The 104,989-nt window shown below is 43.7% G+C and overlaps 1 protein-coding gene and 34 non-coding genes across 56 annotated transcripts; all 35 read right to left on the bottom strand.

Moving 5' to 3' along the window:
• Nucleotides 1-19,131: 19,131 nt before the first annotated feature.
• Nucleotides 19,132-94,655, bottom strand: LOC143928348 (uncharacterized). Of its 22 annotated transcripts, none has more exons than XM_077453216.1 (46): nt 94,573-94,655; nt 94,182-94,228; nt 92,370-92,406; nt 92,141-92,191; nt 90,832-90,870; nt 90,561-90,605; nt 89,532-89,561; nt 89,133-89,235; nt 88,061-88,094; nt 87,387-87,415; nt 87,021-87,051; nt 86,026-86,064; nt 85,808-85,850; nt 64,072-64,120; nt 63,375-63,417; nt 63,145-63,200; nt 55,329-55,375; nt 53,138-53,174; nt 52,907-52,957; nt 51,550-51,588; nt 51,270-51,314; nt 50,175-50,204; nt 49,769-49,872; nt 48,695-48,728; nt 48,029-48,057; nt 47,669-47,699; nt 46,669-46,707; nt 46,445-46,493; nt 44,737-44,785; nt 44,044-44,086; nt 43,814-43,869; nt 35,251-35,297; nt 33,094-33,130; nt 32,865-32,915; nt 31,470-31,508; nt 31,195-31,239; nt 30,172-30,201; nt 29,766-29,869; nt 29,090-29,123; nt 28,425-28,453; nt 28,060-28,090; nt 27,060-27,098; nt 26,836-26,884; nt 20,154-20,202; nt 19,457-19,499; nt 19,132-19,282 (listed from the first exon to the last, which is right to left on the bottom strand). In XM_077453216.1, exons 28-34 carry the CDS (start codon nt 46,473-46,475, stop codon nt 32,882-32,884), a joined length of 297 nt encoding a protein of 98 aa, XP_077309342.1. In that variant the 5' UTR covers nt 46,476-46,493; nt 46,669-46,707; nt 47,669-47,699; nt 48,029-48,057; nt 48,695-48,728; nt 49,769-49,872; nt 50,175-50,204; nt 51,270-51,314; nt 51,550-51,588; nt 52,907-52,957; nt 53,138-53,174; nt 55,329-55,375; nt 63,145-63,200; nt 63,375-63,417; nt 64,072-64,120; nt 85,808-85,850; nt 86,026-86,064; nt 87,021-87,051; nt 87,387-87,415; nt 88,061-88,094; nt 89,133-89,235; nt 89,532-89,561; nt 90,561-90,605; nt 90,832-90,870; nt 92,141-92,191; nt 92,370-92,406; nt 94,182-94,228; nt 94,573-94,655; the 3' UTR covers nt 19,132-19,282; nt 19,457-19,499; nt 20,154-20,202; nt 26,836-26,884; nt 27,060-27,098; nt 28,060-28,090; nt 28,425-28,453; nt 29,090-29,123; nt 29,766-29,869; nt 30,172-30,201; nt 31,195-31,239; nt 31,470-31,508; nt 32,865-32,881. The 22 variants fall into 22 exon arrangements, with proteins under 22 accessions (XP_077309342.1, XP_077309343.1, XP_077309348.1 ...); XM_077453217.1 differs by lacking the exons at nt 85,808-85,850; nt 86,026-86,064; nt 87,021-87,051; ... (1 more) ...; nt 88,061-88,094; nt 89,133-89,235 and adding exons at nt 65,727-65,769; nt 65,945-65,983; nt 66,941-66,971; ... (1 more) ...; nt 67,980-68,013; nt 69,066-69,172; XM_077453222.1 differs by lacking the exons at nt 27,060-27,098; nt 28,060-28,090; nt 28,425-28,453; ... (10 more) ...; nt 44,737-44,785; nt 46,445-46,493 and adding exons at nt 65,727-65,769; nt 65,945-65,983; nt 66,941-66,971; ... (10 more) ...; nt 83,411-83,453; nt 84,108-84,156 and having other exon boundaries at nt 63,375-64,120.
• LOC143928659 (small nucleolar RNA SNORD47) lies at nt 20,030-20,101 on the bottom strand. Its single transcript, XR_013262491.1, has one exon. It is a non-coding gene; the product is annotated as a small nucleolar RNA SNORD47 (small nucleolar RNA).
• Nucleotides 26,950-27,024, bottom strand: LOC143928670 (small nucleolar RNA snR60/Z15/Z230/Z193/J17). The gene has a single exon (XR_013262501.1). It is a non-coding gene; the product is annotated as a small nucleolar RNA snR60/Z15/Z230/Z193/J17 (small nucleolar RNA).
• On the bottom strand, nt 28,316-28,387 carry LOC143928632 (small nucleolar RNA SNORD79). The gene has a single exon (XR_013262467.1). It is a non-coding gene; the product is annotated as a small nucleolar RNA SNORD79 (small nucleolar RNA).
• Nucleotides 28,974-29,038, bottom strand: LOC143928706 (small nucleolar RNA SNORD75). Its single transcript, XR_013262529.1, has one exon. It is a non-coding gene; the product is annotated as a small nucleolar RNA SNORD75 (small nucleolar RNA).
• LOC143928655 (small nucleolar RNA SNORD47) lies at nt 30,043-30,118 on the bottom strand. The gene has a single exon (XR_013262488.1). It is a non-coding gene; the product is annotated as a small nucleolar RNA SNORD47 (small nucleolar RNA).
• On the bottom strand, nt 30,285-30,348 carry LOC143928698 (small nucleolar RNA SNORD78). Its single transcript, XR_013262523.1, has one exon. It is a non-coding gene; the product is annotated as a small nucleolar RNA SNORD78 (small nucleolar RNA).
• On the bottom strand, nt 31,567-31,649 carry LOC143928666 (small nucleolar RNA snR60/Z15/Z230/Z193/J17). Its single transcript, XR_013262497.1, has one exon. It is a non-coding gene; the product is annotated as a small nucleolar RNA snR60/Z15/Z230/Z193/J17 (small nucleolar RNA).
• On the bottom strand, nt 32,979-33,058 carry LOC143928626 (small nucleolar RNA SNORD79). Its single transcript, XR_013262463.1, has one exon. It is a non-coding gene; the product is annotated as a small nucleolar RNA SNORD79 (small nucleolar RNA).
• LOC143928615 (small nucleolar RNA SNORD24) lies at nt 33,211-33,291 on the bottom strand. The gene has a single exon (XR_013262453.1). It is a non-coding gene; the product is annotated as a small nucleolar RNA SNORD24 (small nucleolar RNA).
• On the bottom strand, nt 44,614-44,685 carry LOC143928661 (small nucleolar RNA SNORD47). The gene has a single exon (XR_013262492.1). It is a non-coding gene; the product is annotated as a small nucleolar RNA SNORD47 (small nucleolar RNA).
• On the bottom strand, nt 46,559-46,633 carry LOC143928675 (small nucleolar RNA snR60/Z15/Z230/Z193/J17). The gene has a single exon (XR_013262504.1). It is a non-coding gene; the product is annotated as a small nucleolar RNA snR60/Z15/Z230/Z193/J17 (small nucleolar RNA).
• LOC143928634 (small nucleolar RNA SNORD79) lies at nt 47,924-47,991 on the bottom strand. The gene has a single exon (XR_013262469.1). It is a non-coding gene; the product is annotated as a small nucleolar RNA SNORD79 (small nucleolar RNA).
• Nucleotides 48,581-48,642, bottom strand: LOC143928701 (small nucleolar RNA SNORD75). The gene has a single exon (XR_013262526.1). It is a non-coding gene; the product is annotated as a small nucleolar RNA SNORD75 (small nucleolar RNA).
• LOC143928654 (small nucleolar RNA SNORD47) lies at nt 50,046-50,121 on the bottom strand. Its single transcript, XR_013262487.1, has one exon. It is a non-coding gene; the product is annotated as a small nucleolar RNA SNORD47 (small nucleolar RNA).
• LOC143928697 (small nucleolar RNA SNORD78) lies at nt 50,296-50,359 on the bottom strand. Its single transcript, XR_013262522.1, has one exon. It is a non-coding gene; the product is annotated as a small nucleolar RNA SNORD78 (small nucleolar RNA).
• On the bottom strand, nt 51,647-51,729 carry LOC143928665 (small nucleolar RNA snR60/Z15/Z230/Z193/J17). The gene has a single exon (XR_013262496.1). It is a non-coding gene; the product is annotated as a small nucleolar RNA snR60/Z15/Z230/Z193/J17 (small nucleolar RNA).
• Nucleotides 53,023-53,102, bottom strand: LOC143928624 (small nucleolar RNA SNORD79). The gene has a single exon (XR_013262461.1). It is a non-coding gene; the product is annotated as a small nucleolar RNA SNORD79 (small nucleolar RNA).
• On the bottom strand, nt 63,949-64,020 carry LOC143928658 (small nucleolar RNA SNORD47). Its single transcript, XR_013262490.1, has one exon. It is a non-coding gene; the product is annotated as a small nucleolar RNA SNORD47 (small nucleolar RNA).
• LOC143928674 (small nucleolar RNA snR60/Z15/Z230/Z193/J17) lies at nt 65,835-65,909 on the bottom strand. The gene has a single exon (XR_013262503.1). It is a non-coding gene; the product is annotated as a small nucleolar RNA snR60/Z15/Z230/Z193/J17 (small nucleolar RNA).
• On the bottom strand, nt 67,197-67,268 carry LOC143928633 (small nucleolar RNA SNORD79). The gene has a single exon (XR_013262468.1). It is a non-coding gene; the product is annotated as a small nucleolar RNA SNORD79 (small nucleolar RNA).
• On the bottom strand, nt 67,861-67,925 carry LOC143928704 (small nucleolar RNA SNORD75). Its single transcript, XR_013262528.1, has one exon. It is a non-coding gene; the product is annotated as a small nucleolar RNA SNORD75 (small nucleolar RNA).
• LOC143928653 (small nucleolar RNA SNORD47) lies at nt 69,339-69,414 on the bottom strand. Its single transcript, XR_013262486.1, has one exon. It is a non-coding gene; the product is annotated as a small nucleolar RNA SNORD47 (small nucleolar RNA).
• LOC143928696 (small nucleolar RNA SNORD78) lies at nt 69,587-69,650 on the bottom strand. The gene has a single exon (XR_013262521.1). It is a non-coding gene; the product is annotated as a small nucleolar RNA SNORD78 (small nucleolar RNA).
• On the bottom strand, nt 71,335-71,415 carry LOC143928668 (small nucleolar RNA snR60/Z15/Z230/Z193/J17). Its single transcript, XR_013262499.1, has one exon. It is a non-coding gene; the product is annotated as a small nucleolar RNA snR60/Z15/Z230/Z193/J17 (small nucleolar RNA).
• LOC143928627 (small nucleolar RNA SNORD79) lies at nt 72,724-72,803 on the bottom strand. The gene has a single exon (XR_013262464.1). It is a non-coding gene; the product is annotated as a small nucleolar RNA SNORD79 (small nucleolar RNA).
• Nucleotides 83,985-84,056, bottom strand: LOC143928656 (small nucleolar RNA SNORD47). The gene has a single exon (XR_013262489.1). It is a non-coding gene; the product is annotated as a small nucleolar RNA SNORD47 (small nucleolar RNA).
• On the bottom strand, nt 85,916-85,990 carry LOC143928672 (small nucleolar RNA snR60/Z15/Z230/Z193/J17). Its single transcript, XR_013262502.1, has one exon. It is a non-coding gene; the product is annotated as a small nucleolar RNA snR60/Z15/Z230/Z193/J17 (small nucleolar RNA).
• On the bottom strand, nt 87,278-87,349 carry LOC143928631 (small nucleolar RNA SNORD79). The gene has a single exon (XR_013262466.1). It is a non-coding gene; the product is annotated as a small nucleolar RNA SNORD79 (small nucleolar RNA).
• LOC143928703 (small nucleolar RNA SNORD75) lies at nt 87,941-88,005 on the bottom strand. Its single transcript, XR_013262527.1, has one exon. It is a non-coding gene; the product is annotated as a small nucleolar RNA SNORD75 (small nucleolar RNA).
• Nucleotides 89,403-89,478, bottom strand: LOC143928652 (small nucleolar RNA SNORD47). Its single transcript, XR_013262485.1, has one exon. It is a non-coding gene; the product is annotated as a small nucleolar RNA SNORD47 (small nucleolar RNA).
• LOC143928695 (small nucleolar RNA SNORD78) lies at nt 89,646-89,709 on the bottom strand. Its single transcript, XR_013262520.1, has one exon. It is a non-coding gene; the product is annotated as a small nucleolar RNA SNORD78 (small nucleolar RNA).
• Nucleotides 90,931-91,011, bottom strand: LOC143928667 (small nucleolar RNA snR60/Z15/Z230/Z193/J17). The gene has a single exon (XR_013262498.1). It is a non-coding gene; the product is annotated as a small nucleolar RNA snR60/Z15/Z230/Z193/J17 (small nucleolar RNA).
• Nucleotides 92,255-92,334, bottom strand: LOC143928625 (small nucleolar RNA SNORD79). Its single transcript, XR_013262462.1, has one exon. It is a non-coding gene; the product is annotated as a small nucleolar RNA SNORD79 (small nucleolar RNA).
• LOC143928663 (small nucleolar RNA SNORD74) lies at nt 94,313-94,390 on the bottom strand. The gene has a single exon (XR_013262494.1). It is a non-coding gene; the product is annotated as a small nucleolar RNA SNORD74 (small nucleolar RNA).
• Nucleotides 94,656-104,989: the final 10,334 nt, after the last annotated feature.

Genomic DNA, 104,989 nt, shown 5'->3' with positions numbered 1-104,989 from the left:
AATTTCCAGGTTTAAAGTAGAACTACATAAAAAAACAATTTTTTCTCAAGTCATCTTCCAGGACGGCACACCTGAGAGATGAGAGGCTCCTCCCCACAGGAAACACAATCAATCGACAGCTGTTTTAAGTCCCCACCCTTCCCCTTGATCCTCAGTTTTTGATTGTGTTTCTCCCTACACAGCGAAACTGTTTGTTTTTTTCCAAATGACCCGAAGCCTGGGGCTGGTGGTCTCCCCCTGGGAGCCGGACCACAAGCCTGGGAAGCCTCTGGGTCTGGTAGGATATTCTTGTCCTTCCTGGGGGGTTCCCCTATCTTTTCCTCAGGTCGGGCAGCAGAAATTGGAAGAGCCCCCCTGAGAGCTGAAGGACCCTGGGTACAGTGGTGTACCCAGAACTTCAGGGGCCATTATCCTGTCTCCCCCTCCTTACCTGTACAGGTGGCTGTTCAGACGGGGGTGCTGGCCATCGGTTCTTTCCAGGGGGATCTTGTCCCCGACTCCTGGGTCCCCGGTAGCTCGCGTGGGCTGCCGGAGAGGGCGTGGCAACAAGCACCGCGTCATTTTCAAACTTCGGGAAAATGGCAGCGGCGTTCTTACCCAGGAGGGAAGGCTGTGAGTCAGTAGGAGCAGGCGCCCACATCCTCCTTTCTCTAGAGCGAGGAGGCACCAGTTTACTACGGTGGATGTCTGCCTTAACCACCTCAGATATGAAGATGGGAATGAGGAATGGAAGGCATTGCCCCCCCCCCCCCATGTATATAGACTGACTGGTACAGTGCAGGACACAGCCTAACCTGGCACCTCCCTATGGGGACAGCAGATGGGGGGGGGGGAAGCACTTTGGCGGCTATCCTCCTTGCGTGTGGACCATAAGGATGGAAAAGCAAGCCCGCTGGCTGTGGCAAAAAGAGGAAGACGACAACGGTGAGTGCTTTACTTTCCTTTTGCCGTGGGAATTTAGCTGCAAAATCCCCAATTCCAGCCAGAGGGTTCCTGGGCATTTGAGATCTCACCTGGGGTCTGGATTCAAATAGCCCTTAAGCTTCTGCTAAAAACACCAGCTGCAGCCCCTCTTACATCAGAGAAGCTGTATGGTGGACAGGTGGTGCAGAGGAACGAGTGTGCCTAAACCACTTCAGATGAGAAAGAGGTAGGTAGGCCATTGCTCCCCCTTCCCCGTGTATATACTGACTGGTGCAGTGCAGAACTTGGGGTCGGGATACAAATAGCGCAGACGCCACTGCTAAAACCACCAGCCACAGCTCCCTCTTACAGCAGAGACACTGTGGTTATCGCAGCAGTAGGTTGCCAGCCTCTCCCTACATGCCCAGTTGTGGTACATTTAGTAGGGATGAATATAGCGTACAGAGGGGACCTGGTAGATACAAAGTTACTTACAGGCCAGGTATACCACTGAACAGGTTATTAATTGGGCAGTGGTTGGTGGATTCAGAAGCTCCCCTGGTCAGCAGGTGCACTAGGTTACCGGCCCTATTAGCCCAGCTGCTAGGAATCTGAAGTTGCTTCACAATGTTTAAAAGCTGACCTAACATTCAAGGAGGGGCAGAGACCAAGCTACTGTGTGGCACAGTAGGGGTTCCCTTGTCACAGATCCTCCTTTTGGGGGTTGCCTGCTATAGTTAACTTTCATAAGCTCCAACCTCCCACTCCACCTTTACACTGTGTTTATATTATAGTGTAGGAGGTAAGAAGAAACTTTTTTTTTTTTATTGGTTTGGGCTACAATCCACTCAGTGGCAGATCTAAAGGCGATTCACCATAGATCGCTCCCTACATCCTTTTAATTGAGGATTTTCTGTGCAAACCTATGCAAGAGCTACATAATTGATTGTTTGAAGCCTGCAAATAGCTATTTACCTCCCAGGCTAAACTGGTAACCACTTCTTCTAGAGAGGTCTTAAATTGGTCTCTAGGGCTGGGCTCATTGAGACTTTAGTTGCTAATCGGCACCACCTGGATAGGTTCTGGCTAGCGTTTGCTCAGTCTATGGAGGTAAGGTAGGACAACAACTACTACTAATAGTAGGGTGTCCAACCATTTTAGGATCTGTTCCTTCTCTGGTGGTGAAGGTTTAGTATCTACAGCCCAGGCTATGCCTATGAAATAAATTGCCTGTTGGTTATTTCATAAAGGGATAGACCATGACTCCTCATTGGCTGCACACCAGTAGACCTCAGTAGTGAAGGTTTGTGCTTGCTGGGATGTTTTTGTGGCACAGCAGAAATACACATTGAGATTTGTGACATCTCTGCTTAATAAGGACTATATTGCTGTACATCAGAAATGCACTGCACTGAAGCTTGTTTGCTGTCCTTTATATACTAAAGGTACTGCTTTGTTTGGCTACAGATCAGAAAAATACAACAGTGAAGGTGGTCTGTACTTTCTGGTTTTGTGTTGCACAGCAGAAATGCACATCATTGTGTCTGGTGACATCTCTGCTCATAATGGTTATATTGTTGCACATCAGACATACACAAGATTGAGGTCTGTCTGTGGGGCTTTGTGTCCAGTTTTACTGCCTTGTTGGTTACTTATCAGAAAGGCAGCAGTGAAGTCTGATGGTCCTGATTTGCGTGGCGCTGTGCTGATTCAGACAGTGCTATTAACAGCAATGGCTGCCGAGTTTAAACATGCGATTTGACATGTTGAGTCGCATGACAAATCATTTCAAGATGGATGTGCTATCTCTATTCATAGTGTTTTATTGTTGCACATCAGATTTATACAGCATTAAGGTCTGTGAGGTTTTTGTGTCCTGTATTGCTGCCTTATCAGAAAGGCAGCAGTGAAAATTGATGGTTCAAATTTGTTGGGCTACATAGCAGAAATACAAATTGAACCCCTGCCAGGTGTAGTACATATACTGCCTTTGGTAATCCGTGTAGCACCACAAAGTGGTGTTGTGCTGATTTTAGCCATGCGATTTGACATGTTGAGTCGCAAGGCCAAATCGCTTCAATATGGATGTGCTATCTCTATTCAGAATTGTTATATTGTTGCACATCAGACATATACAAGATTGAAGGTTGTCTGTCCTTTTATGTCTTGCATATACTGCCTTATTGGCTGCATATCAGAAAGGACACAGCAGTGAAGGTTGCTTGTCTTTTTCTGATTTTGTTTTTGCTGCTCAGCTGAGAGACACATTGAGGATGGTGGCCTCTCTGCTCAGTATTGGTATATTACTACACATCAGACATACACAAAGATTGAATGTTTGTGTCCTGTATGTCCTATATTTACTGCCTTATCGTTTGTATATCAGGCTAAGCAGTGTTTCTCATGGATCTACCTTTCTGCATCTTAGGGATACACAGCAGGGGTTTGTTGGCTGCAATCTTCCAGGGAGTCACAGCATTGGGGACCCCTTACTTGTTCGACCTGAAAATTGCTATTTGTTTTTTTTTTTTTTTTTTTCCCCTGCGACCTGTGTAATCTTGAGGTCTGTGGATCCAGGAATCAGGGACTGCTGGTGTCGCACAGACACAAATGGTACCCATTGGAAGCCATAGTATATGACTTCTCATGCGTCTTGCAGTCCCAAGTCGCAGGTTGGGTCGCACGGGTGTGGGAACCCTAAACTTATCTGTCCCTTCTGATTGAGGTTTTGCTACACAGCAGGAATACTCATCATGGCGTTATTGTTTTATTTTGCAGCGGACCAGAAAGATTGCAGCTGTAAAGGCTGTCTGTCTTTTTCCTCAGTGTCTGCTTTTATGTTGTTGCACAGCAGAAATACTCAAGATTGAAGCTTGTTGGTGCTTTCTGTTTCAGAAAAACACAATGCTGCAGGTTGCTCGTGTCCTTTCTCAGTGTTGGTTCTATCTGAACTACACTACAGAAGTGCATGACAGAAAGGATTGTCTTGTGTTCCATATTTTTCCCTGTGGCATAGCAGAAATGCACAACACGGGAGTTGGTGTTCATATTAATCTTATAACTGTATTTGGTGGTTTGTCAGAAATACACAACATAGAAGTTTGGGTCTTTCTGTCTTTATAGCCTTGTTTTGCTGTACATAGGTAAAGCACAACAGTAAAGGGGGTTCCTGTCCTTTCCGTATTTATATATCAGTTATGACCTAGCTAGCTGCACTAAAGAAATACGCAGCATTTAGGGTTTGCTTGAGTCTTAATGTTTTTACGTCTTGGCAGCACATCAGAAAACCAGACTATGAGGACTGTTTGTCTACGTTGAGGTTCAGATTTGGGTCTCTTCCCATATTTGATATATTGGTTTAGCTAGTCACACTCAGGCACACAACATTGTTGTCTATGCTTGTGTCCTTTCTGTCTAAATCTATTGTGCCGTGCCCACAATCTATGATCATTTTATTTGTGATATTAATAATGCATGTATCACCTTTTGTATTTCAGCCTTCTTTTCCATGGAGGGGCCAGGAGTTCGGGCTGCAGCTGCCACATGTCAGAAAACCTTGACCACTTGCATTCAGGGATGCCAGAACCATTTCCTAGGGTTGAAGCCCTGTAGGGTTATGGGACACTGGAGGAAGGGGATAATGAATCGCCCTGTTTAGTAAGAACTTGGAGAGTTCTGTTCAGAGGAGTATTAGGGCCTGAGGATGAAGTATAAAGATGTATACCCGATCGAATAGGTTTCGGCTCGGTGCATGGCCTTCATTTTGCCCTTTTAGCAAAACTAGACATAGCAATATGGGTAGTCTACTCCTGCTAGGGACTTTAATCTCCTGAAGAAGGCTCTCAGGCGTAAGTAAGGACATAGATTGGGCATGCCTTAAACCCAGGGTTCAAGCTTCTGTTAATCTATTTCCCTTAAGTAGGCTTCCCTTTGGTCTTTTGCTGACATAAAGATAAAAGGGAAGCAGTTTTATTTCCCTCAACAGGATAGTGTTAAGACAGGCCCTCTTATTGATTAATGTAGTGTCCTTGTCTTACACAGGTCTCTTATTTTATCTTTTTAGTGGTTCTAAGTAGCACCTACAGGCATAATAGGCCATGGTTGTTAGATGTGTGAGATAGGCAACATTGCTAACCTACAAGTTTAACATGTTTTCTGATTCCATTTTTAAGAGCCCATTTCACCTAGATACTGCATCTGAAGCGGAAAAGGCAGGAACATCTGTGGAGCAGACCTGCAGATCAGCCGCATGATCCAGCTAACATGCCTTCTTCAAGCATATGAGCGTATGGAGTGGAGGTAAAGCTCACTGCAGAGCCAAGGTTCGCCAAGAGGGTTTTGCAGTGGCCCCACCCTAAGGTAGGCCTGAGGTACTTGTTTATCCTCTCAGGTGTGCCGTCCTGGAAGATGACTTGAGAAAAGTACCAGTTACTTACCGGTAACTGTCTTTCTGGGAAATCTTCCAGGACGGCAGGCCTACTTCCCGCCCGTTGGAGGAGGGAAAATTCTAGAACACTAGAAGGTGAGTACCTATGAGGAATGATTTCCCTTGTGAACCTGGTTCAGGAGTTACTTCTCTACAAACTGAGGATCAAGGGGAAGGGTGGGGACTTAAAACAGCTGTCGATTGATTGTGTTTCCTGTGGGGAGGAGCCTCTCATCTCTCAGGTGTGCCGTCCTGGAAGATTTCCCAGAAAGACAGTTACCGGTAAGTAACTGGTACTTTTTTTTTTTTTTCTTCATTTTGTAGAGTTGGGGATGGTTATAACTCCTATTGGGTGTTTTTGCCATCTGTCCCATTGGAGAGATCTACCTTTTTAGATCCCTTTCACACTGCGGTCGCCTTCCACTCATTTTAGTGGTGGCTTACCACTGTTTAACCACTTCAGCCTTGGAAGGATTTACACCCTTAAGGACCAGGCCATTTTTTGCAATACAGCGATGCGTTGCTTTAACAGACAATTGCACGGTCATGCGACATTTTACACAAACAAAATTGTCCATCCCCCCCACCACAACGCTTTCTTTTGGTGGTATTTGACCACCTCTGGATTTTATATATATATTTTTTTGTGCTATAAACAATTTTTTTTCATCAGTTTAGGCCAATATGTATTCTTCTAAATATTTTTGGTAAAAAAAAAATCACAATAAGCGTATATTGATTGGTTTGCGCAAAAGTTAGTGTCTACAAAATAGGGGATATTTTTATTATAAATTAAAATCCCGTTTTGTGGCGCTTTCAAAGCGCTGCCCATTCATTCCAATGGGCAGGGCGTTTTGGGAGTGCTAAATACAGCACTACCAATCTGCCCCAAAGATGCTGCTTGCAGGATTTTTCAGAACGTCCAGCAAGCGCACCGCTCAATTGCAAAAAGTCACACTTGACTGAATGGGAGGCGATTTTCAGGCGCTCAGAAGAAGCTAAAGCGCCTGAAAGCCATCCCAGTGTGAAAAGGGTCTAGCTAAAACAGGAAGTGAGGAAATCCTGCAAACTAAGGTAATCCCTTGGGGCACACACCCCCCAGGCCACCAGAACTAGAGCCCTTAAAAGGAAGATTCCCCTCTTACTGTTCTGGGGACAACTCCAAATTTTAGATTTTTTTTTACTTTCAATGATGACCGTAAATAGGACAAACGGGGTGAATCTTCTTTAACAGGTGATCTAATCCATCTCCACAAAAAAAAAGCTTTGCCTTTTAGTTAGTTAAACTGCACTGCTTTTAAACAAACCAACACTGTCCTAATATGGTAAAGCCTGGTGTGTCCTAAAAGGATTTTTTTTTAAATTTGGAAACCAATTTTTTTAATGGAAATCTCTTTTGAGAGCAATAGGGACCAATATTGCTGGTCTGCTTCTGTTTGTCAGCTGATGGTCTGCATGTGACAAGTGAAGTCAGACTAAATTCATAACATTTCTTTTGCATTCTTGTTCTGGGTTAGTGATCCAAAGTACTGATTCATTTGTATCCCGCTTTGACTGCCAGGCAATGGGCATATACTTAAGAGGAAGCCATTATTAGCATATATTTCTTACACCACGGATCTCCTTACCTCAAGTTCCTCATTTAAATGCATTCAAATAAGATTGTGTATGATTGTGATTAATGTGAATAAAAATGTAAATCCCTACCTAATGTCTTTCTTGACTGAATGGGTGTGAAGGCTGAAAAGGTGTAATGGGTATAGCCTTAAAGTGGAGTTCCACCCATTTAAAAGTCAGCAGCTACAAAAACTGTAGCTGCTTACTTTTAATAATCATACTCGCCTGTCCCGCTTTTCAGCGATGTGGGCGCATGAAGCCCCGCTCCTCTCCGCAGTGCCGGCATTCTAACTGTGGCCGCATGGCCGGCAATCTTCTGGGACCTGTGACATGTCCCAGATGTTTGCAGAGAGGGGGGAGAGATCTTCCTTCCAGCACCAGGAGAGGAAGTGGGAGCTGGGTGCCTATAAAAGACATGCCAAATGTGGCATGTCAGGGGGGTCACCACTATTTAAAGCGGAAGTTCCATTTTTGGGTGGAACTCCACTTTGAGGGCTGGCCTTTTATAAAGCAGTTTAAGGTGAGTACAAAAATTGACTTGCTTGTTCCATGCATTGGCGTGCAGTATGGGACACAGGCTGTGGATATTCATTCATAGGTTATAGCAGGGATATGCATTTGGCGGACCTCCAGCTGTTGCAGAACTACAAGTCCCATGAGGCATAGCAAGACTGACAGCCACAAGCATGACACCCAGAGGCATGATGGGACTTTTAGTTTTGCAACAGCTGAAGTTCTGCTAATTGCATATCCCTGGGTTATAGGCTGCTACCTTTTTAGTCTATTTCATTGTGGGCTGTGTCTGCATTATGGTTGCCCTCAGTGGTTGTATCTCTAAGACTGAGGTTGATTTACTAAAGGCAAATATACTGTTCACTTTAAGTGCATTTGCTCTAGAACTTTTATTTTTTTTCCACCATGCATGTAATTGAGTATTCATTGCAGATTGAAACTTTTCCTCATAAAAGCTGGCCATTCACCTATAGATTATCTGCAGATTTTCTATGGTTAGATGGAAAAAGTTGGAGATTCCTCCATCCACACAGTTTAGCAAACATGGAGAAATCTGTTGCACTTTTTCCATCCAACCATAGAAAATCTGCAGATAATCTATAGGTGTATGGCCAGCTTTACTAAGCTCTGGAGCAAGTGCACAGTATAATTAGTAAATAGACCCCTATTTATCTACTTCGCTACTTAAAGGGAATGCAGCGTACATTTCACAAGAGCGCTACATACAAAATGCAGAGTTCAGAGGTGCGCTGTGCAGAGTTCAGAGGTGCGCTGTGCAGAGTTCAGAGGTGCGCTGTGCAGAGTTCAGAGGTGCGCTGTGCAGAGTTCAGAGGTGCGCTGTGCAGAGTTCAGAGGTGCGCTGTGCAGAGTTCAGAGGTGCGCTGTGCAGAGTTCAGAGGTGCGCTGTGCAGAGTTCAGAGGTGCGCTGTGCAGAGTTCAGAGGTGCGCTGTGCAGAGTTCAGAGGTGCGCTGTGCAGAGTTCAGAGGTGCGCTGTGCAGAGTTCAGAGGTGCGCTGTGCAGAGTTCAGAGGTGCGCTGTGCAGAGTTCAGAGGTGCGCTGTGCAGAGTTCAGAGGTGCGCTGTGCAGAGTTCAGAGGTGCGCTGTGCAGAGTTCAGAGGTGCGCTGTGCAGAGTTCAGAGGTGCGCTGTGTAGAGTTCAGAGGTGCGCTGCATGCAGAGCTCAAGAGTGTGTGGTGCATAGAGTGCCCCCCCCCCAAAAAGAAGCTTCCTCACATCTCATCTGCCTGGTTTTAGTACCTCCTGGCAGTGTGATTGTGTCTCTCTCACATGCAGGGAGATCGTTGGTGTGTACAACTGTGCCCTGCCATGTGTGCATGGGATCTGCAAGAACCTGAGGTGACTAAACTGAGTTCTACCATGTTCCAGCTGAAAAAAATAAACCTTGGGTTTGAGGGCCACACCAAATGGTCTGGTGGGCTGTGTGTTTGACACTTGTGCTTTAGGTGATTGTAAGACTACAACTTAAAGTGTTTGTTACCCCCCAGCATTTCATATTCCTGACGTAGCATGTTACTTGTATGGAAAAATAGGATTGTTAAAAACAGCTTACGTGTAACACAGCCATAGTAATTACTATGTGGGTTATAGGCCACATTCAGGTGATGGACACTGGCACACCCTAAGACAAGAAGTCTACTCCCTATATAACCCCTCCCACTACTGGGAGTACGTCAGTTTTGTAGCAAAGCAATACATGTGTATACCAAAAAGAGACCTGTGTCCTGTGATGTATATCAAAGAAAAAGATTTTACAGGTAAGCTGTAAAAATCCTACTTTCTTATCGTACATTATGGGACACAGAGCCATAGTAGTTACTATGTGGGATGTCCCATATCAATACCAACTGAAAGGAGGGAGATACAACAAAAGTAGGGCACTAAGACTAGAGGACTTATACTGCTGTCTGCAGTACACTGCACCCAAAGGCGATACCCTCATGACCTTTTACATCTACTTGATAGAATCTGGTAACTGTATGGACTGAAGACCAAGTTGTGGCCTTGCAGATTTGAGCAATGGAGGCTTGGTGATGCACTGCCTAGGAAGTACTAACAGCCCTGGTGGAGTGAGCTTTAATATGAAAAGGTGGAATTTTCCTCTTTAAACTATAAGCTTGAACAATCACTTGATGAATCCATTTAGAATTGGTAGATTTTGATGCTGCCTGTCCTCTTAGGACCTTCTGGCAACACAAACAAAACATCTGTTTTACGAATCTGAGTAGTTGCCTTCAAGTAGACCTTGACTGCTCTTGCCAGATCAAGAGAATGTAGTGACCTTTCTTCCGCAGAACGAGGTTCTGGAAAAAATTAAGGCAGAACAATATGCTGCTTTAGATGAAATTAAGATGAGGATGTAATACAACCTTATCCTTATGAATAATCAAATATGGCTCTTTACAAGAAAGAGCAGCCAACTCTGATACCCTTCTTGCAGAAGATATGGCAACCAGAAAAATGTATTTACTTGTCATAAGGACCAAGGGAATATCTTGTATCGGCTCAAAAGGCTGTTTCTGTATTGCCGACAGAACTAAATTCAAGTCCCAAGGGTTCAGGGGTGGGTATGGTCCCTGGGTCCCGTGCCGCCATCTTTTCAAACTCTGCATACCAAGATCTCCTGGGCCACAAGAATCACCGCCTTCCCTTCCTGCTTGATACTAAGAAGTCGCAGAAGAAACAGAACAGGAGGGAATGCATAAATCTGTGAAAACTGATCCCACGGAAAAACCAAGGCATCTGTTCCGCATGCCAGCGGATCCTTTGTCCTTGACACAAAGTTGTTCTTTTTGTTGAACCTGGATGCAAACAGATACATGTCTGGAATTCCCCATCTTTGACATATTGATAGAAAGATGGGGTGAAGAGACCATTCTCCCGGGAACAACCGTTGGCAACTCAAATAGTCCACCTGCCAATTCTCTATTCCTGGAATGAAGACTGCCGATAGGCAAGGAATGTTGTCTTCAGCCCAAGATGGGATATGATTCACCTCTCTGGGCCGCATGACTTCTTGTGCCCCCTTGATGATTGATATAGGCCACTGCTGTGGCATTGTCGGATTGGATCCGGACAGGACAATTCCGTAATCTGGGCGTCCAGGCTTTCAGGGTCAGACGAGCTGCCCGAATCTCTAGAATATTGATGGACAAGGTCATTTCTGATTTGGACCATCTTCCCTGAACAGACGCTTCTTCTAGGACTGCTCCCCAGCCCAGAAGGCTGGCATCTGTTGTTACCGCTTTCCAGGTAACTGGTAGAAAGGATTTTCCTTTTGGGAGATTCTTGGTTATCAAGCACCAACTGAGGCTTCGATGCACTTTTGGGGATAAACTCATTGGGAAGTCTAGAGCTTGGACCTTCAGTTCCCTTATGGAACTAATCTTTGCCTGGGGCAAAACACCCTCTTCTGAGCTGTATCTATGAGCAGACCCAAGTACTCCAATCTCTTTCATGGTTTTAAGGAAGATTTCTCTAGGTTGAGAATCCAACCTAGGTATTCCAAGTAGCTGACCGTAGTGACAAAACTTTGGTTTAAGTGGGCTACCAACTGATCTATCAAGAGTAGATTGTTTTAAGCTTAGAATCGTTATACCCTGAGTCCTAAGGCTCGATTCACATCTATACATGTTGCTTTTGAGCATTTTTGCAGTGCTTGCTGCGTTTTTGGACACTTGTTTTTTCTGCTATTTGCCTTTTTTTTTTTTTAACACTGTATATAGCTGGTTGCTAAGGAGGGGCCGGGAAGCCGGGCGCGTGAATGTAAAAAAAAAAACAAAAAAAAAAAAAAAGCTGGCTAAAAAAATAAAATCAACAGAAAAAACAGCATGGGTTCCCCCCTAGGTCCATACCAGGCCCTTTGGTCTAGTATGGATTCAGAAGGTCCCTCCAAAATCCATACCAGACCCTTATCCGAGCATGCAGCCTGGGTAGTCAGGAAAGGGAGGCCTGTGCCCCCCACCCCAAAGCACCTGCCCCCATGTTGATGGGGACAAGGGCCTCTTCCCCGACAACCCAGTGGTTGTGGGGGCCGGCAGGCAGGGGGGCTTATCGGAATCTGGAGGCCCCCTTTAACAAGGGGGCCCCCAGATCCTGGCTCCCCCATGTGAATGAGTATGGGTTACATTGTACCCTTACCCATTCACCTGGGGGGAAAAAATAGCGTAGTGTTAAATACAGTACACAGTTTTTGACAAGTTTTTTATTATGCAGCTCCGGGGGTCTCTTCTGACTCTTCACTCTCTTCTCCGCGCTCTCTGGTTCTTCTCACGCTGTCCGGTGCCTTCGGCTGGGTTCTTCTGCTCTTTTGCCAGGTCTTCATTGTCTTCTCCCGATGTTGACTTGTCGCTGTCTCCTACTGTAAGGCCGTGCCCAATGACTTATATAGGCATGGGGCGGGGTCACCGGGTGATGTCATTCCAAATTCCGTTAAGCCCCCCCGCCTGCAGACCCCCGACAACCACCAGGCAAGGGTTGTCGGGAAGAGGCCCTTGTCCCCATCAACTCTTCAGAAGAGGAGCAATTCATCATCTCTCGCCCCCTGTTCCTCAGTTTGAGAGTTCTGGGTAATAGAAGAGGACCTGTCACGCTTAGTCCCACTTTCGGATGCGATTAACGCATCAATCTTTTGTTCCAAGCCTAAAATGATTGAGGGGAAAAAAACCTCTTCAGTAATATATACAGGGGCTGCAGTGTTGAAAGCAGCTGCAACACCCGATGTCCCTGATGGCTCACTCTTAGGGGAGGATGATGGTTCTAGGCTTCTTTGTGGCTGTAGAAGTCTTTCTATAGCCCTTTTTTTTTTTTTTTTTTTTTTTAAAGGTGTTTTTACCCCCCCCCCCCCTTCCGACCATAGCCTGATTAACAAAGCAGAGGTACTACCAGAAGCAACACATCCACTGCTTGAGCAATAGTCCAGCACTGCCGCTGCTATTAATGCTCAGCCTGATGCAATAGTAAATGTGTCAAAAGGAATGCCTGTGTCACCAAACCTCTTCTTTCATGCCCCTCTTTGCTCTTGCATCCCTCCGTCAGCTTGCAGCAGTAAGCAACAATGGAGCTTTTAAAAAGCACATTCCCATGCTGGATGTTGCAAGGATGCCAATGCCGTGCTAAGCCCCCCCCCTTTTTTTTTTTTTTGTTTTCCCGTGCGGGTCTCTGATCCTATCGTTCTGTGGGGGGGGGGCGACAGACACGGAATAGCGAGGAGGGAACCTGGAAGCCCCCCGAGTAGGGCGGTGTGCGGATAGTTTTTTTTTTTTTTTTCTCTCCTAACGCTCTTCCTCGTGAGGAGGGGGAGAGTACAGCCCAGGTGGGAGGGTGGCTACAGGAAACCCCCCCCCCCCCCCCCGACTTACCGGAAGTCTGCTGATAGCTAGAGAAAAAAAAAAGGCTGCTGTTTCAGACACAGCATGATCTCTTGAGGAAGCATGAGAAGGTATGTGCTCCATACAGCCCCCAGTGGTGACAGGCATGACAACATTTACTAATCAAAGAAACATTTCATAAGAAAATTCAAAAATTTCTTAGAAAACTCAACTTACCTTTCCCGCCACAGGATCTTCTGTGGTAAAAACCAACAGACCCAATTTTACACCCTTCACAGTGGGTTCCCTTAAACCTTCAGGAGTAGGGGCCCCTCAGGGAACCCACAATCCTGGACCTGTAATAGCATCCTGCCAGTAAAACTTTATGGCCTTAATACCAAAAGTACTGGATCCCGGGTTCCAGCTCTCTAAAAAGAGAAGCATACAGGCAAAATCTTGTTTCTTTGGACACAAGGCCCGGGTACCATTCAATTTGGCCTAAAAGACACTTTGAATGGATCCGGCTGCATAGCTATCCCCAGCAAGGATTACTCCAGTGGAGCTCAGCACAGCACATCTTCACTCGTGACCAACACCTTAGACACTAGCGAATTTTTTTTTAGGTAATCCCAGTAGTGGGAGGGGGTTATATAGGGAGTGGACTTCTTGTCTTAGGGTGTGCCAGTGTCCATCACCTGAAGGTGACCTATAACCCACATAGTAACTACTATGGCTCTGTGTCCCTGTACGATAAGAAAAGTATCCTGTTCTCTTGGTATTGCTTACTTTGTGTGAAATCCCTGGTGCCCTGCCTTTCCTATTAAAAAGTGGACCACCCTAAGCAAAACACACTGTGGTCAGTTCTCTAGCTATACTGGGAACACGGACTTGTCCTGACATACTGTTGCTTCGCCTCGCCCCCAGCTCTTATGCAGATAAGAAGAGGGGGAATGTGATCACTTGTTTAAAAAAAAAAAAAGGGGGGGTATTTTTATTTTAATATCTATACATGGTTTGCCTTCGGTTCATACCTTCAAAGCTGGGCAACAGAAGCTTGATGTGAAAAAGGAGTTGCTCAGGTAACTTATTCTTTGAGAGCACAAGTTCCTTTGGAGTTGTCTTATCTGCAATACAAAGTCTGTTTTTCATATAGGGGGTTTTGGCTGAGAGATCTGACAATGTGGAGCAATTTTTAGGATGCTTTGGCAAAGAAGGAAGAGCAATGTCCTCATTAAAGAGGAGCTGCAGGAGGGGGCGTGTCCAAGATGGTGGAGGTGTAGGACGCATAGTTGAGGAGCTCTGCACCCATAGGGGGAATTAATCCTGTTTTTACCATACTGGGACCCTCTAAAGCCACTGCAAACCCTCCAGACTCATCTCCGGCGGGGAATGTGAAACACCCAGAACAGATCCAAGGCGCAAAAGCACAGGAATAATGCTAAGCCAGCCAGGCTTCCCAGAGGTGCAGCCTAACACGTGGCTAATACACACATGGCACCTCAGACTGAGGGCTCGGGACCCACACTCCTGGAGCAGAGCAAGTTTGAAGCCCTCATGCAGGCGATCACTGGCTGTCAGTTCTCGCTGTCGACCCTTACCACCAAGATCGACATGGTCCAGCAGGAGGTCGGACTAATCCGCCAGGACTTCAACAAGATTCACCAGAGGTTGTCAGAGGCTGAGCGCTGGCTGGGTGGTGCAGAAGATCTGGTTCGCCACCACTCTGCTTCCCTGCACACATTACAGATCAGAGTACGATCCCTTGAATCCAGGGCCGAGGATGGGGAAAACCGCAATCGCCAGAACAATTTAAGGGTCGTTGGCCTTGAGGGATCGGAGGGCCCGGACCCAGCTGCTCTGCACGCTTTTGCCCCATGCGGCCTTTCCTTCTTCGCGGTGGAGCGTGCCCACAGGATGCCGTCACAGCGTGGCCCGCCTGGCTCCCCACCACGCACATTCATATTCCGACTGCTTAATTTTCGGTATTGTGATTTAATCCTGAGAGGCCCGGAAACTGCAAGAAATCTGCCACGAATCTACGCACTTAATGTTTTTCCAGGATTTTTCAGTGGATACGCAAAAGCTCCGAAAATCATTTGATAATGTGAAACGGGTCTTGCGAGCCAAAGCCATAAAATACAGCATGCCATTTCCTGCATGTCTACAGCTGCAAGACGAGGAATCCACAAGGTTTTTCAACTCTCTGGCTGAGGCCTCACTGGCTGAATACCCTGCCCTCTCGCTAAAGTAGAGACCCTCTGCAAGACCATATGGCCAATGTTCCAGTTTTGTGAGTACTGTATGGTTTTTCCCCCACTTGGAGTTTTTTTTTTTTTTTCTTTCCTATTTGGGCTGCAGTGAGCCCAAAACTTGATCTGCAAATACTACACCCTACCAGACCCTGTTTGGCACGATCACTGCGACTCGAAGCACACGAATGAGTGTGCCTTTTCTGCTGGGGCGTGGAGGATGACCCCCTTGGGGTAACCCTGTTATTTCTAACTATTGCCAACTGGGGACGCAGAAGTCAATCTTTTCACAGTTAAAGCCAACCCTGAGGTATGGGCTTTTAGTCCCCCCCTCTCACTAGTGGAACTGTTCTACCTAATGGGGCACAAGACTGACATGCTACAGGTCCCCCTGCAGACTCCTTTGACTTAAGTGACGGTGCTGTACATTTGTGCCACTAACATCCTGCAGGTGTCCAACTTGTTACTAACCGCCCGTTGGCGGCAACTCCGCCAAGACATGATGCATCTGTACCCCCTGTTGTGCTTAACTGCCCTCTGTTCATGACCCTAAAGTAGTCATTGACTCTGGTTCAGTTTGGGATTAAGGCATACCTTAGATCGGGGGGTTGGTTTGGTTGTTGTTTCAAAAGGAAGGAATGTAAATGGTGTATTTACTTACATGGTGTTATTGCTTTTGTTACCCATATACCCTAGTGTGGGGCCCATTGGGGTGGGAAAATGCTGCCCTCTCCCCAGGGTCCAGGTGCTTTAGAGTGTATATTTCCACCAATACAGATTTATTTGTACTCCCTACCATGGCGCCACTGACAATCATATCATGGAATGTTAGGGGCCTCAATTCCCGGATAAAACGCTCGCTAGTATTTAACTTCAAGGCTCATCATATCTTCCAAGAGACCCACCTAACGGGCATCAGAATCTTGGGACTCAAGAAACCTTGGGTGGGGCATTACTATCACACCACATACTCCTTACGCCAGGGGCGTTAGTGTACTTATCCACAAATCGCTTTCATTCAAACTACTGGACTTGCACCTGGACGCTTGGGGGGGGGGGGGGGGGGGGGGGGGGTGGTATGTTATATTGAAGTTGGTGATTGCGAATGTGCCCATGGCGGTGGTGGGACTCTATATCCCTCCGCCAGCATCATTGGCGATTCTGATTAAGATCACACATCTTGCAGGTGTGTTGGTGGAGAATATCGTCCCGCCTTAGACAGGCTGACACCGGGAGGAGCCGTTGACTCCCCGCTTTTTCGCTGGGCATCTACTTTTGGCCTCACCGACGTGTGGCGTTGGAAGAATCCCCACCAGACAATACACTTGTCAATCCGCCACTTATACGGCCATGTCCAGCATAGATCTTGTTTATGCTAGCGGCCCAGTTTTGACAAGAGTCCAGGAAATATGTTACCAAGGGGGATATCTGACCACACGTCTGTTCTGCTGCACTTGAGTGTTTGTCCTGCCCCCACCGACTGCCTGTGGCGTCTGTTAAGATTCAGGATTGCGGATGACAGGGTGGCCCCGCTGCCGAGGCAGATGTTTCTGCCTATGGGGAAGCTAACCCAACTCCCTCAGCTTCTAGTTGGGATGCTTTCAAGGTTTACGTGCGGGGTTACTATCAACAGGGGTATGGATGCCTGTCCCTCTGTCTTCTGCCGGTGACAGCAGGGAATGGTGCCACCCCCCCCCCCCCCCATATTTCTGGGGCAGAAATTGTCTTATTGTGCAAAATACAGTACTTAGCTCTTAAAGTGATTGTAAACCCTTACAACACACTTTGACCTACAGGTAAGCCTAGATTAAGGCTTACCTGTAGGTCCAAGAGATATCTCCTAAACGGTGTAGGTTTAGCAGATATTTGCCGAAAGACAGGCACCGCTGTCTACGGCGCATGTGCCGTAGACAGCGGCGCACTGAGTGCGGCACCGTCAACGGCAAATATGCCACGCGTGGTGGCGCGCAGGAGTGATGTCATCGCCGAATGACAGCGGCGGAGCAGCGAGACCCACCGGAAAGATGGATGCGCCGGACTACAGGGGGCAGCGGTGACTTCGCTGGCTCCTGTGTCAGGTAAGTGACACATAATGGACTACTATGCAATGCATAGTAGTCCATTATGCTTTACCTTTGCAGGGAATGAAAGAGGAAGTAAACTCATCAGAATTTACTTCCTCTAACTGTTTTGGGCTACTATACGGAGTGTCATTCTTCTCTACTTGGGGGTCTGGACAGCATTTGTTTAGAACCAGAAGCTCCAATAGGCATAAAAAAAAAGTGGGCTTGGGGCACAGAGCCCTGATCCCACCCAGTTGTGTGGCGATAGCAAATGGCTGTTTACACAAAATCTCCTAGTCAAATCAGGAACCAAGTCGTGAGACCCATTTCCCCAATTGGCCAAAACATTAGGCAATCCTATTGGGCGCCCATGAGAGAAATACTTGGGAAGCAAACCCAAAAGGCATTAAAGATGGTGCCATAAGAAGTGGAGATGCACTTTATCATGCATCAGTTTGACCTGTTGTATTATATTGTATGGGCTGGTCCATTGCTGTGGCTTCAGTGTGGGTCACCTCAATTACTTGGGAAATAGGATTCAGTCACTTAGCCTACCTCTGTCCTTTGATGTATTTTGAATACATCAAATTTTACAGGTTATTACTTACACCCCATCTATAGGTTAATGGACACTGGTAGACCAAAGTCTTAGGACAGGAAGTCCTTAAGTTTTGTAGCAAGTACTAAATACTAAGGGGGCGGAAGGGACCTCTGTCACAGGATGTATTCAAAAGACAAGAATTTTACAGGCAAGTTTGACAAAATTCTATTTTTAGCATACATCACAGGACAGTTAGGTCAATATTCATTACTTACTGGGATGCCCCAACGCAATCGCCTTGCCAAATAGCCAGACTAACCCATTCCCGCTGAGCGTAGTCTGCTTTCGGGGTTATACTGGGATGATGCCCACAGCTGCAGGCATCATCTCGGTACAGTTTAGATAGAGCAGGCGATCGGCTTGATACACTATTTTCAGTGATCTGTATACTTTGAAGTGCTAAAGGAGGGATTGGAGGTTTTCAGATTTGTCCAGCACAATCCTGCTTAAATTTATTAAAACTCCCAGACAAACTGACACTCACGCACCATGCATGAATACATACTTTTCCATTCACGAAGATCCCTGCTCCTTGGAAGTCAGAGGTGGCACAAACTAATTCCTCTGTAAGAGAATCCATGTTGAAAGCCATGGCAGCCATCTTAAAAATCCTGGTAACCAACAATCCAGACTAGTAGCCATTTGGAATGGGTAAATATGTCATGTTCATTATATCTTCTATGAACTCTTAAAAATTGATATTGAATTTTCTACTATTGGAAATCATTCTCCCCAATAACTGCCCTTTAGATTTCTCTAAAATCAATTTTCCATTATAAAATTTCTTCTTGCATAGTTGCAAATTTTGACAAATGTTGAATTTCACATTAACCACTTACCTGCAGTATAGTAAAGGTTGGATGTGTGAAATACAGACGCTGTTTAGACTTCATATCACCATTATCATGGCTCAGTAGAATCAACCTTTTGATTGACAATTAAAGTACTATACTCCCATTTTGTGGGCGTTTCCATTGTCAAGGTGTTCATGTGACGCAATCGATATTTTAATTTCATGTAAATATTTGTCTTGTCAACCAATAAATGTAACCATTTTGTATGATCACTTGTCTCCATGAATAAGTTTCACATGTATTGACTGCCATATAGATTGCTTTTGCATTTAAAAAAGGTTTGTTAAAAAATTTACTTAATACGGTGTGGGAAACTGTCCTTATAAAGCATAACAATTACAAAGAAAAGTTATGTTACCAAAAGTGTCACTTGTTTATTGTACAATATATAACTGCAGAGGTGATCAAAAACCACCAAAAGAAATCTAATTATGAAGAAAAAAAAAAAGTGTCAATTTTGTTTGGGTAGTGTTGGACGGTAGCAGTGCATACAGAAGCTGACAATTGCGCAGACAAAAGCCACCCCTTATTTCCAATCTAACCCAATGATTTACTAATTTGTACAAATCACAAAGAAATATGCAGTTTTACAATTTTATTGTATTTGGTCATTTAGCATGATCTTCAGTATACAGCATATTCTGCCAACACATAACAGTTGTGTGAAACCTACAGGCCAAGCAGCACTGTTGAGAATTGTGCTTTTAGGGGCTTCATCCACACTTGAACCTGTGGATTAGAAAATAGTTTAGTGCAATGTTAAAAGTGCATAGAACAAGTGCTTAAGAATGCTCAGTCACAGGGAAGTCAGTACTTTTACTTTCATCTTTACTCAGTGAGAGAGTTCAAAGTATTTGTCATCATGCATCCCATAAAAAGAACACGTTTACATGGCACACTTACAAAATAGATCTTGACACCCAGCTTTGTACGTATATCTTGATACCTGTGAAAAAGCAAAAGCGTTAATGCCTTTGTGAAGCAGACCTGCACGCCCTTTCAAGAACCTCTTGATGTGGGTGGGGAGTTTTGTAGAGCACAACCCCTGCCTAGGTGAAAAGAACATGCCACTAGCCTCCTGGGACACCCATATTACAATTCCAGGAGGTGCTGAGTAAAACAGCACATGTGAAGTGTTACCATGGTACCAGATACCACTGCACGCCTTCAGAGGTCTAGTGGAGTCCATGCCTCATCAGGTTGCCGTTTGTGGCAAATGGGGGACCTACCCATTGAGTGGGATTTCAGGTTAGGGCTGATTGGTGTACATGCCTTGAAAGTCGCATGCTCACCCACACCTGCAAGTGCTAGGTCTCACTTTGCTCCTGGGGTCTGAGCAGAGATGGCACATGGAAAAGGAGACCATAAGTTACAAGAGTGTCATTTTAAGGGATGTTTGCATGTCACAGAAAGGGTTACCAACCTATATGCAATATTATGTTGGCACAATGCAGTTTACTACCATGTAGACAATGTAACCTCAGAAAAAAGTGGAACGGTAATGGTGAAATCAGGTTTCATATGGCAGAATCGTTTTCATCACTGGTTACAGCAAATTTTTAGAGAAATTGTACATTCTACCTCAACATGCTTCACTTACCATAGTTGCATCTTGATTAATACCAGCTTGATCATTACCAAAAGGAAACCTGGAGAAGCAAAATATATTTTAGGGAAAGATTTGACAAGATTTGACAAGATTTGACAAGATTTGACAAGATTTGACAAGATTTGACAAGATTTGACAAGATTTGACAAGATTTGACAAGATTTGACCTAGTCTTAATCTGCATCAGTGAGTCATATTGTCCTCAAAGTGATCAGAGACCTGATTCTTAAAGTCATCATTTACAGACCATTGAAAAGTAGTTACATGCACCAGTTTATCATTGTAATATTTGAAAATGCCACACAGGTTCATTAAAAGCTTTTTACCAATTTGCAATCCTGACACTTAGTTCTAAGGCAAATCTAAGCCACCCCCTCAGAATAAGGCTTTGTTAAACCAGGCAATGGCTCTAGAAAAGATGCCACAACTGCAATATCAGAATGCAACTGTTGAGCCGTTTTAGTGGCATTACCCACATCAGACTTAGAGTTTAACATTATTTGCATACTAGCGCCAATGCAGTGGACTCCTGGATACTTGAAGTGGAACTCTTACACTCCCCTATTGAATTCTGCCAGAATATGCACAGTTTTAGACCAGTTACCAACCCTCAGACAGTGGAGCTACACAAGTATAGTATTAGTTGGAAAATAAGCCTCGTTAGCCGACAAGGGTCAAACTAAAAAAGTGGTAGTAAAGCCCAGTTGGCAATTTACCTACAGGTAAGCCTTACTTGTCAAATAAATCTAAACACATGGCCAAACTGCTGGTTGCAAGCTGAACAGTGGAGCCTTGAGTGGAGTGTCAATAAGTATTGCTTTTTGACTGCTGGGTTGCATTTTTAGGTTCTTTTGGTGCTCTTTCTTGTAGCTTTTTATACCCTTTTCTGTCACTTTTTAAAGTGTTATTTTTTTTTCTTCCTTTCCTTCCTTCAGCCTACTAAGGGGAGGGTTTAATTGGGCACAGGTGCTTGAGGTCTATATAAGTTTGGGTTGAACTCATTTGAGCCTGCTCATCTTGAGTTTGTGAGAACTGTCTAAGTGGAACTGGTCAAAGTGGTGAGTTAAAAACCAGAGTTGAAAACAGGAGGTTATAACAGGGGTCATAGCTGTGTAGTGTAAGTACCCGAGTGTTTGAGTAGTGTGTGTGTGCGTGCGTGCGTTAGTACTTGTGCATTGTGGGTGCGCGCTGGTCTGCGAGTACCTGTGTACTGTCTTGTTGAGTATCAGTGTCAGGAAGCTAGTTGTTATGTAATTTGGACTGGGTATAATCTCTAATCCTCATTAAATTAATAGGTACGATGACTGGCAGGTGTGGAGAGGCGACTCGGTGTACATCTTGCGGCATGTATGCGTTCCTTGATCATCTGATCGAGGGTGAATACTGCTGTGCAAAATGTAAGCACATTGTTTCCCTGGAAGCCCAGGTTCTGAATCTGGGGAAGCAACTGTCAGCACTGAGAGGCCCCTCCACCCTAAATGAGAACCAGGATAGTACACGGCAGGGGCCAGCACAGAGGTGGGTGGAGACAAGGAGGTGCAGGCAGTAGCAGAGAGTAGATGGGCGACAGTCAGGAAGGGTAGAGGGGCAAGTGCCAGGGAGGCCGATCCAGGGCTGGAGCATCCCAATAAGTACGCTCCATTGAGTGGCATTGGTGATCCCAGTCAGGGACCAGCACTGCTGGAGCTGAGGGATTCTCCTAGCTGCCAGGAGAAGAACTCCTCCAGTGAGAGTGGGGGGGGGGGGGGGGAGCGAAGGGAAAGGAAAGAAATTCTGGTGGTAGGGGACTCAATTCTTAGGAGGACAGAGAGGCCAATCTGTAACAACAACCTGAAGTGCCGAACTGTATGTTGTCTGCCGGGCGCTCGGGTTCGGCACATCACGGATCTGGTGGACAGATTACTGGGAAAGACCCAGCTGTCATGGTGCACGTTGGCACCAATGACAAAGTCAGAGGCAGATGGAGTGTCCTAAAGAATGATTTTAGGGACTTGGGGGGAGTTGAGGAAAAGGACCTCCAAGGTAGTATTCTCAGGAATACTACCAGTACATCGAGCCACACCAGAAAGGAAGAGGGAGATTAGGGAAGTAAACAAGTGGCTCAAAAGCTGGTGTAGTAAGGAGGGGTTTGGGTTCCTGGAGGACTGGGACGACTTCTCAGTCGACAACCGGTACTATAGAAGGGGCGGACTGCACCTAAATGAGGAGGGTGCAGATCAGCTGGGATTGAGGATGGCCAAAAAGTTAGAGGGTTTTTTAAACTAGGTGATGGGGGGGTGGGTTCAGAGATGGAGATAGTCAGCGCGGAGCATATTCCAGAGGGTAATATTAGGGGCATTAGTGGTGGGGTAACCGAAGCACATAAACCCAAGGTAAATATAGTAGCAAGTCCTAGTTGTAATCTTGGAACACCCAAGAGGATAGTATGTGACCGGTCAAAATATATTAATACATTAAAATGTATGTTTGCCAATGCCAGAAGTCTGCCAAGCAAAATAGGCGAGTTGGAAGCTCTGGTGCATCAGGAGAGCTATGATGTAATCGGTATTGCTGAAACTTGGCTTCATTCCTCACATGACTGGGCTATTAATATTCCTGGCTATGCACTCTTTCGGAAAGACAGAGTAAAAAGGAAAGGTGGAGGGGTCTGTCTGTATGTGAGAAATAATCTCAAAGCGAGTGAGAAAGAGGACCTGGTGGGCGGAGAGTGTGATGAGTCTGAGGCATTATGGGTAGAACTGCATACAGATGCGCATAGTTCAAAGTTAATCATTGGAGTTTGTTATAGACCACCCAATGTTAATGAGGAGGTGGAGACTCAGCTCCTTGCACAGATAGAAAGGGCTGCAAGGGTTGGGACAGTGATAATGGGGGATTTTAACTACCCAGAAATTGACTGGGGTAATGGCACTGCTGGGACAGTTAAAGGGCAAAAATTTGTAAACCTATTACAGGACAATTTTATGGTACAGTTTATTGAGGCCCCAACTAGGAATGATGCTTTGTTGGACCTGGTAATCTCAAACCATGCAGAACGTATTACTAATGTTCAGATAAAGGAACATCTGGGTAGCAGGGACCATAACATGATTTCATTTGATGCTAGCTGTAAGCAAAAATCACATACGGGAAAGATAAAAACACTTAATTTCAAGAGAGCAAATTTTCCAAGGATGAGGGCTGCTCTCCAGGACTTAGACTGGGAGAGAATATTGGCACCAATGGGCACAGAACAGAAATGGGAATTCTTCAAAAAGCTTGTTTATGATCTCACGGCAAAGTATATTCCCATGGGCAATAAGTTTAAAAGGTTAAAAATAAAGCCGATGTGGCTCACGGCCAAAGTTAAAAAAGCTATAAACTATAAAAAAAAAAAAAAGCTTTAAAAAAATATAAAAATGAAGGAACACTAGTGTCATTTAAATGTTACAAGGAATATAACAGAATATGTAAAAAGGAAATCAAGGATGCAAAAATTCAAAATGAAAGACAGATTGCAAAAAAACAGTAGGACTAACCCCCAAAAATTCTTCAAATATATTAATAGTAAAAAGGTTACCGTATATACTCGAGTATAAGCCGAGATTTTCAGCCTCTTTTTTGAGGCTGAAAGTGCCCCCCTCGGCTTATACTCGAGTCACCGCCGTCTGTCTACCCGATCAGCGTGTCGAGCAGACAGACGGCGGCCATTCAACTATTCAAAAGCCGCGCCTCCCTGTCTGCGATAGGCGGAACACTCAATTTCCCAGCAGTCAGTGGTCCGCCTATCACGGACATCCGCTCATCCTCATACTACGGACGAGGATGAGAGGATGTCCGTGATAGGCGGAACACAGACTGCTGGGAAATTGAGTGTTCCGCCTATCACAGAAGGAGGCGCGGCTTTTGAACAGTGGAATGGCCGCCGACGTCGTCTGTCAGACGAGAAGAGCGGCGATCCTGGCATGGCCGCCGTTTGTGCAGAAGCACACAGGCTCGGGACACAGGGATGGACGGACACACAGGGATGGACGGACACACAGGGATGGACGGACACACAGGGATGGACGGACACACAGGGATGGACGGACACACAGGGATGGACGGACACACAGGGATGGACAGGCATGTCTCACCCTCGGCTTATACACGAGTCAATAAGTTTTCCCTTTTTTTTTGTGGTAAATTAGGGGCCTCGGCTTATATTCGGATCGACCTATACTCGAGTATATACGGTAAGTCTGAGCATGTAGGCCCTTTGCAAAATAATCTGGAGTGGGTGACTGGGGACAAAGAGAAGGCTAACTTATTAAATACTTTCTTCAGCTCTGTGTATACAAAGGAGCATGAGGGAGCTCATGTCCACAATGGGGGTGGTACTGACGCAGCCCCTAATCCACAATGGCTCATAAGTGATATGGTCCAGAAATATTTGGACAGAATAAAGGTGGATAAAGCACCTGGACCTGATGGCATCGACCCACGGATCCTAAAAGAATTGAGCTCTGTAATTTCAAAGCCATTGTATATAATTTTTAGGGACTCATTAATGACAGGAATAGTACCCACTGGATTGGCGCAGGGCCAATGTGGTGCCTATATTTAAAAAGGGAACAAAGTCTTTACCAAGTAATTATAGACCCGTTAGTTTAACTTCTATAGTTGGGAAGATACTGGAGGGATTAATAAAGGACCACATAGACGAGTTCTTGCAGGAAAAAAATATTTTGAGCAACAGACAGCATGGATTCATGAAAGACAGGAGTTGTCAGACAAACTGGATTTCTTTTTATGAGGTGGCAAGTAAAACCTTGGACAGAGGGGTGGCGGTGGACGTGATATATTTGGATTTTGCAAAAGCGTTCGATACAGTTCCGCACACACGGCTCATGTGTAAGGTAAAGTCTACAGGTTTGGAAACATCAGTTTGTAGATGGATAGAAAACTAAAAGACAGAATTCAGAGAGTAGTGGTTAATGATTCTTAGGCCGCGTACACACGGGCGGACTATCCGACAGACAGTCCGTCCTACTTTCGAATGAACGGACTTGACCACACACGATGAACAGACAGTCCGCCGAAAGCTTGCGCGATGACGTGTACGGCACGTACGACGGGACTAGAAATACGACTTCCAATACACTGCAATGCAACCTTCGGCCGTGTAAATCCTTTCTGAGCATGCGCCATACTTAGTCCGTCGAACTAGCCTACTCACGAGCGGACTGTCCGCTGAAACCAAGTTTGGACGGACAATATTACGGAAATTCCGAAAGACTTAGTCCGCCAGACTGTCCGCTGAAAAAGTCCGCTGAAGCCCACACACGAGCGGATTGTCCGCTGAAACACGTTTCAGCGGACCAAGTCCGTCAGACAGTCTGCCCGTGTGTACGCGGCCTTACTCTGAATGGTCTAAGGTTTTGAGTGGTGTACCCCAAAGTTCAGTGCTGGGACCCTTGCTTTTAAATATCTTTATAAATGATATTGGTCTGGGATCAAGAGTAACATTTCCGTCTTTGCAGAGGACACCAAGCTATGCAGTGCAATAACGTCCTTACAGGATGTCACCAATTTACAAGCCGACCTCAATGCTCTGTCTAATTGGGCGACTATGTGGCAGATGAGGTTTAATGTTGAGAAATGTAAAGTTATGCACTTGGGGGCTAAGAATATGCATGCATCATACACGCTAGGGGGAGTACAACTGGGGGAATCCATAGTGGAGAAGGATCTGGGGGTTTTGGTAGATCATAAGCTCAATAATAGCATGCAATGCCAAGCTGCGGTTTCCAAAGCGAGCAAAGTCCTTTCCTGTATTAAGAGAGGTATGTACTCCAGAGAGATATCATTTTGCCCCTGTTCAAATCATTAGTAAGACCTCATCTGGAATATGCCGTTCAGTTTTGGGCACCAGTTCTCAAAAAGGATATCGGGGAACTGGAGAAAGTGCAGAGAAGGGCAACCAAACTGATAAGAGGCATGGAGCAACTCAGCTATGAGGAAAGATTAGAGGAACTGAAATTTATTCACTCTTGATAAAGAGGAGATTAAGGGGGGATTTGATCAACATGTACAAATATATAAGGGGTCCATATAGGGAACTTGGTGTCGAGTTATTCACTTTAAAGTCAAGAGGACACTCTTTACGTCTAGAGGAGAAAAGATTTCATCTCCAAATACGGAAAGGTTTCTTCACAGTAAGAGCTGTGAAAATGTAGAACAGACTCCCTGCAGAGGTCTCTCTCTCTCTCTCCCAGAAGACCAGGGGAAGAAGTCAGCCCTTTCAGTGGTAACCATGCTGGGGGCTTCATTCCAAGGTAAGCTTTTAATAATGTAAATATTCTTCATAGATCTTACAGGTGTTAAAAAGCTGTGGGTTTATAACTGCTTTAGAGTGGATAGCCTAACAATCAATTGGTAAAATGTCTCTCCCCCACCCTATACCTGTCGTACTTAAAGTGGATGTAAACCTGAACCTTTTTTTAAAGGTTTGCACAGTATAAGATTTCATGCCATCTGTGCCCAGTCTTGCAACAAAGTTAATTCGGCTCTGAGACTGACTCTTTTCAGCAAGATAACTGACAAATAGTCAGTTCTTCCACCCAGCTGTGAGCGACAGGTCATTTACATATCATGCACAAGTCTGAGAAAGATTCTGTGTACTTCAGATCCCCTCCAAGCAAAAAATACTCACCACCTTTAAAATCACCCTCCTGACATGGCATGTAAACTGTAGCCAAGCCCTAAAAAGAAACATACCAATGAGGTAAATATTGTGCTTGTGCCCAAGCAAGTGATAAAGATTCTAAAAATGTATCAGATAGGAGCGAAAGATTGTTCTTCATAGCAATCAGCTGAACTATGGTTTCATCATATACAATAATCCTATATACATCAATGGATGAAATATTTACCCACCTCTTCCAAGTCCTAAGGTGGCATAAAAACTAGCCAGGCCTACAAAAAAAAAAAAAAAAAGTGGAGATTAGTTCAGTTTTTTTTTTTTTTAACTAGCTATGCAGAATTTAAAGCTTTAAACCACTTATGCCCCAAGGGCAAGTTTTATTTTCTACAAACAAGGTTATATTGCTGCTTCCAAACACCCTAGACCTAGCATACAGGTCAGAGCTGCAGCATGATCACACAAGTTTGTGCCTTTGACAGGTGGGCACTTTTTCTACCCTTTTCGTTCCTTAGAATGTCCTACAACCCAATTCCTGTACATCGATAAGCCTTTACCATGTAATTCAGCTGCAGTGCTGGAACTGGAGCTGTGAGAAGTTATAGTAGACTTTTACCTACAGGTAAGCCTTATTGGAAGTTGATCTGTAGGTTAAACAATTCTAAATGTGCAGTTTAGGAGATATTCTAGCGAGCAGCTGTGAAGTCACTGGCGCACATTCTCTTAATGGTATACCAGTACTGTGGCCAAGATTCATGCACATGTCAATGCAGCTCTGCCAGTCAGTCCCCAAGCCTAAAAAGACCTGTTGCAGTGACCGTGCACTGCTGGAGAGCTTTGTTTTAAGGCAAGCCTTTCATAACATGCATATACTACATATTGCCTTGCAGGTAGAAACTCAAGCGTTTACCACTCTAAAGCAGTCTTAAACCCCATCTTAGCTTAAGAAATCTTTAAGCCCATTAGTCTGACCTGGATATGTACAAGTGCCAAACCTAGACACCCAGGGTGCAGGTGCCAAGCTTATATCACTGTCAATGGTTAGGCATGCCTTAGGATTTGTATTCAAAAGGGCCACTTTACCAGGAAAAACTCAAAAGCTTGAGACAGGATCAGATAGGAGCGAAAGGTTCACCACTGTCAGTCTGATGAACTATAACATCATCATGTTAACCTGTGTACAAGCGGTTATTTTATCCTGCCCTCAATCCACAGAAGTTGTGTAAAATATCTTACCTTGACATGGTTTGCTGTGACATTTTAACTCCTAAAAACAAAAATAGGATTACAATTAAAACTAATCTTTGTCAAGCAACTAGTTAGCTAAACCCTAGACCAGGGGTAGGCAACCTGGGGCCCTCCAGCTATTGTGGAGCTACATTTCCCATGAGGCATTGCAAGGCTGGCAGTCACAATTACTCCCAGAGGGAGGATTTAGTTGTGCAACTGCTGGAGGGCCCCCAGGTTGCCTACCCCTGATGTAGACACAGCATACATCAGAAGTAGGTTTCTTTCATTCTTATTCAGAGAGATTCCCATTGATAAAATTAAAATCATCATGGTATACCAATAAATGCCAACATGTTTTTAGAAGCACTTACATTGAAATGGGCCAGCTTTATAACAGCATCTGAAAGAAAAAATTGTAATGTAAAAAAAAATGGCAGCCATCTACATAGCATCTCATTTAAAGTCATTGGTATGTAAAAATTAAACCCTCGTCAAGCAGCCTCAAAATAATGTATTGCACCGAGCCAAAAACGGCCCCCCACCCACAATACAAAACTAAGTGCTTGACAAATTTTGCATGAGTTCAGGCCACAAGTGTTACCCTCCAACAGAATGGAATTAATGGCAGGTTTATCCCCACTTGAGAAAATCCTGCAACTAAAGCTTTACAGAAGACTACATTTGTGGCCATATAGATATGGAGTAGGACCTTCAAGTTATATGGTTAACCAATCAAGTGGACCGACTTGAGCAAACCACTGCCATGTAAGCAGAAGTATAAGGGCAAATGCAACAGGTCCCATTAGAAGCTGTGCAATCAAGCGTCTCCCCCTCCATCAGTTTTTACAAAGCTAGACAGATAACTGCAATTGCACCCCATACGTTTGGCACGCGATATGCAGTAGTGTATAATCTGGTTACGCCTCAGTGTTATTAAAGATGTCAGAAATCACTTCTGTCCACTACTCTTACAGCATCATAGGCTTTTTTTTTAAAGTTACTTATTTGAGAATCCAATATTGCAAGCCATTCTTACCAATTTATCCATTCTGTTCAATCAACGGCATGAACTGTAAAAAAAAATAAAGTTATTTTAATGCCATGCAGACATGAGTGACATTAGTAATCATGATATTGGATGGGGAGACTGGGCTTACACTGAGCCAATAGCTAGAAAGGCAACCCACTACAGGCAGAGTAAGGAAGGACAAGCAGAGCTGTATTATGAATAGACAAGCTCTCTGCTCATCTACCTTTAAGCTCTTTCACCGACAAAAATGCAGCTGTTATCTTGTGTATCAGAAGTGTCTCTCCGGAGAACAGGACTGGAGCTGCAGAAGAACAGCACTGCAAGACAAGTAAACACTACAGATATATGTGCCTAGGTAAACATGTCATGAATGGGGTTTACCACTTTAAAAAGGTAACCCTTTCATACAGAATGGGCTACAAAAACTCCATTGCACTGATACACCAAATCAGTCTTTGTGACAACGCTGTGCATTACAACGGAATTTGAACAGTACCTCAAACCAGCAGGGGAATAGGTTGTCCCTGGATACAATCACTAGACTTGGATTGCAATTGTTACAACATAGTTAAATTTTTAACTATGGTGTTCAAAAGGAATGACCTGCAGCACTTTAAAGCTGATCTACACTGCATTTAAGGGGAAAAAAAAAATTAAAAAATTATATTCAAAACAAGCTCACCCATGCATAGTCTTCCATGCTTCATTTTGCCGAGAAGTCACTTTGAAGAGGACCCCCTAGCATTTCTAGCAATGGCCATCTTAAGGGCACCTCTTCGCACAAACCTGCAGAGAGATTTGCAAAAAAAAAAAACAAGTTTAGCCAGAAAAATAAATAAAATTCTCACATTACCAAAATATTTAAAGGAATCATGTAATGGACTGAAAGCAAGACAAGTGCCACACTGGAGGGGTATTTTCTTGCTCTCACTTCAAGGATTCCCTTTAAATTTGGTAGTTACCTCAGAAAAAAGTGGAACGGTTAAGGGTATAATCAGCCTTTATCATATGGCAGAATCAGTTTCATCACTGGTAACCAGCAAAATACATTTTTTAATTTAATGTTACAAGTTATGCAGATTACTCACCAGAAGGTTAAAGTCCCACCAATGATGCACCTAGGAGGGGGAAAAAAAAAAGCCAATGGTGGTTAGTACCCCTTAAGTAGCTCATAAGTTGATGCACAACACAGTTGTGGGTTTAGGTCAGCAGTAACACAAGTCCACATACATAATTCAGGTCAGACATTTGGATCATCATTTGATACCCAAAAAAATAAGTACAATACTTCAGGCAACTACATTCAAGATGACTGCTGCAGATTGAAATTTATATTAGCTCTCACATTTATAGCAATGGTCAGAGCCTGATGAGCACCATGAGTCTGCAGCAACTTTATCAGAAAGGGACCAGTTGAAGGGCACAGGAATCACACCATACACTAGAAAAACTGGCAAACACTAAATCACCACATTCCAGTGGTCGGCTCTTGAAATAGCGGCCAACTAGCTATTCAATTGCAATTAGCAGGAGAGGGACATGTGGCATGTTCGGTAGCCATTTACTTGGAGTAACCTCTTCAATTTTAAGAAAAGATTTTCATGTTAATGAATTAAGATAAAGACTTTAGTGCTGCAGCCCCCCAGTTTTTACTTACTGGGATGCTGTCATCCTGGCCAGGAACAAGCACCATCTACAGCTGGTCTCATGCCCCAATTGGATAGATCACACTGCGTTCAGTGGATTTGATTGACTGCAGTGCTGAGTCCTGCAACGTACAGATGTGGGATTCATGAGCGTGCCCACCAAGGAGAGCACCTCTGGACAATTGATGTGGGAAGAAGCCACCAGCACTGCCATGGGAACCCAGAAGAGGTTTGGGGCCACTGTGCAAAACTGCAGTGGAGGCAAGTATGACTTAAAAATAAAGTCTGACAGGGATCATAACCCTCTTTTGCTCTATCCAAAAATGGAAAAAAGCTTTGCCTGTAGTTTTACTTTAAGAAATTATGTTTTAAGCATGCAGTACCATGCAAAATTACAAGACCTAGTATAGGTTTTGCTGTACATCTATACTAGATGACTGGGGTTCTGCAATGCCTAGATCTTACCTTGCTGCTCTTGGAGACATCGTGTGCTGAAAAGGCCAATACCATCTGTAACCAAAAGAAAGACCATTTAGTAGGTGGCAAGTTAAGATTCAGCTACAAAGACAAAAATCAGTCAAGTCAGATAGAGCTAATTAACAGACTTGACAACCCCATGGAGGTCTGTTAAAGAATCATCATTTAAAACCAACCATTGACTCAGGTGGTGACAAACTGTCTTGGGTGTATAACCCAGAAAAGCTTTTTTCCCCCCTGTATATCACATTTAGTATACTTACTGATTAAGCCATCCTGCAGTTCACATCTGTGTACACAACCTGCAGAGAAACACCAATTAGTGGAGGTCTTCAACATTTCATTTAGCCCCTCCTGGGAGACAGACATCAGATAGGAGCGAAAGACAAGCTGAGTTCATCACTGTTCATCTGCTGAACTATGCAGTCATCATGGTGTCTGATATTTGATGTAAAGCCTTACTAAAAATATCTAAACCAAGCACAGCTTTAATCTACAAAGGTTACATCAGTATGTTTGGAATATGCCTTTGTGCTGCCCTAACAAAATAAATTAAAGTGGTATCTCAGTTTCAAGAAATAAAGTGATGATCGATGGACAGGCAGATCTTGCAGGGCTCGTTGACCCACAGTGATCGTAAGCAAAAAGTTATTAAAGTGCTTCCAAGATCCACTATATGCCTGGAACACGCGTCACTTACGACTGAGGCTAAAGCACACCATTTAGTATGCCATTACTAATAAAGCGCAACTAAAGACTTAGTTTGGCTAAGAGTGCAGATGGATTAGAATATCTGTTAAGTTTTATTGCTGTCTGACCCAGTTAGGGAGATTCTCTTCCCCATACCTTTAAGCAGCCAAGACATTTGAGGTTTATTCATTAAAGTGGTTCTAAAAAGGCTTGTTTTAATCTTTATGCATGAAAGAAAAAAAAAAAAAAAAAAAAAACTTAGTATGCAGCTAACCCCCAAAAACTTACTGGATCTTGATCCAGCAATGTGCATGAGAGCAGCTGCTCTCCCACCTTTCTGCCTCATTGGCTCAGACAGCAGCAGGAATCATTGGCTACCACTGCTGTCAGCAACTGAGGAGGAAACAGGGCTGAGCCCATTGTATCTTATGGACAAAGCTGGGCTTCAGGAACAAGCATGCAATAATACACTCATAGCAAGCAGCTGCTATAGAGGCACTCAGGTGGGAGGAGCCAGGAGCACAGGCAGGGGAGAATGGGGGCTGCAGCTGCTCTGTGCAAACATTTACTTTTATGTTCACACAGGTGCGATTTGTCAGTTCCAAATCACATGACAAGTGGCACCCCCTTTTTTGGCAAACTGTTCAAACTGCCACAACTCATGTTGCAGCAACTTTGAAAAGGTTACTGAACAACTTTGCTGATTTCATTGCAACTTGCATAGCCTTCTGTTTAACGAAGTTGCAAGCCACAATGAAATGACTCCTGTGGCTTTCAAACTTTGCTTTAGTAGTGGGACTTCAAAGCTGCACCAGGGCTGAGCATCACTTTAAAAAGACCCAATACAACATCTAGCCGGGGTGCTATACTGGAATTCCATATTCTACTGTGAATAGCAGTGCATGAGGACTCTACAGAGCATTTTGCACAATCTGCTAATAAATCAAATTATAAGATAAGTTACAAACCTTGTGTTCCTCTATGGCTATGGATCATCTAGGCAGAGAACCATCTTTGATCTAAAAACAAAAAGACCAACTTTCAGGCAAAAATTTACAAATCAAAGAAAGCTTAATTTTCTACACTGCATCAGAATAGAAGATTTCCCTCAGTCTTATTCAGAGAGATTCCCATTGATTATTTCAAGTCATCATGTACAGCGCATGCTCATATCAGGCAGAAAAGACATCAACTTACCCGAGTGTACAGCACCATGATGGACAGGGCTCCACATCTAAAAAGCACAAAAAAAAAACAAGTGTATGTTAGCAGAAGTGTACACATTAGGGGGCTCTTTGCTGCTTCCCTTTGTAATGCCTCAGAACATATATTGGTGGTAAGTTCTCTCGTCATCCTGACAGTCAAGAGTAGCAAATAAGTGTCATCAGAGTAGCATTACACTGTATATAGTCAGACCCTGAACTTCTCTCTGGGTTGGAAAGACAAAGTCTTCACTTTGTAAGGGCATGTTCCCTCAGCATAGTGAGATGTGAAGTGCTGACAATTTCCATCAGCCAATCATGTGTAAGCAAATTATTTTTCCCCATCTTGCATGTGATTTTGTATTCTTTACAAGGAAAATTCACATTGCCACACTGGGAACATTCTCTTTGAAAAGAACAGTTTTTAGCAAGTCCACCCCAGCTTAGGTGTTCCTGTGCTCCTCTTAAAATTCTAGTGTACCTTTGCCAAGTTATGTTGGTAGTCCTAATTTCTACCAAAAGTCACAATAATGCACCACTTATATATTTCAGCTTACTGGGCACTGAGGTTCTGGCAATTGAAGAGGTGCAAACCAAGCACAACACTTGCATGTGGCCAATAATCAGGCACCTCCAACAGATCCTGCTGTTCAGTCCTCAGTAGGCAGACACCTCAAACCTTTAACTGCTTGCAGACTGCCTCACGCACATATACTGCGGCAGGGTGGCCGCTCTGTGCCAGATCATGTACATAGTATGTACTCCAACACTCCTGGGTTTGGGGCATGTGCCACCAGCACTGCTCCTGCTGTGACTGGACACAGTGAGAGCCAATCAGCTGACACAATGTCCTGATAGTTTGGGAGACAGGCAGACCAGCTTTCTGCCTATGTAAACCAGGCAGATGGCGGTTCAAGAGGGCAATGTACTGATCCTGCGTTTCTGCCAAGCAGGAACACAGATCTTTACCTTCCCCCAGGAACACATTTAACCTCTTTGATTGTCCCCAATGCTGATCCTTCCCAGCCAGTGACAGTTTGTTTTTGGCACTGATCACTGTTAGTGCCACAAGTGTCCGATTTGTCCACCACAATATTGCAGTCACGCTATAAGGTTGCTTATCGCCACCACTACTAAAGGAAAGGGAAAAAAAGTATACCAGATACTAACTTAAGCAAACCAATCAATATATGCTTATTGGGATTTTGTTTTACCGAATACATATTGTATTAAATTGAAGAAATTATATTTAGATTTTTAATTGGGCATGTCTTACAGCAGAAAGTCAACAAAAAAAAAAAAGATTCTCAAAATGGTTTTTTGCCTATTGTGCAAAAAAACAAAACAAAACAGCAGAGCTAGATGGGTAGTGTCGCAAGACCGTGTAATTGTCAAACATAGTAACATCACAAAAAACTGCGTAGTCGGGGGTTGAAGGGTAAAGGTTCCAGAGCTAAAGTGGTTAAAAGATGTGTGACTCACACAAATAAAAACATTTCTTAGGAGCCAATAAAGTATGGATGCTCAACCTGTGGCACTACAAGTCCCACCATGCCTGTGGGAGTCATGCTTGTATCTGTCAGCCTTGCAATGCCTTATGGGACGTTTCACAAGAGCTGGAGGGCCGCAGATTGAGCCCCCATGCAGTGTAAAGCATTAGACCTGCAATCAGCAGATAACGGGTGTAATGCCAGGCTCCTGCAGATTAAAACCAAAATTAATGTTTGGGCAATGGGTAGCCATTTGGTAAAAGGCCTGGCATATACAGGCCCATGTCACCGGGGTGTGGTGACCGCATGTGATCCAAGCAGGAATTACACTGAATTTGTTTAAATGACATGCGACTCTGCAGCAGTGCAATCAGACCCATTCATTTTGTATGGCTCAAATCACAGGACCTTCCCCCACCCCAGAATCGGATCACACAAGTGGTCAGACATGCAATCTCATGCCGCAAATCGCTCTGCATTTTGCCAGCCAATTTTTTTAGTGTCATTAACACAACCAGAGGGTTTCACATGAATGGGGTGAGATTTTGATGCAATGAGGAAATGCACAGCAAATGCCACACCAGTGTGATCCGGGACAAATCATCTACTTCTAGAGGAAGATTCACAGTGACGTCTTCACATTCATACAGCAAATCACTCACCTTCCATGGACACCGGACACGCGGGGAATCCCAACCGCCATCTGCAACTAATCAGAGGGGAAAAAAAGTCAAGTCTTACAGTGATTGGTTACAGGATAAAAATATAATAAAACCACCATCTTCAGAAATTCGAATTTAGTATAATGATTTTGATAGAATAGAAAAATAGAACAGAATAAAATATATTCTGTTGTATCGTTTTTCTAGTCTATTTTCTAATCTTTTCTATCCAAAATTCAAAAATTTATTAAAATTTGAATTCATACTATTCGAAATGCAAATTTATTCTATTTGAAATTTGAATTTCAGAAGATGGTTGTATATTTTCTAATTATATATTTTTTTTTTTCCTAATCTTTTCTATTTGAATTAGAGGTTTTGGAAGATGGTTAGTTACTTATATACATCTGCCACATCAACTTCTCATACTTTCAGTGTACCAGCACAAAACCACCCCCGAAACCCGAAAACAAAAATTTAACGAATATAAAGAAATTAACAAATTAAAACGAAACTAAAAATTTTTCCTTTTGCACATTTCTAGCGGCAGGGTCCAAAGGTCCCCTACTGCCATCTTTATGATCTTGGGGGGGGGGGGGGGGGGGGAATCGATCTTCTGGGCCACCAGAACCACCTCTGTTCCTGCTCGACTCTGCAGAGAAGGCACGGAAGCAGCAGAACCGGAGGAAAACGCATAGATCAGTGAAAACTGATCCCATGGAAAGACCAAGGTGTCTGTTCCACATGCTAGAGGATCACTCGTCCTTGACTTTGTTGTTGAATCTGGACGCAAACAGGATCCTTGTCTGGAACACCCCATTTGACATGAAAAATGTCGGGGTGAAGGGACCATTCTCCCAGAAATAATTGTTAGCGATTCAAGTAGTCCGCCTGCCAATTTTCTATCCCTGGAATTAAAAAAAAAAAAAAAGTTGCTTTCTGCCCAAGCTAGAATAGGATTTGCCTTCTTGGGCTGCACGACTTCTTGTGCCCCCTTAGCGATTGCCATGGCTGTGGCCTACATCATTGTCGGATTGAATCTTAACAGGACAATTCCGTAGTCTGAGCATCCAGGACTCTAGGGCTACACGTACTGCCCGAATTTCTAGAATGTTGATGGGCAAGGTCCTTTCTGACACGGACCACTTCCCCTGGACAGATGCTTCTTCCAGGACTACTCCCCAGCCTAGAAGGCTGGCATCCATTGTTACCACTTTCCAGGATACTGGTAGAAAGGATTTCCCCTTTTGGAGGTTGCTGGATATCACAGTTGAGGCTTTGACGTACCTCAGGGGATAAGTGCATTGGAAAGTCCAAAGCCTGGACCTTCTTGTACCAACAGAATGGCGTTTTGTAGCAGTCTTGAATTATGCACATTATGCACATTCTGCACATTATGGAGCCGACTCTTGCCTGGGGTAAGAATACCTTCTTTAACGGTATTCATGATCAGCTCCAAGTACTGTAATCTCCTTGATGGTTAAGGATTTTTCTAGGTTGAGCATTCAGCCTAGGAATTCCAGGTAGCTTACAGCAGAGATTAAAATTTGGTTTAGACTGGTGACTGATCTACTAAAAAGCAGATAGTCTGTCCTAGCATATCTAGTTTTGCCCTTAACCTGGCTAAAGGCGGTGCCAGGATCTTTGTGAACACACGTGGTGGGGTGGCTATACCGAAATGCCGAGCCACAAACTTAAAATGACGATTTTCTACCTCGAAACTTAGAAATTTGATGAGCGGGAAATATGCATCCTTGATATAGATCCATGCCAAAAATTCCCCTCCTTGCAAAATTGAGACAACAGATCAGATTGACTAAATGTGAAAGGACCAGTTCCGATGTAGAATGTGTCTTACCTCCCAATTTGGTTTTGGAACCGTGAAAAGGTTTGAATAAAACCCTGTTCCTCTGTGGGAACCTCAGATATCACCTGGGATAAGCGATGATCCAGAGCTAGAAACCCTTTTCCCTGGGAACGTTTGATCTTAGAAAACAAGGAGACAGGAATTCTCAGAACTCTAGTTTGTAACCTAGAGAGATTGAGGAAGCCACCCATCTGTCTTGACATTGTTCCTGCCAGATCTTTGAAAACTGCAGAAGCCTCCCCCCCCCCCCCCCCCCCACCCGAGCGAGGGCACCCCTTCATAGGAGGCTTTAGTATTTTGTTTTGCGGGCTCTTGCCCCAAGTCCTTTTGGCCATGGGACTGCCCTTGAGGTCTTCCTCTTGAGCTTGGCAGTGGAGGCCGTTGAGACTGCCTAGAGGCAGATGCGCCTGGCACTGGAGAAGATGCATGTTTAAAGAGGATAAATGCTTAAACTTTTTTTTTTACTGGTAAAGAACTTTTCCCCATTAGAAATCCTCTGGATATATTTAAATCTCCACATAACCAGTCACCATAAAATGGGAAACTGGCAAAGAGCTTCTTACACAGCGATTCACCTGACCAACTTTTCAAACATAGGACTATGCACCAGTCCTAGCATAAGCCGTGAGGCTTGAATAGAATCCTTCATAGCATCCACTGTAAAACAGTGCATCTGATACACCAGCCTATTGCCGGGCCTGCTGATCAGGAATAATCTTCGGTATCATGACAAACTGGTCCTTTGACTGAGACACTCAAATTGCTGCAAGAGCTGGCTGCACTACTGAACTTGCCAGAGAAATGTTGTTAAAAAGAAATTCCAACTTTTTATCTGTTGGATCCTTTAACATTTGTGCACTGTCTACCGTACAAGTAAGATTTTTATTTACTGAGGTGGTTTGCAGCATCAATTGCTGGAACCCCATTTTTTATAGAAATTCTCCTCCATAGGATAAAGTGTAGAAAACTTCTTTGGAGGGAAGAACTGCTTAACCATGGCTAAAAAAAAAAACTGATGTATTCTAAATGGGAACACCAGCTTTTTTTTAACCATGGTCAATAGCATCCCCAGATTGGGGGGGGGGGGGGGGGGCTTTAGTGATCCCAAACCAGAGCTGGGCTCATCAATAGACTGCTACAGGCAGAAAAGGTTTTGAGCCAACTTCATAAGGGAGCATACCAATAAACTGTCTTGCGAGATTACACCCCCTATATTAGGATCCTCAGGAGGAGATATCAGCATCTTCCTGATCTTTGGGAAGAACTTCCTGATCCCCGCCCCTTGTAACTCAGGGTGAGGGTCCTGAGCAATAGATGGGGGGGGGGGGGGGGGGGGGACACTCCTCTGATATATAGAGTGGCTGAAGTGTCCAGCGCTGCTGCAACACCAGTCTCCCGACAGCTCATTCTGACCGGCCACATCACTCTGAGGATGACTTTTCTTGGACATGGATTTAGGTTGTTGTACAACAATCGATCCCGTAGAACCCTTTGAGGAGTTCCTTGTCCCCCTTCCACTCAGCAAGATGCACAAAGCAGAGGCACTACCAGCAGGAATGCATACACTGCTTGGGTTATAGTCCAGCAAAATATTGCCGCCATTAATGCCCAGCCTGAAGCAGTAACAAATGTGCCAATAGGAAAAAATGCCTGTCACCAAACCTGAAAAATGCCACCTGTGTCCCTCCACAGCCAGCAGCACAAAGTGTGCTTTTAAAAGCCTGCCTCCACGTGCAACTGGCGTCGGACATAAAAGAAAAAAAATGTATTTGTGAACTCCTTACCTTTCCCACCGCAGGGCTTTCTGTGGTAAACAGACTTCAACCTTCATGGTGGGTTCTGTTAAACCTTCAGGAGCAGGGGAACCTTGAGGAAACCCACAATCCTGGACCTGCAACAGCACCTTGTCTGAAAACCTTATGGCCTCACTACCAAAAAGCATTGGATGCCAGCTCTCAAAAGGATTCACAGGCAAAACCTAATTTCTTCAGATATGAGGCCTGGATACCATTCAATTTGGCAAAACACAAAACAAAAAAAAACCCCACTCTGAATGGATCCGGTCTGCATGGCTAGCCCCAGCAAGGATTGCACCTGTGGAGCTCAGCACATCTTTACTCGTGACCAACACTTTAGACACTGGCAAAAAAAAAAAACCACGACCCTGGAGGAACTCCCAGTAGTGGGATATTATATAGGAAGTGCACTTGTCTTAAGGCATGCCAGTGTCCCGATGTATAAAAAAAGTTTTGGCAAACATTTACTGCCCTTCAGCAGATGAGACACCTGAAACTTTAAGGCTAGACTGCATAATAAAGTTCTCAGCTGTATGGACACTTTGTATGATTAACATTTCTCCCCATAAAGACACACCTGACCATAAGATGCACCTCAGTGTTAGATAACACCCCCCACCCACCACATTCGGAACCAAATGGTGTACTAAAATATTTTCCAGTGCCCATGAAATGCAGCCTGTCCTTTGCCATAGAAGCAGAGTAACCATTGCAGTAAATGCAGACTGACCTGATGTTCTCATCTGCCTGACAAGACAGAGCAGCTGAATGCTATGTCTTATGAAGTGTCAGGCCCAGCTGGGAGAACGCCTGAAACACTGGGGGTATGGATGTCTGTCCCTCTCCTGTCTTCTGCCAGTGATGGCAGGGAATGGTGCCATAGGGGGCAGTGCCTGTCATATTCGCACCATAGGATGCAGACACATTCCTAAACGGTTTAGGAGATATTTGCCACAAGACAGGCACTGCTGTCTACAGCGCACTGAGCGCAGCACAGTCAACTGCAAATATGCCACGCATGGCGGCTCCCTTGCGCGGGAGTGACGTCATCGCGGCTTCGCCGAATGACATCGGCGGAGCAGTGAGACCCACCAAGAAGATGGATGCGCCGGACTACAGGGGGGCAGCGGTGACTTAGCTGGCTCCTGTGTCAGGTAAGTGACACATAATGGACTACTATGCGATGCATAGTAGTCCATTATGCTTTACCTTTGCAGGGAATGAAAGGAAGTAAACTCAGGGTTTACTTCCTCTAACTGTTTTGGGCTACTACATGGGGGTCTGGACAGCATTTGATTAGAACCAGAAGCTCCAATAGGCATAAAAAAAAAAAAAAAAAAAAAAAAAAAAGTGGGCTTGGGGCACGGAGCCCCGATCCCACCCAGTTGTGTGGCGATAGCAAAATGGCCGTTTACACAAAATCTCCTCGTGAGACCCATTTCCCCAAGACATCAGCCAATCCTATTGGGCGCCCATGAGGAGAAATACTTGGGAAGCACACTGAAGTAACTGATCAATTCACTCTATTCTTATTATCATCAGTTATGTATTCCTTTGTCTAGTCCCTATAGTTCAGCTAATCTATCAGTCTATTACGCCAAGCACATGTTATTGTTAATATCACAATGCTACCACCCTTGGCTATGAAATCAATATACGGTCTAAGATCAATCAAAATCTCATTTATTTCCCAAGGAAACAATACAGCGTGCATAAGGTATCAATAGAAGTTACAATAATACATAGCATACAATCAAAGTATAATATATGCCATACTTATCCGACCTTCGCAGCTACGCCTCATGATGGAATGAAGAGACAGAGGAAGACCTCATGGTCGCAAACCTTTTTGTCAAACATACCTCAGCCATACCACACCCCATAGCCCATCCTACTCTTTCCCGTAGACCAATCAGCGTCTCTGGGGCGTCTCCTCCACCAGGCTAACAGTCCTGCCATACTTGGCCTCTGGGGGCAGTGTTTGCCCATGAATTGCAACTGCTCCGACTGGATTGCTATCTCGTGGCTTGATCTCGGACGCCCCACCAGCTGTCCCCCTGTTCTTGCAGACAAGCCGGCGCCATATCATCTTTGAAGTTCAGTACATTCCAGGTGGGCTGAATAGAAACTCATTCTGCTATTCAAATTGTGTCACATTCCTTGCTTTCACACATATGAAACTGCCTGGCATCACTATGGCTGAGTTCGGCTGTACAAACAGCTGTGTAGATGTATAATAATAATTCCTGTCTGATTCCAACACACACCCAAAAGACATTAAAGATGGTAAAGATGTCTTCCCATACTGTATGACATATTGCTTTTTTTATTCTCCACCTATATACGTTTGGCATTTAAAAGTTAAAAATCTATTTTTTGCTAGAAAAAAAATAAAATAAAATCTTAGAACCCGAAAATGTCAGAAATAGGCTTGGTCATGAAAGGGTTAAACTGCAGCCTGTAGTACACCATGACCGAAAGCTGAATCCTTGGCTGCTCTAACACCTGAAAAAAATAAAAATACTGGTGAACGTATGCACTGAAGACCAGGTAGCAGCCACAAAAATCTAAGCCAGATACCCAATGGCAAAAAGCCCAGGTGGTTGCTACATCCCTGGTAGAATGAGCTCTCAGCCTGAAGGGAGGAGCCTTCCATTTCAGACTAAAGGCCTGAATGATCAATTGGCAATGGAAGCTTTAGAAGCCGCTTGCCCCTTAGGCATTTCTGAAAAAAATAAAGCGCAGAACAATGTCCCAATTAATATGAAACAGCCGACATTGCTTTTTGCAAGGAATATGGAATAGGATGCAACCCCACCTTGTGGTGAAGGATTAGGTATGGTTCTCTACATGAAAGGGTCGCCAATTCAAACACCCTTCTTGCCAAGGCGATGGCCAACTTGCGCAACAGCAAGACTAATTGAATTTCCCTGATTGGCTCATAATGCTTGCTTCTGCAACACCGACAGCACCAGATGTTCCAATGACATAGGTAACCCAATATGGGGGGGCAGGCATACGAGTTGCCCCCTGCATAAAGAGTTGACCAGTGAATGGGAGGCTAAAGGCCTTTGGAACAATACCGACAGGGCTGAAATCTAACTCCCGATTGGCTTTGAGCACAATCAGTTGAGAAAAAAAAAAAAAAAAAAATTTGAAAAAACTCCCAAGGACGCCATTTTTGCCATCACACCAAGCAATACAGAGTCTTCTAGACCTTATAATAGATCTTCCTAGTGATTGCCTTTCTGGCATTCACTACAGTAGACACCACAACTTAACATTCTGGCATCAATAGCCATGCCCTCAAATTTATAGACTGTAAAATGGGGTGGAATATAGAACCTTGACACAGATGGGGCAGCATGAAGCATCCATGGCCTGTATTGCCAATCTCATCTCTGGGGGTCAGGCTGGTGTATCCAGGATTGTCCTTAGTGGTAAAAAAAAAAATTATATATAAAATTTCAGTTTCCCAGTGTCCATTCACCTAGAGATGGCATATAACCCAGTAATGAATAGCTTACCTCTGGGTCCCATGATGTAGAATTTTTTTGTTGGTCCGTGCATGTAAAATTGCAGGTGCCTGCAATTGTACACAGAATGAGGACCTGCCTTTGTAAGCAAGGCGAATGCCCATTCTGACAGGAGACATGTTAAATCTTCCGGTCCCAGTAAGTGAGAACAGTCTGTCATGTCCCTGGCAGCCCATGCCCCCCAGTTAACCCCTTCCCTGTCTAATTTATACATTGATCAGTGCATTTTATAGCACTGATCAGTGTAATAATGTCACTGTCCAAGTGTAATTTGGGGTCAGATTTGTCCAGCACAATCCTGCTTAAAATTATTAAAACTCCCAGACAAACTGACACTCATGCACCATGCATGAATACATTTTTCCATTCACGAAGATCCCTGCTCCTTGGAAGTCAGGTCACTAACCAATTCCTCTGTAAGAGAATCCCTGTTGAAAGCCACGGCAGCCATCTTAAAAATCCTGGTAACAATCCAGACTAGTAGCCATTTGGAATGGGTAAATATGCCATGTTCATTATTTCTATGAACTCTTAAAAATTCATATTGAATATCATTCTCCCCAATAACCGCCCTTTAGATTTCTCTAAAATCAATTTTCCATTATAAAATTTCTTCTCGCATAGTTGCCAATTTTGACAAATGTTGAATTTCACATTAACCACTTAGCTGCAGTATAGTAAAGGTTGGATGTGTGAAATACAGACGCTGTTTAGTTGTCAAAAGGTTGATTCTACTGAGCCATGATAATGGTGATATGAAGTCTAAAGTACTATACTCCCATTTTGTGGGTGTTTCCATTGTCAAGGTGTTCATGTGACGCAATTGATATTTTAATTTCATGTAAATATTTGTCTTGTCAACCAATAAATGTAACCATTTTGTATGATCACTTGTCTCCGTGAAGAAGTTTCACATGTATTGACTGTCATATAGATTGCTTTTGCATTTAAAAAAGGTTAAAAATGACTAAATACGGTGTGGGAAACAGTCCTTATATATTGCACAATAAACAAGTGACACTTTTGGTAACAACTTTTCTTTATAATTATGCTTTATAACTGCAGAGGTGATCAAAAACCACCAAAAGAAAGCTCTAATTAAGAAAAAAAAAAGTGTAAATTTTGTTTGGGTAGTGTTGCACGACGGCGTCAGTGCATACAAAAGCCACCCCTCATTTCCAATCTAGCACTTCATCTGTAGTGCTGACAATTGCAGTATAGCATTGTTAACCCAATGCTTTACTAATTTGTACAAATCACAAAGAGAAATATGCAGTTTTACAATTTTATTGTATTTGGTCATTTAGCATGATCTTTAGTATACAGCATATTCTGCCAATACATAACAGTTGTGTGAAACCTACAGGCCAAGCAGCACTGTTGAGAATTGTGCTTTTAGGGGCTTCATCCACACTTGAACCTGTGGATTAGAAAATAGTTTAGTGCAATGTTAAAAGTGCATAGAACAAGTGCTTAAGAATGCTCAGTCACAGGGAATTCAGTACTTTTACTTTCATCTTTACTCAGTGAGAGAGTTCAAAGTATTTGTCATCATGCATCCCATAAAAAGAACACGTTTACATGGCACACTTACAAGATAGATCTTGACACCCAGCTTTGTACGTATATCTTGATACCTGTGAAAAAGCAAAAGCGTTAATGCCTTTGTGAAGCAGACCTGCACTCCCTTTCAAGACCCTCTTGATGAGGGTGGGGAGTTTTGTAGAGCACAACCCCTGCCTAGGTGAAAAGAACATGCCACTAGCCTCCTGGGACACCCATATTACAATTCCAGGAGGTGCTGTGTTAAAGCACATACGAGTGTTACCATGGTACCAGATACCACTGCACGCCTTCAGAGGTCTAGTGGAGTCCATGCCTCATCAGGTTGCCATTTGTGGCAAATGGGGGGACCTACCCATTGAGTGGGATTTCAGGTTAGGGCTGATTGGTGTACATGCCTTGAAAGTCGCATGCTCACCCACACTGCAAGTGCTAGGTCTCACTTTGCTCCTGGGGTCTGAGCAGAGATGGCACATGGAAAAGTAGACCATAAGTTACAAGAGTGGCATTTTAAGGGATGTTTGCATGTCACAGAAAGGGTTACCAACCTATATGCAATATTATGTTGGCACAATGCAGTTTACTACCATGTAGACAATGTAACCTCAGAAAAAAGTGGAACGGTAATGTTGAAATCAGGTTTCATATGGCAGAATCGTTTTCATCACTGGTTACAGCAAATATTAGAGAAATTGTACATTCTACCTCAACATGCTTCACTTACCATAGTTGCATCTTGATTAATACCAGCTTGATCATTACCAAAAGGAAACCTGGAGAAGCAAAATATACTGTTTAGGGAAACATTTGAAGTGTTTGGACAAGATTTGACCTAGTCTTAGTCTGCATCAGTGAGTCATATTGTCCTCAAAGTGATCAGAGACCTGATTCTTAAAGTCATCATTTACAGACCATTGAAAAGTAGTTACATGCACCAGTTGATCATTGTAATATTTGAAAATGCCACATTGGTAAAAAGCTTTTAATGAACCTGCTATTTGCAATCCTGACACTTAGGTCTAAGCCACCCCCTCAGAATAAGGCTTTGTTAAACCAAGCAATGGCTCTAGAAAAGATGCCACAACTGCATTATCAGAATGCAACTGTTGGGCCGTTTTAGTGGCATTACCCACATCAGACTTAGAGTTTAACACCATTTGCATACTAGTGCCAATGCAGTGGACTCCTGGATACTTGAAGTGGAATTCTTACACTCCCCTATTGAATTCTGCCAGAATATGCAGTTTTAGACCAGTTACCAACCCTCAGACAGTGGAGCTACACAAGTATAGTATTAGTTGGAAAATAAACCTTGTTAGCTGACAAGGGTGAAACTAAAAAAGTGGTGGTAAAGCCCAGTTGGCAATTTACCTACAGGTAAGCCTTACTTGTCAAATCTAAACACATGCACTGTTTAGGAGATATTCACCCTGGATGCAGCCAGCTAGGTCACCGGTGCATGCGCTCCGAAAGTCCAGTATACCTTGCCAGACCCTTATGTCGTCACCGCAGCTTCAGGCAGTCATAGCTGAAGTGCACAAACCCAGAAGACCAGGGGAAGAAGTCAGCCCTTTCAGTGGTAACTGTGCTGGGGGCTTCATTCCAAGGTAAGCTTTTCATAATGTGCTAATATGCTTCAGAGGTCTTACAGGTGTTTAAAAGCTGTGGGTTTATAACTGCTTTAGAGTGGAATGCCTAACCAACATCAAATGGTAAAATGTCCCCCCACACACCCTATACCTGTTGTACTTAAAGTGGCTGTAAACCTGAACTTTTATTTTTAATTAAGGCTTGCACAGTATAAGATTTCATGCCATCTGTGCCCAGTCTTGCTACAAAGTTAATTCAGCTCTGAGACCGACTCTTTTCAGCAAGATAACTGACAGAAATAGTCAGTTCTTCCACCCAGCTGTGAGCGACAGGTCATTTATATATCATGCACAAGTCTGAGAAAGATATTCTGTGTACTTCAGATCCCCCTCCTGTCTCCAGCTCTCCCAGGATTGGCTGCTCACACCCTCAGCATGATTGGGCATGCCGCCATGTGGTTACCTTTCTAGGTTTTGACTGGATGTTAGTGATAATAGCAGAAGTTTAGTGTAAGAAATACACAGGAGTAAATACATGTCGACAAGGTGTAGGTGGGCAGGGCGGGAGTCTGACATCACAACGCCAGGCAGACCCACCAACAGAATCTGCAATTTTTCAGGTCTCATGACAGGGGAGATATTTGACAGGTAAGGCTACATGCAGAAGGCATCTATAGCCTTCTAGAGAACCACTATGGCAGTAGTTTAGAAATGAGTGGGTTTACATCCACTTTCCCCCCTTCATACAAAACTTGTACACGTGAGGCAGGATAGGCAGGTCACCTTAAGCAAAATACTCTGCTGAATTAGGTTTTTTTGCAAGCAAAAATATATAATACTCACCACCTTTAAAATCACCCTCCTGACATGGCATGTAAACTGTAGCCAAGGCCTAAAAAGAAACATACCAATGAGGTAAATATTGTGCTTGTGCCCAAGCAAGTGATAAAGATTCTAAAAATGTATCAGATAGGAGCGAAAGATTGTTCTTCATAGCAATCAGCTGAACTATGGTGTCATCATATACAATAATCCTATATACATCAATGGATGAAATATTTACCCACCTCTTCCAAGTCCTAAGGTGGCATGAAAACTAGCCAGGCCTACAAAAAAATAAAAAAAAATAAAAAGTGGAGATTAGTTCAGTTTTTTTTAATTAGCTATACAGAATTTAAAGCTTTAAACCACTTATGTCCCAAGGGCAAGTTGTTTCATTCTGTACCAAAAAGGTTATATTGCTGCTTCCAAACACCCTAAACCTAGCATACAGGTCAGAGCTGCAGCATGATCACACAAGTTTGTGCCTTTGACAGGTGGGCACTTATTCTACCCTTTTCGTTCCTTAGAATGTCCAACCAAATTCCTGTACATTGATAAGCCTTTACCATGTAAATCAGCTGCAGTGCTGGAACTGGAGCTGTGAGAAGTTATCGTAGACTTTAACCTACAGATAAACTTCCAATAAGGCTTACCTGAAGGTAAAACAATTCTAAATGTGCAGTTTAGGAGATATTCTAGCGAGCAACTGTGAAGTCACTGGCGCACATGCTCTTAATGTTATACCAGTACTGTGGCCAAGACTCATGCACATGTCAACGCAGCTCTGCCAGTCAGTCCCCAAGCCTAAAAAGACCTGTTGCAGTGACCGTGCACGGCTGGAAAGCTTTGTTTTAAGGCAAGCCTTTCATAACATGCATATACTAGCACATATTGTCTTGCAGGTGGAAACTCAAGCGTTTACCACTCTAAAGCAGTCTTAAACACCATCTTAGCTTATGAAATCTTTAAGCCCATTAGTCTGGCCTGGATATGTACAAGTGCCAAACCTAGACACCCAGGGTGCAAGTGCCAAGCTTATATCAATGTCAATGGTTAGGCATGCCTTAGATTTGTATTCAAAAGGGCCACTTTACCAGGAAAAACAAAAGCTTGAGACAGGATCAGATAGGAGCGAAAGGTTCACCACTGTCAGTCTGATGAACTATAAAATCATCATGTTAACCTGTGTACAAGCGGTTATTTTATCCTGCCCTCAATCCACAGAAGTTGTGTAAAATATCTTACCTTGACATGGTTTGCCGTGACATTTTAACTCCTAAAAACAAAAATAGGATTACAATTAAAACTAATCTTTGTCAAGCAACTAGTTAGCTAAACCCTAGACCAGGGGTAGGCAACCTGGGGCCCTCCAGCTATTGTGGAGCTACATTTCCCATGAGGCATTGCAAGGCTGGCAGTTACAATTACTCCCAGAGGCATGATTTAGTTGTGCAACTGCTGGAGGGCACCAGGTTGCCTACCCCTGCCATAGACACAGCATACATCAGAAGTAGGTTTCTTTCATTCTTATTCAGAGAGATTCCCATTGATAAAAAATCATCATGGTATACCAATAAATGCCAACTTGTTTTTAGAAGCACTTACATTGAAATGGGCCAGCTTTATAACAGCATCTGAAAGAAAAAAATTGTTGTAATGTAAATATAAATGGCAGCCATCTACATAGCATCTTATTTAAAGTCCTTGGTATGTAAAAATTAAACCCCCCCAAGCAGCCTCAAAATAATGTATTGCACCGAGCCAAAACAGCCCCCCACCCACAATACAAAACTAGGTGCTTGACAAATTTTGCATGAGTTCAAGCCACAAGTGTCACTCTCCAACAGAGGAGAATTAATGGCAGGTTTATCCCCACTTCAGAAAATCCTGCAACTAAAGCTTTACAGAAGACTACATTTGTGGCCATATAGATATGGAGTAGGCCCTTCAAGTTTTATGGTTAACCAATCAAATGGACCGACTTGAGCAAACCACTGCCATGTAAGAAGTATAAGGGCAAATGCAACAGTTCCCATTAGAAGCTGTGCAATCAAGCATCTCCCCCTCCATCATTCAGTTTTTACAAAGCTAGACAGACAACTGCAATTGCACCCCATACGTTTGGCACACTATATGCAGTAGTGTATAATCTGGTTAAGCCTCAGTGTTAAAGATGTCAGAAATCACTTCTGTCCACTACTCTTACAGCATCATAGGCTTTTTTTTTTAAAGTTACTTATTTGAGAATCCAATATTGCAAGCCATTCTTACCAATTTATCCATAGTGTTCAGTCAATGGCATGAACTGTAATAAAAAAAAGTTATTTTAATCTGCCATGCAGACATGAGTGACATTAGTAATTATGATATTCTCTATAAAATTATAGTAACCAGCAGGAAGGAAATTGTGCACTACTTCATTCCTGCCTTCAGGGGCGATTAGACATTATGTGGGTTTCTGTACAGATGCCTATTGAAAATCACACCATCACCAAACCTTTTTTGAAATCAGTGCTGTACCGATTCGGAGGATGCCATTGCCAGCAATAGCCACTTTGCAGGCAATGCATTATGGCATGCACATCAATATCATGAAAATGGATGTAAACCTTCTCTACCCAGTGAAGTGAACAACCTCAGATACAGAGAACACATTGCCCTATGCAAGGTTTACTTGTATATCAGCAGCCTTTGCCTTTCTACACTTTGTAAAGTGCAGATAGTGTTACAAATCTTTGTTTCAGCTGCACATGGGGGGGTGGGGGGGGGGGGGGTTGGATGGGGAGACTGGGCTTACACTTAGCCAGGGCTAGAAAGGCAACCCACTACAGGCAGAGTAAGGAAAGAACAAGCAGAGCTGTATTATGAATAGACAAGCTCTCTGCTCATCTACCTTTAAGCTCCCTCACTGACAAAAATGCAGCTGTTATCTTGTGTATCAGAAGTGTCTCTGCTGATAACAGGACTGGAGCAGCAGAAGAACAGCACTGAGAGACAAGTAAACACTACAGATATATGTGCCTAGGTAAACATGTCATGAATGGGGTTTACCACTTTAAAAGGTAACCCTTTCATAAAGAATGGGCTACAAAAACTCCATTGCACTGAGATACCAAATCAGTCTGTGACAACGCTGTGCATTACAATGGAATCTGAACAGTACCTCAAACCAGCAGGGGAATAGGTTGTCTCTGGATACAATCACTAGACTTGGATTGCAATTGTTACAACATAGTTAAATTGTTAACTATGGTGTTCAAAGGAATGACCTGCAGCACTTTAAAGCTGATCTACACTGCATTTAAGGGGAAAAAATAAAATAAATTATATTCAAATCAAGCTTACCCATGCATTGTCTTCCATGCTTTATTTTGCCGAGAATTCACTTTGAAGAGGACCCCCTAGCATTTCTAGCAATGGCCATCTTAAGGGCACCTCTTCGCACATACCTGCAGAGAGATTTGCAAAAAAAAAAAAAAAGTTTAGCCAGAAAAATAAATAAAATTCTCACATTACCAAAATATTTAAAGGAATCATGCAATGGACTGAAAGCAAGACAAGTGCCACACTGCAGGGGTAATGTCTTGCTCTCACTTCAAGGATTCCCTTTAAATTTGGTAGTTACCTCAGAAAAAAGTGGAACGGTTAAGGGTATAATCAGCCTTTATCATATGGCAGAATCAGTTTCATCACTGGTAACCAGCAAAATACATTTTTTAATTTAATGTTACAAGTTATGCAGATTACTCACCAGAAAGTTAAAGTCCCACCAATGATGCACCTAGGAGGGGGAAAAAAAAAAAAAAAAAAGCCAATGGTGGTTAGTACCCCTTAAGTAGCTCATCAGTTGATGCACAACACAGTTGTGGGTTTAGGTCAGCAGTAACACAAGTCCACATACATAATTCAGGTCAGACATTTGTAACATCATTTGAAACCCCAAAAAAATAAGCACAATACTTCAGGCAACTACATTCAAGATGACTGCTGCAGATTGAAATTTAGATTAGCCCTCACATTTTTAGCAATGGTCAGAGCCTGATGAGCACCATGAATCTGGAGCAACCTTATCAGAAAGGGACCAGTTGAAGGGCACAGGAATCACACCATACACTAGAAAAACTGCCAAACACTAAATCACCACATTCCAGTGGTCGGCTCTTTTAATAGCGGCCAACTAGCTATTCAATTGCAATTAGCAGGAGAGGGACATGTGGCATGTTTGGTAGCCATTTACTTGGAGTAACCTCTTCAATTTTAAGAAAAAAAAAAAAAAAAGAAAAAAGAAAAAAAAAAAAAAAAGATTGTTTTCATGTTAATAAAGGTAAAAGACCTTTTAGTGCTTCTGCAGCCCCCCCCCCCCCCCCCCCAGTTTTTTTTACTGGGATGCTGTCATCCTGGCCAGGAATAAGCACCATCTACAGCTGGTCTCATGCCCCGATTGGATAGATAGCACTGCAGTCAATCAAATCCACTGACGCAGTGTGGAGTCCTGCATTCTATGTCAACGTACAGATGTGGGATTCATGAGCGTACCCACCAAGGAGAGCACCTCTGGACAATTGATGTGGGAAGAAGCCACCAGCGCTGCCATGGGAAGCCAGAAGAGGTTTGGGGCCACTGTGCAAAACTGCAGTGGAGGCAAATATGACTAAAAAAATAAAGTCTGACAGGGATCATAACCCTTTTTTGCTCCATCCAAAAATGGAAAAAAGCTTTGCCTGTAGTTCTACTTTAAGGAATTATGTTTTAAGCATGCAGTACCATGCACAATTACAAGACCTAGTATAGGTTTTGCTGTACAGCTATACTAGATGACTGGGGTTCTGCAATGCCTAGATCTTACCTTGCTGCTCTTGGAGACATCGTGTGCTGAAAAGGCCAATACCATCTGTAACCAAAAGAAAGACCATTTAGTAGGTGGTAAGTTATGATTCAGCTAAAAAGACAAAAATCAGTCAAGTCAGATAGAGCTAATAACAGACCTCCATGGGGTTGTCAAGTCTGTTAAAGAATCATCATTTAAAAACAACCATTGACTCAGGTGGTGACAAACTGTCTTGGGTGTATAACCCAGTAAAGCTCTCCCCCCCCCCACCCCCGTATGTCACATTTAGTATACTTACTGATTAAGCCATCCTGCAGTTCACATCTGTGTACACAACCTGCAGAGAAACACTAATTAGTGGAGGTCTTCAACTTTTCATTTAGCCCCTCCTGGGAGACAGACATCAGATAGGAGCGAAAGACAAGCTGAGTTCATCACTGTTCATCTGCTGAACTATGCAGTCATCATGGTGTCTGATATTTGATGTAAAGCCTTACTAAAAATATCTAAACCAAGCACAGCTTTAATCTACAAAGGTTACATCAGTATTTTTGGAATATGCCGTTCTGCACTAACAAGAAATTAAAGTGGTATCTCAGTTTTAAGAAATAAAGCGATGATCGATGGACAGAGATCTTGCAGGGCTCATTGACCTACAGTGATTGTAACTTTGCTTATTAAAGTGCTTCCAAGATCCACTACTATATGCCTGAGGCTAAAGCACACCATTCAGTATGTCATTAATGATAAAGCGCAACTAAAGTCTTAGTTTGGCTAAGAGTGCAGATGGATTAGAATATGTTTTATTGCTGTCTGACCCAGTTAGGGAGATTCTCTTCCCCATCCCTTTAAGCAGCCAAGACATTTGCGGTTTATTCATTAAAGTGGTTCTAAAAAAGGCTTAAAGTTTTTATCTTCATGCATGAAAGTAAAAACCTTAGTATGCAGCTCCCACCAAAAAAAAAAACCCTTACTCGATCTTGATCCAGCAATGTGCATGAGAGCAGCTGCTCTCCCACCTTTCTGCCTCATTGGCTCAGACAGCAGCAGGAACCATTGGCTACCACTGCTGTCAGCCACTGAGGAGGAAACGGGGCTGAGCCCATTGTATCTTATGGACAAAGCTGGGCTTCAGGAACAAGCATGCAATAATGCACTCATAGCAAGCAGCTGCTATGGAGGCACTCAGGTGGGAGGAGCCAGGAGCACAGGCAGGGGAGAATGGGGGCTGCAGCTGCTCTGCAAACATTTACTTTTATGTTCACACAGGTGCGATTTGTCAGTTCCAAATGACATGACAAGTGGCACCCCCTTTGTTGGCAAACTGTTCAAACTGCCACAACTCATGTTGCAGCAACTTTGAAAAGGTTACTGAACAACTTTGCTGATTTCATTGCAACTTGCATAGCCTTCTGTTTAACAAAGTTGCAAGACACAATGAAATGACTCCTGTGGCTTTCAAACTTCGCTTTAGTAGTGGGACTTCAAAGCTGCACCAGGGCTGAGCATCACTTTAAAAAGACCCAATACAACATCTAGTAGCCGGGTGCTATACTGGAATTCCATATTCTACTATGAATAGCAGTGCATGAGGACTCTACAGAGCATTTTGCACAATCTGCTAATAAATCTAATTATTAAATCATGTTACAAACCTTCTGTCCGTCCATGGCTAGGGATCATCTAGGCAGAGAACCATCTTTGATCTAAAAACAAAAAGACCAACTTTCAGGCAAAAATTTACAAATCAAAGAAAGCTTGTTATTTTATACACTGCATCAGAATAGAAGATTTTCCTCAGTCTTATTCAGAGAGATTCCCATTGATTATTTCAAGTCATCATGTACAGCGCATGCTCATATCAGGCAGAAAAGACATCAACTTACCCGAGTGTACAGCACCATGATGGACAGGGCTCCACATCTAAAAAAACACACAAAAAAAAAAAAAAAAAAAAAAAAAGTGTATGTTAGCGGAAGTGTACACATTAGGGGGCTCTTTGCTGCTTCCCTTTGTAATGCCTCAGAACATATATTGGTGGTAAGCTCTCTCGTCATCCTGACAGTCAAGAGTAGCAAATAAGTGTCATCAGAGTAGCATTACACTGTATATAGTCAGACCCTGAACTTCTCTCTGGGTTGGAAAGACAAAGTCTTCACTTTGTAAGGGCATGTTCCCTCAGCATAGTGAGATGTGAAGTGCTGACAATTTCCATCAGCCAATCATGTGTAAGCTAATTTTTCTTCCATCTTGCATGCGATTTTGTATTCTTTACAAAGAAGATTCACATTGCCACACTGGGAACATTCTCTTTGAAAAGAAAACAGTCTTTAGCAAGTCCAACCCAGCTTAGGTGTTCCTGTGCTCCACTTAAAATTCTAGTGTACCTTTGCCAAGTTATGTTGGTAGTCCTAATTTCTACCAAAAGTCACAATAATGCACCACTTATATATTTCAGCTTACTGGGCACTGAGGTTCTGGCAATTGAAGAGGTGCAAACCAAGCACAACACTTGCATGTGGCCAATAATCAGGCACCTCCGACAGACCCTGCTGTTCAGTCCTCAGTAGGCAGACACCTCAAACCTTTAACTGCTTGCAGACTGCCTCACGCACATATACTGCGGCAGGGTGGCCGCTCTGTGCCAGATCATGTACATAGTATGTACTCCAACACTCCTGGGGGTTTGGGGCATGTGCCACCAGCGCTGCTCCTGCTGTGACTGGACACAGTGAGAGCCAATCAGCTGACACAATGTCCTGATAGTTTGGGAGACAGGCAGACCAGCTTTCTGCCTATGTAAACCAGGCAGATGGCGGTTCAAGAGGGCAATGTACTGATCCTGCGTTTCTGCCAAGCAGGAACACAGATCTTTACCTTCCCCCAGGAACACATTTAACCTCTTTGATTGTCCCCAATGCTGATCCTTCCCAGCCAGTGACAGTTCGTTTTTGGCACTGATCACTGTTAGTGCCACAAGTGTCCGATTTGTCCACCACAATATTGCAGTCACGCTATAAGGTTGCTTATCGCCACCACTACTAAAGGAAAGGGGGAAAAAAAGTATCCCAGATACTAACTTAAGCAAACCAATCAATATATGCTTATTGGGATTTTGTTTTACCGAATACATATTGTATTAAATTGAAGAAATTATATTTACCGTAGATTTTTTATTGGGCATGTCTTACAGCATAAAGTCAAAAAAAAAAAAAAAAATAAAGATTCTCAAAATGGTTGTTTTTTTGCCTATTGTGCAAAAAAACAAAACAAAACAGCAGAGCTAGATGGGTAGTGTCGCAAGACCGTGTAATTGTCAAACATAGTAACATCACAAAAAACTGCGTAGTCGGGGGTTGAAGGGTAAAGGTTCCAGAGCTAAAGTGGTTAAAAGATGTGTGACTCACACAAATAAAAACATTTCTTAGGAGCCAATAAAGTATGGATGCTCAACCTGTGGCACTACAAGTCCCACCATGCCTGTGGGAGTCATGCTTGTATCTGTCAGCCTTGCAATGCCTTATGGGACGTTTCACAAGAGCTGGAGGGCCGCAGATTGAGCCCCCATGCAGTGTAAAGCATTAGACCTGCAATCAGCAGATAACGGGTGTAATGCCAGGCTCCTGCAGATTAAAACCAAAATGAATGTTTGGGCAATGGGTAGCCATTTGGTAAAAGGCCTGGCATATACAGGCCCATGTCACCGGGGTGTGGTGACCGCATGTGATCCAAGCAGGAATTACACTGAATTTGTTTAAATGACATGCGACTCTGCAGCAGTGCAATCAGACCCATTCATTTTGTATGGCTCAAATCACAGGACCTTCCCCCACCCCAGAATCGGATCACACAAGTGGTCAGACATGCAATCTCATGCCGCAAATCGCTCTGCATTTTGCCAGCCAATTTTTTTAGTGTCATTAACACAACCAGAGCGTTTCACATGAATGGGGTGAGATTTTGATGCAATGAGGAAATGCACAGCAAATGCCACACCAGTGTGATCCGGGACAAATCATCTACTTCTAGAGGAAGATTCACAGTGACGTCTTCACATTCATACAGCAAATCACTCACCTTCCATGGACACCGGACACGCGGGGAATCCCAACCGCCATCTGCAACTAATCAGAGGGGAAAAAAAAGTCAAGTCTTACAGTGATTGGTTACAGGATAAAAATATATATAATAAAACCACCATCTTCAGAAATTCGAATTTAGTATAATGATTTTGATAGAATAGAAAAATAGAACAGAATAAAATATATTCTGTTCTATCGTTTTTCTAGTCTATTTTCTAATCTTTTCTATCCAAAATTTAAAAATTTATTAAAATTTGAATTCATACTATTCGAAATGCAAATTTATTCTATTTGAAATTTGAATTTCAGAAGATGGTTGTATATTTTCTAATTATATATATATTTTTTTCCTAATCTTTTCTATTTGAATTAGAGGTTTTGGAAGATGGTTAGTTACTTATATACATCTGCCACATCAACTTCTCATACTTTCAGTGTAACAGCACAAAACCACCCCCGAAACCCGAAAACAAAAATTTAACGAATATAACGAAATTAACAAATTAAAACGAAACTAAAAATTTTCCTTTTGCACATGTCTAGCGGCAGGGTCCAAGGGTCCCCTACTGCCATCTTTATGATCTTGGGGGGGGGGGGGGGGGGGGGGGGGAAAATCGATCTTCTGGGCCACCAGAACCACCTCTGTTCCTGCTCGACTCTGCAGAGAAGGCACGGAAGCAGCAGAACCGGAGGAAAACGCATAGATCAGTGAAAACTGATCCCATGGAAAGACCAAAGGTGTCTGTTCCACACGCTAGAGGATCACTCGTCCTTGACTTTGTTGTTGAATCTGGACGCAAACAGGATCCTTGTCTGGAACACCCCATTTGACATGAAAAATGTCGGGGTGAAGGGACCATTCTCCCAGAAATAATTGTTAGCGATTCAAGTAGTCCGCCTGCCAATTTTCTATCAATGGAATGAAAGAAAAAAAAAAAGTTGCTTTCTGCCCAAGCTAGAATATGATTCGCCTTCTTGGGCTGCACGACTTCTTGTGCCCCCTTAGCGATTGCCATGGCTGTGGCCTACATCATTGTCGGATTGAATCTTAACAGGACAATTCCGTAGTCTGAGCATCCAGGACTCTAGGGCTACACGTACTGCCCGAATTTCTAGAATGTTGATGGGCAAGGTCCTTTCTGACACGGACCACTTCCCCTGGACAGATGCTTCTTCCAGGACTGCTCCCCAGCCTAGAAGGCTGGCATCCATTGTTACCACTTTCCAGGATACTGGTAGAAAGGATTTCCCCTTTTGGAGGTTGCTGGATATCAACCACAGTTGAGGCTTTGACGTACCTCAGGGGATAAGTGCATTGGAAAGTCCAAAGCCTGGACCTTCTTGTACCAACAGAATGGCATTTTGTAGCAGTCTTGAATGAAGCTGCACATTATGGAGCCGACTCTTGCCTGGGGCAAGAATACCTTCTTTTTTAAACGGTATCCATGATCAGCTCCAAGTACTGTAATCTCCTTGATGGTTTTAAGGATTTTTCTAGGTTGAGCATCCAGCCTAGGAATTCCAGGTAGCTTACAGCCGAGATTAAAATTTGGTTTAGACTGGTGACTGATCTACTAAAAAGCAGATAGTCTGTCCTAGCATATCTAGTTATACCCTGAGCCCTTAACCTGGCTAAAGGCGGTGCCAGGATCTTTGTGAACACACGTGGTGGGGTGGCTATACCGAAATGCCGAGCCACAAACTTAAAATGACGATTTTCTACCTCGAAAATTAGAAATTTGATGAGCGGGAAATATGCATCCTTGATATAGATCCATGCCAAAAATTCCCCTCCTTGCAAAATTGAGACAACAGATCAGATTGACTAAATGTGAAAGGACCAGTTCCGATGTAGAATGTGTCTTACCTCCCAATTTGGTTTTGGAACCATGAAAAGGTTTGAATAAAACCCTGTTCCTCTGTGGGAACCTCCGATATCACCTGGGATAAGCGATGAGCCAGAGCTAGAAACCCTTTTCCCTGGGAACGTTTGATCTTAGAAAACAAGGAGACGGGAATTCTCAGAACTCTAGTTTGTAACCTAGAGAGATTGAGGAAGCCACCCATCTGTCTTGACATTGTTCCTGCCAGATCTTTGAAAACTGCAGAAGCCTTCCCCCACCCCCCCCCCCCACCCGAGCAAGGGCGCCCCTTCATAGGAGGCTTTAGTATTTTGTTTTGTGGGCTCTTGCCCCAAGTCCTTTTGGCCATGGGACTGCCCTTGAGGTCTTCCTCTTGAGCTTGGCAGTGGAGGCCGTTGAGACTGCCTAGAGGCAGATGCGCCTGGCACTGGAGAAGATGCATGTTTAAAGAGGATAAATGCTTAAACTTTTTTTTTTACTGGTAAAAAGAACTTTTCCCCATTAGAAATCCTCTGGATATATTATCTAAATCTCCACATAACCAGTCACCATAAAATGGGAAACTGGCAAAGAGCTTCTTACACAGCGATTCACCTGACCAACTTTTCAACCATAGGACTATGCACCAGTCCTAGCATAAGCCGTGAGGCTTGAATAGAATCCTTCATAGCATCCACTGTAAAACAGTGCATCTGATACACCAGCCTATTGCCGGGCCTGCTGATCAGGAATAATCTTCGGTATCATGACAAACTGGTCCTTTGAGACACTCAAATTGCTGCAAGAGCTGGCTGCACTACTGAACTTGCCAGAGAAATGTTGTTAAAAAGAAATTCCAGCTTTTTATCTGTTGGATCCTTTAACATTTGTGCACTGTCTACCGTACAAGAAAGATTTTTATTTACTGAGGTGGTTTGCAGCATCAATTGCTGGAACCCCATTTTTTATAGAAATTCTCCTCCATAGGATAAAGTGTAGAAAACTTCTTTGGAGGGAAAAACTGCTTAACCATGGCTAAAAAAAAAAAAAAAAAACTGATGTATTCTAAATGGGAACACACCAGCTTTTTTTTTTAACCATGGTCAATAGCATCCCCAGATTGGGGGGGGGGGGGGGGGGCTTTAGTGATCCCAAACTAGAGCTGGGCTCATCAATAGACTGCTACAGGCAGAAAAGGTTTTGAGCCAACTTCATAAGGGAGCATACCAATACCTGTCTTGCGAGATTACACCCCCTATATTAGGATCCTCAGGAGGAGATATCAGCATCTTCCTGACCTTTGGGAAGAACTTCCTGATCCCCGCCCCTTGTAACTCAGGGTGAGGGTCCTGAGCAATAGATGGGGGGGGGGGGGGAACACTCCTCTGATATATAGAGGGGCTGAAGTGTCCAGCGCTGCTGCAACACCAGTCTCCCGACAGCTCATTCTGACAGGCCACATCACTCTGAGGATGACTTTTCTTGGACATGGATTTAGGTTGTTGTACAACAATTGATCCCTTAGAACCCTTTGAGGAGTTCCTTGTCCCCCCCTTCCACTCAGCAAGATGCACAAAGCAGAGGCACTACCAGAAGGAATGCATACACTGCTTGGGTTATAGTCCAGCAAACTATTGCCGCCATTAATGCCCAGCCTGAAGCAGTAACAAATGTGCCAATAGGAAAAAATGCCATTCACCAAACCTGAAAAATGCCACCTGTGTCCCTCCACGGCCAGCAGCACAAAGTGTGCTTTTAAAAGCCTGCCTCCACGTGCACCTGGCGTCAGACATAAAACAAAAAATGTATTCGTGAACTCCTTACCTTTCCCACCGCAGGGCTTTCTGTGGTAAACAGACTTCAACCTTCATGGTGGGTTCTGTTAAACCTTCAGGAGCAGGGGAACCTTGAGGAAACCCACAATCCTGGACCTGCAACAGCACCTTGTCTGAAAACCTTATGGCCTCACTACCAAAAAGCATTGGATGCCAGCTCTCTAAAAAGGATTCACAGGCAAAACCTAATTTCTTCAGATATGAGGCCTGGATACCATTCAATTTGGCAAAAAAAAAACAAAAAAAAAAAAACCCCCACTCTGAATGGATCCAGTCTGCATGGCTAGCCCCAGCAAGGATTGCACCTGTGGAGCTCAGAACATCTTTACTCGTGACCAACACTTTAGACACTGGCAAAAAAAAACCCACGACCCTGGAGGAACTCCCAGTAGTGGGATATTATATAGGAAGTGCACTTGTCTTAAGGCATGCCAGTGTCCCGATGTATAAAAAAAGTTTTGGCAAACATTTACTGCCCTTCAGCAGATGAGACACATGAAACTTTTTACGGCTAGACTGCATAATAAAGTTCTCAGCTGTATGGACACTTTGTATGATTAACATTTCTCCCCATAAAGACACACCTGACCATAAGATGCACCTCAGTGTTAGATAACACCCCCCACCCACCACATTCGGAACCAAATGGTGTACTAAAATATTTTCCAGTGCCCATGAAATGCAGCCTGTCCTTTGCCATAGAAGCAGAGTAACCATTGCAGTAAATGCAGACTGACCTGATGTTCTCATCTGCCTGACAAGACAGAGCAGCTGAATGCTATGTCTTATGAAGTGTCAGGCCCAGCTGGGAGAACGCCTGAAACACTGGGGGTATGGATGTCTGTCCCTCTCCTGTCTTCTGCCAGTGATGGCAGGGAATGGTGCCATAGGGGGCAGTGCCTGTCATATTCGCACCATAGGATGCAGACACATTCCTAAACGGTTTAGGAGATATTTGCCACAAGACAGGCACTGCTGTCTACAGCGCACTGAGCGCAGCACAGTCAACTGCAAATATGCCACGCATGGCGGCTCCCTTGCGCGGGAGTGACGTCATCACGGCTTCGCCGAATGACATCGGCGGAGCAGTGAGACCCACCAAGAAGATGGATGCGGCGGACTACAGGGGGCAGCGGTGACTTCGCTGGCTCCTGTGTCAGGTAAGTGACACATAATGGACTACTATGCGATGCATAGTAGTCCATTATGCTTTACCTTTGCAGGGAATGAAAGGAAGTAAACTCAGGGTTTACTTCCTCTAACTGTTTTGGGCTACTACATGGGGGTCTGGACAGCATTTGATTAGAACCAGAAGCTCCAATAGGCATTTAAAAAAAATAAATAAATAAATAAAAAAGTGGGCTTGGGGCACGGAGCCCCGATCCCACCCAGTTGTGTGGCGATAGCAAATGGCCGTTTACACAAAATCTCCTTGTGAGACCCATTTCCCCAAGACATCAGCCAATCCTATTGGGCGCCCATGAGGAGAAATACTTGGGAAGCACACCAAAAAGACATTAAAGATGGTAAAGATGTCTTCCCATACTGTATGACATATTGCTTTTTTATTCTCCACCTATATACGTTTGGCATTTAAAAGTTAAAAATCTATTTTTTGCTAGAAAAAATAAAATAAAATAAAATCTTAGAACTCGAAAATGTCAGAAATAGGCTTGGTCATGAAAGGGTTAAACTGCAGCCTGTAGTACACCATGACCGAAAGCTGAATCCTTGGCTGCTCTAACACCTGAAAAAAATAAAAATACTGGTGAACGTATGCACTGAAGACCATGTAGCAGCCACAAAAATCTAAGCCAGATACCCAATGGCAAAAAGCCCAGGTGGTTGCTACATCCCTGGTAGAATGAGCTCTCAGCCTGAAGGGAGGAGCCTTCCATTTCAGACTAAAGGCCTGAATGATCAATTGGCAATGGAAGCTTTAGAAGCCGCTTGCCCCTTAGGCATTTCTGAAAAAAATAAAGCGCAGAACAATGTCCCAATTAATATGAAACAGCCGACATTGCTTTTTGCAAGGAATATGGAATAGGATGCAACCCCACCTTGTGGTGAAGGATTAGGTATGGTTCTCTACATGAAAGGGTCGCCAATTCAAACACCCTTCTTGCCAAGGCGATGGCCAACTTGCGCAACAGCAAGACTAATTGAATTTCCCTGATTGGCTCATAATGCTTGCTTCTGCAACACCGACAGCACCAGATGTTCCAATGACATAGGTAACCCAATATGGGGGGGCAGGCATACGAGTTGCCCCCTGCATAAAGAGTTGACCAGTGAATGGGAGGCTAAAGGCCTTTGGAACAATACCGACAGGGCTGAAATCTAACTCCCGATTGGCTTTGAGCACAATCAGTTGAGAAAAAAAAAAAAAAAAATTTGAAAAAACTCCCAAGGACGCCATTTTTGCCATCACACCAAGCAATACAAAGTCTTCTAGACCTTATAATAGATCTTCCTAGTGATTGCCTTTCTGGCATTCACTACAGTAGACACCACAACTTAACATTCTGGCATCAATAGCCATGCCCTCAAATTTATAGACTGTAAAATGGGGTGGAATATAGAACCTTGACACAGATGGGGCAGCATGAAGCATCCATGGCCTGTATTGCCAATCTCATCTCTGGCGGTCAGGCTGGTGTATCCAGGATTGTCCTTAGTGGTAAAAAAAAAATTATATATAAAATTTCAGTTTCCCAGTGTCCATTCACCTAGAGATGGCATATAACCCAGTAATGAATAGCTTACCTCTGGGTCCCATGATGTAGAATTTTTTTGTTGGTCCGTGCATGTAAAATTGCAGGTGCCTGCAATTGTACACAGAATGAGGACCTGCCTTTGTAAGCAAGGCGAATGCCCATTCTGACAGGAGACATGTTAAATCTTCCGGTCCCAGTAAGTGAGAACAGTCTGTCATGTCCCTGGCAGCCCATGCCCCCCAGTTAACACCTTCCCTGTCTAATTTATACATTGATCAGTGCATTTTATAGCACTGATCAGTGTAATAATGTCACTGTCCAAGTGTAATTTGGGGTCAGATTTGTCCAGCACAATCCTGCTTAAAATTATTAAAACTCCCAGACAAACTGACACTCATGCACCATGCATGAATACATTTTTCCATTCACGAAGATCCCTGCTCCTTGGAAGTCAGGTCACTAACCAATTCCTCTGTAAGAGAATCCCTGTTGAAAGCCACGGCAGCCATCTTAAAAATCCTGGTAACAATCCAGACTAGTAGCCATTTGGAATGGGTAAATATGCCATGTTCATTATTTCTATGAACTCTTAAAAATTCATATTGAATATCATTCTCCCCAATAACCGCCCTTTAGATTTCTCTAAAATCAATTTTCCATTATAAAATTTCTTCTCGCATAGTTGCCAATTTTGACAAATGTTGAATTTCACATTAACCACTTAGCTGCAGTATAGTAAAGGTTGGATGTGTGAAATACAGACGCTGTTTAGTTGTCAAAAGGTTGATTCTACTGAGCCATGATAATGGTGATATGAAGTCTAAAGTACTATACTCCCATTTTGTGGGTGTTTCCATTGTCAAGGTGTTCATGTGACGCAATTGATATTTTAATTTCATGTAAATATTTGTCTTGTCAACCAATAAATGTAACCATTTTGTATGATCACTTGTCTCCGTGAAGAAGTTTCACATGTATTGACTGTCATATAGATTGCTTTTGCATTTAAAAAAGGTTAAAAATGACTAAATACGGTGTGGGAAACAGTCCTTATATATTGCACAATAAACAAGTGACACTTTTGGTAACAACTTTTCTTTATAATTATGCTTTATAACTGCAGAGGTGATCAAAAACCACCAAAAGAAAGCTCTAAGAAAAAAAAAAGTGTAAATTTTGTTTGGGTAGTGTTGCACGACGGCGTCAGTGCATACAAAAGCCACCCCTCATTTCCAATCTAGCACTTCATCTGTAGTGCTGACAATTGCAGTATAGCATTGTTAACCCAATGATTTACTAATTTGTACAAATCACAAAGAGAAATATGCAGTTTTACAATTTTATTGTATTTGGTCATTTAGCATGATCTTCAGTATACAGCATATTCTGCCAATACATAACAGTTGTGTGAAACCTACAGGCCAAGCAGCACTGTTGAGAATTGTGCTTTTAGGGGCTTCATCCACACTTGAACCTGTGGATTAGAAAATAGTTTAGTGCAATGTTAAAAGTGCATAGAACAAGTGCTTAAGAATGCTCAGTCACAGGGAATTCAGTACTTTTACTTTCATCTTTACTCAGTGAGAGAGTTCAAAGTATTTGTCATCATGCATCCCATAAAAAGAACACGTTTACATGGCACACTTACAAGATAGATCTTGACACCCAGCTTTGTACGTATATCTTGATACCTGTGAAAAAGCAAAAGCGTTAATGCCTTTGTGAAGCAGACCTGCACTCCCTTTCAAGAACCTCTTGATGAGGGTGGGGAGTTTTGTAGAGCACAACCCCTGCCTAGGTGAAAAGAACATGCCACTAGCCTCCTGGGACACCCATATTACAATTCCAGGAGGTGCTGAGTAAAACAGCACACGTGAAGTGTTACCATGGTACCAGATACCACTGCACGCCTTCAGAGGTCTAGTGGAGTCCATGCCTCATCAGGTTGCCGTTTGTGGCAAATGGGGGGACCTACCCATTGAGTGGGATTTGAGGTTAGGGCTGATTGGTGTACATGCCTTGAAAGTCGCATGCTCACCCACACCTGCAAGTGCTAGGTCTCACTTTGCTCCTGGGGTCTGAGCAGAGATGGCACATGGAAAAGTAGACCATAAGTTACAAGAGTGGCATTTTAAGGGATGTTTGCATGTCACAGAAAGGGTTACCAACCTATATGCAATATTATGTTGGCACAATGCAGTTTACTACCATGTAGACAATGTAACCTCAGAAAAAAGTGGAACGGTAATGGTGAAATCAGGTTTCATATGGCAGAATCGTTTTCATCACTGGTTACAGCAAATTTTAGAGAAATTGTACATTCTACCTCAACATGCTTCACTTACCATAGTTGCATCTTGATTAATACCAGCTCGATCATTACCAAAAGGAAACCTGGAGAAGCAAGATATACTGTTTAGGGAAACATTTGACAAGTGTTTGGACAAGATTTGACCTAGTCTTAGTCTGCATCAGTGAGTCATAGTGTCCTCAAAGTGATCAGAGACCTGATTCTTAAAGTCATCATTTACAGACCATTGAAAAGTAGTTACATGCACCAGTTGATCATTGTAATATTTGAAAATGCCACATTGGTAAAAAGCTTTTAATGAACCTGCTATTTGCAATCCTGACACTTAGGTCTAAGGCAATGGCTCTAGAAAAGATGCCACAACTGCATCAGAATGCAACTGTTGGGCCGTTTCAGTGGCATTACCCACAGACTTGCAGTTTAACACCATTTGCATACTAGCGCCAATGCAGTGGACTCCTGGATACTTGAAGTGGAATTCTTACACTCCCCTATTGAATTCTGCCAGAATATGCAGTTTTAGACCAGTTACCAACCCTCAGACAGTGGAGCTACACAAGTATAGTATTAGTTGGAAAATAAGCCTTGTTAGCCGACAAGGGTGAAACTAAAAAAGTGTTAGTAAAGCCCAGTTGGCGATTTACCTACAGGTAAGCCTTGTCAAATAAATCTAAACACATGCACTGTTTAGGAGATATTCACCCTGGATGCAGCCAGCCATGTCAGCGGTGCATGCGCTCTGAAAGTCAGGTATACCTTGCCAGACCCTTATGTCACTGCAGCTTCAGCCAATCATAGCTGAAGTGCACAAACCCAGAAGACCAGGCGAAGAAGTCAGCCCTTTCAGTGGCAACTGTGCTGGGGGCTTCATTCCAAGGTAAGCTTTTCATAATGTGGCAATATGCTTCAGAGGTCTTACAGGCGTTTAAAAGCTGTGGTTTATAGCTGCTTTAGAGTGGAATACCCAACCAACATCAATTGGTAATATGTCTCCCCCCCACCCTATACCTGTCATACTTAAAGTGGATGTAAACCTGAACTTATTTTTAAATTAAGGCTTGCACAGTATAAGATTTCATGCCATCTGTGCCCAGTCTTGCTACAAAGTTAATTCAGCTCTGAGACAGACTCTTTTCAGCAAGATAACTGACAGAAATAGTCAGATCTTCCACCCAGCTGTGAGCGACAGGTCATTTACATATCATGCACAAGTCTGAGAAAGATATTCTGTGTACTTCAGATCCCCCTCCTTTCTCCAGCTCTCCCAGGATTGGCTGCTCACACCCTCAGCATGATTGGGCATGCCGCCATGTGGTTACCTTTCTGGGCTTTGACTGGATGTTAGTGATAAGTTTAGTGTAAGAAATACACAGGAGGAGTAAATACATGTCAACAAGGTGTAGGTGGGCAGGGCGGGAGTCTGACATCACAACACCAGACCCACCAACAGAATATGCAATTTTTCAGGTCTCATGACAGGGGAGATATTTGACAGGTAAGGCTACATGCAGAAGGCATCTATAGCCTTCTAGAGAACCACTATGGCAGTAGTTTAGAAGTGAGTGGGTTTACATCCACTTTCCCCCCTTCATACAAAACTTGTACACGTGAGGCAGGATAGGCAGGTCACCTTAAGCAAAATACTCTGCTGAATTAGGTTTTTTGCAAGCAAAAATATATAATACTCACCACTTTTAAAATCACCCTCCTGACAGGTAAACTGTAGCCAGGCCTAAAAAGAAACATACCAATGAGGTAAATATTGTGCTTGTGCCCAAGCAAGTGATAAAGATTCTAAAAATGTATCAGATAGGAGCGAAAGATTGTTCTTCATAGCAATCAGCTGAACTATGGTGTCATCATATACAATAATCCTATATACATCAATGGATGAAATATTTACCCACCTCTTCCAAGTCTTAAGGTGGCATGAAAACTAGCCAGGCCTACAAAAAAAAAAAAAAGTGGAGATTAGTTCAGTTTTTTTTAATTAGCTATACAGAAGTTAAAGCTTTAAACCACTTATGCCCCAAGGGAAAGTGGTTTCATTCTGTACCAAAAAGGTTATATTGCTGCTTTCTAACACCCTAGACCTAGCATACAGGTCAGAGCTGCAGCATGATCACACAAGTTTGTGCCTTTGACAGGTGGGCACTTTTTCTACCCTTTTCGTTCCTTAGAATGTCCAACAACCAAATTCCTGTACATTGATAAGCCTTTACCATGTAAATCAGCTGCAGTGCTGGAACTGGAGCTGTGAGAAGTTATCGTAGACTTTAACCTACAGATAAACTTTCAATAAGGCTTACCTGTAGGTAAAGCAATTCTAAATGCAGTTTAGGAGATATTCTAGCGAGCAACTGTGAAGTCACTGGCGCACATGCTCTTAATGGTATACCAGTACTGTGGCCAAGACTCATGCAAATGTCAACGCAGCTCTGCCAGTCAGTCCCCAAGCCTAAAAAGACCTGTTGCAGTGACCGTGCACGGCTGGAAAGCTTTGTTTTAAGGCAAGCCTTTCATAACATGCATATACTAGCACATATTGTCTTGCAGGTGGAAACTCAAGCGGTTACCACTCTAAAGCAGTCTTAAACACCATCTTAGTTTATGAAATCTTTAAGCCCATTAGTCTGGCCTGGATATGTACAAGTGCCAAACCTAGACACCCAGGGTGCAGGTGCCAAGCTTATATCACTGTCAAATGGTTAGGCATGCCTTAGATTTGTATTCAAAAGGGCCACTTTACTAGGAAAAAACTCAAAAGCTTGAGACAGGATCAGATAGGAGCGAAAGGTTCACCACTGTCAGTCTGATGAACTATAAAATCATCATGTTAACCTGTGTACAAGCTGTTCTTTTATCCTGCCCTCAATCCACAGAAGTTGTGTAAAATATCTTACCTTGACATGGTTTGCCGTGACATTTTAACTCCTAAAAACAAAAATAGGATTACAATTAAAACTAATCTTTGTCAAGCAACTAGTTAGCTAAACCCTAGACCAGGGGTAGGCAACCTGGGGCCCTCCAGCTATTGTGGAGCTACATTTCCCATGAGGCATTGCAAGGCTGGCAGTTACAATTACTCCCAGAGGCAGGATTTAGTTGTGCAACTGCTGGAGGGCCCCCAGGTTGCCTACCCCTGATGTAGACACAGCATACATCAGAAGTAGGTCTCTTTCATTCTTATTCAGAGAGATTCCCATTGATAAAATTAAAATCATCATGGTATACCAATAAATGCCAACATGTTTTTAGAAGCACTTACATTGAAATGGGCCAGCTTTACAACAGCATCTGAAAGAAAAAAATTGTTGTAATGTAAATAAAATGCCAGCCACCTACATACCATCTTATCTAGTCCTTGGCATGTAAAAATTAAACCCCCCCGTCAAGCAGCCTCAAAGTAATGTATTGCACCGAGCCAAAACAGCCCCCCACCCACAATACAAAACTAGGTGCTTGACAAATTTTGCATGAGTTCAGGCCACAAGTGTTACCCTCCAACAGAGTGGAATTAATGGCAGGTTTATCCCCACTTCTGTAAAGCTTTAGTTGCAGGATTTTCTGAAGACTACATTTGTGGCCATATAGATATGGAGTAGGACCTTCAAGTTATATGGTCAACCAATCAAGTGGACCGACTTGAGCAAACCACTGCCATGTAAGCAGAAGTATAAGGGAAAATGCAACAGGCCCCATTAGAAGCTGTGCAATTAAGCATCTCCCCCTCCATCATTCAGTTTTTACAAAGCTAGACAGATAACTGCAATTGCACCCCATACGTTTGGCACACGATATGCAGTAGTGTATAATCTGGTTAAGCCTCAGTGTTATTAAAGATGTCAGAAATCACTTCTGTCCACTACTCTTACAGCATCATAGGCTTTTTTTTTTTTAAAGTTACTTATTTGAGAATCCAATATTACAAGCCATTCTTACCAATTTATCCATTCTGTTCAATCAACGGCATGAACTGTAAAAAAAAAAAAAAAAGTGTTATTTTAATCTGCCATGCAGACATGAGTGACATTAGTAATCATGATATTTTCTATAAAATTATAGTAACCAGCAGGAAGGAAATTGTGCACTACTTCATTCCTGCCTTCAGGGGCGATTAGACACATCTATGTGGGTTTCTGCACAGATGCCTATTGAAAAATCACACCATCACCAAACCTTTTGGAAATCAGTGCTGTACCGATTTGGAGGATGCCATTGAAAGCAATAGCCACTTGGCAGGCAATGCATTATGGCATGCACATCAATATCATTAAAATGGATGTAAACCTTCTCTACCCAGTGAAGTGAACAACCTCAGATACAGAGACCACACATTGCCCTATGCAAGGTTAATTGTATATCAGCAGCCTTTCCCTTTCTACACTTTGTAAAGTGCAGATTGTGTTACAAATCTTTCTGGTTTCAGCTGCACATGGGGGGGGGGGGGGGGGGTTGGATGGGGAGACTGGGCTTACACTGAGCCGATGGCTAGAAAGGCCACCCACTACAGGCAGAGTAAGGAAGGACAAGCAGAGCTGTATTATGAATAGACAAGCTCTCTGCTCATCTACCTTTAAGCTCCCTCACCGACAAAAACTCAGCTGTTATCTTTTGCATCAGAAGTGTCTCTCCGGAGAACAGGACTGGATCAGCAGAAGAACAGCACTGCGAGACAAGTAAACACTACAGATATATGTGCCTAGGTAAACATGTCATGAATGGGGTTTACCACTTTAAAAAAGGTAACCCTTTCATACAGAATGGGCTACAAAAACTCCATTGCACTGAGATACCAAATCAGTCTTTGTGACAACGCTGTGCATTACAATGGAATCTGAACAGTACCTCAAACCAGCAGGGGAATAGGTTGTCCCTGGATACAATCACTAGACTTGGATTGCAATTGTTACAACATAGTTAAATTGTTAACTATGGTGTTCAAAGGAATGACCTGCAGCACTTTAAAGCTGATCTACACTGCATTTAAGGGGGAAAAAAATATATATATATTCAAAGCAAGCTTACCCATGCATAGTCTTCCATGCTTTATTTTGCCGAGAAGTCACTTTGAAGAGGACCCCCTAGCATTTCTAGCAATGGCCATCTTAAGGGCACCTCTTCGCACATGATACCTGCAGAGAGATTTGAAAAACACAAGTTTAGCCAGAAAAAAATAAATAAAAAACTCACATTACCAAAATCTTTAAAGGAATCATGTAATGGACTGAAAGCAAAACTGCCACACTGCAGGGGTAATTTCTTGCTCTCACTTCAAGGATTCCCTTTAAATTTGGTAGTTACCTCAGAAAAAAGTGGAACGGTTAAGGGTATAATCAGCCTTTATCATATGGCAGAATCAGTTTCATCACTGGTAACCAGCAAAATACATTTTTTTAATTTAATGTTACAAGTTATGCAGATTACTCACCAGAAGGTTAAAGTCCCACCAATGATGCACCTAGGAGGGGGGGGGGGGGGGGAAAAGCCAATGGTGGTTAGTACCCCTTAAGTAGCTCATAAGTTGATGCACAACACAGTTGTGAGTTTAGGTCAGCAGTAACACAAGTCCACATACATAATTCAGGTCAGACATTTGGAACATCATTTGAAACCCCAAAAAATAAGCACAATACTTCAGGCAACTACATTCAAGATGACTGCTGCAGATTGAAATTTATATTAGCTCTCACATTTATAGCAATGGTCAGAGCCTGATGAGCACCATGAGTCTGGAGCAACCTTATCAGAAAGGGACCAGTTGAAGGGCACAGGAATCACACCATACACTAGAAAAACTGCCAAACACTAAATCACCACATTCCAGCGGTTGGCTCTTGTAATAACGGCCAACTAGCTATTCAATTGCAATTAGCAGGAGAGGGACATGTGGCATGTTTGGTAGCCATTTACTTGGAGTAACCTCTTCAATTTTAAGAAAAGATTGTTTTCATGTTAATTAAAGTGGAGTTGCCCCCCAAAAAATAAAACTACTTAAAAAAAAAAATCAAGAAAAAATTGGCAAAAAAAAAATTTTTTACTCACCTCTAAATACCAGTTGCTAGGGGGTCCCTCGTAGTCTGCCTTCTTCATTGCCCGGGCTGGTGACATCACTTCCCCTCGCGCCGCACATTCACCTGGGACCTGTCACGTGTCCCAGGTGACTGTACGGCGTATCACGGCGCCCTGCGCCGCTCGCGCATGCGCAGTGGGTGCCCGGCTGTGAAGCCACAGCCGGGTGCCCACAGTATGCATGACGGCGCCGCGAGCGGAGCGAGGGGGGGGCTTCGTTCCCCCGCATCGCTGGAACCCGGGACAGGTAAGTGTCCGATTATTAAAAGCCAGCAGCTGCAGTATTTGTAGCTGCTGACTTAATTTTTTTTTTTTTTAGGGGGTACCCCACTTTAAGGTAAAAGACCTTTTAGTGCTGCAGCCCCCACCCCCCCCCAGTTTTTACTTACTGGGATGCTGTCATCCTGGCCAGGAACAAGCACCATCTACAGCTGGTCTCATGCCCCGATTGGATAGATAGCACTGCAGTCAATCAAATCCACTGACGCAGTGTGGAGTCCTGCATTCTATGTCAATGTACAGATGTGGGATTCATGAGCGTACCCACTGAGGAGAGCACCTCTGGACAATTGATGTGGGAAGAAGCCACCAGCGCTGCCATGGGAACCCAGAAGAGGTTTGGGGGTCACTGCAAAACTGCAGTGGAGGCAAGTATGACTTAAAAATAAAGTCTGACAGGGATCATAACCCTCTTTTGCTCTATCCAAAAATGGAAAAAAGCTTTGCCTGTAGTTCTACTTTAAGAAATTATGTTTTAAGCATGCAGTACCATGCACAATTATAAGACCTAGTATAGGTTTTGCTGTACATCTATACTAGATGACTGGGGTTCTGCAATGCCTAGATCTTACCTTGCTGCTCTTGGAGACATCGTGTTCTGAAAAGGCCAATACCATCTGTAACCAAAAGAAAGACCATTTAGTAGGTGGCAAGTTAAGATTCAGCTACAAAGACAAAAATCAGTCAAGTCAGATAGAGCTAATAACAGACCTCCATGGGGTTGTCAAGTCTGTTAAAGAATCATCATTTAAAAACAACCATTGACTCAGGTGGTGACAAACTGTCTTGGGTGTATAACCCAGCAAAGCTCTCCCCCCCCCCCGTATGTCACATTTAGTATACTTACTGATTAAGCCATCCTGCAGTTCACATCTGTGTACACAACCTGCAGAGAAACACCAATTAGTGGAGGTCTTCAACTTTTTTTTTAGCCCCTCCTGGGAGACAGACACATCAGATAGGAGCGAAAGACAAGCTGAGTTCATCACTGTTCATCTGCTGAACTATGCAGTCATCATGGTGTCTGATATTTGATGTAAAGCCTTGCTAAAAATATCTAAACCAAGCACAGCTTTAATCTACAAAAGGTTACATCAGTAGATTTGGAATATGCCGTTCTGCACCAACAAGAAATTAAAGTGGTATCTCAGTTTTAAGAAATAAAGCGATGATCGATGGACAGACAGATCTTGCAGGGCTCATTGACCCACAGTGATTGTAACTTTGCTTATTAAAGTGCTTCCAAGATCCACTACTATATGCCTGAGGCTAAAGCACACCATTCAGTATGTCATTAATGATAAAGCGCAACTAAAGTCTTAGTTTGGCTAAGAGTGCAGGTGGATTAGAATATCTGTTTTATTGCTGTCTGACCCAGTTAGGGAGATTCCCTTCCCCATCCCTTTAAGCAGCCAAGACATTTGCGGTTTATTCATTAAAGTGGTTCTAAAAAAGGCTTAATGTTTTTATCTTCATGCATGAAAGTAAAAACCTTAGTATGCAGCTCCCACCAAAAAAAAAAAAAAAAAAAAAAAACACTTACTCGATCTTGATCCAGCAATGTGCATGAGAGCAGCTGCTCCCACCTTTCTGCCTCATTGGCTGAGACAGCAGCAGGAACCATTGGCTACCACTGCTGTCAGCCACTGAGGAGGAAACAGGGCTGAGCCCATAGTACCTTACGGACAAAGCTGGGCTTCAGGAACAAGCATGCAATAATGCACTCATAGCAAGCAGCTGCTATAGAGGCACTCAGGTGGGAGGAGCCAGGAGCACAGGCAGGGGAGAATGGGGGCTGCAGCTGCTCTGCAAACATTTACTTTTATGTTCACACAGGTGCGATTTGTCAGTTCCAAATGACATGACAAGTGGCACCCCCTTTGTTGGCAAACTGTTCAAACTGCCACAACTCATGTTGCAGCAACTTTGAAAAAGGTTACTGAACAACTTTGCTGATTTCATTGCAACTTGCATAGCCTTCTGTTTAACAAAGTTGCAAGACACAATGAAATGACTCCTGTGGCTTTCAAACTTTGCTTTAGTAGTGCGACTTCAAAGCTGCACCAGGGCTGAGCATCACTTTAAAAAGACCCAATACAACATCTAGTAGCCGGGTGCTATACTGGAATTCCATATTCTATGAATAGCAGTGCATGAGGACTCTACAGAGCATTTTGCACAATCTGCTAATAAATCAAATTATAAGATAAGTTACAAACCTTGTGTTCCTCTATGGCTAGGGATCATCTAGGCAGAGAACCATCTTTGATCTAAAAACAAAAAGACCAACTTTCAGGCAAAAATTTACAAATCAAAGAAAGCTTCTTATTTTATACACTGCATCAGAATAGAAGATTTCCCTCAGTCTTATTCAGAGAGATTCCCATTGATTATTTCAAGTCATCATGTACAGCACATGCTCATATCAGGCAGAAAAGACATCAACTTACCCGAGTGTACAGCACCATGATGGACAGGGCTCCACATCTAAAAAAACACACAAAAAAAATAAATAAAAAAAAAAGAGTATGTTAGCGGAAGTGTACACATTAGGGGGCTCTTTGCTGCTTCCCTTTGTAATGCCTCAGAACATATATTGGTGGTAAGCTCTCTCGTCATCCTGACAGTCAAGAGTAGCAAATAAGTGTCATCAGAGTAGCATTACACTGTATATAGTCAGACCCTGAACTTCTCTCTGGGTTGGAAAGACTTGTTAAAAAGACAGTCTTCACTTTGTAAGGGTATGTTCCCTCAGCATAGTGAGATGTGAAGCGCTGACAATTTCCATCAGCCAATCATGTGTAAGCAAATTTTTCTTCCATCTTGCATGCGATATTGTATTCTTTACAAGAAAAAATTTCACATTGCCACACTGGGAACATTCTCTTTGAAAAGAACAGTTTTTAGCAAGTCCACCCCAGCTTAGGTGTTCCTGTGCTCCTCTTCAAATTCTAGTGTACCTTTGCCAAGTTATGTTGGTAGTCCTAATTTCTACCAAAAGTCACAATAATGCACCACTTATATATTTCAGCTTACTGGGCACTGAGGTTCTGGCAATTGAAGAGGTGCAAACCAAGCACAACACTTGCATGTGGCCAATAATCAGGCACCTCTGACAGACCCTGCTGTTCAGTCCTCAGTAGGCAGACACCTCAAACCTTTAACTGCTTGCAGACTGCCTCACGCACATATACTGCGGCAGGGTGGCCGCTCTGTGCCAGATCATGTACATAGTATGTACTCCAACACTCCTGGGTTTGGGGCATGTGCCACCAGCACTGCTCCTGCTGTGACTGGACACAGTGAGAGCCAATCAGCTGACACAATGTCCTGATGGGTGGTCTGCCTGTCTCCCAAACTATCTGCCTATGTAAACCAGGCAGATGGCAGTTCAAGAGGGCAATGTACTGATCCTGAGTTTCTGCTAAGCAGGAACACAGATCTTTACCTTCCCCCAGGAAAACATTTAACCCCTTTGATTGTCCCCAATGCTGATCCTTCCCAGCCAGTGACAGTTCGTTTTTGGCACTGATCACTGTTAGTGCCACAAGTGTCCGATTTGTCCACCACAATATTGCAGTCACACTATAAGGTTGCTTATCGCCACCACTACTAAAGGGAAAAAAAGTATCCCAGATACTAACTTAAGCAAACCAATCAATATATGCTTATTGGGATTTTGTTTTACCGAATACATATTGTATTAAAATTGAAGAAATTATATTTACATTTTTTATTGGGCATTCTCAAAAAAATTTTTTGCACAATAGGCAAAAAAAACAGCAGAGCTAGATGGGTAGTGTCGCAAGACCGTGTAATTGTCAAACATAGTAACATCACAAAAAACTGCGTAGTCGGGGGTTGAAGGGTAAAGGTTCCAGAGCTAAAGTGGTTAAAAGATGTGTGACTCACACAAATAAAAACATTTCTTAGGAGCCAATAAAGTATGGATGTTCAACCTGTGGCACTACAAGTCCCACCATGCCTGTGGGAGTCATGCTTGTATCTGTCAGCCTTGCAATGCCTTATGGGACGTTTCACAAGAGCTGGAGGGCCGCAGATTGAGCCCCCATGCAGTGTAAAGCATTAGACCTGCAATCAGCAGATAACGGGTGTAATGCCAGGCTCCTGCAGACTAAAACCAAAATTAATGTTTGGGCAATGGGTAGCCATTTGGTAAAAGGCCTGGCATATACAGGCCCAGGTCACCGGGGTGTGGTGACCGCATGTGATCCAAGCAGGAATTACACTGCATTTGTTTAAATGACATGCGACTCTGCAGCAGTGCAATCAGACCCATTCATTTTGTATGGCTCAAATCACAGGACCTTCCCCCACCCCAGAATCGGATCACATGAGTGGTCAGACATTGAAACTCATGCCGCAAAATCGCTCTACATTTTGCCAGCCAATTTTTTAGTGTCATTAACACAACCAGAGCGTTTCACATGAATGAGGTGAGATTTTGACGCAGTGAGGGAAATGCACAGCAAATGCCACACCAGTGTGATCCGGGACAAATCATCTACTTCTAGAGGAAGATTCACAGTGACGTCTTCACATTCATACAGCAAATCACTCACCTTCCATGGACACCGGACACCCGGAGAATCCCAAACGCCATCTGCAACTAAGAGGGGAAAAAAAAAGTCAATTCTTACAGTGATTGGTTACAGGATAAAAATATATAATAAAACCACCATCTTCAGAAATTCGAATTTAGTATATAATGATTTTGATTTTAATAGAATAGAAAAATAGAACAGAATAAAATATATTCTGTTCTATCGTTTTTCTAGTCTATTTAAAAATAGAATAAATTTGAATTTCGAATAGTATGAAATCAAATTTTAATTAATTTGAAATTTGAATTTCAGAAGATGGTTGTATATTTTCTAATTATATATATTTTTTTCCTAATCTTTTCTATTTGAATTAGAAGTTTTGGAAGATGGTTATATACATCTGCCACAACTTCTCATACTTTCAGTGTACCAGCACAAAACCACCCCCCCCCCCCCCCCCAAAAAAAAAAAACACATCTGATTTCATTTATATTGATGGCATCAATGAAGTTGTCAGCATGCCTGATTCAAGAAGTCACGGATGTCGATCTCAAGGCAAGTGCATATGCTGTATGTCATTGTCCACTTGCCACGTCACCTGCCACAAGTTGTGTATTGTCCACTTGCCACGTGACCTGCCACCAAGCGACCCCAGATATGGGCAATATGCCAAGTACTTTTCTGCAGCAGAGGATGACATTTTGCGACCTAACTTTGGGACCACTATAGCTAGAAACACCAAATTTGGTATGCGAACACAATAGAACTAGCACTACAACAAATTAGGGGTTTCTAGCACCAAGTGACCCCCAAAATACATGGCCCTAAATTCAGGTCACAAAATATTTTCGAATGCGGTTGAAATTTCAAATAATGTTGAAATCATTTTAGAATCCGGTAAAATATTTTCGAATTTGGTAGAAAACGAAACCCGAAAACAAATTTAACGAATATAACGAAATTAACTAATTAAAACGAAACTAAACAAAATTTTCCTTTTGCACATGTCTAGCGGCAGGGTCCCCTACTGCCATCTTTATGATCTTGGGGGGGGGGGGGGGGGGGGAATAAAAAAAAAAATATAGATCTTCTGAGCCACCAGAACCACCTCTGTTCCTGCTCAACTCTGCGGAGAAGGCACGGAAGCAGCAGAACTGGAGGAAAAACGCATAGATTGACTTTGTTGTTGAATCTGGACGCAAAAGGATCCTTGTCTGGAACACCCCATTTGACATGAAAAATGACGGGGTGAAGGGACCATTCTCCCAGAAAAAATTGTTAGCGATTAAAGTAGTCCGCCTGCCAATTTTCTATCCATGGAATGGAAAAAATAAATAAAGTTGCTTTCTGCCCAAGCTAGAATATGATTCGCCTTCTTGGGCTGCACGACTTCGTGCCCCCTTGGCGATTGCCATGGCTGTGGCCTACATCATTGTCGGATTGAATCTTAACAGGACAATTCCGTAGTCTGAGCATCCAGGACTCTAGGGCTAAACGTACTGCCCGAATTTCTAGAATGTTGATGGGCAAGGTCCTTTCTGACTCAGACCACTTCCCCTGGACAGATGGTTCTTCCAGGACTGCTCCCCAGCCTAGAAGGCTGGCATCCATTGTTACCACCTTTCCAGGATACTGGTAAAAAGGATTTCTCCTTTTGGAGGTTGCTGGATATCAACCACAGTTGAGGCTCTGACAGGGGATAAGTGCATTGGAAAGTCCAAAGCCTGGACCTTCTTGTACCAGCCCAACAGAATGGCGTTTTGTAGCAGTCTTGAATGAAGCTGCACATTATGGAGCCGACTTGCCTGGGGTAAGAATACCTTCTTTTTAAACAGTATCCATGATCAGCTTTAAGTACTGTAATCTCCTTGATGGTTTTAAGGATTTTTCTAGGTTGAGCATCTAGCCTAGGAATTCCAGGTAGCTTACAGCCGAGATTAAAATTTGGTTTAGACTGGTGACTGATCTACTAAAAAGCAGGTCTGTCCTAGCATATCTAGTTATACCCCGAGCCCTTAAGCTGGCTAAAGGCGGTTCCAGGATCTTTGTGAACACACGTGGTGGGGTGGCTATACCGAAATGCCGAGCCACAGAAGGTAAAATGCCGATTTTCTACCTCGAAAATTAGAAATTTGATGAGCGGGAAATATGCATCCTTGATATAGATCCATGCCAAAAATTCCCCTCCTTGCAAAAATTGAGACAACCGATCGGATTGACTAAATGTGAAAGGACCAGTTCAGATGTAGAATGTGTCTTACCTCCCAATTTGGTTTTGGAACCGTGAAAAGGTTTGAATAAAACCCTGTTCCTCTGTGGGAACCTCCGATATCACCTGGGATAAGCGATGATCCAGAGCTAGAAACCCTTTTCCCTGGGAACGTTTGATCTTAGAAAACAAGGAGACGGGAATTCTCAGAACTCTAGTTTGTAACCTAGAGCGATTGAGGAAGCCACCCATCTGTCTTGACATTGTTCCTGCCAGATCTTTGAAAACTGCAGAAGCCTTGCCCCCCCACCCGAGCATTAGTATTTTGTTTTGCGGGCTCTCTTGCCCCAAGTCCTCTTTTGGCCATGGGACTGCCCTTGAGGTCTTCCTCTTGAGCTTGGCAGTGGAGGCCGTCGAGACTGCCTAGAGGCAGATGCTCCTGGCACTGGAGAAGATGCATGTTTAAAGAGGATAAATGCTTAAACTTTTTACTGGTAAAACTAACTTTTCCTATTAGAAATCCTCTGGATATATTATCTAAATCTCCAAATAACCGGTCACCATGAAATGGGAAACTGGCAAAGAGCTTCTTACACGGCGATTCACCTGACCAACTTTTCAACCATAGGACTCTATGCACCAGTCCTAGCATAAGCCGCGAGGCTTGAATAGAATCCTTCATAACATCCACTGTAAAACCGTGCATCTGATACACCAGCCTATTGCCGGGCCTGCTGATCGGGAATAATCTTAGGTATCATGACAAACTGGTCCTTTGATTGAGACACTCAAATTGCTGCAAGAGCCGGTTGCACTACTGAACTTGCCAGAGAAATGTTGTTAAAAATTCCAACTTTTTATCTGTTGGATCCTTTAACATTTGTGCATTGTCTACCGGACAAGTACGATTTTTATTTACTGAGGTGGTTTGCAGCATCAATTGCTGGAACCCCATTTCTTATAGAAATCCTCCTCCATAGGATAAAGTGTAGAAAACTTCTTTGGAGGAAAAACTGCTTAACCATGGGAGGAAAAAAAAAAAAAAAAAAAGCTGATGTATACTAAATGGAAACACTTTTTTTAACCATGGTCAATAGCATCCCCAGACTGGGGGGGCTTTAGTGATCCCAAACCAGAGCTGGGCTCAATAGACTGCTACAAGCAGAAAAGGTTTTGAGCCAACTTCATAAGGGAGCATACCAATAAACTGTCTTGCGAGATTACACCCCCTATATTAGGATCCTCAGGAGGAGATATCAGAATCTTCCTGATCTTTGGGAAGAACTTCCTGATCCCCGCCCCTTGTAACTCAGGGTGAGGGACCTGAGCAATAAATGGGGGGGGGGGGGGGGGGGGGGGGACGACAAAAAAAACAAAACACAAACACACTCCTCTGATATATAGAGGGGCTGAAGTGTCCAGCGCTGCTGCAACACCAGTCTCCCGACAGATCATTCTGACAGGCCACATCACTGAGGATGACTTTTCTTGGACATGGATTTAGGTTGTTGTACAACAAGCGATCCCTTAGAACCCTTTGAGTTCCTTGTCCCCCTTCCACTCAGCAAGATGCACAAAGCAGAGGCACTACCAGAAGGAATGCATACACTGCTTGGGTTATAGTCCAGCAAACTATTGCCGCCATTAATGCCCAGCCTGAAGCAGTAACAAATGTGCCAATAGGAAAAAAATGCCACCTGTGTCCCGCCATGGCCAGCAGCACAAAGTGTGCTTTTAAAAGCCTGCCTCCACGTGCACCTGGCGTCGGACATAAAACAAAAAATTTATTTGTGAACTCCTTACCTTTCCCGCCGCAGGGCTTTCTGTGGTAAACAGACTTCAACCTTCATGGTGGGTTCTGTTAAACCTTCAGGAGCAGGGGGAACCTTGAGGAAACCCACAATCCTGGACCTGCAACAGCACCTTGTCTGAAAACCTTATGGCCTCACTACCAAAAAACATTGGATGCCATCTCTAAAAAGGATTCACAGGCAAAACCTAATTTCTTCAGATATGAGGCCTGGATACCATTCAATTTGGCAAAAAAACAAAAAACCCTCTGAATGGATCCAGTCTGCATGGCTAGCCCCAGCAAGGATTGCACCTGTGGAGCTCAGCACATCTTTACTCGTGACCAACACTTTAGACACTGGCAAAAAAAAAAAAAAACCCACAACCCTGGAGGAACTCCCAGTAGTGGGATATTATATAGGAAGTGCACTTGTCTTAAGGCATGCCAGTGTCCCGATGTATAAAAAAAGTTTTGGCAAACATTTACTGCCCTTCAGCAGATGAGACACATGAAACTTTACAGCTAGACTGCGTAATAAAGCTCTCAGCTGTATGGACACTTTGTATGATTAACATTTCTCCCCATAAAGACACACTTGACCATAAGATGCACCTCAGTTTTAGATAACACCCCCCCACCCACCACATTCTGAACCAAATGGTGTACTAAAATATTTTCCAGTGCCCATGAAATGCAGCCTGACCTTTGCCATAAAAGCAGAGTAACCATTTCAGTAAATGCAGACTGACCTGATGTTCTCATCTGCCTGACAAGACAGAGCAGCTGAATGCTATGTCTTATGAAGTGTCAGGCCCAGCTGGGAGATCGCCTGACACCAGGGGTATGGATATCTGTCCCTCTCCTGTCTTCTGCTGGTGATAGCAGGGAATGGTGCCATAGGGGCAGTGCCTGTCATTCACACCATAAGATGCAGACACATTCTCCTCCCCCCCATATTTCTGGGGCAGAATGTGTCTTACTGTGCGAAATACAGTACTTGGCTCTTAACGTGAATGTAAACCTTTACAACACACTTGGACCTGCAGGTAAGCCTTAATCTAGGCTGTATTGTAATGTAGGTCAAAGAAATATCTCCTAAACCTACACGGTTTAGGAGATTTGCCAAGAGACAGGCACCGCTGTCTACGGTGCACTGAGCGCGGCAGTCAACCGCAAATATGCCATGCATGGCGGCTCCCTTGCGCGGGAGTGACGTAATCGCAGCTTCGCCGAATGACAGCGTAAATGACACATAATGGACTACTATGCGATGCATAGTAGTCCATTATGCTTTACCTTTGCAGGGAATGAAAGGAAGTAAACTCAGGGTTTACTTCCTCTAACTGTTTTGGGCTACTACATGGAGTGTCATTGCTCTTTACTTGGGGGTCTGGACAGCATGAGTAGAACCAGAAGCTCCAATAGGCAAAAAAAAAAAAAAAAAAAATTGGGCTTGGGGCATGGAGCCCCGATCCCACCCAGTTGTGTGGAGATAGCAAATGGCTGTTTACACAAAATCTCCTTGCGAGACCCATTTCCCCAATTGGCCAAGACATCAGCCAATCCTATTGGGCGCCCATGAGGAGAAATACTTAGGAAGCACACCCAAAAGACATTAAAGATTGTAAAGATGTCTTCCCATACTGTATGACATATGCTTTTTTATTCTCCACTTATATACGTTTGGCATTTAAAAGTAAAAAATCTATATTTTGCTAGAAAAAAAATCTTAGAACCCCAAAATGTCAGAAATAGGCTTGGTCATGAAAGGGTTAAACTGCAGCCTGTAGTACACTATGACCGAAAGCTGAATCCTTGGCTGCTCTAACACCTGAAAAAAATCTGGTGAACGTATGCACTGAAGACCAAGTAGCAGCCACAAAAATCTAAGCCAGATAACCAATGGCAAAAAGCCCAGGTGGTTGCTACATCCCTGGTAGAATGAGCTCTCAGCCTGAAGGGAGGAGCCTTCCATTTCAGACTAAAGGCCTGAATGATCAATTGGCAATGGAAGCTTTAGAAGCAGCTTGCCCCTTAGGCATTTCTGAAAAAAAATAAAGCGCAGAACAATGTCCCAATTCATATGAAACAGTTGACATTGCTTTTTGCAAGGAATATGGAATAGGATGCAACCCCACCTTGTGGTAAAGGATTAGGTATGGTTCTCTACATGAAAGGGTCGCCATTTCAAACACCCTTCTAGCCAAGGTGATGGCCAACTTGCGCAACAGCAAGACTAATTGAATTTCCCTGATTGGCTCATAATGCTTGCTTCTGCAACACCGACAGCACCAGATGTTCCAATGACATAGGTAACCCAATATGGGGGGGGCGGGCATACAAGTTGCCCCCTGCATAAAAAGTTGACCAGTGAATGGGAGGCTAAAGGCCTTTGGAACAATACTGACAGGGCTGAAATCTAACTCCTGATTGGCTTTGAGCACAATCAGTTGAGAAAAAAAAAATAAAAAATGTCTTTAAAAACTCCCAAGGATGCCATTTTTGGCATCACACCAAGCAATACAAAGTCTTCTAGACCTTATAATAGATCTTCCTAGTGATTGCTTTTCTGGCACTCACTACCGTAGACACCACTGGTGCTGAGATGCCACTTTAAATTTGAGGGCATGGCTATTGATGCCAGAATGTTTAGACTGTAAAATGGGGTGGAATATAGAACCTTGACACAGATGGGGCAGCATGAAGCATCCATGGCCTGTATTGCCAATCTCATCTCTGGGGGTCAGGCTGGTGTCACCAGGATTGTCCTTAGTGGTAAAAAAATTTATATATATATATATATATATAAAATTTCAGTTTCCCAGTGTCCATTCACCTAGAGATGGCATATAACCCAGTAATGAATAGCTTACCTCTGGGTCCCATGATGTAGAATTTGTTGGTCCGTGCATGTAAATTTGCAGGTGCCTGCAATTGTACACAGAATGAGGACCTGCCTTTGTAAGCAAGGCAAATGCCCATTCTGACAGGAGACATGTTAAATCTTCTGGTCCCAGTAAGTGAGAACAGTCTGTCATGTCCCTGGCAGCCCATGCCCCCCAGTTAACCCCTTCCCTGTGTCTAATTTATAGATTGATCAGTGCATTTTATAGCACTGATCAGTGTAATGTCACTGTCCAAGTGTAATTTGGGGTCAGATTTGTCCAGCACAATCCTGCTTAAATTTATTAAAACTCCCAGACAAACTGACACTCATGCACCATGCATGAATACATTTTTCCATTCACGAAGATCCCCGCTCCTTGGAAGTCAGAGGTCACACAAACCAATTCCTCTGTAAGAGAATCCCTGTTGAAAGCCACGGCAGCCATCTTAAAAATCCTGGTAACAATCCAGACTAGTAGCCATTTGGAATGGATAAATATGCCATGTTCATTATATCTTCTATGAACTCTTAAAAATTCATATTGAATATCATTGTCCCCAATAAACGCCCTTTAGATTTCTCTAAAATCAGTTTTCCATTATAAAATTTCTTCTCGCATAGTTGCCAATTTTGACAAATGTTGAATTTCACATTGTTAACCACTTAGCTGCAGTATAGTAAAGGTTGGATGTGTGAAATACAGACGCGGTTTAGTTGTCAAAAGGTTGATTCTACCGAGCCATAATGGCGATATGAAGTCTAAAGTACTATACTCCCATTTTGTGGGTGTTTCCATTGTCAAGGTGTTCATGCGACGCAATTGATATTTTAATTTCATGTAAATATTTGTCTTGTCAACCAATAAATGTAACCATTTTGTATGATCACTTGTCTCCGTGAATACGTTTCACATGTATTGACTGTCATATAGATTGCTTTTGCATTTAAAAAAGGTTAAAAATTACTTAATACGGTGTGGGAAACGGTCCTTATAAAGCATAATTATAAAGAAAAAGTTATGTTACCAAAAGTGTCACTTGTTTATTGCGCAATATATAACTGCAGAGGTGATCAAAAAACCACCAAACGAAAGCTCTAATTAAGAAAAAAAAGTGTCAATTTTGTTTGGGTAGTGTTGGACGGTAGCAGTGCAAACAGAAGCTGACAATTGCGCAGACAAAAGCCACCCCTTATTTCCAATCTAACCCAATGATTTACTAATTTGTACAAATCACAAAGAGAAATATGCAGTTTTACAATTTTATTGTATTTGGTCATTTAGCATGATCTTCAGTATACAGCATATACTGCCAACACATAACAGTTGTTTGAAACCTACAGGCTAAGCAGCACTGTTGAGAATTGTGCTTTTAGGGGCTTCATCCACACTTGAACCTGTAAATTAGAAAATATTTTAGTGCAATGTTAAAAGTGCATAGAACAAGTGCTTAAGAATGCTCAGTCACAGGGAAGTCAGTACTTTTACTTTCATCTTTACTCAGTGAGAGAGTTCAAAGTATTTGTCATCATGCATCCCATAAAAAGAACACGTTTACATGGCACACTTACAAGATAGATCTTGACACCCAGCTTTGTACGTATATCTTGATACCTGTGAAAAAGCAAAAGCGTTAATGCCTTTGTGAAGCAGACCTGCACTCCCTTTCAAGAACCTCTTGATGAGGGTGGGGAGTTTTGTAGAGCACAACCCCTGCCTAGGTGAAAAGCACATGCCACTAGCCTCCTGGGACACCCATATTACAATTCCAGGAGGTGCTGAGTAAAACAGCACACGTGAAGTGTTACCATGGTACCAGATACCACTGCACGCCTTCAGAGGTCTAGTGGAGTCCATGCCTCATCAGGTTGCCGTTTGTGGCAAATGGGGGGACCTACCCATTGAGTGGGATTTGAGGTTAGGGCTGATTGGTGTACATGCCTTGAAAGTCGCATGCTCACCCACACCTGCAAGTGCTAGGTCTCACTTTGCTCCTGGGGTCTGAGCAGAGATGGCACATGGAAAAGTAGACCATAAGTTACAAGAGTGGCATTTTAAGGGATGTTTGCATGTCACAGAAAGGGTTACCAACCTATATGCAATATTATGTTGGCACAATGCAGTTTACTACCATGTAGACAATGTAACCTCAGAAAAAAGTGGAACGGTAATGGTGAAATCAGGTTTCATATGGCAGAATCGTTTTCATCACTGGTTACAGCAAATTTTAGAGAAATTGTACATTCTACCTCAACATGCTTCACTTACCATAGTTGCATCTTCATTAATACCAGCTCGATCATTACCAAAAGGAAACCTGGAGAAGCAAAATATACTGTTTAGGGAAACATTTGAAGTGTTTGGACAAGATTTGACCTAGTCTTAGTCTGCATCAGTGAGTCATATTGTCCTCAAAGTGATCAGAGACCTGATTCTTAAAGTCATCATTTACAGACCATTGAAAAGTAGTTACATGCACCAGTTGATCATTGTAATATTTGAAAATGCCACATTGGTAAAAAGCTTTTAATGAACCTGCTATTTGCAATCCTGACTTAGGTCTAAGGCAAGTCTAAGCCACCCCTCAGAATAAGGCTTTGTTAAACCAGGCAATGGCTCTAGAAAAGATGCCACAACTGCATTATCAGAATGCAACTGTTGGGCAGTTTTAGTGGCATTACCCACAGACTTGCAGTTTAACACCATTTGCATACTAGCGCCAATGCAGTGGACTCCTGGATACTTGAAGTGGAATTCTTACACTCCCCTATTGAATTCTGCCAGAATATGCAGTTTTAGACCAGTTACCAACCCTCAGACAGTGGAGCTACACAAGTATAGTATTAGTTGGAAAATAAGCCTTGTTAGCCGACAAGGGTGAAACTAAAAAAGTGTTAGTAAAGCCCAGTTGGCGATTTACCTACAGGTAAGCCTTGTCAAATAAATCTAAACACATGCACTGTTTAGGAGATATTCACCCTGGATGCAGCCAGCCATGTCAGCGGTGCATGCGCTCTGAAAGTCAGGTATACCTTGCCAGACCCTTATGTCACTGCAGCTTCAGCCAATCATAGCTGAAGTGCACAAACCCAGAAGACCAGGCGAAGAAGTCAGCCCTTTCAGTGGCAACTGTGCTGGGGGCTTCATTCCAAGGTAAGCTTTTCATAATGTGGCAATATGCTTCAGAGGTCTTACAGGCGTTTAAAAGCTGTGGTTTATAGCTGCTTTAGAGTGGAATACCCAACCAACATCAATTGGTAATATGTCTCCCCCCCACCCTATACCTGTCATACTTAAAGTGGATGTAAACCTGAACTTATTTTTTTTAAATTAAGGCTTGCACAGTATAAGATTTCATGCCATCTGTGCCCAGTCTTGCTACAAAGTTAATTCAGCTCTGAGACAGACTCTTTTCAGCAAGATAACTGACAGAAATAGTCAGATCTTCCACCCAGCTGTGAGCGACAGGTCATTTACATATCATGCACAAGTCTGAGAAAGATATTCTGTGTACTTCAGATCCCCCTCCTTTCTCCAGCTCTCCCAGGATTGGCTGCTCACACCCTCAGCATGATTTGGCATGCCGCCATGTGGTTACCTTTCTGGGCTTTGACTGGATGTTAGTGATAAGTTTAGTGTAAGAAATACACAGGAGGAGTAAATACATGTCAACAAGGTGTAGGTGGGCAGGGCGGGAGTCTGACATCACAACACCAGACCCACCAACAGAATATGCAATTTTTCAGGTCTCATGACAGGGGAGATATTTGACAGGTAAGGCTACATGCAGAAGGCATCTATAGCCTTCTAGAGAACCACTATGGCAGTAGTTTAGAAGTGAGTGGGTTTACATCCACTTTCCCCCCTTCATACAAAACTTGTACACGTGAGGCAGGATAGGCAGGTCACCTTAAGCAAAATACTCTGCTGAATTAGGTTTTTTGCAAGCAAAAATATATAATACTCACCACCTTTAAAATCACCCTCCTGACAGGTAAACTGTAGCCAGGCCTAAAAAGAAACATACCAATGAGGTAAATATTGTGCTTGTGCCCAAGCAAGTGATAAAGATTCTAAAAATGTATCAGATAGGAGCGAAAGATTGTTCTTCATAGCAATCAGCTGAACTATGGTGTCATCATATACAATAATCCTATATACATCAATGGATGAAATATTTACCCACCTCTTCCAAGTCTTAAGGTGGCATGAAAACTAGCCAGGCCTACAAAAAAAAAAAAAAAGTGGAGATTAGTTCAGTTTTTTTTAATTAGCTATACAGAAGTTAAAGCTTTAAACCACTTATGCCCCAAGGGAAAGTTGTTTCATTCTGTACCAAAAAGGTTATATTGCTGCTTTCTAACACCCTAGACCTAGCATACAGGTCAGAGCTGCAGCATGATCACACAAGTTTGTGCCTTTGACAGGTGGGCACTTATTCTACCCTTTTCGTTCCTTAGAATGTCCAACAACCAAATTCCTGTACATTGATAAGCCTTTACCATGTAAATCAGCTGCAGTGCTGGAACTGGAGCTGTGAGAAGTTATCGTAGACTTTAACCTACAGATAAACTTTCAATAAGGCTTACCTGTAGGTAAAGCAATTCTAAATGCAGTTTAGGAGATATTCTAGCGAGCAACTGTGATGTCACTGGCGCACATGCTCTTAATGGTATACCAGTACTGTGGCCAAGACTCATGCAAATGTCAACGCAGCTCTGCCAGTCAGTCCCTAAGCCTAAAAAGACCTGTTGCAGTGACCGTGCACGGCTGGAAAGCTTTGTTTTAAGGCAAGCCTTTCATAACATGCATATACTAGCACATATTGTCTTGCAGGTGGAAACTCAAGCGTTTACCACTCTAAAGCAGTCTTAAACACCATCTTAGCTTATGAAATCTTTAAGCCCATTAGTCTGGCCTGGATATGTACAAGTGCCAAACCTAGACACCCAGGGTGCAGGTGCCAAGCTTATATCACTGTCAAATGGTTAGGCATGCCTTAGATTTGTATTCAAAAGGGCCACTTTACCAGGAAAAACAAAAAGCTTGAGACAGGATCAGATAGGAGCGAAAGGTTCACCACTGTCAGTCTGATGAACTATAAAATCATCATGTTAACCTGTGTACAAGCTGTTCTTTTATCCTGCCCTCAATCCACAGAAGTTGTGTAAAATATCTTACCTTGACATGGTTTGCCGTGACATTTTAACTCCTAAAAACAAAAATAGGATTACAGTTAAAACTAATCTTTGTCAAGCAACTAGTTAGCTAAACCCTAGACCAGGGGTAGGCAACCTGGGGCCCTCCAGCTATTGTGGAGCTACATTTCCCATGAGGCATTGCAAGGCTGGCAGTTACAATTACTCCCAGAGGCAGGATTTAGTTGTGCAACTTCTGGAGGGCCCCCCAGGTTGCCTACCCCTGATGTAGACACAGCATACATCAGAAGTAGGTTTCTTTCATTCTTATTCAGAGAGATTCCCATTGATAAAATTAAAATCATCATGGTATACCAATAAATGCCAACATGTTTTTAGAAGCACTTACATTGAAATGGGCCAGCTTTACAACAGCATCTGAAAGAAAAAAAATTGTTGTAATGTAAATAAAATGCCAGCCACCTACATACCATCTTATCTAGTCCTTGGCATGTAAAAATTAAACCCCCGTCAAGCAGCCTCAAAGTAATGTATTGCACCGAGCCAAAACAGCCCCCCACCCACAATACAAAACTAGGTGCTTGACAAATTTTGCATGAGTTCAGGCCACAAGTGTTACCCTCCAACAGAGTGGAATTAATGGCAGGTTTATCCCCACTTCTGTAAAGCTTTAGTTGCAGGATTTTCTGAAGACTACATTTGTGGCCATATAGATATGGAGTAGGACCTTCAAGTTATATGGTCAACCAATCAAGTGGACCGACTTGAGCAAACCACTGCCATGTAAGCAGAAGTATAAGGGAAAATGCAACAGGCCCCATTAGAAGCTGTGCAATTAAGCGTCTCCCCCTCCATCATTCAGTTTTTACAAAGCTAGACAGATAACTGCAATTGCACCCCATACGTTTGGCACACGATATGCAGTAGTGTATAATCTGGTTAAGCCTCAGTGTTATTAAAGATGTCAGAAATCACTTCTGTCCACTACTCTTACAGCATCATAGGCTTTTTTTTTTTTTAAAGTTAGTTATTTGAGAATCCAATATTACAAGCCATTCTTACCAATTTATCCATTCTGTTCAATCAACGGCATGAACTGTAAAAAAAAAAAAAAAAAGTGTTATTTTAATCTGCCATGCAGACATGAGTGACATTAGTAATCATGATATTCTCTATAAAATTATAGTAACCAGCAGGAAGGAAATTGTGCACTACTTCATTCCTGCCTTCAGGGGCGATTAGACACATCTATGTGGGTTTCTGCACAGATGCCTATTGAAAAATCCACACCATCACCAAACCTTTTGGAAATCAGTGCTGTACTGATTTGGAGGATGCCATTGCCAGCAATAGCCACTTGGCAGGCAATGCATTATGGCATGCACATCAATATCATTAAAAATGGATGTAAACCTTCTCTACCCAGTGAAGTGAACAACCTCAGATACAGAGACCACACATTGCCCTATGCAAGGTTAATTGTATATCAGCAGCCTTTCCCTTTCTACACTTTGTAAAGTGCAGATTGTGTTACAAATCTTTCTGGTTTCAGCTGCACATGGGGGGGGGGGGGGGGTTGGATGGGGAGACTGGGCTTACACTGAGCCGATGGCTAGAAAGGCCACCCACTACAGGCAGAGTAAGGAAGGACAAGCAGAGCTGTATTATGAATAGACAAGCTCATCTACCTTTAAGCTCCCTCACCGACAAAAACTCAGCTGTTATCTTTTGCATCAGAAGTGTCTCTCCGGAGAACAGGACTGGATCAGCACTGCGAGACAAGTAAACACTACAGATATATGTGCCTAGGTAAACATGTCATGAATGGGGTTTACCACTTTAAAAAAAGGTAACCCTTTCATACAGAATGGGCTACAAAAACTCCATTGCACTGAGATACCAAATCAGTCTTTGTGACAACGCTGTGCATTACAATGGAATCTGAACAGTACCTCAAACCAGCAGGGGAATAGGTTGTCCCTGGATACAATCACTAGACTTGGATTGCAATTGTTACAACATAGTTAAATTGTTAACTATGGTGTTCAAAGGAATGACCTGCAGCACTTTAAAGCTGATCTACACTGCATTTAAGGGGGGGAAAAAAATATATATTCATTCAAAGCAAGCTTACCCATGCATAGTCTTCCATGCTTTATTTTGCCGAGAAGTCACTTTGAAGAGGACCCCTAGCATTTCTAGCAATGGCCATCTTAAGGGCACCTCTTCGCACATACCTGCAGAGAGATTTGAAAAACACAAGTTTAGCCAGAAAAAATAAAATAAAACTCACATTACCAAAATCTTTAAAGGAATCATGTAATGGACTGAAAGCAAGACAACTGCTACACTGCAGGGGTAATTTCTTGCTCTCACTTCAAGGATTCCCTTTAAATTTGGTAGTTACCTCAGAAAAAAGTGGAACGGTTAAGGGTATAATCAGCCTTTATCATATGGCAGAATCAGTTTCATCACTGGTAACCAGCAAAATACATTTTTTAATTTAATGTTACAAGTTATGCAGATTACTCACCAGAAGGTTAAAGTCCCACCAATGATGCACCTAAGAGGGGAAAAAAAAAAAAGCCAATGGTGGTTAGTACCCCTTAAGTAGCTCATAAGTTGATGCACAACACAGTTGTGGGTTTAGGTCAGCAGTAACACAAGTCCACATACATAATTCAGGTCAGACATTTGGAACATCATTTGAAACCCAAAAAAATAAGCACAATACTTCAGGCAACTACTGCAGATTGAAATTTATATTAGCCCTCACATTTTTAGCAATGGTCAGAGCCTGATGAGCACCATGAGTCTGGAGCAACCTTATCAGAAAGGGACCAGTTGAAGGGCACAGGAATCACACCATACACTAGAAAAACTGCCAAACACTAAATCACCACATTCCAGTGGTCGGCTCTTGTAATAACGGCCAACTAGCTATTCAATTGCAATTAGCAGGAGAGGGACATATGGCATGTTTGGTAGCCATTTACTTGGAGTAACCTCTTCAATTTTAAGAAAAGATTGTTTTCATGTTAATGAATTAAGGTAAAAGACCTTTTAGTGCTGCAGCCCCCCCCCCCAGTTTTTACTTACTGGGATGCTGTCATCCTGGCCAGGAACAAGCACCATCTACAGCTGGGTCTCATGCCCCGATTGGATAGATAGCACTGCAGTCAATCAAATCCACTGACGCAGTGTGGAGTCCTGCATTCTATGTCAATGTACAGATGTGGGATTCATGAGCGTACCCACTGAGGAGAGCACCTCTGGACAATTGATGTGGGAAGAAGCCACCAGCGCTGCCATGGGAACCCAGAAGAGGTTTGGGGGTCACTGCAAAACTGCAGTGGAGGCAAGTATGACTTAAAAATAAAGTCTGACAGGGATCATAACCCTCTTTTGCTCTATCCAAAAATGGAAAAAAGCTTTGCCTGTAGTTCTACTTTAAGAAATTATGTTTTAAGCATGCAGTACCATGCACAATTACAAGACCTAGTATAGGTTTTGCTGTACATCTATACTAGATGACTGGGGTTCTGCAATGCCTAGATCTTACCTTGCTGCTCTTGGAGACATCGTGTGCTGAAAAGGCCAATACCATCTGTAACCAAAAGACAGACCATTTAGTAGGTGGCAAGTTAAGATTCAGCTACAAAGACAAAAATCAGTCAAGTCAGATAGAGCTAATAACAGACCTCCATGGGGTTGTCAAGTCTGTTAAAGAATCATCATTTAAAACCAACCATTGACTCAGGTGGTGACAAACTGTCTTGGGTGTATAACCCAGCAAAGCTCTCCCCCCCGTATGTCACATTTAGTATACTTACTGATTAAGCCATCCTGCAGTTCACATCTGTGTACACAACCTGCAGAGAAACACTAATTAGTGGAGGTCTTCAACATTTCATTTAGCCCCTCCTGGGAGACAGACACATCAGATAGGAGCGAAAGACAAGCTGAGTTCATCACTGTTCATCTGCTGAACTATGCAGTCATCATGGTGTCTGATATTTGATGTAAAGCCTTACTAAAAATATCTAAACCAAGCACAGCTTTAATCTACAAAAGGTTACATCAGTAGATTTGGAATATGCCGTTCTGCACCAACAAGAAATTAAAGTGGTATCTCAGTTTTAAGAAATAAAGCGATGATCGATGGACAGACAGATCTTGCAGGGCTCATTGACCCACAGTGATTGTAACTTTGCTTATTAAAGTGCTTCCAAGATCCACTACTATATGCCTGAGGCTAAAGCACACCATTCAGTATGTCATTAATGATAAAGCGCAACTAAAGTCTTAGTTTGGCTAAGAGTGCAGATGGATTAGAATATCTGTTTTATTGCTGTCTGACCCAGTTAGGGAGATTCTCTTCCCCATCCCTTTAAGCAGCCAAGACATTTGAGGTTTATTCATTAAAGTAGTTCTAAAAAAGCTTAATGTTTTTATCTTCATGCATGAAAGTAAAAACCTTAGTATGCAGCTCCCACCAAAAAACCTTACTCAATCTTGATCCAGCAATGTGCATGAGAGCAGCTGCTCCCACCTTTCTGCCTCATTGGCTCAGACAGCAGCAGGAACCATTGGCTACCACTGCTGTCAGCCACTGAGGAGGAAACAGGGCTGAGCCCATAGTACCTTATGGACAAAGCTGGGCTTCAGGAACAAGCATGCAATAATGCACTCATAGCAAGCAGCTGCTATGGAGGCACTCAGGAGCACAGGCAGGGGAGAATGGGGGCTGCAGCTGCTCTGCAAACATTTACTTTTATGTTCACACAGGTGCGATTTGTCAGTTCCAAATGACATGACAAGTGGCACCCCCTTTGTTGGCAAACTGTTCAAACTGCCACAACTCATGTTGCAGCAACTTTGATTTCATCGCAACTTGCATAGCCTTCTGTTTAATGAAGTTGCAAGCCACAATGAAATGACTCCTGTGGCTTTCAAACTTTGCTTTAGTAGTGCGACTTCAAAGCTGCACCAGGGCCGAGCATCACTTTAAAAAGACCCAATACAACATCTAGTAGCCGGGTGCTATACTGGAATTCCATATTCTACTATGAATAGCAGTGCATGAGGACTCTACAGAGCATTTTGCACAATCTGCTAATAAATCAAAGATAAGTTACAAACCTTGTGTTCCTCTATGGCTATGGATCATCTAGGCAGAGAACCATCTTTGATCTAAAAACAAAAAGACCAACTTTCAGGCAAAAATTTACAAATCAAAGAAAGCTTAATTTTCTACACTGCATCAGAATAGAAGATTTCCCTCAGTCTTATTCAGAGAGATTCCCATTGATTATTTCAAGTCATCATGTACAGCGCATGCTCATATCAGGCAGAAAAGACATCAACTTACCCGAGTGTACAGCACCATGATGGACAGGGCTCCACATCTAAAAAGCACAAAAAAAAACAAGTGTATGTTAGCGGAAGTGTACACATTAGGGGGCTCTTTGCTGCTTCCCTTTGTAATGCCTCAGAACATATATTGGTGGTAAGCTCTCTCGTCATCCTGACAGTCAAGAGTAGCAAATAAGTGTCATCAGAGTAGCATTACACTGTATATAGTCAGACCCTGAACTTCTCTCTGGGTTGGAAAGACAAAGTCTTCACTTTGTAAGGGTATGTTCCCTCAGCATAGTGAGATGTGAAGTGCTGACAATTTCCATCAGCCAATCATGTGTAAGCAAAAAAATTTCCCCATCTTGCATGTGATTTTGTATTCTTTACAAGGAAAATTCACATTGCCACACTGGGAACATTCTCTTTGAAAAGAAAACAGTCTTTAGCAAGTCCAACCCAGCTTAGGTGTTCCTGTGCTCCACTTAAAAATTCTAGTGTACCTTTGCCAAGTTATGTTGGTAGTCCTAATTGCTACCAAAAGTCACAATAATGCACCACTTATATATTTCAGCTTACTGGGCACTGAGGTTCTGGCAATTGAAGAGGTGCAAACCAAGACAACACTTGCATGTGGCCAATAATCAGGCACCTCCGACAGACCCTGCTGTTCAGTCCTCAGTAGGCAGACACCTCAAACCTTTAACTGCTTGCAGACTGCCTCACGCACATATACTGCGGCAGGGTGGCCGCTCTGTGCCAGATCATGTACATAGTATGTACTCCAACACTCCTGGGTTTGGGGCATGTGCCACCAGCGCTGCTCCTGCTGTGACTGGACACAGTGAGCCAGGTGACACAATGTCCTGATAGTTTGGGAGACAGGCAGACCACCCTTCTGCCTATGTAAACCAGGCAGATGGTGGTTCAAGAGGGGAATGTACTGATCCTGTGTTTCTCCTAAGTAGTAACAGATCTTTACCTTCCCCCAGAACACATTTAACCCCTTTGATTGTCCCCAATGCTGATCCTTCCCAGTGAGTTTTTTTTTTGGCACTGATCACTGTTAGTGCCACAAGTGTCAGTTAAGTGTCCGATTTGTCCACCACAATATTGCAGTCCTGCTATAAGGTTGCTGATCACCACCACTACTAAAGGAAAGGGAAAAATAAAATGTGTTCCAGATACTAACTTGAGCAAACCAATCAATATATGCTTATTGGGATTTTGTTTTACCGATTCACGCTTGTATCCGTCAGCCTTGCAATGCCTTATAGGACGTTTCACAAGAGCTGGAGGGCCGCAGATTGAGCCCCCATGCAGTGTAAAACATTAGACCTGCAATCAGCAGATAACGGGTGTAATGCCAGGCTCCTGCAGACTAAACCAAAATGAACGTTGGGGCAATGGGTAGCCATTTGGTAAAAGGCCTGGCATATACAGGCCCATGTCACCGGGGTGTGGTGACCGCATGTGATCCAAGCAGGAATTACACTGCATTTGTTTAAATGACATGCGACTCTGCAGCAGTGCAATCAGACCCATTCATTTTGTATGGCTCAAATCACACAGGACCTTCCCCCTACCCCAGAATCGGATCACACGAGTGGTCAGACATGCAATCTCATGCCGCAAATCGCTCTGCATTTTGCCAACCCATTTTTTAGTGTCATTAACACAACCAGAGCGTTTCACATGAATGGGGTGAGATTTTGATGCAGTGAGGGAAATGCACAGCAAATGCCACACCAGTGTGATCCGGGACAAATCATCTACTTCTAGAGGAAGATTCACAGTGATGTCTTCATTCATACAGCAAATCACTCACCTTCCATGGACACCGGACACCCGGGGAATCCCAACCGCCATCTGCAACTAATCAGAGGGGAAAAAAAGTTAAGTCTTACAGTGATTGGTTACAGGATAGAAGAAAAGAGGAAAAAAGCCAAATCAATGGAAGGTGCCGGATCAGAGACGTTGGTAAACATCACTATTGTCAGATGTCCCTACCAACATAGCTTTCATCATCTCAGCAACCCGATCACCATACACAGGCCGATGTCCCCGACATCAATCCACCTCCATCCTCCCCCCACACCGCTCATCTCAGCTCCCCGCACAGCCAGCGCACATAGCTGGGGATGAGGGATGACATGCGGCGTATATGGATAGGAAAAGCAGGAGCAAAGACCCAGATGAGAGACACGAGCACAACTCACCATCTCCGAACACAGCCCGCTACCAAGAGAAATAACAGGAACTTCCGACCTCCAATATATAGGCGGCGCTCACCGGATGTGAGGTCACCGGGCTCTCCATGGAGGCCCCGCCTCTACACACACCCCTGGGGCGGTGCTGAATATGCACTAAGGCTGAGCGACAGGAAGGTGTGACTGTGCCGAGAAGAGCTTTGTTTTTTTATAGAATACATACAGCACTTCACTCCCTGCATACTGTGCTCACCTACCTGCACACTGCACCAACCTCACTGCACCAACCTCACTGCCCTCCCTCCCTGCGCATTGTACTCATCTCTATGCAGTGGTGTAGGGTGGGGGTTGTCAGCACCCGGGGCAAGACAAGTAATTTGCGCCCCCTAAACTTTTAGCACTCCCCGAGTCCCTTCAAATACAATAATACTGACCTACCTGATTCCTATGCTGACCAATACACACTACACTGACCACTATACTATACTGTCCACTACACTGACCACTATACTGTCCACTATACTCATAGTTGCCAACGGTCCCGAATTTCCCAGGACATTCCCGGGATTAGGACATTTGTCCCGAATTAATGATGTCCCACCATTTTTAAGAAGACCAGATGCTGGTCTTCAATAGAGAACCTGTGGCGCCGCCCACCCCCGCTGCCAGTGTGTGTGTGTGAAGTGCAGTGGGCGGCACCACAGTTCAAAGTGTCCGTTCGGCAACGACGGGATGTCAGGGGCCAGTCTGTGGATGTCGGGGGCCAGTGGTATGTCGGGGGCCAGTCTGTGGATGTCGGGGGCCAGTGGTATGTCGGGGGCCAGTCTGTGGAAGTCGGGGGCCAGTGGTATGTTGGGGGCCAGTCTGTGGATGTCGGGGACCAGTCTGTGGATGTCGGGGCCAGTCTGTGGATGTCGGGGGCCAGTCTGTGGATGTCGGGGGCCAGTCTGTGGATGTCGGGGCCAGTCTGGTTGTCGGGGGCCAGTCTGGATGTCAGAGGGGGCCAGTCTGGATGTCGGGGGCCAGTCTGGATGTCAGAGGGGTGCAGTCAGAGTCTGGATGTCAGAGGGGCGCAGTCAGAGCCTGGATGTCAGAGGGGCGCAGTCAGAGTCTGGATGTCAGAGGGGCGCAGTCAGAGTCTGGATGTCAGAGAGGCGCAGTCAGAGTCTGGATGTCAGAGGGGCGCAGTCAGAGTCTGGATGTCAGAGGGGCGCAGACAGAGTCTGGATGTCAGAGGGGCTCAGTCAGAGTCTGGATGTCAGAGAGGCGCAGTCAGAGTCTGGATGTCAGAGGGGCGCAGTCAGAGTCTGGATGTCAGAGGGGCGCAGTCAGAGTCTGGATGTCAGAGGGGCGCAGTCAGAGTCTGGATGTCAGAGGGGCCCAGTCAGAGTCTGGATGTCAGAGGGCGCAGTCAGAGTCTGGATGTCAGAGGGGCGCAGTCAGAGTCTGGATGTCAGAGGGCGCAGTCAGAGTCTGGATGTCAGAGGGGTGCAGTCAGAGTCTGGATGTCAGAGGGGCGCAGTCAGAGTCTGGATGTCAGAGGGGCGCAGTCAGAGTCTGGATGTCAGAGGGGCGCAGTCAGAGTCTGGATGTCAGAGAGCGCAGTCAGAGAGCGCAGTCAGAGTCTGGATGTCAGAGGGGCCCAGTCAGAGTCTGGATGTCAGAGGGGCGCAGTCAGAGTCTGGATGTCAGAGGGCGCAGTCAGAGTCTGGATGTCAGAGGGGCGCAGTCAGAGTCTGGATGTCAGAGAGCGCAGTCAGAGAGCGCAGTCAGAGTCTGGATGTCAGAGGGGCCCAGTCAGAGTCTGGATGTCAGAGGGGCGCAGTCAGAGTCTGGATGTCAGAGGGCGCAGTCAGAGTCTGGATGTCAGAGGGGCGCAGTCAGAGTCTGGATGTCAGAGGGGCGCAGTCAGAGTCTGGATGTCAGAGGGGCGCAGTCAGAGTCTGGATGTCAGAGGGGCGCAGTCAGTGTCTGGATGTCAGAGGGGCACCAGATGTTAGGAGGACTGATGGGGACACCAGATGTAAGGAGGGGCTCCGCTGATGGACACAGATGTGAGGAAGGTACCTCTGATGGGGCACCTGATGTAAGGAGGGACTCCCTCCCTGCACACTGCACTCCCTTCTCCTCCCTGCACATTCCACTTCCCTCCCCTCCATGCACACTGCACTCCCCTCTCTGCACACTGCACTCACCTCACTGGACTTGCCTCCCTGCACACTGCACCCACCTCCATGAACTGTACTCTGCACACACTGTACTTCCCTCCCTGCACATTGCACTCATCCCACTGCACCTCCTCCCTGCACACTGCACTTCCCTTACTGAACCCCCTCCCTGCACGTTGCACTCTCCTTACTGCACACTGCACTCCTCTCTCTGCACCCTGCACTCACCTTTCTGCACCCCCTGCCTGCACACCCTGCACTCCCCTAAACTGCACATTGCATTCATCTCATTGGACTCCACTCCCCACACACTGCACTCACCTCACGGGACTCCACTCCCCACACACTGTACTCCCCTCCCTGCACACTGCACTCACCTCCATGAACTCTACTTTGCACACACTGTACTTCCCTCCCTGCACATTGCACTGATCCCACTGCACCTCCTCCCCACACACTGCACTCCCCTCACTGGACTTCACTCCCCACACACTCTGCACATTGCACTCACCTCACTAGACTCTAAACCCCACATACTGTACTTCCCTCCCTGAACATTGCACTCTTCTCCATGAACACTGCACTCACCTCACTGCACCCACTGTTTTCACATTGTACTGATCTCACTGCACTCCACTTACTGAACCCCTTCCCAGCACACTGCACTCACCACACTGGACTCTACACCCCACACACTGTACTTCCCTCCCTGCACATTGCACTCCTCCTACTGCAATCCTCTCAATACTAGACATGTGCGATTCGTTTCGTACGAATCTCAAATTCATACGAATTTCTCAAAATTCGTACGTTCGGGAGGATCCGAAATACGAATTGCCGTGCGTCCGAATTCTGTACGGAATACAAACTTTTGTTTACGAATTCCGGATCTCAGTCATTATGCTTATTATGACTTGCAGAAGACTTCTGTGATAGAAGTCAATGTAAATTGCCTGAAGACATCAGTGAAGGACTTTCATCCTCTCTGGGCAGGCTGCCAAGAAAAGAACTAAATGATACAATGTTTCTTCTTCAATGGGCTGAACTCCCTGTGTAGAAGTTTTCAGTTTAACCATTTAAAGACTAAATCTTTTCTGACACTTGTTGCTTACAAGTAAAAATCCAGTATTTTCTGCTAGAAAATCACTCAGAAGCCCCAAAAATTATATATATTTTTTTAGCAGAGACCCTAGGGAATAAAATAGCGGTTGTTGCAATATTTTATGTGACGCGGTATTTGCGCAGAGGTCTTTCAAACGCAAGTTAGCCCTTTATCACGGTGCTGGTGTCATTGCTGTATGTCACGCTGCTGATGTCAGTGCTCTCTATCACGGTGCTGTTGTCAGATCACTCTATCACGGTGCAGGTGTCATTGCTGTATGTCACGCTGCTAATGTCACTGCTCCCTAGAGGTCCACCGAAAAAAAAGGGCTAACTTGCGTTTGAAAGACCGCTGCGCAAATACCGCGTCACATAAAATATTGCAACAACCGCTATTTTATTCCCTAGGGTCTCTGCTAAAAATATATATATATATATAATTTTTGGGGCTTTTGAGTGATTTTCTAGCAGAAAATACTGGATTTTTACTTGTAAGCAACAAGTGTCAGAAAAGATTTAGTCTTTAAGGCTGGGTTCACACTGCTGCGGGGGGAGATCCGGATGTGATTCGCACCGCAAATCACATCCGATCTCCGTAGCGATGCGAGTTCAGCCATACAGATAGTATGGCTGAATTCGCATCGCTCCCGCAGCAAACTCGCACGGGACCCTTTTTTTGGTCCGCAACAGAATCGGATCGCATGGGGGTTCACACCATGCGATCCGATTCCTGTGCGAGTCGGCAGATCGCACTGCGATATGCGGACGGATCTGGGGGTGTCATTAACATATCATTGACACTCCCAGCCGTCCGCATAGGGCAGTGTGAACTGCCGGCAGGAGTAATGCGATGCGGGAAAACGCCGCGGATTCGTGGCGTTCCCGCATCGCAGCGGTGTGAACCCGGCCTTAATGATTAAACTGAGAACTTCTACACATGGAGTTCAGCCCATTGAAGAAGAAACATTGTAGCATTTTGTTCTTTTCTTGGCAGCCTGCCCAGAGAGGATGAAAGTCCTTCACTGATGTCTTCAGGCAATTTACATTGACTTCTATCACAGAAGTCTTCTGCAAGTCATAATAAGCATAATGAGCAATGTTTTTGCCTTTAAATTCATCGTAAAGAACGTTCGTATATGTTAAGGACAATTCGTATTTCGTACGAAACAGAACGGAATTTCGGACACGAAATACGAAGTACGAATTAATTTTATTTCGAAACGGAACAGAACGAAACTAATTTATTGACGGCGCCCATGTCTACTCAATACACACTGCACTCACCTCATTGAACTTTGTCCCCAATGCTGTCTTTCTAGGCTTTCTCCTCCGGAGCACTAATCAGTGGTGTGAATGGATGGGGAAAACTGAATGAGAATAAGGCCGAAGGAGGAAAGAAAGCAACTGAAGGGGGCATGAGAACGTGGGAAATAAAGAAGAAAGGACACCAAAGGTAACTGAACAAGGAGGGGGAGGCAAATTGGAGGATGGACAGCCTGGGAGAAGTTGGCTCTGATAGTTGTCAGACCAGAAGGATACCTGCTCTCCCTAACATGACTTTTCTCAATGTAGGGAACATTCTTCCCACTGACCACCAATTTAAACAGCATTCTGACCACCAGTGCAAGGGGCATTCTTCTCACTAACCATCAATGCAAGGGGCATTCTTCTCACTGACCATCAATGCAAGGGGCATTCTTCTCACTAACCATCAATGCAAGGGGCATTCTTCTCACTAACCATCAATGCAAGGGGAATTCTTCTCACTGACCATCAATGCAAGCAGCATTTTTCTCACTGGCCATCAATGCAGGAAGATATTCTTCCCATTATCCATCAATATAAGGACAATTCTTCCCACTGACCACTAATACAAGGGGACATTTGTCCTACTATCCACCTATTTAAGCAGTATTCTGCTCACTGACCACCAAAGTAAGGGACATTTTCCTACTGACCACCAATGTAAGGACTATTATTCCCACTGACTATTAATATAAGGGGACATTCTTCCTACTGTCCACCTATTTAAGCAGTAGTCTGCTCACTGACCACCAATGTAAAGGGCATTCTTCCTACAGACCACCAATGTAAGAGGGCATTCTTCCTACTGACCACCAATGTAAGTGTTATTCTTCCCACTGACCACCTATTTAAGCAGTATTTGACTCAATAAATCAATCAAAATAAGGGGCATTCTTCCGACTGACCACTAATGTAAGGGACATCCTTCCCACTGATGGTCAATGCAAGGAAGCATTCTTCCCATTGGCATCCAATGCAAGGAGTATTCTTCCCAATGACCACTAATGTAAGGGGGCATTATTTTCATTTACCACCAAATGTAAGGAACATTCTTCCCACTGACTACCAAATGGAAGGGACATTCTTCGCATGGGCCACCAGTGTAAGAAGTATTCTTCCCATTGACTATCAATGTAAGGGATATCCTTCCTACTGACCACCAATGCAAAAGGCATTCTTCCCACTGACCACCAATGCAAAGGGCATTCTTCCCACTGATTATTAATGCAGGGAGGCATTCTTCCCATTGACCATCAATGTAAGGACCATATTCCCCAATGAACAAATGACCACCAATGTAAGGTACATTTTTCCCATGAGCCACCAATGTAAGAAATATTCTTCCTGTGGGCCACCAATGTAAGAAGTATTCTTACTGTGGGCCACCAATGTAAGGAGTATTCTTCCTTTGGGCCACCAATGTAAGAAGTATTGCTCCTTATGACCAACAATGTAATGGGAGCCTTCTTACCTCTGATCACCATTGAAAGGTGCATTGTTTCATCTAACCATCTGTTTGTTGGGTCCATTCTTATAACTGACCACCAATATAAGGGGGCACTTCTCCAGCGACTGTCACTACAATTTTCTGATTGTGTTTCTTTTCAGGCCATTATTATTAATATAATTCCATTCATTTCACTTCAGTTTTTTTACAGAAATTAACTTTCCTGACGCCACCATGGCAGCATACTAGTGATTGGCTCCGTCTCTCTTCCTTCCCTCAGGACCAGTGAATAGCATAAATTAAAGGCCTAGTTAGGCCCCACCCCATTCTTCTTTTTTTCCCTTATACCTCCATGCACCAGTGAAGAGTAAGGAATGGAAGTACTATGTCCCCACCTTTGCCTCCATGTAGCATCTGGCTGGGTTGAGCCTCTGCCAGTGTGAAGTCCCAGCGTTCAGGACGCTAAATTGCGCTACACAGCCCAGGAACCCCTTCTGTGGGTCTTGATGGGGTCCTCCAGTGTTTCCTCTTTAGGAACTAAATCTGCCAGTAAGTGTCTGTAGGCTGAGGCTTGGGGGGGACAGCTAGTTCATTCATTTCACTCCTTTGGGTCCTTGTATCTCATAGGGTTGTTCATCCATTTTTTTTTCTGTCTCCCTATATGTTTCGCCTTTTTTACCTTGATCTTTTCCTTTTCTGTGCCTTCTTTAGCTCCATTTTTTGATCGTTTGCCCTTTTGCTTGTTTTATCCTGTGCTTGACTGTTTACCCTGTGCTGGAGGCTCTCTTGATGACATCATCAGGCTGCACTATTCTGCACATGCACACTGTCTGGCGGGAGTACCGATAACCATTTTTCTTTTGGGAAAAGTTGCCTTTTTGTTAATAATAATCATTCTTCCCTCTGCTTCCTGGGACAGGCAAGCTTTCCTTTAATACCCCCTGCTGTTTTCAGGTATGGCACAAAAAAAAAATATTCGTATGTGTATGTATGGGCAATTATTTATTTCCCTTAGACTTTTCTTTAAACACTTTCAGACCGGACCATTTTGCTGGTAAATGACCAGAGGTCTTTTTACACTTTGGCACTGCGCTGCTTTAACTGGTAATTGCGCGGTCATGCAATGTTGTACCCAAACAAAATTTGCGTCCTTTTCTTCCCACAAATAGAGCTTTCTTTTGATGGTATTTGATTGCCTCTGCGATTTTTATTTTTTGCGATATAAACGTAAAAAGACCGCAAATTTTGAAAAAAAATGATATTTTCTACTTTTTGTTATTAGAAAAATCCAATAAACTCAATTTTAGTCATACATTTAGGCCAAAATGTATTCAGCCACATGTCTTTGGTAAAAAAAAAGTCAATAATTGTATATTTATTGGTTTGCGCAAAAGTTGTCACATCTACAAACTAAGGTACGTTTTCTGGAATTTACGCAGCTTTTAGTTTACGACTGCCTATCTCATTTCTTGAGGTGCTAAAATGACAGGGCAGTACAAAACCCCCCCAAATGACCCCATTTTGGAAAGTAGACCCCCTAAGGAAATTGATAAGAGGCATGTTGAGCCCATTGAATATTTTATTTTTTTGCCTCAAGCGATTGAATAATGACAAAAAAAAATTTTTTTTTTTTTTTTTACACAAAGTTGTCACTAAATGATATATTGCTCACACATGCTATGGGCGTATGTGAAATGACACCCCAAAATAAATTCTGCTGCTTCTCCTGAGTACGGGGATACCACATATGTGGGACTTTTTGGGAGCCTAGCCGCGTACAGGGCCCCGAAAACCAAGCACCGCCTTCAGGCTTTCTAAGGGCGTAAATTTTTGATTTCACGCCTCACTACCTATTACAGTTTTGAAGGCCATAAAATGCCAAGATGGCACAAAACCCCCACAAATGACCCCATTTTAGAAAGTAGACACCCCAAGCTATTTGCTGAGAGGCATGTTGAGTCCATGGAATATTTTATATTTTGCCACAAGTTGCGGGAAAATTACAAACTTTTTTTTTTTTTTTTTTTTTTTCACAAAGTTGTCACTAAATGATATATTGCTCATGCATGCCATGGGCATATGTGAAATGACACCCCAAAATAAATTCTGCTGCTTCTCCTGAGTACGGGGATACCACATATGTGGGACTTTTTGGGAGCCTAGCCGCGTACGGGGCCCCGAAAACCAAGCACCGCCTTCAGGCTTTCTAAGGGCGTAATTTTTTGAGTTCACTTCTCACTACCTATTACAGTTTTGAAGGCCATAAAATGCCAAGATGGCACAAAACCCCCACAAATGACCCCATTTTAGAAAGTAGACACCCCAAGCTATTTGCTGAGAGGCATGTTGAGTCCATGGAATATTTTATATTTTGCCACAAGTTGCGGGAAAATTACAAACTTTTTTTTTTTTTCACAAAGTTGTCACTAAATGATATATTGCTCACGCATGCCATGGGCATATGTGAAATGACACCCCAAAATAAATTCTGCTGCTTCTCCTGAGTACGGGGATACCACATATGTGGGACTTTTTGGGAGCCTAGCCGCGTACGGGGCCCCAAAAACCAAGCACCGCCTTCAGGCTTTCTAAGGGCGTTACAGTTTTGAAGGCCATAAAATGCCAAGATGGCACAAACCCCCCCCCCCAAATGACCCCATTTTAGAAAGTAGACACCCCTAAATTTAGGGGTACACTAGTGAGACTAGGTAATAAATGGCGGGTGCCCTGAAACTATAAAAAAATAACTAACCAACCAGCGTCACCTGTAACAGTTATATGGTGATCACTGGTGAAAGGGTTAACTAGGGGGCAATCAGGGGGCTTTATGCGGTAGTATATGGGGGTCCCTGGCGCTATAAAAAGCTGCGGCGAACCTAAATACCTACCTGCCTAACTAGCGTCACCTGTGACACTAATACAGCGATCAGAAAAACGATCGCTTATTAGGCTGGGTTCACACTGGAGCGATGCGGGAACGCCACGAATGCGCGGCGGGTTCCCGCATCGCATGCCTCCCGGCGGCAGTTCACACTGCCCTATGCGAACTGCTGGGAGTGTCAGTGAAATGTTAATGACACCCCCAGATCAGTTCGCATATCGCAGTGCGATCTGCAAACTTGGATCGCATGGTGTGAACACCCATGCGATCCGATTCTGCTGCGGACCAAAAAAAGGGTCCCGTGCGAGTTTGCGGCGGGTGCGGCGGGTGCGACACGAATTCAGCCATACTATCTGTATAGCTGAACTCGAATCGCACAGAGATCGGATGTGATTTGCACTGCAGTGCGGTGCGAATCACATCCGTTCTCATAAACCGCTGCAATGTGAACCCAGCCTTAGTGACACTGGCGACGGGGGGTGATCACGGGGTTAAACCTTTATTGGGGGGGTTAGGGGGGTACCTTAGAACTAAAGGGGGCTAACCCTAACTGCCCTAACAGTTATTAGTCACAAATGACACCTGCCGGGTGATCAGGGGGTTAAACCTTTATTAGGTAATAAATGGCGGGTGCCCTGAAACTATAAAAAAATAACTAACCAACCAGCGTCACCTGTAACAGTTATATGGTGATCACTGGTGAAAGGGTTAACTAGGGGGCAATCAGGGGGCTTTATGCGGTAGTATATGGGGGTCCCTAGCGCTATAAAAAGCTGCGGCGAACCTAAATACCTACCTGCCTAACTAGCGTCACCTGTGACACTAATACGGCGATCAGAAAAATGATCGCTTATTAGGCTGGGTTCACACTGGAGCGATGCGGAAACGCCGCGAATCCGCGGCGGGTTCCCGCATCGCATGCCTCCCGGCGGCAGTTCACACTGCCCTATGCGAACTGCTGGGAGTGTCAGTGAAATGTTACTGACACCCCCAGATCAGTTCGCATATCGCAGTGCGATCTGCAAACTCGGATCGCATGGTGTGAACACCCATGCGATCCGATTCTGCTGCGGGCCAAAAAAAGGGTCCCGTGCGAATTTGCGGCGGGTGCGGCGGGTGTGGCGGGTGCGGCGGGTGCGGCGAATGGCTGAACTCGAATCGCACAGAGATCGGATGTGATTTGCACTGCAGTGCGGTGCGAATCACATTCGTTCTCATAAACCGCTGCAATGTGAACCCAGCCTTAGTGACACTGGCGACGGGGGGTGATCACGGGGTTAAACCTTTATTGGGGGGGTTAGGGGGGTACATTAGAACTAAAGGGGGCTAACCCTAACTGCCCTAACAGTTATTACAGTCACAAATGACACCAATGCAAAAAAAAAAAAAAAAAAAAAAAAATGACATTGGTGTCACTGTGACTGGGGGGGCAGGGGTAATTGGGGGGGTGATCGGGGGGTAAAGGGGGGGTGTGAGTGTGCCTGGCATGTTCTACTGTGTGTGGGATGTGTTGGTGCAACTCAC

This window comes from Lithobates pipiens, unplaced genomic scaffold, assembly GCF_037356315.1.
Source record: "Lithobates pipiens isolate NorthernLeopardFrog02 unplaced genomic scaffold, aLitPip1_a1.2 Scaffold_23, whole genome shotgun sequence".
In the NCBI taxonomy this organism is placed as follows: Eukaryota; Metazoa; Chordata; class Amphibia; order Anura; family Ranidae; genus Lithobates; species Lithobates pipiens.
Note: the sequence above shows the minus strand (reverse complement) of the source record. Positions and strands in the feature narration are given on the sequence as shown.

Coding starts and splice junctions, on each gene's coding strand:
- LOC143928348 (XM_077453210.1), bottom strand. CDS start 63,660: ATGGACTCCACTAGACCTCTGAAGGCGTGCAGTGGTATCTGGTACCAT. Junction 63,201..63,374: donor TGGGTGTCAAGATCTATCTT/GTAAGTGTGCCA, acceptor TCTAATCCACAG/GTTCAAGTGTGGATGAAGCC. Junction 52,958..53,137: donor TCATGGTGCTGTACACTCGG/GTAAGTTGATGT, acceptor TTTTGTTTTTAG/ATCAAAGATGGTTCTCTGCC.